The sequence below is a fragment of the Tachypleus tridentatus genome, chromosome 9 (assembly GCF_004210375.1).
Source record: "Tachypleus tridentatus isolate NWPU-2018 chromosome 9, ASM421037v1, whole genome shotgun sequence".
NCBI lineage: Eukaryota > Metazoa > Arthropoda > Merostomata > Xiphosura > Limulidae > Tachypleus > Tachypleus tridentatus.
The window spans coordinates 119,729,470-119,873,648 of NC_134833.1; the positions used below are offsets into that span (position 1 = coordinate 119,729,470).

Below are 144,179 nucleotides of genomic sequence, written 5' to 3' on the forward strand. Positions count from 1 at the left end.
CTGCTAGTTTAAAATAATATATATATTTATAATTATTTAGAAAGTTAGTTATTTGCGATTAACCCAATGTTCTTATTGTTGAAAACAGTTTAACAAAACCGGATCTCGATGAAACTCTTTACTTCGTTAAAAAGCTGGTTAGTGGATAAGAAATGAATTTTAATCGACTGTATAAAACTAAAATTTAAAATCATAGGTTAGTAAAATGCATGATCGTCAAAATAGCATATTGTTCGCAAAATAGAAACAGAGGCGTACTTTCACCATTTTATAAGAGAAGACAAACGCTGCAATTGACATATATATATATAAATATTAATATAGGTCATGAATTAATTAGTTCATGAGTATCAATACAAATTATAAGGTTTTTACTTACAACACAGCATTTCCTAAATTCTGGTTAAAATTACTCAGATTTGAACGAAAGGATGAGCAGAATTTATAAAAATAATTTTATATACGTACATATGAAATAAAGTAAAAACCTTATTAAAATTAAACTTTCACATGTACTTGGTTATAAAGTTTTCAGCTTTTGCGCTATCTGAATCATATACAATCATAACTTTACTACCTGTTATTAGAACTTCTGCATTCCAAATATTAAATTCTGTGAACTAAGTACACCTACACACAGAATGGATCACACATTTTATGAATTAGGTACAGCCAAGCGCACGATGGATCTTATATTCTGTGAACCAGGCATACCCACCTATATGAGGCCCGGCATGGCCAGGTGATTAAGGCACTCGACACGTAATCTGAGGGTCGCGGGCTCGAATCCCTGTCACACCAAACATGCTCGCCCTTTCAGCCGTGTGGACGTTATAATGTCACGTACAAGCCCACTATTCGTTGGTAAAATAGTAGCCCAAAAGTTGGCGGTGGGTGTTGATGACTAACTGTCTTCCTTCTAGTCCTATACTGCTAAATTAGGGACGGCTAGCAAAGATAGCCCTCTTGTAGCTTTGCGCGAAATTCAACAAGCATACAATTCATTCAGAACCCGGTGAATATGTTTCATTTTGATGTACTGTAGTTCCTTTAAATGAAACCATGATTTACTGCTTACACAATCTTTGAGATTCGTAATTCAATACAGGAACAATTAATGAAAACTTGCTATTTTATATCGTTGATATCATTATTAATAATATTAACTGGACAACAACGTCTTTTTATCGGTTGCCAATAAGGATTAAAAGATGTTTTATTTATTTATTCTCAAACATAAAACAGAAGTTGACTCATTTTCTGATACATAATACACTAAACATTTATTTCATCTACTCATTGAAAACATACGCTTTTCAGAACGTGACAATGTTATCTTGTTCTACTATTTAAAAGTGCACGACAAAACTTTTTCACACGGTCTGGGTTAGCGCATCCCTGTTTGTTAGGCCTCAGTACAGGTTCCGTATTTTTACCACGTTGTGAGATCTGACATCATCCAACGTAATTACATGATCTCACGAAACCATACTCCTGGCTAAATATGCGCCACTTGAGCTGATATCTAGCATTTGTACGTTACTTTGCTAGGGATCCTACATTACCTTTTCATAATTACTTACTTCTGGTTTATGCCCCTAGAGGGCAGCCTCACCTGATACAATAGTTATATGCAGGAAATTTGTCCAGATTAATTGACAATATAATAATAGGCCGAGAAACATTTGAAATTCAAACCTTGTGAGAAAGCTTTTAGACATGTATGTATAATCATCAATAGGTATGGTAAAAACGGGAACCCTTATCAACAGTTTTATTTACTGAATGGAAAAGTAGAATTTTATTATCAGCGTGAAGTACAAGAGAGAGCCTGAGGTGAAATGTCCTCTCTTCTGAAAGCTTACACCATCATCACAAAAGCGAGTTAGAAGAAAATAGCTGCGTCTATGAAACTCTGCCAATTACATTTGTTGTTTTACTTGAGAAGACATGAAAAATTAATTTTCGTTAATTACTAAGAAGATGCTAGAGGTGGAGACCAGTTCTCTTGATTGAGCAACAAATTTTTATCTATTATTTTTCCTAGTTTTATCTACTTATAACTGATGTTTTCTAGTATTATTTTATTCTTCACACTTCAGTGTATATAAAGTGTATGGCATTTTACTCACGTTTATTCAGTTCTTCCATACAGAAAGGAGCCGGAATGAACTAGTGGTTAAGGTACTCGACTCGTATTCTGAGGGTCGCGGGTTCAAATCTCCGTCACACCAAACATGCTCACCCTTTCAACCGTGGGGGTGTTATAAAGTCACTGTCAATCCCACTATTCGTTGGTAAAAGAGCAGCTCAAGAGTTGGAGGTTGTTGGTGACTACTAGTTGTCTTCTCTCTGATCTTACACTGCTAAATTAGGAACGGCTAGCGCAGATTGACCTAGTGTAGCTTAGCGCGAAATTCATAACAAACTAAACAATATAGAAATAGGACTGATTATTATATCCACGTTCTCAGTGGCAAGTTGTTAAGTCGGAAATAGACTAATTTATTTTGTGGGTCTATAATAGCAGAAAATATAATGTAAACGACGTTTATAAGTGAAGCACTGACATATAAACAACTATTTTATTTATATTATAGTATCTAGTAAAAAACTTATAGAATAGGTTGCATCAAAAAGTTATCAAAATTCAGATCTCAGCTATCTCTTTATTATTAATCAAATGTGTTAACTGTGTAATGATACGTAATTTTCTAAAAATAGGGATAGCTATGCTCGGGAAAACAGCCATATTTTATTCTTCCTGGATTATTAAGTAAAACATTTGATATTGACGCAAGCAGGGGGAAGGTATCGTCTTAACGATGTGTAATATGTTTACAATTACTTAGTTGCTGAGCGACTAGTTTGGATCAAAAATGAGATTTTAAACACAGTATGTAATGATTTGACTTAACACCTCTTTTTAAATACTTCAAAAATTTATATAAATAAAAAAACGAATTAAATGAAGTGATGTTTTCAACTACGAATTTTTTTCTTAGTCCCGTCTGGTGATAAATGGACCTATTTTAATTTAGGCTTAGTATTTTGGAAAAAAAATGTTCTTAGAGTTTTAATGAACCAACTGACAGATTCATTGGTTTGTGTTTTTAAGGAATAATTATTGAAGACATTCTATTGTGGTAATAAAGTTAAAGGTTTTAGCAATTAAAACTCGTCGCACCAAACATGCTCGCCTTTTCAGCCGTGGGGGCGTTATATTGTAACAGTCAATCCCACTATTCGTAGGTAACAGAGTAGCCCTAGAATTGGTGGAGAGCGGTCCCTCTAGTCTTACACTACTAAATTAGGGACGGCTAGCGCAGAAAGTCCTCGAGTAACCTTGCGCGAAATTCAAAAACAAACAAACAAACAAGCAATTGAAAATATTTATCTCATAAAAATGTTTTTGACACTTTTTTAAAATTATCTGTTTAGGGTCTATTTCATAATGATTAATACTAGGGTGATAAATAAGCAAGTATATGTTGTGGAATGTAGAAAATCATAAGCTACCAAACTTACTAAATTAATTAATTCTAGTTATTACATAGTTAATCGAGAATGTTTAAACCTATAGTTTAGTTTTTTGTAATTCTCATTATAAGTTTATTTCTTTCTTTCTCCCAGTCACTGTAAGGTTAATTTACTGTAAACTCTAGACATATATAACAATGCCAACATCCATTCTCAACAGATTGTTCTTTGATGAAAATTAAACATTTTGAGTAAATTCGAGGAGTTGCATACATGGTCGTCCCCCGACGAGTCAGCGGCAAGTTTGTGTACATACAACGGTAAAATCTGAGGATCAGTTCTCCGTGGTGGAAGGAGCACAGATGAACCTACAGGTGGTTATTGGAAACGATTAAGAATTAGGAAAGCCTATTATCCAGTTGCTTTACTGTTTTGTTTTGTTTTGTAAAATGTGATACAAAAACGTTAATAAAATAATAATAATTCATAACAACACTAAAATAACTGAATAAATAAAACTAAAAAAAGAAGCTTAGTATTATTATTTTAGCTAACGGTTCATTTTACTTTCAGGTAGAATAAAAAGCTTCACCTACCTGTGGTAGTTTGGATATGACGTTTCAAACGGTGAGAGCATACTCTAATCAGAGTAATGTATATAGGCCATATAGAGGGTGAACAGAGGAACGTACAGTGTAGTGAGGCCACGGAGGGGTAAACAGAAGAACGTACAGTATAGTAAGGTCACGGAGGCTTAAACATATGGAAGTACAGAGTATGAATGTTATGGAACGTTCAACAGAATAACGTACAGTGTACATGGAGAGTTAAATAAATAAGTGTACGAGGGAGGAACGTTATGAAAAGTTCAATAAAGGAATGTACAATGTACGAAGGGTCATGGAGGGTTAATAAAGGAATATGTACTGCAGCAAAGTCATGGAGGGTTAAATAAGCAAAATTTCACTGTAGAAATGTCATTTAACGTTTAACAGAGGAATATAAATTGTAGTAATGTATGGCTGGGTTAAATAGTTGAACATATAGTACAGTGAGGTCATGAAGGGTTAAATAGTTGAACACATAGTATAGTTGGTCATGAAGAGTTAAATAGAGGAATGTACAGTATAGTGAGATCTTGAAGAGTTAACTAGTTGAACACATAGTATAGTTGGTCATGAAGAGTTAAATAGAGGAACGTATGGTATAGTAAGGTCATGAAGGGTTAAATAGAGGAATGTACAGTATAGTGAGGTCTTGAAGAGTTAAATAGTTGAACACATAGTATAGTTGGTCATGAAGGGTTAAATAGTTGAACGTATGGTATAGTAAGGTCATGAAGGGTTAAATAGAGGAATGTACAGTATAGTGAGATCTTGAAGAGTTAACTAGTTGAACACATAGTATAGTTGGTCATGAAGAGTTAAATAGAGGAACGTATGGTATAGTAAGGTCATGAAGGGTTAAATAGAGGAATGTACAGTATAGTGAGGTCTTGAAGAGTTAAATAGTTGAACACATAGTATAGTTGGTCATGAAGGGTTAAATAGTTGAACGTATGGTATAGTAAGGTCATGAAGGGTTAAATAGAGGAATGTACAGTATAGTGAGATCTTGAAGAGTTAACTAGTTGAACACATAGTATAGTTGGTCATGAAGAGTTAAATAGAGGAACGTATGGTATAGTAAGGTCATGAAGGGTTAAATAGAGGAATGTACAGTATAGTGAGGTCTTGAAGAGTTAAATAGTTGAACACATAGTATAGTTGTCATGAAGAGTTAAATAGTTGAATGTATAGTATAGTAAGGTTATGAAGGGTTAAATAGTTAAATATATAGTAAGGTGATGAAGGGTTAAATAGTTGAATATATAGTATAGTAAGGTGTTGAAGGGTTAAATAGAGAAATGTATAGAATAAGAATGTCATGGAACGTTCAATAGAGGAATGCACGGTATAGTAAAGCCATGAAAGGTTAAACAATTGAAAGTTTATTGTAGGAACGTCATGGAAATTTCAACAGAAGAATGTACAATGTAGGAAGGTCCTGGAAGGTTAAAAGAGGAACGTACAGTGTAGGAAGGATATTGATAGTCAAACAAAAAACGTGTAGTAGGAAAGGTCATGAAGAGTTAAACAGAAGAAAGTACACTGTAGAAGTATTAAACAGAGGAACACAGAAAAACTATGACTACTTGTTGTTGTTTCTTAGTTGTGGTCATATTTATTGAAGAAATTTTCAGTTATTGGACGAGAAACATCCGTGATGTAACTGTAAACACGATAAAGACATATAGTTGTTGCCAGCCATCACTTTTGGCAAGAGAGAAAGGACACGTCGTAAGTTTAGGTTAGTTATGTCGCTAAGTGACAGTTAACAAAACTCGTATTTTATATAGTTTACCGCTGAAGCAGAAGGAATACTTAAAACACGCAGTACAACTAGCTAGTGGCGAGTTTAAGTAGGGGTTAGAGGGAGCTCAGCCCAAGGTCTTTTGCTCTTAATGGGGGCCTATTGATAATTTTATTCTATGTAAAGTTATACGGGATGTTTGTTTTTGAAATTCGAGCAAAGCTACACGAGGGTTATTTGCGCTAGTTGTCCCTAATTTAGCAGTGTAAGACTAGAGGGAAGACAGCTACTCATCACCACCCACCGTCAACTCTTGGGCTAAAACTCTTATACCAACGAATAGTGGAATTGACCGTCACATCATTATGACCCCACGACTGAAAGGGCGAGCATGCATGGTATGACGGGGATTCGAACCTGCGACCCTCGGATTACAAGTCGAGTGCCTTAGCCACCTGACCATGCCAGGCCTACATGGGATGTAGGGTCCACAAAAATTATTAACCCCTGATCCTACATACCCTTAAATCCGCCATTGCAGCTAGCTAGAATTCACAAAAGAATAAGTATAATCAAAGAAATTACAGTTCTCAATGGTTGAGCGAATATCTAAATAATTATTTTGAATTGAAATCGCAATTTCCAATTAACGAATATCTAAAGAAAGGATATCCCCCTATAGCAAATCTCAAGTATTTTTTTGTTCCTGCAAACATATAAAGAATGATTTTTTATGCTTTCATTGACAGTTTAAATAGATTGACGTATTTACTGTCATCACTCTCTTAACCCTTAGAAAAGCGATAGTAAAAAAGTAAAATACTTTGATGTTATTGCCATTGTTTTCAAAACATCAGACTTTATTTCAGACAGCTAGTTCAAAATATAGCTGTAATTCAGAGAGGATTACAAGTCTGATGTTCGTTTGCTGATGCAACGCCTTTCAGCTGACAGCCAGAACAGGCTGTCAAAATAATTAAATTTGTCCAGCAACAACAGCAAGTGAAGTCAATAGAAACCGTATCATTCGTGAGAAGCAAAAATTCAATATAATTTACCTCAAAAGTCTATGGCTTTACAGTTTAACTAGGGTTAAGTTGTAAAATCATGCAGTGGTAGGAAACAGTTCAACAGAAGATATCATTATCTGGATACAGTCTTTAAATCCAGGTCAGTACTGTTTATAAATAACAACAAATTATGTACAAGAACAACAGGCAGCTAGATCTAAGTCAACTAAATACATTTTTGTTTGTTTAAATGTTTTTGAATTTCGCGCAAAGCTACACAAGGAGTACCTGCGCTAGCCGTCCCTAATTTAGCAGTGTAAGATTAGATGGAAGGCAACTAGACATCACCACCCACCGCCAACTGTTGGGATACTCTTTTACCAACGAATAGTGGAATTGATTGTAAGATTATAACACTCCCACGGTTAAAAGGAGGGGCGTGTTTGTGTGACGGGAATTTGAGTTCGGGACCCTCAGATTACGAGTCTAGTGCCCTAACCACCTGGCCATACGGGGCCAAACACATTTTTTTTATTGTGTTTGGTATTTTAGTACGAATAAATAAATAAAAACTTCATATATGTACATACGTTGCATAATATGGTTGAGTCACGAGATATCAGAGATTGTTAGATTATTCGAGCGTCTCTCCTCTAGATATTTTCTAACAACAAAAAACACCCAGGTTTTGATCATGTTGTAGTGGAAACGTTAATTATTTACTTCACCCACGATAGAGATTTGCTTATTTATCCCCCATACCCCAATAACTAGCGAAAAAATTAAGTGTTTTATGATTTATGATTTCCTTGTTTTTCCACTTCATGAAGTACTAACTTTTTTTTTTGTTAAAAGTTTGTCATTGTGTGAGTTTGGTTTCACGGTAACATTAAGTTGCAAGACCTTTTTTTTAGGATCTAAGATTTGTCCATCTGTTTCATTTTACGCTTTGCATACATTTACGTATAACAAACAACAATAAAAAACCTGACCATATGATTTCACAAAACATAACGAAAAGAAACCTACTTAAGCGCGTCCCTGTACCACACAGAGAAGCATGTTGGCAAAATTAGTATGTTGGCTCGAGTAAAAGGCCCATCTCTGGAATTTGAGATAAAAACACAGCAGGAAGGGATTCAATGAATGTACAATTATTATTTAATACTTCTGAGCTGTCGTAATCACAAAAAAAAAAAGACAAAGAAAGAAACAGCAATATTCTATGCCTACATAGCAGTGACTAAAGCTATAGGATAAAATAAAACAGAAAGAATAACAGAGAATTGATGGTTGAGATTATATACAAGGTGCATAATGATAAACGTATCAAGAAAACAGCGTTATTAGTACAACTCGTATGGCCTTGAAAACTTGAAAGTGGCTCGATCTCAAGGTCATTAAGGAAAGTAATCTCCAGCTGAGGAGAACACGACAGGTTTAAATAAGTACATGAACATGAAAAATGTCCTTGAATTAAAAGTTAAGGATGACATATCTACATGTCATAACGGAATTACTTTAATAGAAGTTCTTTATGAAGTGTACATGCACGAACAAAAGTTTGATTGTGTAAACAACACATTGAAACATTTGTAATAAAAATATGTTCTAAAAACTCGTTATTACATCATTACAAACTCTGGTTTAAATAGTGTAGGTGTTTAGCTTGTTTTGTTTGTTTTTGAATTTCGAACAAAGCTACAGGAGGGCTATCTGCGCTAGTCGTCCCTAATTTAGCAGTGTAAGACTAAATGGAAGGCAGTTAGTCATCACCACCCACCGCCAATTCTTGGGCTACTCTTTTACTAACGAATAGTGGGATTGACCGTCACATTATAACGCCCCCACGGCTGAAATGGGCGAGCATGTCTGGTGCGACGGGGATTCGAACATGCGACCCTTAGATTACGAGTCGAACGCCTTAACCCACCTGGCCATGCTGGGCAGTAGGTTTTTAGCTCACACACCAGATAAGATATAAATAAAGAAAAAATAAATTCGATCGAACTTTTGCTAGAAATACATCAATATAGAAATAAAACCAAAACAAAACCAGAACTATTGCGAATTCATAGTAACAGGTTAAATAAACTGAAAAAAGAAAGGAAACACTACAGGGTGTTTATAAAAATAAAGAACACTCTTCGTATTTAAGCTGTGTCTAGGTAATTTATAATACCAGTTATATTGTTTTCAAGATACGATCTCACTAATCAAATAATGTATAAGAATTGTCGTAGCTGTATTGGAGCAGATGTTTCGCTGAGGCAACTCTATGTAACTAGAAATACTAAAACTTAATTAAATATGAAAAAAATATTAGGTCGATCTCAAGAACTTTTGTTAAAACTACATACAAGAAATTCTACTTAACTCACTAGATGTATGAAACTATTAATCATTTGGGCCTAAGACTCCAGTTAATCAACAAGTTATTACTCTCTACTGAAGTGTCCGTTAAGCCATTTCTTCATGTCAAAATCTTCATCGGGTTACATAATAACCTAAACTTACGTTGAATCGGCGACTTAACCATCTGGTTCTAAGATTCATTACAAATTATAATAAAATATTAAACTTTGTATCAACCCACTGACTTCATGTCCCGTTTCCTTACCCAGCTTTTCTCTCCGAGAATCCAAGTTTTTAGGCTCAGCGTGGCCAGGTGGTTAAGGCACTCGACTCGTAATCCGAGGGTCGAGGGTTCGAATTTACATCACACCAAACATGCTCTCGGCCGTGGGAGTGTTATAATGTGACAGTTAATCCCATTATTTGTTTGTAAAAGAGTAGCCCAAGAGTTGGCGTGGGTGGTGATGACTAGCTGCCGTCAATCTAGTTTTACACTGTTAAATTAGGGACGGCTAGCGCAGATAGTCCTCGTGTAGCTTTGCGCGAAATTCAAATTCAAACCAAGTTTTTATTTCAGTTTCATGAAGGTCATTAACTTACAAGAAAGAAGAAAAACAACCCATAACGTTTAGAAGCCCTTCAGAGTCACGTGATCTTTTTTACCTATTATATTATTGTGTTTTTAATCCATATTTTTCAAATTTCTTTCGATTATTATAATATTTCTTGTAATGATGAGAACGCCTCTTATTTTTTATCTGACAAAGCGTGTTATAATTTGTTATATTACATAGTATCAGACTTATTGTATTTTTCAACACAACAAAACTAAGGGGCAGAATAAAAAGTATACAGTTTGAAAATGCAGTGAGCCTAACAGAAACATTTTAACAAATACGACTGAGTAAATCGCCCTTCTGATATCTGAAAAACAAATAAACATAAAGAAATAGCGTTCACACTATAACAATTGCTAGTCTCACAAATAAGTTACATACATAGTGTTTTAACTACTACATTATCGTTGTATCCCAGCCGACCCGATGAGTTTTGATATTGAGCGAAATATGTCGTTGACAATAGATATGACGGACACAGTATGGTTGAAATACTATTACACACTTTTTTCTCAGACTGCATAAATAATGTTGTACTTGAAGGTACGACAAGCTTAGGGTTATCTTATGGCAAATGTAACCGATTATTGTAATGTCTGCTGATACAAAGAATTTTAAGAATAGTGAAATACTTTGAAAGTGATCGTGGAATGTTGGATTATATCGTTACTACTTCTCTTTAATAAGCTTCAATTAACGTTATATCAACAGTTTCTCCTAGCCTAACTTCTGAACCACTGAACAACAGTGAGAACGACGTAACTGAGTTTTAACCTTTAATTTCCGATTGAAATAGCATAGGAATCTTGCCAACCTCCATTTTAGTAAACAACTGAAGAGACGTGTGAAGCATTCTAAGAGATAAGATGACGTAATTGATAATAACGTTTTTAATGAAAGCAGGATCGCGAGAACGAATCCAACTCCCCCTAACTTTTTACTTGTTCAATAAACAAATAAAACAGATATAATCCGAGGAAAACTAAACGCTTTTTCATTCAGAAGGGTAAAAATGGAAAGGGTGTGATTTATAATTCAGTAAACAACACCCCACGATGAAAGTAAAAAACGTAACATCTAACAATATGCATGTGTTATTAAAAAAATTGATTCGGCCTTTTAAAAATCCTTCTCTAAAGTTATTTGAATTAAGAGTAATTTACGCAATATGTTAATTTTCTCGTCAAAACAATGTTAAAGAACAAAAAGAGACCATATTTTAAGTCACAGATAATTTAATTGTTAGGTCGATGTTGGCACTATCTAAGAACACTTACAAAAAACAACAAACTTTTACTACACTAACAGCTGGATATTTTAAACAAATGAAGAAATTCAGCACAGATCACTGCTGTAGGAAGCAGTTTTGGAACATTCAGGCCACTGCCATATTGCCATTTCTATGGGAGTCTGGGGGCATTCCCAACCCCCCGAAAACGTTTGAAAATATAATACTATTTTATCTACAAATGTTGCAGACACACACATAATGTATATGTTGAATTAAATGAAGCAAGTTTTAATACATAGGTTGTAGCTATACATTCCACGAAAAAGTGGTCAATCCATGGCCTGACTGGCTTCACTGCTTCAAACGTCCCTGCAGATCATATGTAAGCGGACCTAGTTTCAAATCGAGATTTGTGATACTAAACTCATAACATGAGACTCGTGTATTTTGATAACATTTGATAAAACTATTATGCATACACTATGATCAAAAGTAGTGGGGATAAACGTAGTTTCAACGATCAGTGAATGATCAGCTTGTATTTATGGGAAAGTATTTTTCGAGAAGGTTTGCAGAGTTCACTGTTTTCTTACATCTAACATGTTGTAGTTAAGAATGTTTATTGAGCAGTGAAATACTTTGAATTTAATGAAATAAATAAGTGCAACATAATTATCGTAAAATGCGTTTGTACATGATGGAAGTACCAATTTGACAACACTGAAGATTTTATCAATATCACAGGTTTAAAAATACAGCTAGCTTTGATTAGCCTTGTAAAGATTAATAGGTTTTTGTGGAATAATGCAGATTGTAGTTTTACTAAATAAATATAAGCTTATTGACTTTCAGTAATGGCTGCGTTTGAAATATTAAAAAAAAAAAAAAACGCCTTACTAGCAGTTACAGTTGTTAAAGTGCGCGTTTGAAGTGTAAGGGATCACGGATTTCAAACCGATGCTGCGAAAATTTGAAAATATGAACATTTTTCATATACAAACAACAAATCAATTAATAATAAGGGTTGTTACAATTAGTTAATAAAAATATTGGTTTATATACACGAGTTTTACAAACAATAGTGAGTTTTCTATCTGGTCTGAAAATGAATATTTTGTCGACGAACAAGATACACTCTGAGCAAATTGATTCTGAGTTGGTAGTGTTACACCTCGCTTAAGCTAAGATAGCTTGGTTGGCCTTACGCTTTTTATATATTGTCTTTTTATCGACGAAGATATTCAATGTCCTCGTAGAATTATTAATGGCCGAAGTTAATTCACTGAAGTTTGTAATGTTCGAAATCTATAAACGTTTCTGGTCAAATTTTGTAGTTTACCGATTAATAAATGTTTGTCACAATTATAGCTTCAGAGACTTGTAGTATACTGACTGTGGCGAACAACAATATTTTTTTACTGTTTGTCAGCTAACTTTTATATCAATTATGCGAGATTCGCAAACGTTCAACAATATTCCAAGATGCGCTAGTATTTTCGTAAAACATATATTGTTGATTTTTGTTCTCGAGAATCTTCTACATATTTAGAGAGCAGGCGAGACTTGCGCTGTAATACATACAATATACGTCACGCGCATCAAACTGAAACAAATCCAGATATTAAAATAAATGTATAACAGAAAATCCGTTAGGGTACGAACTGTTCTAAACTTTAATTTTTTCCTTATTAAAACCGAAATTATTAATTAATGTTAAAATAAACTAAACAGCTTCAAATGGTTTGACATTTGGCCAGGCGTGACCTAATATACGGGATTTACAGATTGTGATTCCAAAAATTCATGATTCTTGATTCACTGTAGTAGTAAAATCCCATTATTTGGTCAAAAGAATGAGGAATGAGTATTATTGACCACTTTCCCTCTTATCTGCAAGTGCAAACTTAGGAACAACTATGAGCAGACAGCTCTAGTTTTGCGCAAAAAGTATTAAACAACAACAAAATCAAAAATGAAATGAGCAGTGAATTTAAGTACATTTTTTAATAATTTAATTGCAGGTTTTGTAATTGTCAAGTCATTTGTTCAACTTTTGATGGTATAATATTGGTTCTAGATTTACTTAAGTTGCTGTTATGAGTCAAATACTTCCAATTATTTTTACTGCGAATAATGACATAAAACAAAACGACGTTTAGCACAAGCAGAGCAATAAAAGTAGTTTGTTTCGTACACTTGAAGAAGACAAAACTCAGATAACACCAGCAAGCAAAGGAAGTTAAGCGTGGGCTCCATAAGTTGTAGGCCTTCTCACGGTATGATAAACTGTACCAATACGAGGTCTGTTAAAAAAATACGCGGACTGTTTGATTTGTGCGGCTCCAGTTGGTTCCAGTGGAATCCGCTTGATGTCGCTAGGTTCGCACAGATCAGCTGATTACGACGCCATTTCCCGATTGCAGATATCTTCATTTGTGTATTAGCTACGCGGTTTTAAGTGAAGTGCGATTTTTTCGTTTGGCGGATTTCGGAATGAATGACCTGAAGGAGCAACGACTTGCTGTGAAATTTTGTGTTAAACTTGGAAAATCTGCGACTGAAACTTTTGCTATTCTTAACACGGCTTACGGTGATGTTGCTATGAAGCGTACGGCATTTTCAAGTGGCATGAACGTTTTAAGGATGGTCGACAGTCCATTGAAGATGATGAGCGTCCTGGACGTCCTTCCACGTCAACTGACGACCCACACGTCGACAAAATCAACACCCTGATGCGGGCAAATCGACGTCTGACTGTCAGGGAGCTTGCTGAAGAGTTTGGGATATCAGTTGGATCTTGTTACGAGATTTTGACCGAAAAATTGAAGATGCATCGCGTTGCTGCGAAATTCAGCCTTCAGAACTCGTGAGGTTTTGGCCAAACACTCGATCACTGTTCTTCCCTACCCCTCTACTCACCTGACCTTGCTCCTTGCGATGTTTTCTTGTTCCCCAAACTCAAAAGACCCTTGAAAGGAAGAAGATTTGAGACGATTCCCGAGATTAAGGCAAATGCGACGAAGGAGCTGGAGGACATTACAAAGAAGCGTACCAGGACTGTTTCAACAAGTGGAAACACCGTTGGGATAAGTGTGTGCGTTGGGGAAGAGAGTAACTTGAAGGGGTCCCAGACCTGTAACTTCTAAATAAAGTACATTTTGTTTTATGACGTCAGTCCGCGTATTTTTTGAACAGCCCTCGTAGTTCAAAATCAACGCGTTACGCTGTTAAAGGTGAGCGAACGCAAACGGACACCGATACAAACCTGTCTTCATTGAACAGGTTCTAGAAATAACAGAAACAAACACAGCATACTAAACAATGCCGGACCTTTCGCAGAAAGAAAGGGATATTGTGTATTAGTGATAAGTAATGTTGACAAATGACTCCATTTGAATGGATGGTAAAATATTATACGCATGGGTTGATCCGCAGCTAGTTCAATCTATTTTGGTTGATATCCTGAAAAAAAAAAGTTGGATTAACTTAGAACTTTTGTTTAAATACAGGTGACGCCCGAAAACACAAAGCTAATGTCACGCATCAGTTATGTCGTTGTTCTTAATGAAAACGTGAAACAATCAAATACAAGTGATTTTAACCCTAAATATCCTCAGATTAACATGGGTTATGTTTATACCTGGGAAGTCTCTGAATTACACTTAAAGTTTCCAGGAATTTCTTTATCGCATTGGTGGGTCTCCAATGTTCGATCGACTCGACTGCCCATTTAATATAAATTAAGTAAAGTACAATTTTTCTTGTCACGTGCAATACATAAGGGCTTCTGTGTTTACGCTTCACTCCCTTCTTATTTAAATTACTTACCTACGAAGCAGATTTTTTAATTATTATATTTCATTGAGATTGAAAAGGCAGCAATTTGTCCTTCGGTAGCAAGGTAGTAGCCAGAGGCCCAAGTTTAATGTTTGTTTCAAGTTAAATGCAAAGTAACGCAATGGGTTATCTGTGCTTTGCTTACCAGGGGTGTCGAAATACAAATTCTAGCACTGTAAGACCGCAGACATGCCGCTGAGCCAGTGAGAGAGAATGGTAGAATGAGTTTAATGAAACAAATACAATTGAAAGCGTAATTAAAAAGAATGATTTGCTTAAAAATTTACATGTAATGTTTATTTATTTACATATTGCTATGACTGTTAATGAATTTTAATTATGTTGTAAATAAGTGGTTCATACTATTCTGGTTAAAGCGATAATAACAAACTATTTAAAAGTAAAAGCTATAACAATAAAACAGTAATTAAATATTTTATATCAATCTGGTGTTAATTCTTTTATGTTTGTATATTTTTCTTACCAATGACAATTTTTCTCTGTAAAACTCCCTTCAACTTAATACGGCAATTAATAAGATTTAGTTAAATTTTTTATTATTAATGATTATTCTGTGATTGAATGTTTGAAGCTATGGATTAGCAATGGACTACGGAGGTTGGGATAAATGTTGTGTATTCTGAAATTTATTTATTGATAAATGTTGTGTATTCTGCAATTTACTGATTGATAAATATTGTGTATTTTGCAATTTATTGATTAAAAATGTTGTGTATTCTGCAATTTATTGATTGATAAATGCTGTGTATTTTGCAATTTACTGATTGATAAATAGTGTGTATTTTGCAATTTATTGATTAATAAATGTTGTGTATTCTGCAATTTATTGATTGATAAATGTTGTGTATTCTGCAATTTACTGATTGATAAATGTTGTGTATTCTGCAATCTATTGATTGATAAATGTTGTGTATTCTGCAATTTATTGATTGATAAATGTTGTGTATTCTGCAATTTATTGATTGATAAATGTTGTGTATTCTGCAATTTACTGATTGATAAATATTGTGTATTTTGCAATTTATTGATTAATAAATGTTGTGTATTTTGCAATTTATTTATTGATAAATGTTGTGTATTCTGCAATCTATTGATAAATGTTGTGTATTCTGCATATTGAAAATATTGTGTGCAATTTATTGATTAATTGTTGTGTATTCTGCAATTTACTGATTGATAAATATTCTGCAATGATTGATAAATATTGTGTATTTTGCAATTTATTGATTGATAAATGTTGTGTATTCTGCAATCTATTGATTGATAAATGTTGTGTATTCTGCAATTTATTGATTGATAAATGTTGTGTATTCTGCAATTTACTGATTGATAAATATTGTGTATTTGCAATTTGTTGATTAATAAATGTTGTGTATTCTGCAATTTATTGATAAATGTTGTGTATTCTGCAATTTACTGATTGATAAATAGTGTGTATTTTGCAATTTATTGATTAATAAATGTTGTGTATTCTGCAATTTATTAATTGATAAATGTTGTGTATTCTGCAATTTACTGATTGATAAATGTTGTGTATTCTGCAATTTACTGATTGATAAATATTGTGTATTTTGCAATTTATTGATTGATAAATGTTGTGTATTCTGCAATCTATTGATTGATAAATGTTGTGTATTCTGCAATTTATTGATTGATAAATGTTGTGTATTCTGCAATTTACTGATTGATAAATATTGTGTAATTTGCAATTTGTTGATTAATAAATGTTGTGTATTCTGCAATTTATTAATTGATAAATGTTGTGTATTCTGCAATTTACTGATTGATAAATAGTGTGTATTTTGCAATTTATTGATTAATAAATGTTGTGTATTCTGCAATTTATTAATTGATAAATGTTGTGTATTCTGCAATTTACTGATTGATAAATAGTGTGTATTTTGCAATTTATTGATTAATAAATGTTGCGTATTCTGCAATTTATTGATTAATAAATGTTGCGTATTCTGCAATTTATTGATTAATAAATGTTGTGTATTCTGCAATTTATTGGTTGATGAATATTGGATAGTCCTTGTCTTAGTCACTTGATAAATATGTATAACTGAAGACGTTAAAACGGAAAACATAAAATTCTAGAGAAAAAAATTCGTATCTGTTTTTAGATACGTTTAAACATCTGCAGTAAGCGTTACGTTGTACATGCTTTTATTGTATAACGTAATACAAGCGTGTTACCGAGTGTCAACTTTCCATTACAGCGATATACTATGCATCCAGGAGTAAACCAACTATCCCGTGTATGTGGTGTTATTTAGAACATAATTGCGGATTTAAAATTTTATTAATCCAGCACTTACAATGTAAGTCGTGTCAGTGGTTCTTTTTGTTGTTTTACTTAGAAAATCCACATTAGCTTATCTATTATGTCCACTGTGGGAAAATAAACGCTGGATTTTAATATTGCAAGTATACAGATTGACCGCTGTTCCATCCGGAACCTGTTGGCTGTTTCACATAAGATATTGTTGTCTTGATAATACTGCTTTTTTATGGAGAAAATGAAAAGGATTGACAAGCAAGTAAGTCACGAGTTTGCTTCAGAACTACACATTCGTAATAAATAACATTTTGTTTAGATACGAACTAAAAAAATTGGTTTCATCCCAACGGGAACCGCACAATGTTTGCAGCATTTATGGTTTACGTGCATCACGTGCTGAACATGCACTACATCAAGAAGCGAAACCATAGTTTCAGCACATTAAAAATAAGTACACACAAAAATATTCTCATGCTGTCCTCTTACCCCTCAGTACATACATTGGAGAGAAATTACTCCATTTACTGTAACATTGTTTTTTTCTAGGCGTATCCGATTCAGTGTATTATTGAAAATAAAATTTAGCTATGGCCGACTGATCCGTCCGAACTTTATAGTTCTATTCAAATTCGAAGTGTCTTACTTTCACATCCTAGACTGAGACATTTCTTCACCTTTTCTGACTGTAGCCACTTCAACGTGTTATTCTATATGTAAAATAATTACAAATAACTGGTCAGTCTTGTATCGAAGTTCAGAGCATCTACCTTTTACAGAATGGACTCTAACATTTCGTGTTTCGCTGTGAATATCACAAGTATTTCTTGAGGTTATTTTCCAGAATCAACATGTATAGAGATGCCTTCCTGCTTAAACCTCGTTTTGAAGTTACGTAAATGATTATTAATAATAATAATCGCTCTTTGCTGCTATAAAGCTTAACTTCAACAACTTTTGATATGACTCGTTCATCGTTTGCAGCTTATCGTAAATTATAGAGTGTGGTAAAGATGAAGTAGTAAAAATTAGTGCAAATAAAACGTTTGAGCTCAAGTCTGAAGCCATTTTTGAGTCTTCTAAGTTGCTTTTATGCGAAAGGTTTCATTACAGTGTTTCAGGTTTAAGTCTTTGAAAACATATAGCTTACCAGAAATGTGGACAACGCAAGGTTAGCAACTTGTAAGTCCGATACAAAAAAAATCTTGGAAGGAGGCACAAACCTTGATTGACTTGGTCAAAATTCAGTTATTTCCTTATAATACGCTCAGCAGTTTTCACATGGCTTAATTTGTATTAAAAACTGCCATTTTTTGTGCTTTTCCTCAAAATCCAAATACCGTGGGGGAAAAAAGGCAAAAGTTTTTTTACAAATAATTACTTCTGTTTACTAAACTTCAAACATAAAATGCAAAAAAGTAATTACGAATCATTGCTAAAAATTCTTAAGTATATATATAGAACAACACACTTAGTAAACACAAAAAGTAGGATTAAAACCATTCAAAAGAATAATTTCTTTAATTAAATGTATTGAAAAGCTCAGTCTCAAACGAAACAGACGAAGTAGAAGAGGGTGAAGTCTCTAGAATATAAGGACACCTTTAAAACATCTATTGACTTCGCCAAGGTCATACTAGTTAACAAATCTGCTAAAACAATGTTAACACAGGTTTGTTTGTGTGTATGTTTTGGAATTTTGCGCAAGGCTACACGAGGGCTATTTGCGCTAGGCAATCCTAATTCAGCAGTGTAAGACGAGAGGGAAGGCAGCTAGTTTGTGTTAAACAAAAACATTATTGTTAGGTTCGTTACTCGTTTCCAACAGATGGAGCGAACCATTGTGACTGTTTTCTTCTGGCCAGTAGCTCAAAATTAAGGATGATTATGACTGAATACTAGAAATCCTGATATGCACATGTGCATAAGGTGCCTATCAGGTTGAAAGTGTTCACTCACTTTTCTCTGTGTCTTTTGATTGTTCCTACTTCAAGTTCTTTTTCCAAAACTGACTATACCATTATTTATATTTCTGAATTAAACTGGTTTTGGGGAGTACCAAACTTTCTCAGTAATTTCTAATCTAACTAAGACAAAAGAAACATATTTTTTGATTGAAATCTAAGTAATTACTGAGAAATAAACTTTATTTAGTTAATTTCAAACACATTTCTGAGAATTATATTTACGTATATCCGATGTATGTGTATGTGCGTTTTCTTCTAGAAAATCCACACCAGGCTATATGCTGAGCCCACCGAGGGGACTAAACCCCTGATTTTAGCGTTGAAAATCCGGAGATATACCGCTGTACTAGCGAGTGGCTGTATCCGATGTAATAGACGTGAAACACTACATTTAAAAATAGCATTTTTGAATTTCGCTCAAAGCTACACGAGAGCTATCTGCGCTAACCGTCCCTAATTTAGCAGTGTAAGACTAGAAGGAAGACAACCAGTCATCACCACACACCACAAACTTTTGGGCTACTCTTTTACCAACGAATAGTGGTATTTACCGTCACATTTTAACGTTCCCACGTTAAAAACATTTTTTTTGGGGAAAGCGATCAAAGTTTTGAAATGAATGTAAAACGTGTGCCCCACGGTAATTTTATTTTTCATTTGTACCGACCTAACGTCCTAAATGCCTCAAGACTCAAAACCTCTTACCCTACTTTTCTAGTTACTCTCATATTTACCGTAAAATTATATTACTTTTGACACGCACTGATTTGATGAAGATTTGCGTTTGTAGACGAAAACGCTATCTCCAAGGTTAAGCCTAAAACTAAAATAAGTACTTGGTTCTAGTTTCCCAATTCAAAAGGACGAATAAATTGGAAATTTCTTGGAAGTCAAACGTTTCTAAACGAAAGTTTAATTTTTTTTTTCGGTACTGTATGACACCAAAAGTACCGGAAAAATGTAGGGTATGCGGTAATAAAGACCATACATTTTTCAGACATACCATAGCACGTTATTCAATACTAATCAACTTTTTTTTTTTATAAGGAAAAAGCAAAGCATACGTTTAACTGAATGACTTCAGTAAATAAGAAATAATTTAACAAATGAGAAACAAAACTACAAAAAATAATTATACCTGTTAAGCCGCATTCAAATTGCATTATCTACTTGGGTGGAAATGGAAAGAAAAGATTCATTTTCTTGTTTGAAATATATATTAATCAGGGTTTTTAATGAGCAACTTCTGAATCAGAAATAAAGAATGCAATTTATAAAAATGTCCCAATTAAAAAATATATACCTGAGTTTGAAGACACTTTTAAGCCTAATTTCTTTAGCGAATATCAGAAATTGAACGGACAGAGGGAAACCTTATCATAAATTGTCAACGGTTTCTGCACAAGCTGTAAATAAAAACAAGAAACGCGTCTCATGTAAGTAGACAATTGTAACTAAACAATATGAAACGGAACTGAATAGTGACTATAAAGTTGCCAATTTTCATTCACAAAAGTTTTCTTGGCCGAGGCTCCATCGTTGTCCACGACGCAGTGAGTTTGTAATGGCAGTTAATTAGCAGCCAATTTTGTTGCCAAGACCACAATTCCGTTGCCATTACTTCTTCTACTCTGAAAACGTGTAAAAAGGAATGAATTAAGGCCAAGGTTTCCTCTATAGAACCTGAGCCAGATGTTTTGGTTTACTCCATCTAACAAGTCACTGTGTTTTGCACGTCTCCACTTAATACCGTATTAAAAAAGTGAAACAATGAATGAGGGAAGACGCGAGAAAAACTTGCTCGTAAACGGAAGTGCCGAGTGCTGCCCTCTAAAGAAAAATAAATTAAGTTAAAAAATATTAAAATTTATTTTCATTTGATTCTCTCTCTCTCTCACTTTCTTGAATTTATATCTACTTAAATCTAATATACTTAAACATATGCGCTTTAGCAAGGATAGCTCTTTTTCATGGCTATGATTTAGTTTGATGACTAGAAATCTAAATCATTTTTTAAAATTTTTTACCCGCAATGAAAGACAATAAAGGACACAACTCAAACTGTTATATACCTAGTAATGCATTTTTATCACGATCATGAGTTTAAAAATTACTGTTTAACGTTCTATTTTTACAACATTTACTAACGCAAGCATAGATGATTTATACTATCCAGTTGGTGACATGCCGCCATGTCGTGCAGGCGAAATCATATTGCTTAGTATAATTCGTAGCTGCCTGTAGGCAGATGCATCGAGTTTTATTCAGGTAACGAGGGCTATCTGCCCCTAATTTAGTTGTGCAAGACAGGAGGGAAGGTGGATACTCATCACCACTCACCGCCAACTCTTGGGCTACTCTTTTATCAACAAATAGTGGGTTTGGACGTCACATTATAACGCCCCAACGGTTGAAAGGGCGAGCATGTTTGGTGTGACAGGGATTCGAACCCGCAACCCTAGAATTGCGAGTCGAGCGTTATGTTTCTGTTGATACACTCAGTAATGTATACATGATTAAAAAACATAGATTGGTTCGGTAATCGTTAGGAACAAAGACTCACTCTCGAATGTACCATAAAAAGAGCGGAAGTCTTCAAGGATTGCAGAAATTCTTACTGTTGCACAACTAAAACGGGTTCTCTGATGGGGTGCATAATATTATTAATTTACCTCAATATCTAATCGACACATTTAGTTGCGGTTAAGAGGCTGATTTGAGCGTGAAACGCGCGTGTCTATACATTCTAGCCTTTTTCCGTTACGATCACACGTTTTCATTGTTAATTCTTGAGAAACGAACACTCATGCATGTGCGAGTGTTTCACTTTTTAAACACGAGATTACAAAGAAACTGGTTCTATAACACCTTCTGCATACAAATTTATATATTTCATGTAATTTTGCAAACTTATGAAAAATACCAGTTACAGCTCTCTGAAAGTGGCTGCAAATTTAATGGCATTACAAACCGACTGTAAAGCGAACACCGACAGAGCCACAAGCAAGAAAACTTTTGTGAATGAAAGTGGGCAACTTTACGATCGTTATTCGTTTCATTCAGGCGGTTAGGGCGCTCGACTCGCAATCTGAGGGTCGTGGGTTCGAATCTCCGTCACGCCAAACATGCTTGTCCTTTCAGCAGTGGGTGGATTTATAATGTGGGGTCAATCTCACTATCCGTTGGTAAGATAATAAACCAAGATTTGGCTGTGGGTGGTGATGACAAGCTAACTTCCCTCTTGTCTTACATTGCTAAATTAGGGACGGATAGCGCAGATAGCCCTCGTGTAGCTTTGTACGAAATTCAAAATAAACAAACAAACCATTCCACTCGCAGTGGCTCACCAGTATATCTGTAATAATTGGGTTTCAGTACATTTTGTGGGCACAGCAAAGATAGCTCAATATGTAACGTTGTACGTAGATGCGAACAAACAGAATACGACTAATAAGCGCAAAAGACCCTTGTTTTATTTATAGTTGTAAATAGAAATGTACCATGAGGGCTGTAAAAGTACTTCGTATCCTGATCATAATGAAAATAAGTTCTTTTTGTTTTAACTATACAAAATATTCTCTTCTTAGATATTGGAACCTCAGCTGTAACAGTTCTAACTATCCTATTTATATCTATGTTTAGTACCTACGTTATAAATAGAAAGTTGAATATGTCGCTGAACACGCTCCGCCCTTGAAGCTATGGGAGTCTTCTAATAGTGGCATTTCATTCTATTATTCAGTCCTTCGTGGTTACCTTTCCTCTTGTCGCTAATTCGAAATGAGGGACGACTATGCCTAAAATATAGGCTCTCTGACTTAGCCATTTAGTTCATGGGCCGCATAAGATGCCTATCAAGCTGGAAATACCGAGCATTAATATTGATGCTAATTTTACAAAAACAAACAAAAACGACAACTGGTAGTAGATAACTTTTAGCAACACCTGTAATTCTAAATTTAATAGAATTCTTATGTGTTTTGTAGTTAAAAACTAAGCTATACGATGGGTTTTCTATGCACTGCCAACCACATCCATCGAAATCTGGTTTCTAACATTGTAAATCCCCCGACATATCGCTGTGCCACTGGAAGACAGAATTATTACGAACCCTAGTTTTGATAATATCAATCAATCATATTATTTTTCATAAAACTAAGAATCTACGTCTAAACAAAAGACGATAATTTAATTATCAATAAAGAAGTCTAATTTTAACAGTAATTATCAGTCGAATCTCAATATGGCTGGTTATTTTTTGTTTTAATGATGAGAAACATGGTTTTAACAGTATCATTACAGTCTTAAAATATTGAAGAAAATAGCATTGATAACAGTAACCACCTTAGTCCAAATCGCACTAATACGTTAATTTTTAACATTTCTAATCGTTTAAAACCTTAATTAAACTAAATATCTCAGTCTTAACAAAAGTGGTCGCGAAATGTTTTGAATGAGAGTTATAATTTGTGAGATAAAAACCAAGCTCATAATGTGTAACGTATAATCAGCATAAAACGCTAAAATTTCATCAGAAGAAGGGCTCGGCACGACCAGGTGGTTAAGACGCTCGACTCGTAATCTCAGGGTCCGGGGTGGAATCCCTGTCATACCAAACATGCTCAATCTCTCAGCTGGGGTGCGTTATAATGTGACGGTCAATCCCATTATTCGTAAGTAAAAGAGTAGCCCTAGAATTGGTGGAGGGCGGTGATGACTAGTTGTTTTCCCTCTAGTCTTACACTGCTAAATTAGGGACAGCTAGCGCACATAGCCCTCGAGTAGTTTTGCGCGAAATTCAAAACAAACAAACAATCATCAGAAGAATGTAAACTGTGTAGCAAACGTCAAACATCATAAGCAGCTGCGCTGTGAGTATATAAACATAATTCTTTTAAAGCACAAAAACAGAGGACTCGGTAGAACCCTCTTAGTTCTTCCTGTGTACGTTCGTGCATCAAATATTCTAATAGTACTTTACTTTTTCGACAGCTCGTAAGTTCTAATGTCTATTTTATCAAATAAATTATTTTTCTCCCTTTCTCGACAAAAAATATGTGAACAAATACATTTAGAATATTAAAATTTTGGATAATTTGATTTTAATTTGTCAACAAATTAAACAATAGAAGTTTCGAGACCAAAGATTTAATATATTGTGTGGTAGATTGCACAGAGTTGAAATTACTAAAAGTTTTTGAGTCGTCACTTTGTGGTGCTAAAAGTATTGCGTTTATAAGGATAATGTTGACTTATTAATTCAGTAGGGATTATTTAGTTCTCTGTTGGGACTAAACGAACGTACGAAGACTTAGTGTTAGGAGATACTTGTTATTTTAGACCTTGGTTCTATATAACATACTCAACCATGTGAAAACAAAGTAAAGCAGTAAATGATTCCAGGACTCATTACCTGCTAAATCAAGAACTACATAATAACATTTTCCTGATACTTTAATGTATAGTACCACTCAACTAAAAACGAATTAACCTTAGCAAAAAGTGCACCAATCAGCTTGGTTAGAACATGCTTTAATGGTTCTGAAGCAATTTAATTAATGTTCATGAGGTAATAAAAGTAACATTACTTCCACCATATTAAACGTAGCTTGTTTATTTACTGCAACGAAACGACGTGTTATCTATAAGGTTATTTTTATTAATGCTTTTAGTCATTCGTGATGCTATGGTAGTTTCTCTTTTTGCCAGTTTCTCACGGCCAGAATAGATAATCTTAGAAACGATATAAATCGAGGCTGACGCGGAAAAACTTGTGGACGTGACGTTTTTTTTTTTGAGAGTGATTTATTTGAACTTGGACAATTAATTCGTGAGGTATTAATTCGATGAATATTCTTAACAAAATTTATTTGTTTCCTTGACACAAGAAGGTTAATACGAAATATAAACTAAAATTAAAAAGATCGAATATAAGGAAATTTACGCGAACAGCTAGCTATCAGTGTCAGAATTTCTAGAAACATTGTGTAGGTTGTACAACTTTTGCGTCACTAAGTCCACTTCTTTATTGTTTTTTAAATTTGTCCTTCGCTTCTTCAGATGAAAAATTACGTAACGCTTGCTCGAGTTTTTGGAATAAAATACTCAAGTCCTGGAAATGCTTTCTTGTGTAACAATATTTTTTCTCTTTTCTACTGCACATACGTAATAGCTAGAAAATGGTACAAATACTGGCTTTACATGCAGACCTTGAGACTGAACCGTTAAACTCCTCTAATACCTGTTATAATTTTTGTTGTGCTAGCTATTTTTGGGGTTAAAGAAAGTGAAAAGCAGGTATTTCGATAAACATAAACCCTAAGCCTAAAATAAAGACTCGGACATTTCAGTCTCAAGTCATCGAATAATTTCAGTGATGTTTCACTGGGCATAAAATTTCTGTTTTACTTCACTCTCTTTGTAAACAAATAAATGTTAATACAGCTCTATCTGTATGTTCGCTAGAGTGTGTTTTAACAGTCTTTGGTAATGGGAAAGAAATAAAATAATTAGTCATCGATATTTACATAATTTAAGTTTAATATTTATGAAGCTATTAAAGTGTCTGGATTGCGGGTACAGAAAGTTGTCTGAATTATAGAAGGTTTAGAATTAAACTTCTAAACGATTTGGGTAAAGTTTTAAAGGTCCTGGATTTAAGAATGGTATGAGCAAGGATTTTAGAATATCTGAATCTTAGAACGACTTGGCTAAAGTTTTTAAAGGATCTGGATTTCAAAGCGGTATTAGTAGAGCTTTTAGAGGATATGGGTGTTTTAACGGTTTGGTAAAAGCTTTTAAAGGGTCTGAATTGTGGAAGTTTAAGATTAAGGTACTAGAGGATATGGGTTTTAGAACTATTTCGCTGAGGGGCTTGGATTTAAGAACGGTATTAGTAAAGCTTTTAGAGGATCTGGGTTTTAAAACGGTTTCGCTGAGGGGCTTGGATTTAAGAACGGTATTAGTAAAGCTTTTAGGGGATCTGGGTTTTAATGGTTTTGTTAAAGTGTTTAAAGGGTCTGAGTTTTAGGAATGTGAGAGTTGTGATGACAGTTATTGAAAATGTGTTTTGAAGGAATGTAAACGAAGTATTTAAACAGCTTGAGTTTTATATTTCTAAAAATCCAGGTCGTTTCAAATGTAAGAATGCAAGAGTACTGTGGATAATGGATACTCTTCAGTAAAATGTTACGTCAATAAAACAATTGAGAATAACAATTACCTAAGGATTAGAACTTTGTGGTTACGAAACATTTTAGTTTTGTTATTTGTGAATTAATCTCACCTTTCGCTCTTAAGTATGAGGGCTTATAATACTAAACCTCGTGCTTCGATTCTCGTCTAAATGGGTAGGACACTGGTATATCATTACGTAACATTAAGCTTTACAACAAATAAATAAAGTACTCCCACCTCTCTTTGCGAAATGCATCCTAAGGACGGTTGGTATGGGTATTGAAAGTTTAATTGAAATAAACTACAGAACAATGTTTCGACCTTCTTAGGTCATCTTCAGGTTAACAAAGTGAATTATCAACTGACCGTTGCTGACCATATTTCTTGGGAACGAGCGTTTGAACGGGTACGAGACTGTAGGGACGTTGCAGTTAGATGTTAGGTTATTAAATAATATGGGTGTGTTTGTTATTGAATTTCGAGCAAAGGTAGACGAGGACTATTTACGCTATCCGTTCCTAATTTAGCAGTGTACGACTAGATGGAAGGCAAATAGTCATCGCCACCCACCGCCATTTCATAGGCTACTCTTTTACCAACGAATAGTAGGATTGATCGACATATTGTAACTCCTCCGCGGCTAAAAGGGTGAGAAAGTTTGGTGTAACGGGGATTCGAACCGACGACCCTAAACTTACGAGCAGAGCGCCCTAACTACCTGCCCATGCCGGTTATAACATAGGCATAAAAGCTATTCAGGTTCATGAGGGGAAAAAAACTTTTTTATTTTTAGGTTTGACATACGTGTTTCGTGCTGTTATTAGAGTACAAGAGAAACAACGAAATTGTGTGTAGTACATTACATTATATGGTTTGATAATACATGCCAAATCAAACCTAATATTGTTTTACGTCTTGCAAGACTGTTAACATTGATTTGTAAGTTTATCAGGTTCTTTTTTGTCGAAACTAACATACGAATAAAAGTATGTGAATCAGCACAGAAAAACACACAATCTGATCAGTTTTTAAAGTTGTATTCAAGAAATTTAATATCCGACTTTATCTTAACAAACGGTACTGTAATAAAGGAGCTCTTAGCTTCCAAAGGGAAATATAAAATTTAAGTCACGAGTGTTAACTAGATACCGATTTTAATAAATTATTTACATTTATTTATATTGTTATTTGTAAATTTCAAAAATACTGGTCCGCCATGGCCAGGTGGTTAAAGCACGCAACTCATACTCAGAGGGTCGTGGGTTCGAATCCCCGTTACAACAAACATGCTCGCCCTTTCAGCAGTGGGGGGTTATAATGTGATGGTCTCTACAACTATTCGTTGGAAAACTAGTAGCCCAGGAGTTGGCGGTGGGTGGTGGTAACTAGCTGCCTTCCCTCTAGCCTTGCACTGCTAAATTAGGGACGGCTAGAGCAGATAGCTCTCGTGTATCTTTGCGCGAAAGTCAAATAAAAATACTTATAACGCTAGATCAATAAATGACTTTCTCTTTTTATTATGTTTTAATTTTACAGTTATTAACTTTATACTGAACAATATACTAAGTATAGCCCAATAGTTGGTAACTGTAATCCTCAGTGAAAGCATAAAAGAAGAAATTGGGGAAAATTTTCCAACCCAGTGTTATTCCTTTTCCTCACAAGTTATTTAGTATTAAAAGAATCAAACAAGGTTGTTTTTGCATTAGCTACTAATACATTTACGGTACTGTTTTATAATGAATGCAAAAGATATTTTAAATTAATGATGTAATTTGTTAAATTATAAAAATTTGACCGGAAATTACAAACATCCTGGTTACGACCCGAACTGGAAAGAATGAATCGAACAAACTTGATATGTTTGTGTTAGCTGTTAAATCTTTTTTTAATGATCCACACACATATATAACACCAATTATTAAATTAGAACAAATACATTTTACACTGATGTTGTTGGATTTTTAAGTTATGAATTTGACCGGAAATTACATTCGTGTTACGACTGGAAGTGGTGACTTAATTGGCATGATCACATCCTTTAATGTTTTCAGGGATCTGTCTTTGACGTCAATATGTTTTGGAAGGATGCCAACAAGGATGCAGGCGGGTCAAACAAGCTATTTTCTTGTTCGTTAGGTCACGTTTTCTCTTTTCCAAATTTTTTATCGTACGACGTGTCTAGGGTTAAAACGTGTCACAGGCTACAATAAAGGAAAGGTTTGAGGGGCTACTACAGGGTGATCACAAGTGATTGTTCCTTTCTCCTCACGATTTTTGAAGACTTAACCTGACCACATATGATGTACGAACAAGTTGAATTTTGGAAACCTCTCATTTAGATTTGACAGAGGATGATTTTTGGAACTGAAGTACTTTTACTCATTTTCATTACTTCTTGTACACTGTACCAAAATATCTTCTGTACTTCCCAATACAGTAAGTGAGATTAGTTTTGTAAATGTATACTAGTGTTTAAACTGTTTCGTCAAAACCTTAATAGTCTTGGTATGTCAGTCTGTTGCTGTTTGTTATTAAAGCTACACAATGGGCTATCTGTGCTCTTCTCACCACGTGTATCGAAACTTGGTTACTAGCGGTATAAGTCCACAGATATACTGCTGTACTACTAGGGGGCTACTTCATTCTTGGCCAATTTTTAGAAAGACGTAAATGACGTGTAAAGAGTAAATAAATATTTATATACATACATACAGAGGGGTAAGTGATAACGGAATTACTTATGAGTTAAGATCTGTTTCATCTTACACTTTTATTTGACCTAAGAAGCCAAATTTACTGATGGATATTAAACCCTATTCAACAACAGAAATTTAAAAACACATTTTATTTTCTCCTGTAAAGGTGTTTTCTTGTTTGTTTCACAAACGAACGTTGTAATTGTAATACTTAAGGTTTGAGCCAGAATATTCGAGCACAACTAGATAGAAGGGTATTTGCGATTGGTTGTCTTCTGTATTGAACTGACAGAGTAGAGAATAACGACATCAATCACTGAGAACATTAGGTTTACTCTTATCTGACCGAACAATAGGATTTCACTACCACTCTCATGGCAAACAAACGGCACAAAACGACAATAACCGCGAACCATGGGTCCTTAGATTCACAGTCCGAGCACTCTAATCACTAGGCGCGGACATAATGGTTAATTTTTTCCTTTTTTATTTGTTTGCTTTAGTGTCATCTACATACACAATGGGGTATTTGTACTCTGTTCCCTACGGGGATGGCTCCGTATGGCCAGGTTGTTAAGGCACTAGACCCATAATCCCAGGGTCGCGGGTTCGAATCCCCGTCACACACGTGTGGGCGTTATAATGTGACGGTCAATTCCACTATTCGTTGGTAAAAGAGTGGCCCAAGAGTTGGCGGCGAGTGGTGATGACTAGCTGCCTTCCTTCTAGTCTTACACTGCTAAATTAAGGACGGCTGGCGTAAATAGCCCTCGTGTAGCTTTGCGCCAAATTCAAAATAAACCAAAACCAAACCCCTACGCTTCTAGAATTTAACTGTGGAGTTTAGCGTGGCTAAATCAGTACATTTACAGCTGACCTATTAGAGTACAAAGGTAAATGAATTAACGTAACCGATCTGGTTCCTACCAGGTTTTAAATAGTTGTTGACGTTCAACTACCTCAGTCTTCTTCCATTGTTATTATTTTAATGAGTTTAAAATTAATTTCAGTATTATAGCATGACTCCCAATTATTGTACGTATGGCCTTATTTAAATATTTTGATAGATATTTATTAGACTTATAAAAACCACAATTATGTGGTGGATACATTTATTAATCTAAATCTTAGCAAAATTGAAGAAAAAGGAACCCTTCAGATATGTTTTCAAACATGCTGAAATTTGTAAAACTATTTCTAACGTAAATTTCAAATATTAAAAAAAAATTGTGCACTGTTTCTATCAAACTTGCAAAACTTCGTGTGTTTCTGGAAGAAAAGCGTTATAGGGAATTCTTAAAATGGAAGTTACGCTTTAATTACAGTTGACTTGTTCGTCTATCTATTATTTGCAGTGTAATTTATAACATTCTCTTCTTGTTTAGTGACGGTGAATCAAGCACTAAACTAGCCATAAAGTATTTTACAAAAGTATCTACAACGACCTCTATTCTTCGTTAAAGGTACAATTCTTTGGAAATGACTCAAAATACAGAAGTGCTTTACTTGTAATTATCTCTTGATTTGGTAGGGACATATTTTTACTGAGGTCAAGGTTTAAAATGATTATTAATAATCTCACGTTTTAATTTTTCCCTGAAAATAATGTTATGGGCGTGGCTTAATTGTGAAATCCTATAGAGGTGCTGCGGATTCTATATTTCTTGTAGACTCATGCATCTTAGGACTAAAAGTGACTCACTTTTCCGAAGCGGAACAAACCAAACAAAACGAGATAATAGCAACAATTACTCATATGGTTCATAAACTGACACGAGACATCCAGTTTTTGTATTTGTATGAAACATTCCAATCACATTTGAACTGGAATGAAAGAGTAAGGTCACGATGTTAAAAAAATAAGTCGTAAGAATTTACAGTTTACTATCAAATCTCTTGTACCTAGAACAATACGTTTATATCATTAAAATACGACAATATCAACTCGTTAAAATAATTATTTTGGTTTCATCAATAAAAGAACATAAACATTTATAAGAAATTCACTTTGCTTCATTGAGAGAAAGAAACAGATTCCATAATTCGCATTGTTTTTCTCAAGATTTCTTCTTTGGTATTGTTGGCATTAAAAATGTAAAATTTAAGAATTCAGATTGTTTCATTTTATAAGAGCGTCCTAAAACATTTCTAAAACATCGGCCCTAAATTAAATTATCTTATCAAAAGAGATATGTATTTTTTTTACTTCAGTTAGCAAAGTTTATGCTAAACATGATAGCAATGTTGAAATCACTGATGAAGAATAGAAAAACATTGAAGATAGCACCACTCTTGTTACAACCAATGGCGCCACGTACGATCATTTTCTGTCTGACGGCGGTGCAGTTTGACAAAGCACACTATTTCACTATGCTCTGTTTCCATAATCCATCTACTGTACGTAGAGAACGGTTTTCCAGGGCACATTTCAAGAGTCCAATTGCATGGAAATCTACATTCACTGCATCTGTTGATTTGACCTGTATTTCTTCGTACGGACTACCATGAATACCAGTTTCATTATTCAGCTGCTTGAGTTATATGACGGTACAACGGGAAGTATGGCTGGAAGAATTATTTTAGCGATTCCATATCCTGTTGTCCTTTTTCACAGAGGGAGATCCTTCTTGGTTATGCTGCGTACTATTGTCTGGGACACGTGGACAGCTTTTGACATTATTCATGGATTCTCACCTGTTATAGTACGCAACATTATAATTAACAGGGCAAAAATATGACTTGTTGCAAGTCTTTTTCTGGAGGGTCCTTGTAATCTAAAGTGACCATTAATTGCAAGGGATGTTCCCATTTTAGAAATGCTATATTCCCGACTAGAACATATATTTATGATCGAAGTTTTTGAATATTTTGCATTGAAAATAGTTGTTATATACTTTTCCCCAAAGCGGTCAATTTTAGGTAATATTATACTAACTAGGCAGCATCACACGATATCAAAATGTACCTCTGATGCATGTCATTGCACTGCATCTTTACATTGGCTGTGATTGTCACGAGACTTGCTAATTTGCCTGTTAAAACTCGGTTTAACATGACGCACTCGACCATGTACTGTTAGGATACGATACCGATGGCTCAGAGGTTAGCCTGAAAGCTTAGAAAGCTCAAAATACGATTGAGATACTTGTGATAGGCACAACAGAGATAGCCCATTGTGTTGCTTTGCCCTTGACAACAAACGAACAGATTAAAGAGCAAGAGCACTGATTTTAATTATTCTTTTTTTACCACAAAATAATTAACCAAAATCTAAACATGAGCCAATTCAAAATTAGGTTCTTGATGAAGATATACATACTTTTTGACACTTTTACAAGTTGCTCTTGAAATGTGTGAAAAGCAAACAATGAGACGACACACGGCTGTCTTTTGTTCTCAAACAATGGTATTTTTTTAACAAGCTACTTTATTTTCTACGCGCCAAGTGATGCATCAGGACTCCACAAGTTCTCGTCAGCGCTCTCTATCTTGGATTATTATTTGAGCCTTTCTCCAGATCATCTTTGTCTTGGCTTTCAATTTATTTTTCACATAGCGTTCTGAGTCTTTTCCCTTCTTGACATATCAAGAGTCCAGAACCCAGCTTCTTTTATGATGCTGTCCTGTTTTTTTCTTAGCATATTACCCATCTACATCCATTTCCTTTTCATTATCTCTACCATGATGCCTTCCTGTCCTGTCTCTCTTCTTTGTTTGAGATCTGTGGACGTATACGTATAACTTCCTGGCAATATCTTCAGATATTAGTGAATGAAATGAAAATTTGTTTCATTAGAAAAATACATAAAAGTTTAAATGGCAGGAAACGTCTAAAGATGACCCACTGTTTTATGATCTTCGAATTTTTTAAGAACTAAAAACTGACACCGACCTTGATTAGTTTGTTTCTGTAGAAGTTTTGTACAGAGTTATATAAGAGTTATCTGCGTAGGGCAGTCCCTAACGTCAACCCATAGTTTACAAAAACTCAACGAAGATAAATTATTAATAATTGGTTATTGAAACTCAAGTTTGTTTCAAATTAAATTGTCTTCAGTTTTCTTCCATGGTTGACGTTCAAGTTAAGATACACAAAACACTTACGACTGAAAAGTTTCTTCATTATTCAAGGAATAAATCATAATAATTTAAAGCAATTTTCAATATGGCAGGGTAAGAAAACTTCGCGTGTACCTTTTTCTCGTCTAAAGACAACAAAGTTACATTAACTAGCTTGTTTTCAAAAGAAAACAAAAATGAAGTTAAATATCTCTCAATTTAAGAAATTTTAAAATATTTATGAATTTTTTCACCTCTTTTTTTTAGATGTGTTTTTATTCTATCTATTTGTCTCAATTCTATGTAATTCCGGTATTCTAAGAAATGTTACAAATTTATTCTGAAGTTGTTCTAAAACCAATGCTGGTCTTATAATTAACATAAATGCTAATTTACGAGCCATTATATATTTAACCTGATAAGTACCTTATAACTCAAGGTAGGTGAGTGACATTTGAATTTAAAGATGACTGTTTTATTTTTTGTTTTTGATAAATAGACAAGCACAAGTCTTTGTTCCTGCTCTACAAACTTGAAAATTGTTTTTTTTGAAAATATATAAATCCCAAAGTCGCCATTGTGTTAATAAAAACTTAGTTTTTAGTTTAAAGAGAGCTTCAAGCATTATTTCACTCCCATAGGATTTTCGTTGTTTATTTCGTTTGCATCATTGTCTGTGAATTCTAAAGTTTAACACATCTATATCATATATGTGTGGTAAGGAAACAATAACAATTTGAGCAGACGACAATTCTCGAAATGATGAATGTTTATTCTAGCGTAAAACTAAAAAAATGGGCTATCTATACTGTCGTCCATAAGGGGAATCGAACACTGAACTCTAGGATTATAAGCGATAAAGCTTACTGTTAACCCAGTGATTTTTTTGTTTTAAATCTGGGTCTGTGGAATAAAACGAAAACATATCAAACACCATGTTGTTATTTTTTCAAGTAGTCGACAAAGCTTAAATTCTTACACGAAAAATTTGATTTATACATGTAGGACAAATGGTCAAGCATCTTAATTTGAAGTGTTCGATACTGCAGGTGACAGATACTGGTTGCTTTTCTCTTGGATGTTTGCAAATGTCAACGGACATCCAAGAAAGCATATGTTCTAGATGATCTTGCGTGGCCGAGAACACTCGTGGAGTAATAAGTCAAAAATCAGGTATTGTTACACGATTATACATTAACAATTGGAAAAAGAACGTAAATATAACATGCTAATTGCAGGTAATAAACCTAGAAGACAAAATGTTTAAAATACCTTTTAAACATAAAGTAATGCCAAGAATTAATAATTATTTCAAAATATGAGGAACCAATTAATGTTATGAGCAACATCGTAAAAAATTAACTCAATATCAGTCCATCGGGGGGTCAACAGTACGTTAGTTAACGTATAACGCTAAAATCTGAGGTTTAATTCTTTGCGGTTGACATAGGAAATATTCCAATGTGGCTTTACTCTAAAACAAACAAAGAAACAAAATCAGAATTTAATCTGCGGAGGTCTGAGTAATTCGTACACTTTTAAAACTACTGTTTAAACTGATGGTAATCAAATATTTATTTCTTATTTATGGATTGTTTTATTTATAATTTAGCAGTCTCACTTTATTCTCTTTCTTGATAGATTTATTCGCACAAGTTTTTTTGTTTATTTGTTTGGAATGTCGCGCAAAGCTGTTTGTTTGTTTTTTGAATTTCGCACAAAGCTACTCGAGTGCTATTTGTGCTATCCGTCCTTAATCTAGCAGTGTAAGACTAGAGGGAAGACAGCTAGTCATCAACACCCGTCGCCAACTCTTGGGCTACCCTTTTACCAACGAATAGTGAGATTGACCGTCACATTATAACCCCCCACGGTTAAAAGGGCGTGCATGTTTGGTATGACGGGGATTCGAGCCCGCGACCCTCAGATTACGAGTCGAACATCTTAACCTACCTGGCCATGCCGGGCCTTTGCGCACAGCTACTCGAAAGCTATCTGCGCTAGCCGTCCGTAATTTAGCAGTGTAAGACTAGAATGAAAGCAGCTAGTCATCACCATCCACCACAAACTGTTGGGCTGTTCTTTTACCAACAAATAGTGGGATTGACCGTCACGTTATAACGCCCTCACGGCTGAAAGGGCAAACACAGATAGCCCTTCTTTTAGTTCTGTGTGTAATAACAAAACAAATAAGCATTTAAAATATTTCAACAGAACATTACATTGGAAAATATTGGAATATCAAACAAGAAACAAATTTGTAATCAAGTAATGGTATCCAACAAGGAAGGTATATTCAAGGTGTTATGATATCCAACAAGGAAGGTATATTCAAGGTGTTATGATATCCAACAAGGAAGGTATATTCAAGGTGTTATGGTATCCAACAAGGAAGGTATATTCAAGGTGTTATGATATCCAACAAGGAAGGTATATTCAAGGTGTTATGATATCCAACAAGGAATGTATATTCAAGGTGTTATGATATCCAACAAGGAAGGTATATTCAAGGTGTTATGGTATCCAACAAGGAAGGTATATTCAAGGTGTTATGGTATCCAACAAGGAAGGTATATTCAAGGTGTTATGGTATCCAACAAGGAAGGTATATTCAAGGTGTTATGGTATCAAACAAGGAAGGTATATTCAAGGTGTTATGGTATCCAACAAGGAAGGTATATTCAAGGTGTTATGGAATAGCTGTTTGTAACTAACTATTTCTGTGAAGAGTTTGTGTTCACATTTTAAAATATTTCGCTCAGATATGGAACTTTTTGTAACATTATTTCATAAATTAATTTTTACTTAGCCATTTGAATTTTGCATGTTATTAAAAATGATTTTGTTGCATAATTAGTATTCCATAAAAACTGAGTTAAAACCACTATTTATTTTTAAAGTTCTTTAGCTACATATTAATAACTTCAAGGATATATTTAACAACTACAACAAGAAGAAAATGGCGTTAATTGTTTTAAACTTAGTTGTTTATTATCGTATATATTTGAAATAATATGTGCAGTACATGTTTCGGATTGTTCCTTTTATGTAAGATTTAAACTGTCATTCTCAGGTAAACTAGCCATTAGTTCTTATCCTGGCATCTAATATTTGTTAACTTACTATTTTTTTTGCTACAGATTACTTTAACATTACTGATGGAAACAGTATGGATCAGGTTATGTATCGAAGAGTTCGAGATTTCATATCACTAAATTTGTTTCATACTTTCAGCTGAGGATGAATTACAAAAGCGACATTAAGTTCCTTTATTCGGTTCACAGAGCAGAGCATAGTCCTAACTGTGGCGGGTGCTGCTTCCGACTGCTTTCCTTTTGACCAGCAACTAAGAGTAGGGTGAATTCTATCATATGCTCGTAAGATACTGTTCAGGTTAAAATTTCCGAATTCCATCTGCTGTTTATCTGCACGCAAACTCAAATACACTTTTCGCAAGAAATTCAATGTTGACGGTTCATAGTTTAAGTGAAAACTCATTTTTTTACAAAATCACAGCACGGCATGGGAAGGTGGGTTAAGGCACCAAACATGTTCGCTCTCTCAGCCGTGGGGGCGTTATAATGTGACGGTCAATCCCACTATTCGTTGGTAATAAAAGAGTAGCCCAAGAGTTAGCGACAAGTGGTGATGACTAGCTCTCTTCCCTCTAGTCTTACGCTGCTAAATTAAAGACGGCTAGCGCAGATAGCCTTCGTGTAGCTTTGCGCGAAATTCAAAACCAAACCAAACCAAACTTATTCAGATATTTGAACAAGAAAAAAATAATTGAATACATTATTGAAATATCTTTCTCCAAATGAAAGTTAAGCCTAAAAATCATAAAATAAGCTAAGAAATATATAACTAAATAAATGCACTTTAAAAAACCCCGTTTATTTATAGGATGATATAATTGTAGAGTTTTCTTTAATACCCTCGTAATTTACCATATACGAAGAAACGTGTAATGGTACGGTCACGAATATGGTTAGATATTTGACTCATAAAATATTATATTGAACATCCTTTCGCATTAAAACACAAGAGAGAAAATGAAATTATTGGAACTGCATGTTTCAAGAAGCATGCCCCATTTCCTTGAAGATTATGGCCATCGTGGTTAACACACCCAGTTGGGATAAAGGTACGTGCGAAAAAAAAGAAGAAAAAAGCAGAAGTTAGTGTAGCCTCGACTGTGACCATAACCGCAGAATTACATGGTCGACAAGCCTTGAAAATTGAAGGTAAAACGTTGTCTCAAGGAGAAAGTGGAGCACGAGAACACACAAGCCCTTGAAGAACGGGGGGGAGAGGAAAGGGGAAGAGATATATATTCACCTTCTCTATCACGTCTCTTTCTGTACATATCTGTCTAGTCTAAGTGTGTTTTTATGCGTCTATTATATCATGATAAAGATAACTGCAAAACGCCCCTTTCCAAACGCAGAAGAAATAATAAGTTCATTAAGCATTCTTAAAATTACTGGTTTATAAGAGAATGAAACGAAAAACGCCTATTTCAGAAGCAAAACAAATGATAAACGAGAGTTACACATATCCTATTTCTGATGCAAGTGGAATTTCAAAGCCACATCTTTAAGAAATGATACAAAACAAAAAAGGCGAATCAATAAAATTGTTTAAATATTATTCGCTAGTTTTAAGAATTACGTTCTTAAAAGCATTTTCAGTCCGTATCACAAAATCAAATATGTATCTCAGAACGGCTGGTATTGGTATTAACACTTTTACCAATAAAGCAGAGAAACGTTTCGACCTTCTTTGGTCATCTTCAGGTTAACATCTTTGTTACTTCAAATGGGTTTTTGGTCATCACGAAAACCAAATATATTCGATATCATTAACTATAAAAACATTTTGTGTTATGAGAAGAGAGTTAGACAATTGTTAGTCCAAGTTGTGGAAATTAAGAAGTAAAAAACAGATATTTAGGAAAAAGAAACAAAATATTTGAGATACATGTTTGTTTGTGGTGAAACACAAACTACACAAGAGGCTATGGTGCCCTGCTTACCACGGGTATCAAAACCCAGTTTCTAGCGTTGTAAGTCCGCAAGAGGTCGAGAGATATAAAAGATATATTTTAGAAGGATCTAACTGACAACTAGAAGTAAAAAAAAAATCTGTTTGAGAAAAATCAAACTAGTACCAAGAACAAACTGTCGTATCTGGATCTTGAGTGTTCCTTGATTAAAACAAAAACAGAGTAACGTTTGTGAAAATAAACTGTTTATTTATTATAAATTAGTGTTAAACACAAAATCACAAACTTAAACGCTTTTAAACAAGAATAGTCTCATAAAATATATGTTTTTTAACGATTAGCAGTTAACTCAAATTGAAATTACCACCGGATAATTTACAGCACGTCTTTATTTAAAATTAAAAGAAAAAAAATGTCAAATTTCTCATACTAAAAATTGATTTGGTGGATTGTAATGAAGTGTTAGACCAAACATGAAGAATTCTTGGTAAGATATAAAAGACTTGAAAAATTCACATTTGATGCTTATTAATTATTATTATTGTTAAATACAACTTTTTTAGAATTCAAATGTTTGTTTGTTTGATTTTTGAATTTCGCACAAAGCTATTTGGGGGCTATATGTGCTAGCCTTCCCTCTAGTCTTACAACCCCTAAATTAGGGACGGCAACACCCACCGCCATCTCTTGGGCTACTCTTTTACCAACGAATAGTGGGATTGACTGTCACATTATAACGCTCCCACAGCTGAAAGGGCGAGCATGTTAGGCGCGACGGGGATGCGAACCCGCGACCTTCAGAATACGAGTCGCACGCCTCAACACGCTTGGCCATGCCGGGCCCTAGAATTCAAATAAAACGGTAGCACTGTCACCCACATTAGAAATATCCTTGTATAAATGACCAAATAAAATTTAACCTGTTTTGTTTTGACGTATTGAAAGGATTTACCAGAATTTCACGCTTAACACAAAACAGTGATTTTGCTAATTTTTCTGTTCATTCACTCCAATCTGTTTTATCCTTCACACCATGTATTAGCATCCGTGAATTTTGTAATAAGTTTTAAGAACAAATAGTGATTTGGTTGTTAAACTGATATATTTTTCAATATAACAGTATCATTGGATTCCAAACAGCTGTACTGAGAACTATTTGTGCTTTCATTTTGTTATGTGTGAGATAGAAAATAAAAATAACATTTGAATTGTTTTACCTTTCATAAATGTTAATACACGTTAATTGCTTAAAATCGTTTAGTTTCAACCCGATAGAATGTACAACTTAAATATTTCATTAATGCAGAATTTTAGAATAATCTGCTTCTAAACATTTTTGCGTTGCTTATAATACTCTCAATGTGTAAATACTAAGAATTGCTTTGTTTGTTTTGTTGTGAAGCGCAAAGCTGCACAATGGACTGTTATTATTTTATCACGAGTATAGAAACTCGGTTTTTAAAGTCATAAGCCTTCAGACTGGGGACTTAAGAAGAGCAAATCTTTCTCACAATTGGTTATAAAGTCTCTTTTTTATAGATATATATTTTTTCAATAATTTCATGTTTTCTTGTTACATCCATAGCCGTTTTATACGAACATCAACAGTGTCTCAATGGGTTATATGCGCCGTGTACACCGAGAGGATCGAATCCCTAATTTTACTGTCATTATAAATCGCTAAGTTGTTGGGAAGGGCATATAAGATGTCAAGTTAATTAGGACAATAAACAATATTTATTTCTTCGATTATGAATCAATTATTAAAAGGATTGTTTGTTTGTAATTAAGTACAAAGCTATACAATGGGCTATCTGTGCTCTGCACACCACGGATGTCGAAACCCGGTTTCTAGCGATCGAAATTCGCAGACATACTGCTATGCCATTGGTGGGGGGGGGGGCAGAGAGACTTGAAAGTTACTCACTCCTACAGCGCATCAAAGACCAAAAACCGCGAAATCCATATCTGCAATAATGGGACACCAACCAGAACCCATCAGGTAGGCATGTTAACTATTAAGCTACTCCCGATCCACACAAAAATTATACGAGATTGAGCCAGTATAAATCATAGCATAACACATAATTATGACATTTAATTGTTTCGTGCTTTCTACCACGTAACAAAATATGACATTATTCCAACTCGTGAAGCTTGTTTTGTTTCTCTGTTTATGATAAAACAAATCTTAATTAATTTTATCTTGGTACAGATTTAGTAGGATTTAAGAATTAGTTATTTTTTTCCTTCGAAGTACTAAATGATAAAGTGGTATATTAAGCAAAAATTTATAATAGTGATAAAATATTCATTACTACTTCTTGCAACACAAATAATTTAATAACTCAAGCAAAGCCAATATCCTCAAAGTTTCATTAAACTTTGCTCAAACCCGAAGGTATTAACAATTTAAGCAAGGTCAGTGTCTCTAATGTTTCACTGACATGTCTTTGAAGCATAGAACATTGTATTTTTATGCAATCGTGTATTTGATAGGATTTTTTACTATTTAAAAGCTGTATAGTCATTGTCAAGAGAAACCTGTCTTTGTATAAGCATGTTTTGATTGTGAAACTACATATATGTTATGACCACGATAATTTATTTATAAAAACTTCATTTTTCAACATGGAAAACCTGAAAACATTTCGAATTTACCAGTAAAGAATTGCCTTTAGTTTTAAGTAGAAAACTTGGATGTGTACAGATCTTTCAGATTTGGACAGGAAACTAGTTATTTCAAAATAAGCATATCGACATTCTATACGTGGGAAGCCATACAAATTGAAGAGAGGGTCATCATAAATATACATCAGACGAAACAAGCCTTCAAACTGATTACGAAAATTAGTAACCCAAACACGCTTAAAAACCAGGCGTCTGGAAAGTAAAATGACACGAATAATGACTAGTCTAGATATTAAATACTCTATTCACAACACGCTATCTTAATCTGAAAATTACGAGTCTCAAGGTTACAGATAATAGGTGGGTATAAGGATGTGTCATTGATAGACAATGATGTATTTTTTAAGCTTAATTTTCGTCGGCTTGTTAAACCCATTCTCTCTTTCTTCAAAAGAAGTTTAATAAAGTTCAAATAAAGTACATTCTTTTCTTTTTAAACATTATTTTCGTTAACTGTATTGGCTAGATTGTTTAATATATCTAGTTTTATTATTACGCTTTTATTAACGAGATTACTTGCATGGTTAGCTTGGTGTGTGGATTTAGTTTAGGACTAACCTAAGTCTTATAACGTAGTAGCCAACTGTTCTCTAGTATAACATTTTCAACCAAGTATAATCTGAGAATTATCAGTGAAAACCACTTTCAATACAGGCTTCATATCTCGCTATTAAGGTAGTATAAGAATTTAATTAATATCAACAGTGATAGCATGTTAAGTATGAAGTTATTAACAGTTAATTAAGTGAGTGAGAAACTAAGTAGTGCGCCATACTTAGTTCTTATTTAATGAATGTATGCAGTTTAGATTTATGTAATCCAAGACTCTGAACTATATTTAATTTTTATATGGAAAGTTGATGTTTACCCAGCTTATATTTGATATGTACAGTGAAACCTGGTGGTGTTGACGAATTGAACAATATGACAATTAATTTTATAGTGTACAGAGTTTAAGGCAATGTATTTTGCATAATCTACATAAGAATGTGTAATCAGTGATTGACTGCTTCATAAAAATATGAATTTGTAGACTTAATAAAGTCAAATGTAAGTCAGACATACTTGGCCTATAACTTGCTTGGCAAGTAATGTTTACTGATCAGACACTTTCATTAATGGCCTATTATAATAATTATGAAATCTAAAAACTTATTTATTGGTATTTCATAAAAAAATAAAATTGTTCAATTGTTGTAATTACATTAGCTTTGTTTAACGTCCTTTTAAAAGTTATTGTATTGAGCTGTTTTTTGTTTCGGCAGGAGTTGCACAATTTCAAATTTTGCTGTATAATCAATGCACAACTGTTATTTTTTGTGTGTAATCACTACAGTTTCATGATGCATTTCGGTAGAATAAACTAAATGTGAATGATAGTGAACTGTGTCCTTACTGCAACACAATGATAGGTAATAACTGGCAACAGATAATGAACTGTGTCCTTGCTGCAACACAATGATAGGTAATAACTGGCAATAGATAATGAACTGTGTCCTTACTGCAACACAATGATAGGTAATAACTGGCAACAGATAATGAACTGTGTTCTTACTGCAACACAATGATAGGTAATAACTGGCAATAGATAATGAACTGTGTTCTTATTGCAACACAATGATAGGTAATAACTGGCAACAGATAATGAACTGTGTTCTTAGTGCAACACAATGATAGGTAATAACTGGCAATAGATAATGAACTGCGTCCTTGCTGCAACACAATGATAGGTAATAACTGGCAATAGATAATGAACTGTGTTCTTGCTGCAACACAATGATAGGTAATAACTGGCAACAGATAATGAACTGTGTCCTTACTGCAACACAATGATACGTAATAACTGGCAATAGATAATGAACTGTGTCCTTACTGCAACACAATGATAGGTAATAACTGGCAACAGATAATGAACTGTGTCCTTACTGCAACACAATGATAGGTAATAACTGGCAACAGATAATGAACTGTGTCCTTACTGCAACACAATGATAGGTAATAACTGGCAATAGATAATGAACTGTGTCCTTACTGCAACACAATGATACGTAATAACTGGCAATAGATAATGAACTGTGTTCTTACTGCAACACAATGATAGGTAATAACTGGCAACAGATAATGAACTGTGTTCTTACTGCAACACAATGATAGGTAATAACTGGCAACAGATAATGAACTGTGTCCTTACTGCAACACAATGATAGGTAATAACTGGCAATAGATAATGAACTGTGTTCTTACTGCAACACAATGATAGGTAATAACTGGCAACAGATAATGAACTGTGTCCTTACTGCAACACAATGATAGGTAAGAATTGGCAATAGATAATGATTGTTTGTTTTGTTTTGGAATTTTGCGCAAAGCTACATGAGGATTATCTGGGCAATAGATAATGAACTGTGTCCTCACTGCAACACCATGATAGGTAATAATTGGCAATAGATAATGAGCTGTGTCCTCACTGCAACACCATGATAGGTAATAATTGGCAATAGATAATGAGCTGTGTCCTCACTGCAACACCATGATACGTAATAACTGGCAATAGATAATGAACTGTGTTCTTACTGCAACACAATGATAGGTAATAACTGGCAACAGATAATGAACTGTGTTCTTACTGCAACACAATGATAGGTAATAACTGGCAACAGATAATGAACTGTGTTCTTACTGCAACACAATGATAGGTAATAACTGGCAACAGATAATGAACTGTGTCCTTACTGCAACACAATGATAGGTAATAACTGGCAATAGATAATGAACTGTGTTCTTACTGCAACACAATGATAGGTAATAACTGGCAACAGATAATGAACTGTGTTCTTACTGCAACACAATGATAGGTAATAACTGGCAACAGATAATGAACTGTGTCCTTACTGCAACACAATGATAGGTAATAACTGGCAATAGATAATGAACTGTGTTCTTACTGCAACACAATGATAGGTAATAACTGGCAACAGATAATGAACTGTGTTCTTACTGCAACACAATGATAGGTAATAACTGGCAACAGATAATGAACTGTGTTCTTACTGCAACACAATGATAGGTAATAACTGGCAACAGATAATGAACTGTGTCCTTACTGCAACACAATGATAGGTAATAACTGGCAATGGATAATGAACTGTGTCCTTACTGCAACACAATGATAGGTAATAACTGGCAACAGATAATGAACTGTGTCCTTACTGCAACACAATGATAGGTAAGAATTGGCAATAGATAATGATTGTTTGTTTTGTTTTGGAATTTTGCGCAAAGCTACATGAGGATTATCTGGGCAATAGATAATGAACTGTGTCCTCACTGCAACACCATGATAGGTAATAATTGGCAATAGATAATGAACTGTGTCCTCACTGCAACACCATGATAGGTAATAATTGGCAATAGATAATGAACTGTGTCCTCACTGCAACACCATGATAGGTAATAATTGGCAATAGATAATGAGCTGTGTCCTCACTGCAACACCATGATAGGTAATAAATGGTAACTCATAATGAACTGTGCAATACAATGAGAAGTAATAACTGCCAACTGATTATGAATTGTGTTATATTACGTATTATAATTTCAAATAACCTGAAACTGAGTTAAATTGTAATTTATATTTAAAATTAATTAAATGTCGATATGTATTCAATTTTTGATATTTGCCAACAGGATTGGTACATACATGTTTCTTTTTTTAATACAAATATATTTTAATATACAAACATTAATACAACTTATAATAACTGTTATTGCAAACAGATTTACAAATAAGGATTTATATATATATATATAGGTCTGACAAACTTACAAGCAATATTAAGTCTTCTCTCTTATCTAGAACTGGATATCTTACCTAGGATTCACGATGAAAGAATTACTTTCGAGTAGATATTGGTACATTCATTTAACGGGGAGCTAGCTAGCTCTTCGCTGATCACACGTCGAGTTTTTCACTGGTAGTGAACTGTATGTATCCTCATTGCAACACAACTATAGGTAGGTAATAATTGGCAATTGATGAAAAAGGCATTAAGAGATCAGTATATTCCACAACTTAAAATAATTAAAATACATGTGAGGAAAATAAAGTGGTGAATTATAATTATTTATAAAGAAACTAGATTCAAGAATGTCAATGTTTTATTAAATAATAAATTATTGTGATAATTCCCCATTCAAAATACTTGTGTTATGCCTACTTTCTCTTGTTATGTGATATTAATATATACATATGTATATATTAATTATCTATATTCTAAATGTAGTGTCTGTATTGTAATACAACAATTGATTTTGTTTGTGTGTGTGTTTTAAAACTTTAGAGCAACTCCACCGTGGACTATCTGCTGTGCTCACCTCGGGAAATTGAACCCTGGATTGTAATTTTATGGATTTATTGCTGTCCAAGCTGTGGACTCACAATGAATCGCATATGTATTTTAGTTGTGTTACAAGTTAATTTTTAATAAACATGATTTTAAAGTTAATTTAGGAAGAACGTGTAAACTGTATCATTATTGGTGTTTACAGCAGTTTAACAATCAAAGTTAATTAAGTTAGGGGAGAAGTGTTATAGACTGTTATTAGAATGATATACAAAAAAACAACAACAACAAAAAACACCTGACTATTCCTTTTATGAAAACAATTAAAAGAAAAATTGTACATAATTTCATTAACAGACTTATATCACAAATTATCTTACAATATGTATGGGCTTAACAAAATGGTGAATTAGAACTACTTTTAAAAAACTGTAATAAAAATGTTAATGGTTTATCATAGATCAAAATATTGTGAAATTTCCGCCTTTGGAATAACGTTTCAATATGTATATTACGAATTTTGAAATAATTTGTTTAAAAAATTACGATTAATATGTTGTATATTGCATATTAATATGTTGTATATTATTTATTAATTATGTTGTATATTGTATACGTGAATGAATAAATTGTAGATCAAAATCAAACTTTTGAAATAATTGTTTGATTATTTAAACAAACGTATCTAATTATTCATCAAACATTTTGTTACTATCGATTTGAGATTGTTGGTTATAAACAAAATAAATCGTGATTTTTTTGTTGTATAAAAATTTACATGCTGTCTGTTTTCAAAATTATTTAATCGTAACCTGTATCAAATCCAATATGTGTCGTATCACGTCACACTTTATTTCTCGAAAAAGGAAGGGTCATAAGAGCCAAGCTTTATCCAGATAGATTAGTCCGATTATTGTCTGCCCATTACAATTTTAGTGACGGAGATGCAAGATAGCTGTGAAGGGTATCTTGAAACCTTATAAAGTGTAATGAGTGTTTGCCTAAAACAAAAACGTAATGTGGGATGACATAGTCTAGAGCCAATTACATAAAATATATCGTGAAGGTAAAAACATCGATTCAGTTTTAAGCCTAAATCGTTTCTGAATTGAGCTGTTTTCCGTCATATCACTAACGTTTTTAATTTTAGTTTCTAAATTATGAAATCAACAAACATTTTTCGAATTTCATTGTTTATGCATTTCATTTCATATTTTTATTACATAGACAAAGAACAATAATAGGTTATACTTTTCTTGATAAGTGCCATGTCATAAAAACCATTGTTGGAACGTATTGTTACCAAAACGCACTGTTTTTTTTTTCATATAATAATTATTCTGTGAACACCCCACGAATTCATTTCATGAATGATTTTAATTGTGATTGGCCCATAAAGAAATTTACAGACGTTTGACTTCCTCGACTACATTTTTGTTGGCTAAACTTGATTTTGCAAAATTTGTTTATTTTAGATAAATATGAAATTCGAGGTTAGAGTATACTGTGGGGTAGGATGGTAGTAATTTCCCCGTAATTTTTGACGGTCTATGCGCTAGTATGTACATATAAAATATTAAGCAATACAGACATAATAATGTGATAAAAATATGTTTTATTTTGTTTTAATAACTGTTTTTGTATCAAACTTGTAAATTATGGTTGTTTTAAATCAAAAAAGTATAAAATATCGTTCTATTTATGCAAAGTTAAGTTATAAGTCAATTTTGTTTGATTTGAATTTCGCGCAAAGCTATACGAGGGCTATCTGCGCTAGCCGTCCTAATTTAGTAGTGTAAGACTAGAGGGAAGACAGCTAATCATCACCACCCACCGCCAACTCTTTTGCCAACGAATAGTGGGATTAATCGTTACATTATAACGCCCCTACAGCTGAAAGGGCGAGCATGTTTGGTGTGATGGGGATACGAGCCCGCGACCCTCGGATTACAAGTCGAGTGTCTTAAACCCTTGGCCATGCCGGACTGGTTTGTTTAATACTTAAACTAAACGTTTTATAACACTTATTAACACCAAGTATTTCTATGAGTAGAAAATATTTTACAAAATGTATGTATATTCAGGTTGCACCTCACTAAGCTTATACAAGTGTTCTTTAGCTAGTTAACGTTCTTGTGAACAAGATTTAAGCACTCGTAAATTTGCATTAATCCTCGTCTTAGGCTGAAGTTACATATTACAGTTATCATTCCATAAAGCTGTTTTATGACATAGCTCTTACGGGGTACGAGTCTTAAAAGAGAAAGGTTGTACAGAGATTTGTACAAATTAGTACAAGCTGAGAGTTAATATGCTCTTGAATATGGAAAATGAGAATGATCGCTGGCACAGACTGTCGACCACTACATTAGGACTTTGTTGACATGAATACAATCCAGCGGTATCTTTTCTTTCAATGACGTAATCTTCCTTCATTCCAATAGACAAGTTGTTCGAGTACGACAATAAAGCCAGGCAGTATTGAAATAAAGTCTCTGCATAAGATATATTTTGTATTTATACGAGCACTGTCGTCAGCAAACCCGTGCCTTTGAAACTCTCTCTTCATTGCGAAATTGAATAACTTCTGAATACTGCGCAACACAGTTTTAAAAACTATAGTTATTATTACAGCTTACCACTAACGTCAATGAATCTTGGTATAGGCCTAACAATGTCAAATATTTCAATCTATCAATAATAAAATCATATTACAAAACTAGTAATGAACACTATTCAACAAGAGACAAGTTTTATTTGCCTTATAAAGTTGATAAACTAACACGAATTTTAAGAGTGTCAAGTAGTTCAATCAAATACTTGGTTTGATATACTTTACAGTATAGAGCGTAATGTCAGATATCATAAGAAATATAAAGGTGTCGAAAGTTGCGTATTTGATAATAACGTAAATCATAAATAGGAATAAAATAATTTTAAAAAATACATAGAATCGAAATACTTACACATCAACACTCATTACTTAATTTTATATAATTCTTCAAAAGGGATAAGTCGTTGCAAATAAAACAATTATGATGGACAATGTTATCTGGTCTCACAACAGCTAATAACTTTTAATATTTATTTTTGAAGTACTCAGAATAGATTAAATAAATTCATATGATGGTTTACGAGCTATACGTAACAAAGAGCGTTCTTTATATTTGTTTATTATAGTGTTACATACAATATTTACTGTTTATATGTTCAGTTTAATTTAATACAAATCTAGAAAGTTTCTTGATTTATTTTAATATAAAAAATTAGTTTATAAATACTGTTAAATGTTCTATAAAATTCATGATCTAGACAATTATAACAGAAACGTTTTAGTTAACATGTTTTAATTAACAAACAAGACAACCATAGAAACTAACTGGTTTATATTTCATGTCGGATGACTAGTTAAGAAAAATCCAGACAAATATAGTATTATAAATCGCCACTTACAATATATATTGTAATAATTATATATTATCATTAATAATTATGTCATTATATATGGTATTTTTATGATATTTTGAATATAATAACATTTACACTACACTTTCCTTACAAACACGCAATGTAGTTGCTGTCGTTCATTCAATATTATTACTATTATCACATTACTTTATTTTTAACATTGCGTTCTTTAAGTACTACCGTTTAATGTTTTGAAGGCTGTCTAGTTCCTAGCTGCTTTCCTTCAATCACTCACAAGTATGGATAGGTTGATCTGAGAAGTCTGTATTACGTAATTGTAGCAGTGAAATATTTCTCTTTACCATGAAACTTATGTTTTTCATTCCTATATTATCCACTGATAAAAAAAATTCATGAAAACATTAGTTTTAAAAGTTACTGTAACGATAGCTACATATTTATAAATATATAAACTCCAGTAGTTTCGCCACTGTATAATTTTTGCCGTAACGCCAGCTACGTTTTATTGAAGGGCTAGCACGCACAGCTCTGACTGTAATATATATTCGGTTAATGTTCAGCTGCCTTCTTATTTTTAAAGGCACTGCTAATATTCATATTTGTTTGAATAATTTCACTGCACTATGTGATGCTTATTGGCCAGGTTACTATTTTCTTTCTTGCCTGCAATTATGTCAATAGTTTCGCCTGCTAATCGATAGGTTTAAGAGAAAAAAAAAAGCATTTTGCTAATATTGTTTCAAAATCAATTTATTTAAAAAAATCCTTTGTTTCCCTCCCCCCTGCAATTCTAAAACCACTTTCAGCAATTTTTGTACACTTTTATATAGGTGATGTACCCCTTTAGCAAACAGAGGGGGATACAGGATTCACTCGGAGGACCACATAGTGGGAACAGATCTAAACGTCTTCAATGCCACTCCTCTGGGAAACCTAAAGGCATATGTCAGGTTTTGTAATAACCGGTTCAATTGCTTGCCAGTTATAAGCGGAGACAAACTAACTAGTTTCAGTCAAATAACAGTTTAGAGATCTTGTTAAACAAACATTCAACATAAATATTAGGTCCAACCATTTGATGAATTAGAGATATTTTTTTTAGGCTTCAGTACAACATTTTAAATTTAGAGGAAGATAACAGATAATATTTTTGTGGTCCTTCCATTCACAGTACCACCTGGTAATTCAGCAGTAAGCTTCAAAATTTAAGACGTAAAAATTATGAGTTCGATCACCACGACAGATGTAGCGCAGATAACCCACTGTGTGGTTTTTCGCTTAAACAAACAAACAGCCACCGCTAACTGTTACAAGTGTATATAATTTTGTATATTTAATCTCAGTCAGTATAAAAATGTAAGAATCTGGGGGTAATGCCCCCCAGTGGCATAGCAGTCTATGTCTGCGAACTTACAACGCTATAAACCTAGTTTCGATACCCATGGTGGGCAGATCACAGATAGCCTATTGTGTACCTTTGTGTTTAATTACAAACCAACAAACAAACTGGGGGAATAATCCTTATACGTACGTTTGTGTGAATGTGTACGTGTTTTAAAAGTATTTTTTAAATCCAGCCTTGAATTATAACCTTCGATTTAGTTCATTCTAACCTGATAATTTTTCTCTTTCAGTAATTTTTACGGAAGTTTATTGTTAATGAATTTCACGATTGTACTCCCCCCCCCAAGAAAAAGAAAATGTTTTATTGTTATGAACTTGTACCCCCGCACAGTGGGTCAGCGGTAACTTTACGGACTTACAATGCTAAAACCCGGATTTCAGTTCCCCATGGTGAACAAAGCGCAGATAACTCACTGTGTAGTTTAGCGCTAAAACAACAACGTGTGTAGGTTTGTACCAAAACCAAAACAATGAATTTGTAACGTAGGGTTTAAGATAACGGTAATTTAGCATACCCTAATATTTCACTTGTAGAAGTACGCCAGTACTTATTTACATATGTAGAAAAATCTTAGCAGTTTACTAAGCATAGAAATGTTACTGGTTCCCATCAGAGCGCCACGTGGTGACAACAAAAAGGTTACGAGAACAGTGCCTCCTCTTTTACCAATATCACTAGAAACTCAGCACCATCAAGAGAACAACAGAAGTTTCGAAGAAAAACACAGAAAACCAACAACAACTCATTTTATATTCTTTGATTGTTGTTCAACGTTTAATGGTATAAATCATGATGGAAATCCAGTTAATTCCTAACATTGAACATCATAATAGTAACTTAAGTTACGTAAGTTCGCCTTTCAAGATTTATGAGTGTATATGTAAAGCGATTTCTATTGTTCTCACAGACTGGGAGAGACATAAATTACTTGAAAACTTCCTCCTTGGATAATTTCTTTTCTTAACTGTAACCTATGAGTGAATATTAATGAGTCAAATTATATCATATCTAGCTTTTTATTGCTTAAAGGGCGTTTTGCCAGAGCTTTGCCAAGGTCAATATGGAACTCCTGTAGTCAAGTTATTAATACTTATGCTCCGTCTAAAACAATAAGAACAATCCTATTGGGCATCGTATAACGTTTAAGTGTCTTTTCAACTTTTTTAATAGAAGGATGGAATTACTTAGGCAAAAGGTTATTCAATTTACTTAGGCTAATATAACTCTGTAATATGATAGTAACCTCAGGCCTGGAGAACATCTTATTAGCTTTGAAGACTTTCTGAGAAACTGGGTACAGATTTTTTACAGTTAGACTCCGTATTTAACCCTTAAGAAACCCAACAGGAATGCTGAAGGTAGCAGCCTCAGTTGATGATGACCGCTGTTTAAGGGTTAATGCTTTTCCTGAAATGGGTCTCGTTGAGCGGGTACAATCATCTGGTGGTTCGATATTAAATAATTAAAAGGTGTTTCACGGAGTAGGCACCATCATCTGGTGCCTCGCTACTGGAATGTTCTTGGACTCATTGGGTAACGAAAAGTAGTCTCACCGAATAAGGACATCTGCAGACTTATATTGCTAGAAACCGGGTTTCAATACCTGTAGTAGTCAGAGTACATTGTATAGCTCTACGCTTAAGGACAAACATACAAAACTGAGTAATAAAATCACGTCGCGATCCTCAATTAGAATGTTCTTGGATTCACTGGATTTCACCGTTAATAAGATTATCTGGTGATGTTATATTACGTGCTTTTTGAACCCATGGATAATTAAAAGGTTACACAAATAGCAATTATTTTCAATGACACTTTATAAAATGGTCAAAATGCTTTAAGAAGCTCAAACCCATTCCAGTTGGATCTTTAACATTTTCTAAAAAACAATTTACGAAGCTGCTTTTTGCCCTTTAGAATGTGAAGCTATTTACAGACATTTTTTCTTGGCCCAAAACTGGTCAAGCGTGATCCAGTGATTAGCGTGGCGGACTTTCTAACTTGAGTTACCCTAGTTCACGTCTCTTTACCGCAAAGCAAACAAAAAATCACACTTCTACTATTTGTTCTGACAAGAACATCTCAAGAGTTAAGATTCGCGATGGATGTTGTTGACTAGCTGTCTTCCCACTAGTCCAGTACTTCAAGATTAGGAACGTCCAGTGCCACTGTCCTCGCGAAATTCAACAAACAAACGAACTACCTGAATTTCGTTTATTTTTTCTTGTTTCTAAGCAGAAAGTGTTATTTCCTAATTGCTTATGCCTAAAGTAAATTGTCTGTTTTTACATACAAAATAGGTTGATTTCTAAATTTCATTCTCCAGGCCACAAAAGCAAAGTTTGAAGGGAATAATGGCCATTTTGTGGCTTTTACAACATAAGTAATGAAGAAATAACACATACTATCCAGGAACAAAATTTGTGTTACATAGGGTAATTAGTAACTTAGAACTAAATTACTTGCTAAATAACAACAATACTTAGTAACTAATAACTGAAATACTTGATAAGTAACAACAATATTTAGTAACTGAGAACTAAATTACTTGATAACTAACAATGATACTTGGGAAATGAGAACTAAATCATTTGATAAATCACAACAATATTTAGTAACTGAGAACTGAAATACCTAATAATTAACAACAACACTTAGTAACTGAGAACTAAATTACTTGATAACTAACAACAACACTTAGTAACTAAGAGCTGAAATACTTAATAATTAATAACAATACTATGTTACTGAGAACTAAATTACTTGATAATTAACAACAATACTTAGGATATTATATGTTTTAATTCTGCTTGTATCAGAATTTTGCGCAAGACTGCAGACAGAAAGAAATATGAACATGATATGACTCCTGCCTGAACGATATGCGCCATTTTTCCGTCATTGATATACCTTATTCGTAACCACAGGGTACGAAGTGCGTTTTTGTGGCAACTGATCGAATACCATGAACCCTTTGACTCATAGTTCACACAGGATAACCACTATAAATGGGACACACTTTACAATTTTATATAACTACATGTTGAATGTTGAGTGTAACTTTTTGGTATTAAAAATTATAATTAAAAACTTACATTTTTTATACAGATAAATTACATTATTAGCGAAGAGTAATTAAAGGATAATTACATCATTAATTAGTTCACAATAATAAAAAATAATCACAAAATCATGAATAAAAATAATGAGAAGCTTTTTTTTCTTGTTACATAATAGTAAGCACTGTCATTATCATGTGTTTGTTTCCTATCACGGGTATCGAAACACGAATTCTAACGTTACAAGTTCGTGGACATATCGCTGTGCCACTGGGGGGCTATCATGTGTTACAAATTAACTAAAGTATTATTACAAAATATACTTGTATCTGAAGATGATAATATAACAGAAAAAAGTGGTATTCTTTAAGAAATGCTATTTTTGATCGAATAACAATTTAATATCAAAAGTTCTTTGTTAACACAAAAGTTAAAATAACATTAAAGAACATTTCAGTTTCAAAATTATAAAGCAGAAACATACCTTTACTTAAAATTATGGCAATTACTTCCTTTATTTTTCTGACAGAGGGCCGAAGACCGCTTGGAGGGGTCACCTGTTTTAATCACTCGCACTAATTTACAGTGGTGGGTCATCTGTCAGTCAGTTAGTAGACACTTAAATAATGTCACATAATTGAGGTTTCAGTTGCAATTTTTACTGTCTTGACGTCAGTAAAACGTGTGCGTGTCATGAATCACAAGACAAATTACGCAATTTATAGGCTACAACATCACGTGATATACAAACGTCAAAAGCAAGAAATAAAAATATTTGTTACTTTTAATTTTGGTATTATCTACTCTTGAAACCGAATATATTTAGAGATTCTGCGTAAGTACATCTAGATAGTATTATCAATACTTAATGCTACTTTACAGCTCTTACCGTTAAACAAAAAAATCGTAGTGAAGAAGTTATGTTTGTTAAATTAAAATAAGCAAACTTGGTTCTATGACTAATGAATTATGTACAAATGTACAAAATTCAACAGAGAGCTGTGGAAACAGCAAATAGATTAGTTTAAAAATCTACTCTGTAATATACTAGGTCATAGAATTCTTACAGTGACGTAAGTACGAGCTAAACAAACAGATTTATTTCAAGACATCACTTTTGAGTGACTCCAGATTTCGCTGTATTGTTAGAAGTAAATATCGTACGAAATATTAACGAATGTAAATAAATAAATAAATTAATTAAATTGAATGTAGTTAAATGAAACCAATGTATACTGTATCTCAGATAAATTAAGTACATAATATCTAACGTAGTGAACAGAAAACTACGAAGATTATAATTTATATATGGAATTAATATTATTTAGCATATAAGCAGAAACTCCTAAATGTTGTAATATGTATATAAAGTGAATACTATCTAACATAGTAAACAGAATCCTCTGAAAATAATAATTTATATATAATAATATATATAATATATAATAATAATAATTTATAATTTGTTTATATTGAAATTTACAGAAATTTCTGAACATTATAACTCATAATAAATTGAGTACTATTAAGTCTAGTAAGCAGAAAACCCTGAAAATTGTAACATATATCTATATATATATGTTAACATTTGAAAATAAATAATTGACAATTGCATCTTTATCTAAATACAAAAAAAAACAGATTATGAAAACTGGAAGTTATGTGATTAAACTTTGCAATTTTTCAGTTAAGACGCTTGGTTTATTTGACCATGATTTTACATTGTAATTTTAAAACTCTTTTTCTTTTATTGGTCGTGTTTTGAACACCAAGTTTATAATTTATGTTTTACCAACGGAATTGACCCTTATTCCAGTTTTATATACATGATTACCCAGTCAAGTGTCTGTCATAATACAATTGAAAGGTTCAAGATGTAGTTAGACGTTTTTGAATCTTTGTTAACTTCAAATTGTATTCTATTACATTGGCACCAGGAGATAGGTTCAACTTCATCGTAATGACGTTTGGGGTCGGAGGGTTCTTTTTTGCTACCATTTGAGAGGGGGGGGGCGTTGCTCTGGATTGGCTTGTAACGCCTGTTTAATATCTGCTCCTATTACAAACCTTTTGTTATACAAATTTACAGTTTCCATTAATCACGCTGAAGGTTCGTTTTCATTCAAGTAATAAAAAGTAATGTGTTTGTTTAATTTTGAGTAAAACTACTCTAGGGCAGCTGTCTGTGCTAGCTGTTGAAATTTGAACTGAAACATTAGAGGGAGTACAACTCTGACCTTTCTAGATCCCGACAAAGAAGTAGCGAGCAGCTTGTCAATATTACCCACCGGAAACTCGAGGCCTACTCTAATCAGTCAGTGACAGTTGATCGTCACTATTATAACTCACCCACGGCCGTAAAGTACGGAGTGAGATATACTTCGTCCGTAACGGGGTGATCGGACTGCTTTAACATATAAAGAGTTTGGTTAACTCTCTACATTAAAATCTTAATACATAAAATAGATAAGAAAGTTAAGTGACAGAAAGTAGTTTCTACTTGCAGGGCCTTTATTAATTTTTTTAAACAGAAGACATTAGTTTCAATGCACATCTTGCCAGTTTCTTTAATTTTATCTAAACAGATGTAGCCCCCCGCTAGTACAGCGGTATGTCTTCGGATTTACAACGCAAAATCAGGGATTCGATTCCCCTCGGTGGGCTCAGCAGATAGCCCGATGTGGCTTTGCTATGAGAAAACAGACACTAAACAGATGTAATACCTTAATATAACGAAACATTTATTGGGACCTGGCGACCAGTGATTTTATAAATGGTCACCTGTTCAGCTAAGACGGTTGGATGATGATGAATTACCCCATGTCAGGCTAAGAATCAAATTAGGATTGCTGTTAATTTTACCAGGCTCTGAGACATGAATGTATTGCTATGATCTGCTGTACAAATCATTGGGGTGTGTGTGCAAGGAACTGATATATTTGGTAGTTTTTCATCTCAGTTGCGTTGGAGCTCAGATCATGGAAGTGAAAAACATTTCCAGTTTATTTATCTGTAGATAACAGAATTTCATTTTTTGGATGTTTTTGTTTTCTAGGAAGGTGTTCAAGTCTTTTTCTTTTGTCGTCATGATATGAACACTCTCTGAAAAAGTATTTTCACCAATAAAATATTCCACCTTAACGCATGCGCAACAGTTTACAAGCATATTGAGCCATCTAACACTAGACTACAAAAAGACGTGTTTATTGAGAGATGTTATTTGACTTTCTGGGACGCAAATTCTATTAAGAACATCAGATTTATGTGTAGCTAGCACACGAGGTTAAATGCAAGTTGGCCTCGAATTCGCACCGCCGTTTAATCCAGTGCCAAAATCAACCTCTTTCCTAAGTTTAATTATGTAGTGTCTTCTTGGAGTTATCAAAACTAAGCGGCCATACAGTCAAGGCTGAGTATTTGAAAAGCTGACACAATCCCTATTGATGAGCTCTCCAAACTAACTTCAGGCATACTGTTGCATGGCCCAACTTCTGCGAGGCCCTCGGCCTTTCTGCTGCCAACGTTTTCATATTTTTCTGTTGCTGCTTAGCATAAAGATTGTCTTGGGGATAAATACATTTTGTTTCACTAAAGGGCTTAACAATTTCGAAAACATTATGCATAAGAAGGCTCGCAACTAAGACTTAAAATACTTTGACTATAATCAATGGCAACTCGAAAAATAATGGTTGTGCAGTTTGTTCATTACAGGGGGTTTAAGATGCACTAGTTTGTTTGTTTGTTTTTGATTTTCGTGCAAAGATACACGAGGTCTATCAGCACTAGCCATCCCTAATTTAGCAGTGTAAGACTAGAGGGAAGTGAGCTAGTCATCACCACCCACCGCCAACTCTTGGGCTGCTCTTTTACCAACAAATAATTGGATTGACCATCACATTATAATGCCCCCACGGCTGAATGGGCGAGCATGTTTGATGTGAGGGGGATTCGAACCTGCGACCCTCGGATTACGAGTCGAGTGCCTTAACCGGTTGCTCGGCCATGCTGGGCCGTACCAGTTAGCTATAGATAGCTCTGATTTATACCAAATGAAAGTTTATTTATTAGGTTGTGTGATCAAAGGCAAAGAACCGTAGTAAACGAAACCAAAGAATTAATTAATTAAACAAGCCGTGTTGTAGATAGTGGAATTTTTTACTTTGCCGTAACCATTTCAACGATACTGTTTCTTCAATATTTAATATTTGCTTGAGCAAGCCTTAAAACCTATCGAGGAATTATATCTAAGAAGGAAAGCGTTCTCCTTTGGAAAATCATTTTAATTTTTAAAACTGTGTTTAAAATTGTGAACGTTTTTGCTAGCTTTAGTGATATCTGTTTACTTTGCTAATTTAAATATAATGTGATACGCATGCAGGTAGTGTATAAATATTATAAAAGTATCTTCTTTTATTGACTTGGAAAGTTTGTCTATGTTTGGTTCACTTCTAAAAATCCAATATTTAATTAATTTTGTATTTTATTTTCCATTTTTAGTGACGTCGATGGTAGGTGATAGCTTTCAAATGCTTGTTTTTTTTAACTGTATCGATGTATTTTAAGATCCCTGGTCACGCAAAACCGACCCCTCTAGGCGTGGAGCCAGATTTTGAAATATTACGTCCCAGAAGGCAGTGATTGGTAGAAATAAATTACTTAACTCTAGTGTTGAGAATCTTTTTCATATTTGAAATATATGAAGTATGAAAACAACAACAACAAACAAAAACAGCTATATGTAAATCCAGAGATGAGCAGCATCTACAAAGGCCACATTCTCTTTTCTTTCTATGTTTATGTTCTTGGCAGAGTTTTACAGATTTAACTTATGAGTTTAATTTTTTTCAATCAGAAGAAAGTTTTTCAGAGTATATTATTGGATTACAGTTCGAAGACTACATTCGCTTTTTCCCCGAATGTGGGTAGGATTTTTGCGACGGGGTTCATAAAGTATACTTCTTTAGGTTTGCGAATTTTTAGGATTATAAACACAAAGACTTTAAATATTATTATTTATTAAACAAACCTGTCGTTTTGAGTAAACATTCGCCAGAAGCAGCTAAATTACAGGCACACAAAGCTTTTAATATAATAGCTTTCTACCAAAGGATTGTAAAAACGCTAATGCTTATACAAGTTTTTTTTGTTTGGTTTGAATTTCGCGCAAAGCTACACGGAGGCTATCTGCGCTAGCCGTCCCTAATTTAACAATGTAAGACTAGAGTGAAAACAGCTAGTCATCACCACCCACTGCCAACTGTTAGACTGCTCTTTTAGCAACGAATAGTAGGATTGACAGTAACATTTTAACGCCCCCACGGCTGAAAGGGCGAGCATGTTTGGTGTGACGGGGATTCGAACCTGCGACCCTCAGATTACGAGTTGAGTGTCTTAACCACCTGATTATGCTGCGCCTATTAGAGTTTTAAGACTAAATACAAAATATCCTGTAAGCAAAAGTGTTTGTTAGCAACGCATATTTTATTTGTCCGGTTGCAAAAAGTCAGTAACCATAAGAGCAGATTAAAAGATTCGAAAAACCAGAATAAACAAATACGGTTGTTCATAAACTAAAACATCCATCAAGAAAAGTAGTTTCAACAAATGCTAGTCGCGATGTACATAAAAACTAGTTTAGTTCAGGTTTTCTTATTTCTCTGGACTCCAGTGTCCCTCAGTGGGACAGCAACGGTCAGTCTTCGGATTTACAACTCTAAAATCTCCTCGGTGGACCCAGCTTTGTTATAAGACGTGGCTTTGTAATATGCCGTTGTTTTCAATTAAACACAAAGCTACACAATGGGCTATCTGTGCTCTGCCCACCACAGGTATCGAAACCCGGTTTTTAGCGTTGTAAGTCTCCAGATGTACCGCGAGCTACTGGGGGCTCTTGTTACAAAAAAAAAAACATATACTGGACTGCAGTGGGCTACAAGCTATAAATATATCGAAGATACATATAAATTTTTTTTATTACGGCTTTCTCTTTATTTTAACGTATTTCTTTCTTTTTGTACTAACGAGCAACAGTGGTGCTTACTGAAATTTCAAAACATGTAATAATCTTTAGTGTCTAACAAATGACATTTCAGTATTTTTTTTTATAAAATCTTTCCTGTTGGTTTTATCTTTAATATCGATACTTCATAAAACACAAAATTCACTTTAAAAATTTCATATACAGTTATTATAATATTATCAAAAAACGAAAAACAATTTAACAATTAATTCTTAGTGTCCTCTGGTAGAAAAAGCAGTATATAAAACTAATTGACAGACGTACTTCCGCAAGTTCCCGAAACTGTTCTGTTTCAAGAGGAAATAAAAACAAAACTATAAGTTACAATATGCTTATAGTTTGCTTTTACTTTGATGCAGGGGTAAGTCTACACATTTACAATGCTAAAATCAGGGATTATATTCCTCTCGATGGACTCAGCAGCTAGCCCGATGTGGCTTTGCTATAAGAAAACACACACACAAACAGAGGTTGCTTTTGATGTCCGTAAGTCTCATCGTATCGAAGCGTACTGAGTGTATAATTCTTCTCTTGATTCATAGCTTGCGCAAATTTATATCGTCACGACATTACAAACTACAACGTTACTCGTCCATTATGTGACATTATTTCATTATCTACTGACTGACTGACTGATAATATACTACTGTATAGTGGTGCAACCGGTTAAAACAAGTGACCACTCCCGACGGCCTTTGATCCCCTTTCGAGAAAATTATTTTACTTTCTCCTTTTATAGTTTGTATTCAGTTATCTGAAGTTATCAATCCAATAAATAACGCAGGTAATATATAATTTGGAGGAAAATAAACAGCGCCTTCTAAAATTTGGGATAGTTTGCTTATTCGACTTCATAGAAAGCTACACGAGGGCTATTTGCACTGCCTCCAGCGGTACAGCAGTATGCCTGCGAACATAAAACGCTAGAATCCAGGTTTCGATAAGCGTGGGGGAAGATAATAGATAGCCATTAGTGTAGTTTTGTGCTTAATTACGCACATTAACAGCTATTTGCACTAGCCGTCCTTAATTTTGAAATCTTAGACCAGAGAGAAAGCAGCTAGTTATCACCATTCATTGCCAACACTTGGGCTACTCTTATCAGGCTAAATAGAGGGATTTGACCACCACTCTTTTAATGCACTCAATGCTTTAAAGTGCTAAGCGTGATTTTTATTTATTTTTTAGCAATACCAGGACACAAATCACAAAACATCAGCTCGATAACCTGACATGTTAAAACCTGGACCGCCTTCGGCCCGTTTTGAGTAAAAAGGGTGCAGTGAAGAATGGCTGATGTCGAAGACAAGCAGTACTTGATTCGTTGAAGAGTCACAATTCTGTTTGTGTGCATCGAATCAAAGTAAAACGTACGGAAGGTTGTTCTACTTATACCACCGTTTTTCCAGCTGAATTTAGACCAATAAAAAGTACATTTTCAAACCAAAGGTTGTTTAAAATCTTCTAAAATCTCACTTTGATAAGAATAATAAAAAATATAAGCTCAAACAAGCTCGACAACTACCGTTAAATACGGGTAAGTTAAATTATAAATCGACAATATGTGAAAACCTGTACGTGTTTCCAGAAATGTTTGTTTTTTCAATGAAAGCTAAAAATGACCTTCTAAAGAGCATGACTAAAGGTGCTTGTTTTTATCGTTCAATCATGATTTTCTTGAATATTTTTCTTCGCTGGTCACTACTAGTCCAGATCTCACTGGATTTTATTTCGTTTATACGCATTTAATTTGATAAGAGTTGAAATAGAAAAAAAATCAAATGAGAAAAAAAAAACCAAATCGGAAGCGAAACCACATACACGATTTTACTCAATTATGGCAAGTTTGTAGTACTTCATATCACGATTTTACTTACTTATGACGGGTCCATTCAAGGTAAAATATCTATATTCCAAGCAGAATAGTGTGGTTTTGTCCCTGTATTCCTACTTAGAAATACGAAACGGTAAAGGATATGCTATAAAAGAAGTAAATTTCCGAAGTACCTTCACTAAACAAATATTTAACACTTTGTCCTTCGCGGTTGTTATTAGCATAAGAATGGAATTTCCTTAGAAGCACTGCAACCGTTTCACTCATAATTCACAATTTCTAATACTCTCTACCAGTCCTTTAACGTTAAAAATTTGAAATTATAATTCCTGTTTATGCCTGCAGTAACTTCACTGATAGTCTCAGCATACACATTCTCAAGTTTTACATCTGTTTGCTATGACGTGACAGGTTACAAACTTCATCAACTCTGATCTTTGATCTTTCCATAATATTTCTCATCGACTTCCCTTGAACGTTACTCCACTTCAACGTATTAAAATTTTGTATTAATGGCCCAGGATTCTTTTCCTTTATAACAAGCAGGAGGACAGCGCACGAACCCGTAGTGGTGATTAGTGCAGAGAAAGGATGCACGTTATGCATGACATCAAGAAGATACAGAACAGAATTATAAGTACATCTTCATCCATCTATCCAAAGACAGGTTTTGTTGTAGTGACGTTAATATATCCGAGCGTGTTGATTAATTTATTTCAATGTTTAGGTTAAACCAACACTCATTATTTAAGATCAGTAACGTTGCAAAGCAACAAAGGAAAACCCTTTCCATTTGGTAAGCTGATGATAACTGACTAAAGATCAACCGCACACATCACACCTATTTACTGAGCACTACAACATTCAGGTTTTGATCTCAGAGACAGGTAACTTGAGTGTCAAAACTTCGTCAGAGGACTTCTCTGGGTGGTTTACTCATCTTTTGATATTTGAGGTAACTAGGTGAAATATGAGTAAGTGTGTGCCTTTTATAACAAAGCCAGATTGAACTATCTACCGTGTCCACTGACGAGAATTGAATCCCTGATTTTAGTGTTATAAGTTTTTAAACTTACCGCAGTTCCACATGGCGACATGAAATATGACACAATATATTCTTTTCCTTGTCACTAAGACAATTGTGAATTACGTATCTTATTAGAATATACGTTGTTGCTACAATACACAGTCTTTCTGATGTTGTTTTGAATTAAGCAAGAAGCTATACAATGGGCTATCTGTACTCTGCCCACCACGGGTATCGAAACCCGGTTTTTAGCATTGTAAGTCCGCAGACATGTCGCTTAGCCACTGGGAGACCAGTCTTTCTAAACGAAAACATATTTCCTCTTACAACAGTCTAATATTTAAAGAAATTTATAATGATTTTATAGACTTTCAGTGTTAAAACATCACTCCATCAAGGAACGGATAAAAATTATTAATAGGGTTTTTTGCAAATTTTAAGTACTGTTCTAAACATTTCTAACGATTAAGGTAAAAATTGTAAATCCATTTTCCTTCGGAGGCTCTGCACGGCCAGGTGGTTAAGTCACTCGACTCGTAATCCGAGGGTCGCGGGTTCAAATCCCCGTCACACCAAACATACTCGCCCTATCAGAGCGTTATTATGTCACGGTCAATCCCACTATTCGTTGGTAAAAGAGTAGCCCAAGAGTTGGCGGTGGGCAGTGATGACTAGCTGTCTTCCCTCTTGTCTTACACCGCAGAATTATGGACGGTTGGTGCAGATAACTCTCGTATAGCTTTGCGCGAAATTGAAATAGTCAATTATTTCTAAGTTAAATTCTTATATTAATATATTTTTCTCACAACGATAAAAACAGGTGGCTCACAATATTAGAACTCTAATCACAATAAGAAATTCGTGAAACTTCATTCATCAACCGCTATGATACTCTAACAATACATTTTAAAATATTACTGACCTGTACCTTTGCGCAAAATTCAAAACAAACTAAACCAATTTTCCTTCAGGCTTAGTTATGACTTGTAATCTGTTTAAAATAAGGATAAAATTATATTAAAGGGCTTAATTTTTGTGCAGAGAGTTTTGTATGTTAATTAATTGTGATAAATATAATAGTCAGAAATGGGATTGGAAAGTTTCGAATAATTTACCATAGAGTTTTTATATACGTTTGACACTAAAAGAAATACCTTGGCCCGTTCGACTCGTAATCTGAGGGTCGTGGGTTCGAATCCACGTCGCACCAAACATGCTCGCCTTCTCAGCCGTGGGGGCGTTATAATGTAACGATCAATCCCACTATTTGTTGGTAAAAGAGTAGCCCAAGAGTTGGCGGTGACTAGCTGCCTTCCCTCTAGCTTTACACTGCTACATTAGGGACGGATAGCGCAGATAGCCCTTGAGTTGCTTTGCACGAAATTCAAAAACAAACAAAAACTCTGGCACTGTTAGTAAAAGACAAAACTTATAATCATGACGTTAATGCTCTGTAATGGTGGGTTGTTTAAAATTGATTGCAGTTAGACTGCCTTTGATAAATAGTAAAGGACAAGTGCATCAAAACCTTGTTGATGTCTAATGACGTCTTATAAAAGCTAAACCTATAATGAGTCATTCGTATTATTATGTTTACCTCATTTATTAATGATACATGTATTTGTATGTTACCGCATCCTTAGTCTTAGATGTTTGTATTGAAACTGTCCTGAAAGTTATCTTTTTGTTGAAGTTCTATTGAGAACCCTGCAACAGGCAACGTACGTCTATAACAAATCCAATAAACCTTTGCTCATCCCAAGCGACTAGAGAATGATACAGTTATTTATGCTACTATATACGAATGGACTTAAGGTCGAATCTTTGGTTTCTGTGCAATCAGATTATTGTAAATAGGCACTGAGAAACCGCCATTTTTGTTCGGTAGATGGATTGTGGAAAGCATTACAGGTAAGCGTGACGTGCTTTGGACAAAGCAATTTTACTACGAAGCCATTTACAATAAAAATTACGAAGCAGGGCTATTTTTAAGATGCGCTGTTATCAAATAGAGTGTGACTAGACATGGTAACATGGATTGTAACGACGAAGTGAGGCTTCAAAATCGTTTTAATATAACGTATGCAACCTTTGTACTTTGTAGTCGTAACGTGGTGTTAGTATAATAATACATAAGTTTTTACATTGTAATATTTCACTCTGTTAACCAAATTGTTATCATAAGAAAAAACAACATTTTTTACTAACATTACAAGTCAACATATGACGTCACTTGTGATTTTGATATTTTACTTACTACAGCTGATGAATAGTTTTACTTCAATCGTTGGTCTATTTAGTAGAACACGTTAGAGTTGACGATATTTTCAAAGCCTGTAAGGCTACGTTATTCACTATTTTAATTAATTTTCCTTTTTTTTTCCGTTTAGTGTCGACTTAATGTATTTTCTTTTCCTGTCTTATAAAGCCAGCGTTAACAACAGTGGGTACAAAATGCTCGTAGAAACCGAACTGCTGAACCGGATGAACAGACAATGATGTTGTGATTTGAGTATGAAGATTACACTTTAACCTCCCAAGAGTCTATTCCATCAAGTACTTGAAACTGGCATGCACGAACACGCTGTTGTTTACAACATTACCGACTTGTTGGTCTGACCTAATCATTATTGTCTAAGAGATCGTAGCATATTAAGTTAAAACAGTGTGCAGCGAATTAGGCACAAATCTCACATCACGTCAGGTTTAGAGCCACTTGGATAACGTTAAAAAAAAAAAAAATCCTGTAAGCTCACGAACATATGTTATTAGGTTGTTGTAATACATACTGAATTTACAGTTCTTGATTCGAATAAGGATTTTTCGCAGAAATGAATAAGATATTTTTAATATAAATGTGAGAAAGTTTATGCTGTTTTCTTCAAATGAAAGTTTGAGTAAGTGTATTGGTTATGTAAAACCAACATAAACAGATGAAATTTACAATCGGTATGTGTTACTGGTTGTGCATATTTTTTTCACTCGAATAATAAGCCTAAACGTTTCAACACCAGAGTCGATACTGTAATGTTTGACGTTTGTTCACGCAACGTGTTTTATATTTCTAGCTATATTTTTGCTGACAAATAAGTTTCTCACAGTACGTAGTTTCTTTACCATTAGGAGACAGAAAGTTCACGTTTTGTTGAACGTATTTGTATTCACTGTTGTAATCTCAGTTATTTTTCTCGAATGGATTTGTCTGCTTGTTTAGAATTAAGCTATACGATAAGCTGGCTATCTGTGTTCTGTCCAACACAGGTATCGTAACCCGTTTTTAGCGGTGTGAGCCCGATGACATACCGCTGTGCTACCAGGGGGCTCATGGAATGGATATTTGTGATAAGACTAAATACCAAAAATGTTACATCTGACTCAAACAAAAAGACAAACTGTAGCACGTGAAGTGCTGTTGATGTATATTAGTACACGCAACAGACAGAGGGCGTTATACAAAATCATATTAGTACACACAACAGACAGAGGGAATTATACAAAATCATATTAGTACACACAACAGACAGAGGGAGTTATACAAAATCATATTAGTACACGCAACAGACAGAGGGAGTTATACAAAATCATATTAGTAAAGACAACAGACAAAGGGAGTTATACAAAATCATATTAGTAAAGACAACAGACAAAGGGAGTTATACAAAATCATATTAGTAAAGACAACAGACAAAGGGAGTTATACAAAATCATACTCAACCATTCTTGAATAATTATTAAAACTATTTTCTTGTTAGTCAATTGATTCATAGTTAATTAAAAGTCGTGGTTTCTGTATTGGACGATGGTGAGCACGGCATGACCAGGTGGTTAAGGCACTCGACTCGTAATCTGAGGGGCGCGGGTTCGAATCCCCTAACACTAAATGTGCTCGCCCTTTCAGCTGTGGGGTAGTTATAATGTGATAGCGGCCAATCCCACTATTCGTTGATAAAAAAAGTAGCCTAAGTGTTGGCGGTAGGTGGTGATGACTAGCTGCCTTCCCTCTAGTTTTACACTACTATATCAGGGACGGATAGTGGATAGCTCTCGTGTAGTTTTGCGCAACATTCAAATACAAACAAACAAATCGATGTTCGTGGTGCCTCAACGTAATGTCTGTCATTTGGTATCTGGAAAGTATAAAGCTTGTGAAAATAATAAATGCCAATTACATGATATATAGTATTAAAAAAAACGCAAAAGGGATATTTTTTTATTTTAAAGAGAAATATATGTAATAACGTTACAAGCTCAGAGTATGTGATGTTACACGTGTTATTGCACTGATTGTCAGACCAAAATGACAATAAAAGTTGTGCACTTTGAAAACGGAGGAAAACGTCGGATTTTTCGCCAAAACGCATTCGTGTCCAATAAATTTTTTGAGAGATCTGCATGTTCTGCAAGTGCAACATGTGCAAAATCCCTATAAAAGTGACCGGTTCTCGGTTTCCATAGCTCAGTGTTAAGCCACCGAAACGCAATACAGTTACAACGCCAAGACTGACTGAAGCACAACGCAACAACGCCATTGGTCGCTTGGAAGCAGGCGAATCTCGATCAGATGTTGCCAGAGCTGTGAATATCCACCCAAGCACCATCACAAGGCTATGGAATCGTCACCAACAACATGGATCAACTTGTGACTGTCCACGATCTGGCAGACTTCGTGTGACCACGCCCGCACAAAATCGCTACATCCGGTTACGTCACCTTCGAGATAGGACCATCACTGCGATGTCTACTACCTCAACTATACCAGGGCTGCGTGGGATTTCCGATCAGACCGTACACAACCGTCGACGAGATTCTTAGGCCCCATGTGCAACCCATCATGGTGAACGTCAATGACGTTTTTCAACATGACAACGCCCGTCCTCACACCGCCCGACTCACCACTATCTTCTTGAGACACCACAACATCCACGTTCTTCCCTGGCCCTCCAGATCACCAGATTTAAACCCCATCGAACATCTTTGGGACGAGTTGGACCGACGTCTGGGACGGCGACAACCTTAACCGTAGGCTCTACCTCAGCTTGCAGCAGCTTTGCAGGCTGAGTGGACAGCCATTCCACAGGATGTGATTAGTCATCTCATCGCTTCCATGGGCAGGAGATGCCAAGCAGTTATTGATGCTCACGGGGGCATACTCGTTATTGACGTTGAGTGATGTTAAACTTCAACTAGTGAGCGTGGACTTCGCTTTTGCAGACTTTGGATGTTCAGCAGTGAATGTGCAAAGTTTCACACATGTCATACAGAACTACCCGGAATAAACTTGTTAACAATTTGTCTCAAATTTTGCCTTTTGCGTTTCTTTTTTTGAAGAGTATACCAAGCTAAATTCTTATCTAATGACCGTGGCATATTGTTCATAAAAGATGTAACTAAGAAATCAATGGTGGTAAATATTTAACACTTTTTTCTCTAAATAAAATCTGCATTTGAATTGAGCTAAGCAATCAAAACTTGAAGTTTTACTAGTGTTTGAAGATAAGCTCATGGTCTCATGTTGATATAATAATCCCCTTTCAAAAAGTATAAACATGAAATACGAATGAGTTTTGATTGTTTATAATTAACCAAGTTTGAATTTGAGTGATAATATAAAAAAAATGTGATAGTGTGTTTGTTGAATTTCGTTGGTTATTTGTGCTGATTTAAAATGCAACTAGTCACCGTTCGCCTCCAAGTCGTGGGCTATTCTTTTGGAAGAGTAGGTTTGATCGTCACATTATAAGGCCCCAATAGCTGAAAGGATTAGCATTTCATAAGGGGATTTGAACACGTGGATTACGAGTCGAGCACCCTAACCATCAGGTCATGTCAAAACGGCCAAAGCTAGGTTGATGTAAACATAATTGTCATGCGTGGCCTACTGGTTAGTTTGCAGGATATGATCCTGAAGGTTGATGATTCGCGTCTCGTTACTGTAAAAAATGCACTCTGCATTTCGGGTCGTAGGCAAGTTATAAAAGTGAATGCGAAATTCCACTATTTGATTAAAATAGCTTAAGGGTTGGCAATGGGCGTTGTTGATTAGCTGCCTTCCCTCTAGCTTATAACTTACAAATTAGGGCTAGCTAGCTTAGAGAAGTAGCTCAATAGCTCTTGTACAGTTTTACTTGCATGAATAACCGAAACGGTATAAAATTATTATATTTTTTAAAAATCTGGTATTAAACGTAAAATGATCTTTTATTCTGAAACCCAGTTTATTAAAAATTCAGCATATATTTCGAAAAGTAAACACAGCATTTTTCTCGAAAAGAAGCTTTATTCACATTGTTGTTTTGTTTTAACAAACTACACAATAAGTTTTTGCACTTTGTCAACCGAGAGGAAGCAAATCCAAATTTTAGTATTCCAACTTTTCAAGATAAAAAATCTCAAGAAATAAATGTATGTTTTTTCTTCTGATAGTTGTATCATTTATATTACTGTGTAATCATTAAATGCGTTTACAACAGTACTAATGTTAATGACAAATCGCTAAACATATCGTAGCAGAGATCCTTAGAAGGAAATGAATGTGAATAGAACAGGACAGCACAATATAAGATGCTGTGTTCTGGACTCTTGAGGAGTCAAGGAGAAGATAAAGACCCAAAACAACATGAGAGCCTGGCTTGGTCAGGTGGTTAGGAAACTTCACTCGTAATATGAGGGCTTCAGGTTCGAATCTCCATTCCCCCAAAGCTCCTTTCAATTTCAGCGATAGGGGCATTATAATGTAACGGTCAATCGCAATGTTTGTTGGTAAAAGAATAGTTCATGAGTTGGTGATGGTGATGATGAATAGTTGTCTTCTCTCTGGTATTTCACAGCTAAATTAGGAATGGCTAGCACAAACAGCCCTCGTGTGGCTTTGAGCGAAATTCAAAACAACCAAACTTAAAGACATGGAGAAGCCGAGCTGAAAGCCAAGGCAAAGCTAACCTGAGGACAGGTCCAAGTTAGAGTGCGCTGACAAGACCTTTTGGAAACCTTATGCGTCACTTGGCGCGAACAGGATTAAGTAAATGATTAATCATTAAGTGCATTTCCTTGCAATAGCTTTTTGTTTGTATGTTTATAATTAAGCCCAAAGCTACATGATGGACTATCTGTGTTCTGCCTACCACGGGTATCGGGACTCGGATTCTAGCGTTATAAGTCTACAGACATACCGCTGTGCCACTCGGGAGCATTTGCAATAGTAATGAAGAAAATCCATTCACTTAACATCACCATAAACTGTTTGTTCGGTATAAGCCTTAAAAACCCATGATCCAAATTCTCATTACAAAACAAATTATCATACGCACAATAATATTACGTTAGTTTCACTTATATGTATTTTTAATAATCTGTATATATACAGTGTCACATTTTTCTTAGTTCTTCTAATATTTTACCAGAATGTGCATAGTGGAAACTCCAGAACTAATGTAAAACCAGGACATTGCGTGGCGCAAACCGACGCATATTTCAGTCATCCACATACGTATATATCAGGCCGTCCCAGAAGTAATGTCCGAAAATTTAATACAGAAAGTGCATCATCATTTCTGTCTTTGTAGAAAGCTTTAATGACTAAAATATGTAGTAGGACATGTATAACAATGTTCAGACAAATAAAAGAAACTAACTCAACTCAACTTTTTCAGATCATTAATCAAATAAATGGGCCTGGCATGGCCTAGTGAGTATAGCGTGCGACTCGTAATCCGAGGGTCGCGGGTTCGCGCCCGCGTCGCACCAAACATGCTCGCCCTCCCAGCCGTGGGGGCGTTATAATGTGACGGTCAATCCCACTATTCGTTGGTAAAAGAATAGCCCAAGAGTTGGCGGTGGGTGGTGATGACTAGCTGCCTTCTCTCTAGTCATACACTGCAAAATTAGGGACGGCTAGCACAGATAGCCCTCGAATAGCTTTGTGCGAAATTCAAAAGAAACAAACAAATTAATCAAATAAACCCTCATGAAGATGGATGTGTCTGAGGAACACATTAGGTGTGTAATGCTTTATGAGTTCAAAAAAGGCAATAGTGCAGCAGAAAATACACAAAACATTCAAGGTGTTTATAGTGAGGAGTCTCTCAATGAAAGTAAATGTCGAAGGTGGTTTCAGAAGTTCAGATCAGGTGACTACAGCTTAAGTGATGCGTTACGTTCAGGTCGTCCTGTTGAGTTTAATGATGACTTGCTGCTGCTTGCAGTTCATAAAGATTGTGCTGTAACAGTTGAAGAACTAGAACAAAAGCTTAATTTAACCCATTCAACAGTTCACTGTCATCTGCAACAGTTTGAAAAGGTGTCAAAACTTGGAAAGTGGGTCCCTCATGATTTGACAGAAGCCAATCGTAGAACAAGAGTGGAAATTTGTACTTCTTTGGAATCTCGAGAACGCAACTCATTTTTTTTTTGACAGGTTAGTGACTATAGATGAAAATGGATATTTTATAAAAAATGTTAAGCGCCGCAGACAATAAATAAGTGCAGGTAAACTGTCTCAATCACAGCCCAAAACGGACCTCTTGTTAAGCATTTGGCGGGATATTGTTGGTGGGATACACTTTGAGTTGCTGCCACTCAATATAACGATAACATCAGACTTGTATTGTCAACAGTTAGAGCGCTTGAATGTTGAACTGAAAGGAAAGAAGCTTGCTTTGATCAGTCGTAAAGGTGTTGTGTTACACCAGGATAATGTACGGCCCCATATTGCAAGGATCACATCTGCAAAGATTGAAGAGCTAGACTGGGAAAACTTCCACATCCTCCTTATTCTCCAGACCTTGTCCCATCTGATTATCATCTATTCTGAAGTTTGCAGAATAATTTTGATGGAAAAGAGCTTGGAACACATAAATATATCAAAACTACCTTCTTATATTCGTTTCCTCCAAATCCCAAGAATTTTATAGAAGTGGCATTCAAGAAGCTCGTGAATCGTTGGCAGGAAGCAATTAATAGTAATGAAACATACATTATTGATTAAATAACATTAAAAGTGTTTGAAACCCTTTCTCTTTTTCTCAACCTAAAATCGAACATTACTTACGGAATAACCTGATATATGCGTTTCTATTATCAAATCAGTCGTAACAAATGTATTATAATACGAGATCAACAAATATGTGGCAAATCGTAAATGTTCTCTGAGTAAGAAAAACCTAGATTTGAAAATAATACCATTAAGTTAATTAACAAACAGTGGTCACAGAGTATATTTCTTTTTTGATATTTGATTGTACACCTTCGGCCTTGATAGCTGTTTGAAATCGTCGTGGTGTATAGAGTGCACGAGGGACTCAATGTAGGCATGGGTGGGTTCATGATGTCATTGGTAGATTAAAACTTTTCCAAGGTGCTTCTCGGTTTCCTGTTTTTCATTTTATTGCCAAATATCATCCAGTATCAAGTGTTTTGTTTTGATCGTTTAACTTCAGAGATTGTCCTTCACCTAAAACTCTGAAATAAAACCTAATATGTCTTTTCAATACATTTAAAGTGAATTTTCTTTTTATTTTACGTCTACTGCATAGAATACATGAATGTTACCAACCTTTTAAGTCCTGAAGCACGGAGTACAGTCATAGTGGGATGTGCACTGGTCAGCTACACTGAAGTGATCCCAATTGTTGGCTTTAATCAGGATTCGAGAATGTCTGTGTACTTATTTGGTATTGACAGTTCCTTCTCAAGCAGATATTCCGCACCCTTGACAGAGAGTCCCCGCTGGTACAGCGGTAAGTTTATGGATTTGCAACGCTAAAATCAGAGGTTCGATTCCCCTCGGAAACCACAGCAGATAGCCTGATGTGTCTTTGCTATAAGAAAACACAACACACACATACTTGACAGAGATGTATCACCTGATTCTGCGGATGGTTCATAGTTACACTCAAACACATAAATGAAACTTCCCCACATCGACGTGGTACAAAGCACTTCACATCAGATCAATATAGACTGAAATATGATTTATCTGAGTAGATTACTTGGCCTTCATATTGCTTCAGTGGAGCCATTTTGCTCTTTGATCTAGTTGAGCCTCATCTTCCTCGTGTTTTTGGTGAAGAGAAGTTTCTTGGTTGTCTTTTGGAGGACTAGTTGGACACATATGAAGCCACATGCTGCGCACGATGACAGTGGTCCATGAGGTTTCATTTCATGCTCTTTGTGATATATGGACGACAGACGACGATTCTGCAGGTTCATGCGTTTCATAGAAAGATCATCAACTGCTGTGGATGTTGTTTTTTTGCTACCCCTTCCCTTCCATCGCCCCACACAACAAGTCTCTCTGTACGTACAGTAGACTGTTTAAATTTATTCTGACAGCAAATCTTGTTGAAATTCCTTCTTTGTTCAAAGAAACAAGGACTACTTTTCTCCCGAAGAGTTAAATCGCAACCATTACTTATCGTAGCATCATACGTACGTTGTAGCATACAGGCTTCTAAACTGATTATTTATAAGAATCTTTATTTATAACCAAATAACGGCTGGTGTAATAATTAGACATTACTGTATCATCTATGAAACACATTTGTACCTACATGTATTATGGTTTGAAACAGACAATGATCCCAAAGAAAAGGTGAGAAACCTGTTTGTTTGTTACTTTTTAATTTCGCCCAAAGCTATACGAGGGCTTTCTGTGCTAGCCGCCCCTAATTTAGCAGTGTAAGACTAGAGGGAAGGCAGCTAGTCACCGCCCACCGCCAACTCTTCTGCTACTATTTCACCAGCGAATAGTGGGATTGACTGTAACATTATAACGCTCCCACGGCTGAAAGGGCGAGCATGTTTGGTGTGATGGGGATTCGAACCCGGAACCCTCGGATTACGAGTCAAATACCTTAACCACCTGGCCATGCCAGACGAAAAAACTGATTGATGCAGTAAATGTTTTCCACGTATACATATGTGTGTGTGTGTGTGTGTGTGTGTACATGCACGTTAAAATACTTGTTTATTTTTGAAAAAATCCAACAATAATTCGATGTCTAAAGTCTTCTGCAAATATTTACTTCATATCTAATTAGTCAAATAACATTCACTTAAAACACGTTCCTCCTTTAAAATTCCTTTTCACATTTGCGTAACTCAAACTTTCAGTTTACACTAAACGTTCTCCCAATTTCATTTTATTTATTCGTTCTCGCGTAAATTTAAATAAAAGTCTATCATTGATTTATCTATCGTCGAAATAAAACTTTGAATGCTATTGCGATAAGTCACAAGGGAAGTTCCATTCTCCAAGGTCGAAATTTAGAAAACTTTTGGTAATGAAATACCGGAATAAAGCTAGATTCTATTTTATATTTATATACATATATATTCACGGTGTTCTAAAAACACATAGGACCAAGAAGCCTTGGACCTTTCTTCTTCACCTCTGGAAAGTGCTCTGGTTAAAGGGTTTCTATTTCATTTTTATAAATATATATATAATTAAAAAATGAGTTTTTTCCGTTGATGTGATCTAGAACACTTTTCAAAGAACATATATCACGTTTAGCTCCATCTACAATATTGCATTCTTTATTCTTATTTTCCAAATCGTATGTTATATTAGCTACTAATCCGTTACAATACAAAATTAAATCAACAAAACTTATTGACCGATCATTTATTTCATCTCGCATTTTTATTTTACGTAAGACCTTTCATTGCTCTACGTGGATGCCTTTCCAGCCAAGCGGTCAAATTCTAAAAAATAATATATCGTTAAATCTTGAAGGCTTATCATGAAATAATGATTTTTAAAAAGTTTATCGTAAATATTTTCTTCAACTTTTAAATTGCCTCTCAGCCATGTTTCACAAGAATAAAACACTTGGTATAAAAGAAACATTTAAACTTCTGTTATTCATCTTGAAGACCGCCCTTGCATAGCCGGGTGGGTAAGGCACTCGATTCGTAATCTGAGAGTCGCGGGTTCGAATCCCTGTCACATCAAACATGCTCACCCTTTTAACCGTGGAGGCGTTATAATGGGACGGTTAAATCAATATCCGTGGGTAAAAGAGTAGCCCAAGCATTGGCGATGGGTGGTGATGACTAGCTGCCTTCCCTCTAGTCTTACACTGCTAAATTAGGGACGGCTAGCGAAGATAGCGCTTGTGTAGCTTTGCGCGAAATTCAAAACCATTCAAAAGAGACATTTCTGTATTGTATTGTAAAACGTATTGATACCTGTTTTTGTTTAATTTACAGTTGTTTGTTCATGGTTAAAGTAATACTTCTCTGTACTGTAGTCACTGGATTTAAGTAAATAAACACATCAATTCATTCAAAACTTACTGGTTCTTGTTTCAGTTGTGCTGAGTTAAGCGATTTATTTTGGTTTATTACAATTTTAGATTACTCACATGTAGTTATCTAAGTCATCTTCTAGAGCTGTTTTATTCAGTGTGGTAAGAATTACAATATAATTGATTTAAAAAAGAAAATATGGAATTTAAGAAGACAACTGTTACTTCTTTTATCTATGAATGAAAAAGGCTAACGTAAGGTGCAAAAAGGAAGCGTTTTTAACCTACGAAATGTTTTGCAAACAAGTGATTTGTTTTCACAGTTCGCTGTGTTTTATTATTATGTAACGTGACTTTTCCGTTCATGAAGTTTGAGTGTAAAAACTATGCCATGAGCTGTATGTGCTTTGCCCACCCAGAGGAATCAAACCTGACGAGGTACTTCATCAAACCTACTGCTCACCTAACGTTAGAAGGTATTTTAGAAATAACAGTTAACAGACTACTACGTTTAAGTTGCTGGTGGTGTTTTTTTGTTGTTGTTATGAAAAAGAAAGTTTTTTTCCCCACTTCTTTCAATGCCAGTTGACATTAATCGGTAAACTTTTATGTATCACCAGGCCTTGAATTTGCAGAAAGTAGAGTATTTAATGACTTCACTTTTGATAAACTATATTTACAAGCCACAGCCTTGAAAACTGATTTTGTTTTTGTTGAATTGCTTATATTCGTATTATGTTATAAAAAAAATGTATTGGAGCAGCCCTATAACTCCAACCGACCCTTCTAAAGGGTACAAATCCATCTTCACTAGGCCCGGCATGGATCGTGGATTCGAATACCTGTCCCACCAACATGATCGCCCTTTCAACCGTGGGGTATTATAAAGTTATGGCCAATCCTACTATTTGGGTGGGTTATAATGGCTAGCTGCCTTTCGTTTACTCCTAAACATTATAACACTTCTACGGCTGAAAGAGCGAGCATCTTTGGTGTGATGGGAATTCGAACCTGCGACCCTCAGATTACAAGTCGAGTGCTTTAGCTACCTAGCCATGCCGGGCCTAGCTGTTGTGTAGCTTTGCGCGAAATTGAAAACAAAACTTACGGTTTATGAGGTTCAGAGGCTCCTATGATGGCTTGATGTAGCCAAAATATCTTGAGTGAAAAATTTAAAGACCGTCAAACAGAAGTAGTTGCTAGCTGAAACACTGATTTGCAAGGGGGTCGACATGTATACAGTAAAGACCCCTGAGCGTGCTACTAAAACTATTGGTGTAGCCCTATCACACGTGGATTGAAGTAATGTGCAGATTGTGAACTTCATTTGTATAAGTGAAAAAAGAAAATCTTACTTTCATATGTTGTTGTACTGTGCTATTTCTTAGCTTATTTTAAATATATATAAAACTCTGAAAATATATTAACTTCTCAAGTAGAAATTTAGACCATTCTGAAATACAAAATGGTGACAATAGAATTAGTTGAGCCATGGAAGCAACTGAACGAGTCTGTTGAAAGATGTGTTTTGGAAGTACATGTTTAGGTGTGAGACGAAACACTATCTCCCCACATTCTCAAACACAAGTTTAGGTGTGAGACGAAACACTATCTCCCCACATTCTCAAACACAAGTTTAGGTGTGAGACGAAACACTATCTCCCCACATTCTCAAACACAAGTTTAGGTGTGAGACGAAACACTATCTCCCCACATTCTCAAACACAAGTTTAGGTGTGAGACGAAACACTATCTCCCCACATTCTCAAACACAAGAGCAAACTAATTTGAATTCGCATAACGTCGTTTAATATTTTGATTTTCTTATATTTCCCCGAATTTTAAAATGCGCTTAGCATGTCTTTACAGTATGCTGTTCTATTGTACATCGTAGAATCCGCCCAAAATATATAAACACATAGGCTTAAGCCGACAATTATAGCTTACCCATGGATAAATGTTAGAGTCGGGATCATGTCGTGCTCTGCATGACGTGTTCGCTACAAGTAGTACGACAACCAACAATACCGCCATGTGTAGAGGGCGTCTTGTGATGCATACAGGTGAACAGTACCGATGATATGACCTTTGAACTTGCCCCTTTTTTTAAAATTCGTGTAGTGATCTTTTCCCACTTTTTGTAACCCATGCTAATGATTGTTCATAAGGGCAATATTCTTTTGATCCTCAAATTATCTAACGTCGTCAACTTTGACCACATATGCTTGAAATACTGGTGGAAAATATAGGGATGTTTTAAGGTTGACAAGATATGCAAATTGTTACAACCTATAATACATCATTGTGCTCGTCTGACTTTTTAAAAAAATAATTTATTTTAATAAAACATATCTGGAACATTTGTGATTATAATAACATAATGAAAAGGAACTTGGACCTTTGTAGTCTTGGCAACTGACTTTCCACTCTGTAATTGGTCCACAAGCACCTCAGGAAAGAATAATACGATTGGGAGAAACGAGAATTGATTACGACACACTTCTAGAAAGTTACTGTGGGGAAGGTTTGTTTTTGATTGTTTTTTTGGAATTTCGCGCAAAGCTATTCGAGGACTATCTGCGCTAGCCGTCCCTAATTTTGCAGTGTAAGACTAGAGGAAAGGCAGCAAGTCATCGCCACCTACCGCCAACTCTTGAGCTACTCTTTTACCAACGAATAGTGGGATTGACCGTAACATTATAACGCCCCCACGGCTGAAAGGGCGAGCATGTTTGGTGCGACCGGGATTCAAACCCGCGATCCTCGGATTAGGAGTCGAACGCCTTAACACACTTGGCCATGCCGGGTCCTTGTAGGGAAGGAAAATAAGCAGTCAGTGTTAGCTATTAAACGAAACTCTTCGCGAAAAACTCAATATTTCATATGATTGTAAAGATACAATACATTTTAAAGAGAAAACTATTACTCGAAACTCAATAAAGATAACGTAGGAAAAAAAATCATCTTCCCTAGGAATGTTGGCAAATTGTTTTTTCTCATTTTATATTTTGAACAAAATAAAACGGTCACGATGTAGAAGAAAAAACTAGTTTCAAACAACCTTTGCTGACCTACATGCTTAAATTTTATATTTTTAGGCCCATGTTCAGAGGTTATAATTTAAAGTTTTCGAGCAAACAATTATATTCATCTTTGTATAAATTTAATATAGTGTTGCTCACTCATCCCTTGACTGGCTTTATGGCTTGGTCATCGGGGCACCACTTTGGCAGCTGTACATATAATTTTCCGCCAATCAACACGATTTTCCACGGCTCGGATCAGTTGATAGTGTGTCACGCCTGCCTATCTATTCTCCAATGTTTCGGATCCAACTGTTCCTTAGTCACCATCTTTTTCTTTTCCCTTCTACAGTTTTAAACAGTATGGTCTTCGACAGGCTATTGGACCATAACTTCAGCTTACGACGGTAAAACAAAGAAGCTTTTCTTGTTATTTTTAGCCCGACGACGAACCAAGATCTCATCGTTGGTTCTATGGGCTGGCTGTCCAGAAAATTTTCGGATTTTCGGCAGTGAGAGGTGGCCTTATATTTCGAGTGCTTGTATTTTTCTTGCGTCTGATTCTATACTTCGCATCATGAGAAGAATGCTGATTGTATTTTTGTATCTTATCCCAGGTCTCGCGTCATTATAAGAATATTGACTGCACACTTCATGATGGACCTGGTCAGAGGATGGTTTTATAATTAATGAAGTGACTAAAGACGGTGTTTCTGATGCTCAAAGTAATATTGGGCGAAAAGCTGTTTCTCTGTCTCAAACGACTGGTTTACTCCCTTGTCATGATTATTTCCATCTGTGGCTTAAGTGTATTAAAAATAACTTCAATCTCTTGTTGGAGTGGTTGATTTCTGTAGTTTTATTCAAAGGAGGAATGATGAAAGTGTGGTATATAATGCCAGTAACACTTTCTTTGGTTATTTCTTTTGTTTATTTGTGTTTGAATTTTGCGCAAAGCTACACGAAGGCTATCTGCGCCAGCTATACTTAATTTAGCAGTGTAAGTCTAGAAGGAAGGCAGCTCTAGACATCACCACCCACCACCAACTCTTTGGCTACTCTTTTACCAACGAATAGTGGGATTGACCGTCACATTATAACTCCCCCAAGATTGAAAGGGTGAGCATGTTTGGTGTGACGAGGTTTCAAACCCGCGACCCTCAAGACTTCGAGTCGATTACGATTACCATTTAACTTAGTGAGTAACTGTTTAAAAACAGTCCTTGTAAAGTAGAGTTTTGCCAACTTAAAGATACGCAGAGTGCTTGAAATATCGAAAAATAGCTAGTAAAGTTTCTTTTAATCAGAGTTCCGAATTTGAATTACGTGACCATCATATAACGCTAAAAACTGTGTTTTAACCTTTGGTGGGCACGTCACAGATAGTAGTTCCCTGTGTAGGCTTGTACTCTATTATAAACAATACAAACTTATTACCAAATCAAAACACAGTAAATTTACTTAAAACTGAGCGATAAGATAATACTAGTATATTTTACAATTAATTTTCAGTCTCAGATAGTATAAATACGATCATGTTTGTTTAAAGTTAAGCACAAATCTACACAATAGGCAATCTGTGCTTTGCCCACCACGGGTATCGAAATACAGTTTCTAATGTTATAAGTCCGTAAACACTCCTCTGAGCTACTGGGGGGGGGGGCGAAAACGATTATCTATCTTCATTCTTCCAAACAATAACTGACCCGCAGGTGGATAGAAAAACTGTTTGGACGTCCAGTGTTTGATTATTTCGACGGTCAATGTTGACACACAGGTGAACGTAAAACGAATTGGCGTTTAGTGGAGTTTTGATTATCTTGATATAAGATATTCTGTTCGGTGGTATCAACGTTTATTCATACACCGATTATGTATTATTTTACAAACTAATTAATAGAGTCTTGTTTATCACTCAGCATAATTAACGGTTAACGGTTACCTACCTCACTTGCCACTTAGTCCATGCCGTGTTTTCTGACACATTGTGCTGTATAATGAGCAGTTACATGCCAAAATTGGTTTGGTTAAGTAAATCTATAGTGCAGTCGTTTCTAGGACTAAGTAACAATTTTTATTAATTACTATCTCAAGGCTTGCTCATCCATATACAACACACCACCTAATATTTTCAAAATTGTTTTAGTATTTAAAAATAATTTAGTTCTCCACTCTTGACCCAGGCGTCGCCGTTTCAGTTTTAGCTGTCACGAATGTTCTGCTTAATAAATACTCACGTAATGAGTTCTAGAGTTTCCAGTTGTCACGAATTAATCAAGTTCTATTTCCGAAAATAGACGTAAATAGTGTGTTTATATAAACGCCATCACAGGTAGCTAAAATTAGATATAGTTTATTATCAGCTTCTTTAACGTTGACTTTAGGCCCCAGTTTGTGAATGAGGAAACAACATTATACGGAGAGGAAATGTAGAGCTGCGACACCAACGTTTCAGTTTTGCCTTTCTCCGACTTCAGGTGGAACCGAAACTATTTTTAGAGCATTAAACAATCAAAACATTAATGGCAAAAGGCATTTCATTCTACGCTTGTAAAAATATTTCATTTTTATACACCTTTCCTTTGCAGAATTTTTGAATGAATGTAAACATAAATCGTATTTTGTCAGGTGATAAAGCGCCTGACAGTATAGCATTCCAAAGTCGAGATTTTAATTTATATATACTTTATCACTACTTACAAGTAAAGAAAAAAAAACATATAAAATCAGGTTTCTTTATTTTTAAACTGTCTTTGATTCACACCTCATTCTCACAAATAATAAAGTAGTTTCTAAGTGCATTAAGAAGTAAAGTCAGTCGGATTCAGGTAAGGAACTGGTTAGTGTACTGTTTTACGTATCTCCTCCTCACGAGCTTTGATTATTCACGAGTCCTTAAATTAGAAAGCAGGCCACGATAACGTTTCTTTGACCAGCCGTGATGCACAGATACGTAATCCGAGTGTTAAAATGCTAAAATTAGACTAAAATACACAAATTCTTGTAGGAAGCAGTAGTTAATGGTAACACGATGTACATTTGTCAAGTTCAGTTCTTTAGTTAGTTTATTTGTTGTTATACTCAAGGTTATACAATACACAAATTCTTGTAGGAAGCAGTAGTTAATGGTAACGCGATGTACATTTGTCAAGTTCAGTTCTTTAGTTAGTTTATTTGTTGTTATACTCAAGGTTATACAATGAGCTATCTGTGCTGTGAGAAAAATGTTAGCATGCTACTTAAACACGTATACATATTTTTTAGTGATGTTTGACCATTCATGGTTTTGGAGTTTATGATAATCATAAGTTTTACCAATAAGTTTTGTTTTATAATCAAATAATTGACCATCTGATTAAAACTGACATTTCTAACTATCGCCAGAAACATTCTTAGCTTTTACAACTCACCCAGGTAAAGATTACCCGTTGTCGTTTTTTTGTTAAAACTTCAACTGTTTACATTTCGACATGATATGGATAAATGTTATTTGTTCAGTACTTTTTATGTAGAGAAGTCTATAAAAACGGAGTTGCCAATTACACTATGTCACAACATTTTAATTTTTTTTTTGTTCCTGGGCAGAAAGTGTTATTTCCCAATTGCTTATGTCTAAAGTAAATTAAATGGAAAAGACCTATTTTTCTCTTCAAACTTTGCTTTTGTGATCTGGGTAATGAAATTTTCAAATTTACCCATTTTCCAGAACATTCCAGACAGATTTAGTGCTGAGTAGCTGATAGAGAATTTTCTCGAACTTACAAGAATTTTCAAGAACTTTCTAGAATGTTGTAGAACTTACGAGAAGTTTCAAGAACCTTTTAGAATTTTTTAGAACTTTTCATAGTAATATATATACAGGGGCTCACCACTCACCACTTCAGTTCAGTTCTAGCTACCAAAATGAATACATAAACCCATCTGATTTTATCAGAGATGATATCAAGAGGTTGCAATCATTTTTCAGACGTATTCTGCTATGTATGTTGCCAATTTATCAAAACAAGAGCGAAAAAGTACTCTATGACAGCATTTGCTAAAATGTGTGAAGCCTGTAAGGCATATTTCGGCATGCCTGTCGGGGATCAGGAGAAACCCTGGGAACCTCATTTTACCTGCGAGCACTGCAAAAAAACTCTAGAAGGTAAGATGGACAATTTTTGCTTGTTTGAGTAGTAAATTTTATATTATACAAGTTTTAGACATTCCAAAATCTAAATATCTTTTGTTTTAATTTCCAATAGTATAGAAAAAAATATCGCATAAAATATTTTGCGTGAACCTCTTATACATTAGTTATCGATGAAATAAATTTATTCTTCATAATAACAAATTTAATTTGCCCTCTTGCAGGATGGTACAGAGGGGAAAAGAGAGCCATGAAGTTCGCTATTCCAAGAATTTGGCATGAACCCACTGGCCACTCAAGCAATTGCTACTTCTGCATGTTAGACCCTTCCAAACGACGGGCTGGCAAGAATGCATCTGCTATCATGTATCTGGACTTTCCATGATCCATTGTCCCAGTGCCACACTGCCCTGAGCTCCATGTACCCACTCTGCTAGAGAGAAAGCGGCTATCCTCAGAATAGAGCAGCAAATCAGAAGAGGAGGTAGACGTTGAAGATCCAGATTACAATTTCAGAGGTGCAGCTGGTGAGAAAAACCCATACTACCTCAACCAAAGAGACCTCAATGACTTGATCAGAGACCTTGGTCTAACAAAGTCGAATGCCGAGCTTTTGACATTTAGGATCAAGCTTCTTCACTCGTCAAAATGGACTCTGCTTCAGCCACAATGTATCCGGTCTGTGCGAGACAATTGGAATTGCCTGTAACCCGAACGAGTGGTGCCTCTTCATTGATAGCTCATACAGAAGCCCAGAAACTGTGCTGCTCCATAACGGAAATAAGTATCCATCTCTTCTCCTCGCTCATTCGGTGCACCTCAAAGAGGAATACAACAGCGTCAAGACCTTGCTAGAAGCCTTGAAGTATGATAAGTATGGCTGGAAAATTATCGGAGACTTCAAAATGGTGGCATTTCTGATGGATCTCCAAGGAGACCTTATCAAATTTTCCTGTTATCTTTGCCTTTGGGACAGCAGGGACACCACAGCGCACTACAACAGGAAGCACTGACCATAACGGACCAAATTCTCTCTGGGGAGGCACAATATCAAGTGTGAGCCGCTAGTGGTCCTCCAGAAGGCGCTGTTCCCACCATTGCACATAAAATTGGGTCTTATGAAACAATTTGTCACAGCTCTCGATAAGGAGTCTGCAGCCTTTAAGTACCTTCGAGACTTCTTCTCTAAGCTGTCTGAGGCAAAGGTCAAAGTTGGTGTCTTCGTTGGACCACAAATAAAGAAGATCCTAGAGTGCACAGAATTCCCCAAGAAGCTCAGTAGGAAGGAAAAAAAGCTTGGGGCAGCTTTGAAGCGGTGGTTCGGGGCTTTTTGGGCAATCACAAGGCCGAAAATTATGTGGAACTGGTTGAGGCTCTGGTGAAGAACTACGGCAAAATGGGCTGCAGGATGTCCCTGATAGTCTATCTCCTTGACGCTCATCTTGATAAATTCAAGAAGAACATGAGAATATACTCAGAGGAGCAAGACGAGCGCTTCCTCGAAGATATACTGGATTTTGAACGTCGCTACCAAGAAGCACATAACGGAAACATGATGGAAGACTATACTTCGGGGCTGATACGTGAAAGTGATTTACATTACAGTCGTAAATCTCGAAAAATTACTAATTTCTAAATATTTTTGAATAACTTTAGTATGAATACATGTAAATATTGATTCATATGTTGTTTTATTCAGACTTTAGGTAAATGAAAATGTGCAAATTTGCCCGTTTTTACACAGAAAATAGGTGAATTTCCAAATTTCATTATCCAGGTCGCAAAAGCGAAATTTGAAGAGAATAACGGCCATTTTCTGTACTTTTACAACATAAGCAATTAAGAAATAACACAATACCATCCAGGAACAAAATTTATGTTATACATGTTATTAAACTTTGTTTTAATTCATCAAATATTACCTGATTTCGTGGATTATAAATATATGTTTAAGTATTGGTTGTAAGTTACTTCTCGATATATTGTCTGAAAAATACTTTGATTCGTCTTCGACAATTTGTTTCGTTATGTTTGGTGTAAGTTTTAAAGGTCAAGTTATGTGCTCGAATTTTATATTACTTTTATATTACATTTTTGTTTGCTTGTCGTTAAGCGCAAAGTTACACAATTGATTATCTGTGTTTTAATCATCGCAGGTATCAAAACCCGATTTTAACGTCAAATGCCGTTAGACTTGCCGCTGAGCCACTAAAAGGTAAATTATCATTAACAACAAAATGGTACGTTATTAGTGATTTTAACAAGAATATAGTTGTTTTTCGTTTTATGAAAAATGAATAATTTTTCAAGGAAGGTGTGTTTTCAAGAGAAAAATAATAAAAAAAATTATATTATTTTATTTTTAAAACCATCCTTGATTTGCAATTTAATCCCACAAATAATACTCTTCACGATGTAAGGTTACAGTCGCAATCCCTAAGTCATGGATCATCTTTACCCTTCAATCAATTACAGTTGATGTTATCAGCTACCTTTCCCTTTCTCTTTAAAGATATCCTTAACAATATAACCTCCCACCCATCATACGTTTTAAGTTAAAAAACAGTATGAAGAGACAGAAGGCGAATCAAACAGATTTAGTGTTTTACCGGATCAACTGGTCCATTCGAAAGTGAAACAGAAAGGATTTATGGATACAGGAGTTTCCACGTACCTCCCATGCTTTTGTTTTCAAAAGAAGTAAAATAATTGATGAATTTAGTTCATACAAGAACTTTCTTTGCTGGTAATATTTTGTATCCAACTGGTCGTTCAGTTGTTTAAACAAGAAGCTAAAGTTATTAAAACAAACTAAGCTGTCTTGACCATTACCTTCATCCTATTATCGATTTTCTTTTAGTACATGTTTCAACTTGCTGTGAATGTAAAGTGTTCATGTTGACCTCGTTATATCCGTTCTCTTTCCTTTAGATGGTAATTATCTCTTCTTCAACTTCTCCTTTATGACTTCGGATATACGTAATATGTTGATAATTTCTTTGCTGTATGAAGTATTAAGTCCAACTAAATCTGTCTATGCGGAGTTATTTGCTCATCGATGTCTTCTCTCAACGTTTCTTGAGTTTTGGGCTGTTATCACGCACAAAGTAATGCGCATAAAAAAAAGAACCTTTGTACAACAAGAACTCTGCTGCATACTTAACACGTTCACAGTCCATTCTTGAATGCAAAAATAACGGTTGGCTGCGTATACAACAGGAAAATCCTGATGAGGAAATTATCAAAATCCTTTATACATAGTCAAAACATTAACGATTTTTTTTGTCCTCTGATACTAGTGGGTATTTCCAAGAAAGTGAGCTAAAAAGAGAGTAGTTTCAAAAAATGAGTTGATACTATTATTTGATTGACAAGGAGGTTATCCTGATTTGCAGTGTTTGAAATACTTACAAATTTGGAAAAAATAAAGACACGTATTTCATTTATTACTATTGTTGTTTAGACAATAGAGGTTTCTGATGATGTACTTACTTGGAAAACCGTGGTGGTTGTCTTTGTTTCATTTAGTCCCACCGTAATTGTGAAATTTCATCAAGTACCAATGAGACATTATGATGTGACGAATTAATACAGTAGAATTAATTACTTACTGAAAATATAACCTTCTTTAACACAAAAAAATGATTCGCTGTTATATTAAAAAATAACACCGGTTTTTATTACTAGCATAGATAAAAGTGTGGAAGAATCTTATTGGTTCACGAGGGGGGGATACATTGCTTTTCCAATTTACATTATTTATGGTGCCATTTGTTCGGTATTCCTAAAAAAAAATCATTTTTACTTTGTTACGTTTTTAGTATCGTTACCATAATATTTCCTTAAGTTTTCTAGCATTTATTTCTGTTTTAAAGTGAGCTGTTTAGAAGGTGATATCAAGAATAAATTAGACCTTTACCGAAACAAGGAAAGTTAACAATGCTGACGAAACTAGTCGTATAGATTAGGCTAGAATAGTCGTTTGAACTCGCTAAAATAGGAACACGGAGGACAGGAATTAGGCACATTTAGTTATTTTGTAATATTGAAATTTTACAGTCATTTTTGCAACCCATTTATAGTACCAAAGTGTGAAGCACAACATTTTTTGCAGTTCCGGAGCTGGACCCGTGGATCCACATCCAGCACACTAACCATTAAGTTACAGTACGTATTATGAAAACGCTATTTGTCTATTTCCAAAACAATATATTTAAAAAAATTTAGAACATCGATATGCTTACAATTCGGAAGTCATGTTATAGTTCCCCTGCTAGGACAGCGGTAAGTCTGCGGATTTACAACGCTAAAATCAGCTGTTCGATTCCCCTCCATAAACACAGGCTTTATTTAGTTGTATTTTTAAGCATTTAACAGCTTATTTTATTTTTTTCTATAAATAACTTTAGGAATTATTGTATTAAATTGTATAATAAATTTGGCATACTAAGTTTTGGCTGGCTTTATATTATCTCTTCCCCTTTCTAAGACTCATTTTGAAAAATTATAATCTATTCACATGAAAAAATCTAACGATCGTAGTTAGCATCACTCGGCCCGGCATAGCCAGGTGGTTTAAGACGTGTGACTCGTAATCTGAAGGTCGCGTGTTCGCATCCCCGTCACACTAAACATGCTCGCCTTTTCAGCCGTGGGGGCGTTATAATGTGACGGTCAATCCCACTATTATTTGTTAAAAGAGGAGTCCAGGAGTTGGCGGTGGGTGATGATGACTAGATGCCTTCCCTCTAGTCTTATACTGCTAAATTAGAAACGGCTAGCGCAGACAGCTCTCGTGTATGTTTGCGCAAAATTAAAAAAGCAACAACAATTAGCATCACAACTTAAGCCAACACTCGAAAGATTATTTTAAAATTTCCATAAAACCGACAATAGCTGATTTATTATTGAGTTTGGATGTTTTAGTTTGTGTTTAGATTATAAGATGCACAATGACCTACCTGGCTGCGCTGTTTTTATTTCAAGAATTGAGCCCTGAATTTTAGCATTATTAAACATCATCTTTGAGTCACTAGGGGGACAGTTGTAAAGTAAAATAAATTAAACTTATAAAAGTCATGTAGTTAAATGTAAAGGAAATTGTGATTGCACGTTACTCTTTCTCTTGTTAATCCACATAAATCTGTACTATGTATTTAGTTCCGTATTTCTGTGGGTTATTGCCGAAGCTTTGGAATAAGCAATATTCTTTGTTTGTTTTTGAATTTCGCGCAAACATTCACGAGAGCTACCTGTGCTCGCCGTTCCTAATTTAGCAGCTTAAAACTAGTGAGAAGGCAGCTAGTCATCACCACCAACCGCCAACTCTTGGCTATTCTTTTACCAACAAATACATTTGACCGTTACATTATAAGGCCCCCACAGCCGAGAGGGCGAGTATGTTTGGTGTGGCGAGGATTCAGACCCGTGGTTGAAGTATATAGTTATGTAATTTGTGTTGAAAGGAAAGAAAGATGTCGGCTCACTTACTTCAATACTGTAATGAATAAACAACAGATACTTTAAGCAAGCAATAAAAGATACTGTAATTTAGGGGAAAAATCAGTTTTTGACTCTCGTAAAAATACGAACGAACTCATAAAAGTGTTTTCGTTTCTTAGTTTATCAACACTATATTCAGTCTGGGAGGTCGACTAACTGTCATCTATTCGTACAAATTATGAGAACATACTCATAATGTTAATTTTTATTTAAAAAAAATATTCTCGCTGAGTTTTTACTAACAGCTTAAATCGTGAACAATATTAGAATAAAAAGGGAGTAAGGGTGGACATCGAAACACATACAATACTTCATTATTCCAGAATTGTCACTTTGTTCTTTCATCTAACAGTGACAGCAATAATGTTGTCCCTTCAGGGATTAATGAGTGAGCCAGCGTTCGCATGCTGTGAGTTGGTAGTCTGTGACACAACAATAGCAAAGGGGGAGAATATATGAAGAGGTACGGTTATAAATCGTCTTTATAAGTACAACAACCAAGTGGGAGTGACAACCGAACACGAAGTATAGAACTTTGTATGTGCTATATATTTGTAAAAATTTGATTAATTTGATGGTTGAATTTGATAAAGTGGTAGCTTACGTGAAATATCTGTAAAAAAGGATGAGTACATGGGATGACAATCAACTCTGATGGAATGGGACCAAATATGCATCTTTTGTAAAAACGTGATTAGAAGAGCACCTGAATTTAATAAAATGATGTCTCACATAAATCTTCTGTATACAGGTTGACTGGGATGACGACCGAACTTGACAGAGTTGCACATCGCGTGAAACCCTTGGTTAACTGAGATGACGACCGAACTTGTCAGAGTTGTACATCACGTGAAGCCCTTGGTTGATTGGGATGAGGACCGAAGTACACAGAGTTGTACATCACGTGAAACCCTTGGTTGACTGACATGACGACCGAACTTCACAAAGTTGTACATCACTCAAAAGCCTTGGTTGACTCACATGACGACCGAATTTGGCAGAGTTGGACATCACATGAAAACCTTGGCTGACTGAGATGACGACCAAACTTGACAGAATTGATCTCCACATGAATCCTCTGTATAAATACAACTAGAATGACGAATTAACTCCGTAGAGTGATGTTAAACATGGAACCTTTATGAAGTCTCAGCTAGGTATGACTGAACTTGTTAAATTGGTATGTTATGATAAACGTTTGTAGAAAACGACTAGGATGAAACTGAACTGAATGGAATGAAATATTTTTGAACTATAGTTTTACCAAGTTTTAACCTACATTGATCGTTGTCACATTAAACAACTAGAAATGACGTTGGTGTTTAAAGTTGAACACAAAGCTACACAATGGATGTTTGTGCTCTGCCCACCACTGTTATCCAAACCCGGTTTCTAACGTTGTAAGTCCGCAGACATGCCGCTGTACCACTGGGAAGAGGGCCACATATCGAAATAATGTTTGATTTCTTTACAGGGAAAGCAAGTACAGCAAAAATCACTCATATGATGGTTGAGCATGTTATATTAAAACAGTTTTGAACAAGTAAATCGGCCTTCTTGAGACAACCACAACCGATATGAAAGTACAGTGGAACGGCTTGTATCAGAACTATATTTTGAAATTGTTTGGCGTTTATATTATAGGTAGTGGTACCAGAAGAAAAAGTATATCAATTTGGTAACGGTATGCAACAATCATTTCAGATGCAAAAGATTCATACACTCATAAAGATGTGATGAGAACTGGAATTTAGAATTTTGAAGACGAGAATACCTTTTGTACTTTACGGCATGGGGAATATGGATCAACTTAGAGTACCAGGACAATCGAGAATGAGACCTACAAAAAGTCGGGATCTAAACGGTGGTAACAAGTGATAATCGACGAAGAGAAAAATAAACAGCAAAAGCTACAAGAAGAATCTCTGTCTGCAAAAGCAACACAAACCAAATAGTTGGGGGATAAAATTGGTATATATAATATTTCATACGAAGACATACCGCTCAAGTTGATGCGATATTTCATAAGTAATATATCAGACACTCAGTCTATACTAAACCACAGTGTGAAATTTAACAGGAAATGCTTACACACAATGCGTCTCTTATCAAAAACTTCACATGCGGATGAATTCCGAGTTAAATAGGAAGTAAAACATGAGTTACGTTTTATTTAAAATTTTTAAATACTGATTAAACGAGTTAATTCCAAAAGACACGCTGTGACGTAATAGCATCTTTCACCAATCCTGATAAAGTTTTGACATTCTGTAATTACGTAATGCTGTGTTTACCGATTTGTTTATAAAAACACGAACTTCACAGTTCATTTAAAGATACACTTGTAATGGCAATAGGTGCGCACCTTGACAACGGCCTCGGAGCTGTTCTCGAAGTAAAGTAATCGCGGGCTTTTAATGAACTTTTTCAATTTCAAAGCATCTGAATTATGTGTTTGACGTAATAGAGTTATTTATTGCGAAGCCACTCTAATTAAGACATAAAAAAGACGTATCTTGAACACTAATTATCCATGAGCCTGATGATTTATCACTATCCAAGTTAATAAAACGTACACATAGAGAAACGACACATGGAGAGAATTTCGTAACGAAGGTTAACTTTCTGATGAACAAGCACGTCAATATAAGTTCGTAATCATTTTGCTGTGTCTACACCATTGGGTGTGCTACATTCTGAGAAGAGTTTGTTTGTTCGTTGCAGATGTTCGCACAAACCTACAAAAGATTACCAGCGTTACCAGTCCCTGATTTTTTAATTGATAAACTCTACACAGAGGAAAAAAAGTTCATTCAACAACGTTGTCCACTGACACTTGGGCTGCCTACCCTGATTGAATAGTAAGATTTGATGGTTTTTTTTTTAAATTAACGTCCCCTAAGTGCAGAACGCAGTTTCTCGGCAAAATAACGTTAACGGTAGATCCTCTAAGTCATCATTATGCTTACCCCACAAGGCCATACTCCGACCCTGTTCACTAGAGAGAGAGAGAAAAACTGGGACGCTGAGAAAATACAGGCAAGAAATAAAAAAACAAAAAAACAAAGAAGAGGCCAAGAAGGGTTAACTAAGATTCTGATGAAGGTGTCAAGTAAGCCATGTACAAAAAACAGATGCAACATATAATTACCCAGGTCACTACATAGTTTCAAAAAATATGTAAAATAGGATCAGTCTTACATATCAACAAATATTTATAAGTAAAGATTCTGGAAATAAAAATAGAGAAGGAACAATCTAGAATGTTTGAAATAAATGGCAGAAGACATAGTCCATTACTACTTGTACATCAAGACGATAAGACATAGACCAGTACTACTAGTACATCAAGACGATAAGACATAGTCCAGTACTACTAGTACATCAAGACTATAAGACATAGTCCAGTACTACTAGTACATCAAGACGATAAGACATAGTCCAGTACTACTAGTACATCAAGACTATAAGACATAGTCCAGTACTACTAGTACATCAAGACTATAAGACATAGACCAGTACTACTAGTACATCAAGACGATAAGACATAGTCCAGTACTACTAGTACATCAAGACTATAAGACATAGTCCAGTACTACTAGTACATCAAGCTATAAGACGTAGTCCAGTACTACTAGTACCTAAAGACTATAAGACATAGACCAGTACTACTAGTACATCAAGACTATGAGACATAGTCCAGTACTACTTGTACATCAAGACTATAAGATATAGTCCAGTACTACTAGTACATCAAGACGATAAGACATACTCCAGTACTACTAGTACATCAAGACTATAAGACATAGTCCAGTACTACTAGTACATCAAGCTATAAGACATAGTCCAGTACTACTAGTACCTAAAGACTATAAGACATAGACCAGTACTACTAGTACATCAAGACTATAAGACATACTCCAGTACTACTAGTACATCAAGACTATAAGACATACTCCAGTACTACTAGTACCTAAAGACTATAAGACATAGTCCAGTACTACTTGTACATCAAGACTATAAGATATAGTCCAGTATTACTAGTACATCAAAATTATAAGACATAGTCCAGTACTAATAGTACATCAAGACTATAAGACATAGCTCAGTACTGTTAGTACATCAAGACTATAAGACATAGCTCAGTACTGTTAGTACATCAAGACTATAAGACATAGTCCAGTACTACTAGTATATCAAGACTATAAGACATAGTCCAGTACTACTAGTACATCAAGCTATAAGACATAGTCCAGTACTGCTAGTACCTAAAGACTATAAGACATAGACCAGTACTACTAGTACATCAAGACTATAAGACATAGTGCAGTACTACTAGTACATCAAGACGATAAGACATAGTCCAGTACTACTAGTACATCAAAACTATAAGACATAGTCCAGTACTAATAGTACATCAAGACTATAAGACATAGCTCAGTACTGTTAGTACATCAAGACTATAAGACATAGCTCAGTACTGTTAGTACATCAAGACTATAAGACAGTGTACTGCAAGAACAGATCAATGTTTAGTTCTTTGTTTGGGATATTCTCTATTGTTCCAGGTATCGGTATTTAGATCTTGTAGATCTGGAGTCATGTTTAAAAGATCTCTTCCCCCTTTCTGCACTTGTTTAATATCTGTTCAGTATTCATTTAATTCCTACAAGAGGTAGGGCCAGAGATTAGCTAGTCCACGCTTTCACACTGATCCCTTGTCCGTGTAAGTAATTATGTTAATGTTGCTGTGTTAAATACACTTTCAATTTATCTGATTGTGTTTAAGTCCACACCACTCAGACAGTTCCAGTTCTGTTCTTCACGCTTTCAATAAGTCTAAATTTCGATAATAACATTTACATATAAAACCTTTTTAATCCTTTCAAATTAAAATTATTAATTACATATATGTCTAAGTTTAGGTAGCATTAATCTATTTGTGTTTCTAATATAAATGTTAATAGGGAGATAGGTGCTTAGAACTATTTTAATCATGTATGCAGAAAAGATCGAGTTCACATAGTAGATTATTCTTCTGTCAGACTTTTGCGAAATAATTTAGTGAACTATGAAGTAGTTTATCAGTTAGTTTCTATATTTATGTATAAATGCTAAAGAAGCTGTCTAGATATTCTGTATGTTGTTCACGCAAAGCCACTCATAGTTATTTGAGTTAGACGCCCATAATTTTGAGCTGAGAGACCAGAGGGAAGTCAAGTGCCCATCAATAACTCTTGGACTGCTCTTGTCTCACTGATCACAAAGAACTAAGCGCGATTATTATTCTTATTTTTTGCGGCTTTTAGATGCAAACGATGTATCTGTACATCAATAACCTGACATGCTAACCAGTTGTCACATTCACACACAGACAAAGATGCTAAACAGAATCACTTCAAAGATTCTAAAACAAGAAGTTTTATTGTAAACATTATAAAGATTATAAAACAAGAAGTTTTATTGTAAACATTATAAAGATTATAAAACAAGAAGTTTCATTGTAAACATTATAAATATTATAAAACAAGAAGTTTTGTTGTAAACATTATAAAGATTATAAAACAAGAAGTTTCATTGTAAACATTATAAAGATTATAAAACAAGAAGTTTCATTGTAAACATTATAAAGATTATAAAACAAGAAGTTTCATTGTAAACATTATAAAATTATAAAACAAGAAGTTTCATTGTAAACATTATAAAAATTAAATGTACGGAAGGAACAGTCTAAAAGGCTCGAACAAGATGTCAATGTGAACCAGTACAAAGGTCTTGAACTAGAACAAAGACAAAATTTGTGTTAGTTCGTCACATTTTACCATGACTTGGAAATATATTAGTTCTCTACGATGTAGTTACAGTTTTATTTGTGTGTGTGTGCTAGTCACATACAATGTAGATATTTGTTCATTGGAATGCATCATATCTAGAGAATTTAATAACGCAGAGATTACAAATGCTCACTATATTCTCTAACCGATATCTTTGACAATATCCAGTTAGACCATAATATTTTACATCTCGAACTAATGTGATCAACTAGCCAACAGCTACAGTAAATAACCATGAACTATAACTGCTGGCTATTAGTTATATTTATTATAATTACAATGTATACAGTTAGCTACCACATCAAATAATTTTTCGCCCAAAGGTGAGCGTAAAAACAAAAGCAAACAAACAAGATAAATAAACAAATTGGGAATTAAAAAATAAATAGTGTAGATAGTGTAAACATTATTTACTCAAACTACAAACCCCTATTATGGCTGCTACCTAGAATTACATTTTGTAGGGTTAAAAGAACAATTTATAGTTTGAGTAAATAATGTCTACAGTATCTCCAGTGTTGTTCCTTACTTTTCACGATTTCTTTTGTAGGGTTTAAAATACTATTTTTTATTTATATTGTTGTTTTGTATTAAGCACAAAGCTACAAAATGGGCTATTTGTGCTCTGCCCACCACGGGTATCCAAACCCGGTTTTTAGCGTTGTAAGTCCGCAGACATACCGTTGAGCCACTGAGGGGCTTTATTCATCTTGTTTCCTGGCTTTTTGTTCTTCACTATGAGCAAAGGATTACATTATATGGCAGCTAACCTTATACATTGTAATGATAATAAACATAGCTAGTACGTAGCTGATACAGTTCATGGCGATTTACTATAGCTATTGACGATTTGAATACAAGCAACTATCGACGTGAGTATTTCCAAGAAAATCGTTTATTTGTTTTACTTACTTATTCATTTTTACAATGCTTTATTACAGAAGCAACTATTGATTTAAATCTTCCCTAAAAATATAATTTATTTATTACACGCGTTTTATAATAAAATAAATATTGATGTAAATATTTTCCATTAAGCTGCGCCAGGTTATCTTTGGGTTTAAAACACAGTCACATCAGCAACATCTAAACATTTTAAAGCTTTCTTAACTGTCGAGTCCTTTTCATTTGTGTTGTTGCTTGTTTGTTTTGAAATTTTGCGTTAAGCTACAGGAGGGCTATCTGCACTTGTCGTCCCTAATTTAGCAGTGAAAGACGAGAGGAAAGGCAGCTAGTCATCACCACCCACCGCCAATTCTTGGGCTACTCTTTTACCAAAAAATAGTGGGATTGACCGTCACATTATAACGCCCCCACGGCTGAAAGGGCGAGCATGTTTGGTGTGATGGGGATTCGAACCCGCGACCTTAAGATAACGAGTCGAACGTCTTAACCCTCCTGGCCATGTCGGGCCATATGTTCTGTGTCTATCACTGTTATCCATTTCTTGCTTTCATATTGATGCGAAACATGAGATAAAACAAAATTAAGTCTCTAACTTGTTCTATAATTCCCACTCCAGTCTCCACGTTAACCTGATATTATAACTTCAGTGCAAGCTTGTTACACGGTAGCACTTCTGTTCGTGTAGATATGTCTGTGATTGAAACCTGATTTTGTACTTTTGCCGACACTTGTTTGCGAGAAGACAACTATTCATTTTAGCCTAGTTTTCTTGTGTTTGCAGAGTCCTTAGATTAAAAAGACTTTGGGAAAGAATAAAAAATAGCGCCCCCTGTCACCTAAGTGTAAGCGAATGTCATGAAGTTGACTGACCCAGTTATCGAAAAGTGGACGCACGAGTGTTATTTCCAGGTTCTTTAAATATATAGGTCGAGGTGCTAAGGTATCAAAGCAGTCCAACAATGAACAGTTAGCGAGGGTGGGTCTCTTCACTATCGATCTAACCCATCAACTGGGTTATGAGTTTTTCATTTTTTATTAATTAGCTTTTGTGCTGATTGTTTGTGACCAAGAGTGCCACAGAAGCAGGTCCTTCTGATCTACCAACCGTGACATTAGCGCCACCTCTGCAGATGTAAAATGAGGCCTAGTTACCTGGAGTGGTGAAAAGGAGAGAGTTCTTGTTTTAAGTGTTGTATAACCCATTGTGTTAAACCAAAAAAGAGGTCACGGAACTATTAAGACGTCATCTTTATTCGCAATCGACCATGAAGTGTAGAACCTTTACAACTTCATATTTTATTGTTTTACGTTAATTCACTTTCGCTCATCTATGGAGTAGTTTTCACCTTTGTTGTAAGAGGGCGTTTTCTCTGGTTATAAGTTCTACAACATGAAAAATGCGAAAGAATGCTATCAGTAAACAAATCTTTCGTGATACACTGATTAGGGGGCGGGCTAATAATTATAGTGGCCTGGTTTAGACTTTATTGCTGTATTTACTGAGTCACAAGGCCAAGAAGAAAGCGGAGGATACTTCAACGGACTTAAACAGACAGGAATAATTATCTACTAAAAGTTCCGTATGGAAAATACAACAAGTTAATATACTGTATTTGTTGCTATGCTGCAATACGAGAGTTTAGTCGATTCAAAACGTGACTTCAGACTCGAATAAAAGTTAAACTTTACCGTTACATTTGCGAATTGTTTGCTTTTTATAATGCTTAGACGATTCATGAATTTCAAATAAAATCTAAAAATAGGAAAGAGAAACAGAAAGGGCTAAAACAACTCAAACAAGTATCAGTTGTGTTTCAGGGTGAAACATAGCATTCTTTGTTTACAAGATAGCAATCTCCCACATTAATTTTTTACTACAGAAATAAAACTTCACTTCTCTTAAAATTGCGAAATGCAATGAAAGCGTAGATTTACAAGTGTAGTAAGAGGTAAATATCAATAACAAGTATGAATGTATGTATGTGTAAAAGCACTATTTGCTTTATTTCAACATTTGAGAAATATCAACAACAGACAAAGGAAACTTTAAATCAACGTGACCAAATCTGTGATAGAAAAACATTTTAATTATCTAAACAAGTCTTAGCAACTACAACAAAAACTGCATAAATTAATAAGATCACCAGGGCACAGGCTATAATGTGGGATGTAAGATGTGCCCTGGGTTTTAGAGGTTATTGGGAAAGCTGGATACCGTTTACCAGTATTAACCTCCTTTCGCTTGTTCCACATGCTCAAGAATGAAGAATAAACGTAAAATTAATAAGAAAAATAAATTAGAAGAGCAATGTGTGGGTGGTGAAGCCCAAAACGTCCCACATCTACCTCATCCTTCACTGCCTACAGACAGTTGTAGGAAAGTGACTGTTCTTCAAAGAAATATAAAATGAAAGAGTATAGAAAATAAGGTTCTATCATTAGGGGTAAGCAAATGAACCTTACTTTCTGATGTTGGTATTTCATTCGCTATTGTACTAGTAAAAAGTTGAAATTAATATGTCAGTAGTACAGTAGATAAATTATAGTAGCATAAATTATCTGAAGTAATATAACTCCAAATCTCCACCCAGTAAGTTTACCCCCTTTATTTGAGTCTAAAGTCACGTTTTGAATCGACTAAACTCTCGTATTAAGTGTGGCATAGCAACAAATACTACAAATTCCATAAACTTACTGGGTGGAGGTTCGGAGATACATTACTTCATATTACTTACACTAATATAATTTGTCTACTGTATTTTATTGACATATTAATTTCAATTTTTTCTATAACAGTAGGAACAGAAATACCAATATCGGGAAGTTTACTCATACTTATCAATCCTTTCTAAGAACGTTTATATTTATACGTAACAGTGATATCAATATATGAACAGAAATAGTGCTAAACGTTTAAACAACCTTATTAAGAATTGAATATATTTATCGGAAACTTTGAAAGAAAAAGTTTTATTTCTTACTTCTTTATTTTTATGTAATATAATTATTGTATTAATCACAAAATATGTTAACAACTTTATTGGATATATTAAATATTAATCTTTGTATCAGTATTTCAGCATTAGTACAGATTCTGAGGTTATAATAAACGCAACAAAAGGATATGACATGTTACTATCAAGAGAGGATAGGTCGTACATTTTTTATTGTTTTCTTCAATTTCGCGCTAAGTTACAAGAGGGCTATTAGCGCTACCTGTCCCTAATTTAACAGTGTAAAACTAGAGGGAAGGCACCCAGTCATCACCACCCATCGCCAACTCTTAGGCTACTCTTTTACCAACGAATAGTAGGATTGACCGTCACATTATAACGTCCCCACGGCTGAAAGGGCGAGCATGTTTAGTGTGACGGGGTTTGAACCCGAGAATCTTAGATTACGAGTCGAGCACCTTAACCACCTGGCCATGCTGGGCCCTCCATGTCTTGTAATTTTTTTTTCATTTATTAGAAACAGTTAACTTTATAACATGATTAATTATTTTAATTTCTACACTAAATAATGTGTTTCTACTTTTACACTTCACAATTTGATGTATATTTTCAATGTTCAATTCTAACGGATAATTTTGTTTCTTTGTTATTGAATTTCGCGCAAAGCGACACAAGGGTTATCTGCGCTAGTCGTCCCTAATTTAGCAGTATAAGACTAGAGGGAATGCAGCTAGTCATCATTACCCAGCGCCAACTCTTTTACCAACGAATAGTGAGATTGACCGTCGCATTGTAGGACCTCCACGGCCGAAAGGGGCGAGAATGTTTGACTTGATGGAGGTTGGAACCTGCAATCCCCTCTGCCTGATCAGTAGTGGTAATAACACATTTATCTCCTTATTATTGTACTAATTTTGCCATCAATATACAAGGCGAAAATATTTAGGTTAAAGACGATTCCAGTAACTTATTTTCGTAAAAGTAAAACATATAGATTCGCTATTGAAGTAGGATAGTTAGCTCCCTTTAGAACTTCTATTATTTTCTTAAATATCTTATTATTGAAAAAAAATATATAATTATTATAAATATAAAAACTTAATGTATCTTTTATATTTTAGAGGCAAAATTCCTTTCTTAAAGTAATACGGAAGGAGTTTCAGTACTTTTCTGTTAATAAATTCATAACTGAAATTAAAACTTGGAAATGAATTATGATATATAACAACATAGTCAAATGCATGAATAGTTTTAGCTTGTTAACAATTATTTAAGCATTCTAAAATAGTCGATATTGTACATCGAAGTATACCAACGAGATGGGATATTTGGTCATGTAGCAGTTATAAAACCTTTAATTCGATCTCCAAATACTGAAATGAAACTAAAATTTGCTAAAAAGTACAAAACTGGACTGTTGATGACTGGAAAAGGGTGTTATAGATTAATGAGTAAAAGTCTGAAATATTTGGTTCAAAGAGTAGGTTGTACGTCCCGTAGAAAAAAAGTGAAAGATACCTTCCTCAATGCAAAGCACCTACCATAAAGTTTGGGGAAGCAATGAGTTTGTTTGATGGTGTTCTTCTGTTGAGGCAACAGTATATATTTTCAAAATAGGTGGAATAATGGGCCAGAGTAAATACCATCAGATACTGATCCGTCATCCCAGTGGTTTACGTATTATTGGCAATGGATTGTACTACCAAGAAGATAATGATCCCAAACATTCATTCAACTTATGAATAAATTACTTAGCTAAGAAAAAAAGTTGATGGAGTCATTCAAATGATGCAATGGTCCCTGCAGATCCCTTATCTCAGCCTAAATGATCAGAGCTGGAATTTTATTGATAAAAAATTTTACAAACCAAAGCTATTTCTAAAAAATCTTTATGAGAGTGTGTTAGATACATCTGGAGTAAAATTCCAAAGGACACTTTGATTAAACATGTAACGTCTGAAAAACTGTCTGCAGATATTAAAGGAAAAGGTGAAAACACAAAATATTAACTCTTCGATTGAATTAGTCACTTTCATCAAGTTTCTGTTGTACTAAATATGAAGAATAATAACATTTTGATATTCCGCCAGCGATTTACCTTCTATTGATCTTTAAAAGTAGCCCGATATCTAATTTTCCACTTTGTTCTGACACTTTTGCACAGTACTGTAAATCTAAATTTTGTCGGACGGTTATGAAATGTATGGATAGCATACAGAAAAGGTAACTGCCAAAATAAGGATTTGTTTCGAATGAAATTTTTTACAACGATAGATGGAATTATTAATTACTATACCCTAAAGACTGGTTAAGAAGCTTAAATTTTATGTATTATTAAACTCTATTATCATAGTTCAGTTTCAGTTCAGTTATCACCATTAGATTCCATCTAAGAACATAGGGCCGCAATCGCTTGCGAATTCTTCAACAAGTATTTAAGTGAGTAGGTTGTTAGCCCACTGCACCGAGCCGTCCCTAATTTAGCAGTGTAAGACCAGAGGGAAGGCAGCTAGTCATCACCACCCACCGCCAACTCTTGGGCTACTCTTTTACCAACGAATAGTGGGATTGACCGCTACACTATAACGCTCCCACGGCTGGGAGGGCGAACATGTTTGGCGCGACGCGGGCGCGAACCCGCGACCCTCGGACTACGAGTCGCACGTCTTACGCGCTTGGCCATGCCAGGCCCTATTATCATAGGTAGTGTATAAAACGTCTTACAAATAAAACAAAAATTACAATTAGCTTTATCTATGGGGACAAGTAATTACATACTATTCTTTCAACTCCTGCATCTTATTTCTTAACAGATAAAACTTTATAGCCATTGGGAATTAATTCATTAGGTTGTTGTTTTTGAATTAAGCACAATGCTACACAATGGGCTATCTGTGCTCTGCCAAGCACGGGTATCAAAACACGGATTTTAGCGTTGTAAGTCTGCAGACATACCGCTGAGCCACTGGGGGTATTTCATCAAGCAATTTAAATCTTATTTTTAAGTATATAAAACTTTCAACCTAAAAAAACATTTAGGTGGATAACACATTATATAATTTGCTTCCCTAATATTTTCTTCAATATTGTTCCAATAGATTTTGTAATAAATTGATTATTATTTTGTGACAGCTCTGTAGTAGGTTATTTCTTCTTAATATTTCAATATGTATGTTTTCTTATAGCAAAGTCACATCGGGCTATCTGTTGAATCCACCTAGGGGATCAAACCCCTGATTTTATCGTTGTAACGTTCATTAAGACAATTTCATAAACGCTAAAAAACAATAAATTATTACAAAACTACAAGCAAAGTAATTACAATATTGAAACTGCAAACGCCTTTTATAAGTTAGGCGAAGCATGATTATAATTAATTACACTTTTCATAATAATTGAATATTAGACCTGTTATATTTTAACACTACATTCTTCATTATGTTGGTTAGAATTTTCATTATATTCGCCATATCCATTGTAGACGCTGTGTTTCTCTCAGTACAGAGCTTATACTACGTTGCCTGTGCCACAACATATATCGTAGTGGTCGGAACACTACTTGTATATGCATGACATTTGTTGTAATAACAGTTGTTATGATGGTGTGCCTTTTCTAAGCTGGTGAAGCATGATTATAATTAACTGTACTGTCATACGACCTTAGTATAAAGCCTGTTATATTTTGAAAACTTTTGGAAAAAATCCTAAGAATATTGTAGAGCTAGAAATATAGCCGAGCTAATATTAATGTCTTATTACAAATACAATTGATCCAATTAAATAATGCCCGGCATGGCTGGGTAGTTAAGGCATTCGATTCGCAACTCGATGGTCGTAGGATGGAATCCCCATCACACCAAACATGCTCGCCCTTTCAACCGTTAAGGCGTTATTATGTGACGGTCAATCCACCATTCGTTGGTAAAAGAACAGCCCAAGAGTTGGTGGTGGGTGGTGATGACTAGCTGCCTTCCCTCTGGTCTTACACTGCTAAATTAGCGACGGTTAGCGCAGATAGTCCTCGTGTAGCTTTGGGCAAAATTCAAACCAATTAAATAAATATTATTTTTCTGCACAACATAAGTCGATATTTTCTTCATTTCAATAAAGTCACAGAAGCTTCTATAAAAATGTTTAAGTTTACTATTTTTACTGTTTATTTTCCCGCCTGTTTTACTTTTGATAAAAACACGTGTTTAATTACTTTATGACGATAACAACAAGTTAAAAAATCTGATACAAAAGTGTTTGAAAATTGCTCAAAAATCATAGTTGAAAGTTGCACTACCTGGCAGGTACTTAAACTTTCTTTTGTCATTGTAAATACTTTCTAAGGATTTCTATGATAACTTATCCCGGTTGCTAAAGTTACACGATATTTTAGATAATATTCTTTGTAAACGACATTACATACATTTTAGATAGGAACTGGGTTCAAATAACAGTCATAAAGACCAAAAAGTGTTTGGATACTGAGGCCAGTAATCAAAAATATAAATAGTCATTGAGTGAAAAATACATTTTTTTTTTCCGGTTAGGTAAATAATTTTCTAATACATCAAATAAAGACAGATAAAAATAACATGTTAAAGATAATTAGCTATCATGTTTCCAAACTGTACAACGCGTAATGGAGCATTGTTTATTGGAACTATTACTGAAAAAGAGAGGTTTTGGACAGAACCAGTATAATTTATTTTGTGTTAGTTTATTGGACAGGATTGGAGCGGAAGATGCCCTTTAACAAATTTAGTTTCGAGCAGAACTGTCTTTTTTTTTCAAACTATTGTTTAACTGATCTGCCATAATTAGTTTAGACAGATCTAGTTTTCACCATGTTTTATTGGTCAGAATCCCCATCACACCAAACATGCTCGCTCATTCAGCCGTAAGGGGCGTTATAAAGAGACTACCAATCCCACTATTCGTTGATAAAAGAGTAGCCCAAGGATTGACGGTGGGTGGTGATGACTAGCTGCCTTCCCACTGGTCTTACACTTCTAAATTAGGGACGGCTAACGCAGATAGCAATCGCGTAGCTTTGCGTGAAATTCAAAATAAACAAACCTGAATTTTGATACCATTTAGCATCTGAAAACGTAGCTAGCTGTAAGTAGAATTATCCTTAACGTGTTCTTGGATAAAACTAAAAACTAGAACAGAATTAATTTTATGGATTTAAATGATACAAGAAATTTCTCTCCAGTAGTAGTATCAGATAAAACATTTTATTTTCTCTCTATTTATAACGAAGGGCAGAAGAAGTTATATAGAGGTTTCAACTTGTCTACCAGATATAGCATAACTTTAATTCTTGATGACGAGAAACCCACTTAATATAAAAATGTATTCAGAACAGCTGGTATGAGTATTAACACTTTTATTGACAAGGAGAGAACAAGGTTTCGACCTTCCTAGGTCATCTTCAAGTTAACAATAGAAAGTTTCAAACTGACCCTGCAGTCCCGTACCCGTTTATACACTCGTCCCTAAGACATGTGTCCGGCAACGGTCAGTTTGAAACTTTTTTTGTTAACTTGAAGATGACCTAGGAAGGTCGAAACGTTGTTCTCTGATTATCAATAAAAGTGTTAATACCCATACCAGCCATTCTGAGCGTAACTTTCACTTTTATATTTCCAACGTACTTACAATTATTTATATATATAATTCATTAAAGAAACACAACTACGTTTGCTCTTAAAACTGTGCACTACTGTGTATGTATAAAACTAATTATTACAGATTTGCTCTTCTTTCCTGCAACAATTGAAGTGAAATATCAGTTATCGCATCCATCCAACAATAACACACACACACACAAAATGTTACTTCGAACGATCACGTTCTGAGAGTGATTTGGCGGGAAGGTGTACAGATGTTCTGTTGTTTTGTCCCATAATGAAAGCATGTCAACAAATGCATATCATTTTAATCCTTAGCGCTGACTCTGCATACGATTCTGAAATTAAATGCACGTGTTCTTTTCTTATATGTACTTTACACAATGTGACGGAAAAATACGTACTAATATATTGTCAAACTAAATAGGAAACCATCCGTACAAAAGCATTCTCAGATTAATGAGGAAGTCATTTGCACAAAAGTATTCTCAGATTAATAAGTAAAGTATCCGTACAAAAATAATTTTCAGATTGCTAAGGAAGCAATATATATAAAAGTATTATGCATATATTAAGGAGAACACTCCTAAATGAAAGTTGAAACAAGGATATCATTATCCTCTTTCGATTTGCTTGTTTGTAAGTTAAACCTGGTGTTTAACGTTGTAAGTCCACAGACATACCGCTGTGCCACTTACTGGGGTCTCTTTTTCTCGGAGAAGAACATCTTTACGGTTTCTTAGGAAAAACATACAGAATTGTATTTGTTGATGTAATCTACTTTTGTGCTGTGCATTATAAAGTAGAGCAAAGCTCACTCAGAGAATAGGAAACCTCCTTGATCCTCATGTCATTTGAGTCTATTAGTAAGTCAATATTTTATAAACCACAAAAAATATACTTTCATTTAGATTTTTTTTATGAATAATGAAGAAGCTATTATATAGTTCCTATTAAGGGCACGTGCTCACCTCGTTCTGAAGCTCTGGATTTCTGAGTTGACGTCCCGGGTTCGAATTTGTCTCAGCTAGTAATTAAGTTCATTCCTTAAAGAAAACAGAGAAAAATAAATATCATATAATTCCCAAAACAAATAACCTTATCACGAATAATAACAACAAAAATAAAGCTTGATAAAATCTACAAATACAAAGAAATAACCAACTTCGCCTTTAAATCACCTGAAACGTTTTCCTTCACAGTATATTATCTCATCATATGTATTAAAAAAAAAAAAGTGAGCCTAGTTAGGCCACACTATGAAACCCAGTATATAATTATTGCTCATGAGTTGGCACTAAATTTCAGATTTCTCGAGCCGGTGTCGAATCCGTGGGATACCACACAATATTCTACGTACTTTCTGCTGTAGGAGCGTTATAAGAGTGAGAGTCAATCCCTTAACGTGGATGGTGGAGTATTGCTGAATGAGGATCTTTCACTCCAGCCAGTCGTTCAAAAGTATGGACAACAACAAAGAGCCTTAGTAGCTTTGCCATAAATACAAAATAAAGATACAGTATTTTTAAGCGCGCTTCGGTTGGTTTGGTTTGCTTCGGATCTAAGCACTAAGCTACACAATAAGCTATCTGTACTCTGCCACACGGGTATTTAAGCCCGCTTTTTAGCGGTGTGAGTCTGCAGACATACCGTTGTACCACTAAAGGAAGGGGGTGCCGCCCCCGTTATTAAAAAGCTGTGAATGAAAGGAATTTGGCAAATACATAGACGGCTAGTCACAATTTACTTGAATAATTTTAGTATGCTAATGTACCAGTGTTCTAGTACCACATTCTAGCAGTGACGTCACTGGAAGTGTATTTTGCTCTTGTATATATTTTGGTTCACTGAGAATTCCCAACTGTTCAACAGTGTAATGTTGTTTCTGTTAATCTTATGGCTAAATGATAATGTGGTGGCCTTTTCGAATTAATATTTTTTATAGCGAAGTTTAAATGTTGTAGAACCATCGTACATAATATTTTTAAAAACTGAGTTTTTATATTCTGTATGTAAGCGAGAAACTCACAAAGCAGTAAATTTGAAATAATAGCTCCGTAACCACACCACAAGTCAATTCTGAGAGAAGGCCTTAAAACTGATGATAATCGTTAAAAGGTAATGAACTAGGATATGAAGTTTACCAAGGTTCATAAGCCAGAAGTTCAACAAATTCCAGACATATGTGGAAATCAAAGTCTGTTTTCACAAAACAAGTGGCCGAAGAAGACGAACTCATAGAAATCTCATTCGATCACATAACCTATAATGTCTCCCAATACAGCTCCAATGAATTTTTTTTAGCTTTTGGTTTGCTTACACGTAGTTTTGGAAGTCGACTCCACCTACAATGGAGGTTCTTTAGAAAAATCTTTCGAAATGTGTGGTCTAAGATTGACCTCACTGTTCTTCGCAGAAGCTTGTTCCAATGAAAATTGCAGTGTTGGGCAATAGTATTTAATCATGGCTATCAGAATGTGCACGATCAACAGGGGCAGATGGGGAGTAGGTCCTAGGGCAGTGCAGGACATGGAACATCATTCTTTAAAAGTACAATTAACCTTAGTCTGTACGACAGCATTCTGAAGGTAATTAAATACGAGTCTACATAACAGCATTTCGATACAGATCAGGGAAGAATGTTCACTAAGGCTTTCTGATATCGGGCAAAAATTTAGGGTGAAAAACTTCTTCATTGGCTCGTATTGAGACAATATTCAAATGTGAAACCAAAAGAATGTTTAACAAGAGGAAATGAAGAAGAAAGGCCGTCGATATGCGCAGATATTTCTGGTTGTCCTAGTTCCTTTTGCTTTGTTAAACATGAGGTTAGAGCTGAAAACTAGCAAAACAAAAACGAAGAATAACTGTTAAAGCAGGAATGTAATGAATCACATCTGCTATCTTTATTTTTAGGATTATCGTTAAAAACAATGTTAGTTTAAGAACTAACTTAGTATGTGGGCTAAGGGCAAACCTAATTTTGGTATGGTACTATGATTTTGGCCGATTGGTTTGGTTTGGTTTGAATTTCGCGCAAAGCTACTCGAGAGCTATCTGCGCTAGTCATCCCTAATTTAGCAGTGTAAGACTAGAGGGAAGGCAGCTAGTCATCACTACCCACCGCCAACTGTTGGGCCACTCTTTTACTAAAGAATAGTGGAATTGACCGTCACATTATAACGCCCCTACGGCTGAAAAAGCGAGCATTTTGGAGTGATGGGGATTCGAACTCGTGGCCCTCAAATTACGAGTTGAGTGCCTTAACCACCAGGCCATGTCGGGCCGATATCGGTCGAAAATATCGATTACACCGATATTACCTAATTGATGAATCAAAGCATTCCGATCATTATAAGTTTTTACTTTATGAATTTGCGTACCACCAGTTAAAGCGGTATATTCAATAACGTACATTATTTACCAAGCTGTTTTTGTTTTTGTCCTCATCCATGGAAATGGATTGCTTTGATCAAACGTTACTGATTGTCAAAAGTACAGAAATGGTGACGTTAGTGTGTGCTGTCAGTGCGCTTTTGAAGTTGATTGAATATTATAGCAATTATTGCGTAAATAAATAGTGTCGGTAAATTCACGGTTTTCGCAGAAAGACAAAAACAAACAGAAAATCAACAGTTCGTGGTACTATTAACTATAAAACTGTATAAAACGTTTTTGTTGTCAAGACTTTTCTCTCCCACTTATCAGCACTTTTATTGTTTTGAAATTCCACACGACTTGCAGTACCGTTGTTTTTGCACTTTAGATTTGTTGTAATTTGCCCAGCGGTGAGTACGAGACTGCAGAGTCAGGCCTACTTTTATGCCTGATGGGTTCACGACTGAGTCAAGCCCCGCCAAGAGATCGTGTTTTCTCATAATGCGCAACTCACGACAACGTCCTAGGTTTCCACAAAATAAATGACTACTACTGTATACGTAAAACCTGGACTGTATGTTTATCAGACTGTTATGTGTGTAATTATGGAACCAACTCAGTTATTATAAGACAGTCGTGTTTCCCCAGGGTTTCAACCAAGCATCTCCCTCCTGTATGTCAAGATATCTGTCCTTAAGGCTGTGTGTTAAGACACAAACATAGTCACACGTTTAGAGACACTTAGTTCTAGCGCTATAAATAACGACAATAATTCGAATTGACACTATTCTTGAAGATGTTATTTGATTGACATATTTCCTTTGTGCACGTGTGTGTGAGTCCGCGCACTGGCTGATTACTTTTTAATAGATTAAACTTGAAAACGTTTGAATTGTCTTTTGCGTTGATTGTCAAATATGTTAGTCTTAGAACATTATACATCTTTTGTTTGTACACTTTTTATCATTTATCTTGCCTTTTATATTGTGATAAACATAGATTCATGATGTTCAAAAAAGACAACAAACAGTTCAAGTTTATTACCAATTACGCATCTCCTCTATTAGATACACAGGTGTAATTAAGTGATTACTTACAAATAAAATTGGAGAACCACAATGACACAAATCCAAAGCAGTTTTTTCGGTACGTGACCAGCACGAGCGGCGTGATAAAGATAATTTCATGATTTTCATTTACAATTACTTGGACGAGTTAAAGCATCTGAAGACCTAACAATGTTGTAGTTAATATCATAAACTTTTGGGCTCTATGGCCCAAATATATTGTGTTAAATGCTTTTATAAACTAATGAAATGATATTGATATCAGTATAAGTTTTGGTTTGTGTAGATTTAACCACCATATGTTTTATGATCGAGTTACCTTTACAACAGGTTAAATATAAATTTATATTCAAAATCTGTGTTAAAAAGTGGGTTTTTATACTTGCAAGAAACGAAAAATTATTACTTTGTTTGTTTCTCAAAGTTTTAATATTTCAAAACAATTCTGATCAAAGTGCTATGTAAAAATAAATCACTAATTCCAAATTTGGTTCGGGGTTTTGCATTTTTCATTTGCCTTCACTTCTAATACTTATGGTATTATAGATGGTTCTAAATCAAAATTTGTTTTGAGAACCATTTCACAAAGCCACACCCCTAATTTTGAGCCGATAAACTAGAGTGAGGGTAGATAGTAACAACACCCACCGCCCACTGTTATAGCACTATTTTCTAATTTAATTGTGAATCTTGACTGTTACTTTAAAAGCGTGTTTACGGCCTAAATCGAACGCGAAGTACGAAGTCATGCACCAGCCTCTAGCTCAAAAGAAACGAAGATATGACGACATATCATCGATAAAAACGCTGGTTCGAATAAAGTAGGTGTAATGTAAATACGGTTTTACACGCACATAAGTTTCTAAAGCAACGCAAAGCTTACGGTCATGAAATTACTTATTTACCTTGTGTATGTTTTCTTATATCAAAGCCACATAGGACCATCTGCTGAGCCCACCGAGGGAATCGAATCCCTGATTTTAGCATTATAAATCCGTAGACATACCGCTGCACCAGTGTGGGGCTTTATCTTGTGAGCAAGAAACCTTTCTTATCCTGGTTTGTGAAGCACCTAATTAAAATAAGGCTACATATCCAATAAAAGTGTAATTAATATAAATTCCTGTGGACTAATTTTATACACTTGTAAAACCTTTTTTTTTTTTTTTGTCCAGGGTGATTCTGTTGTTAAGTTGTTTGCACGTGGTAGCAATTTAATGTGCTCGTTTTGCTGTGAAATGAAAAGGTTGATTTATATAGTTTCTGTAACTATCCATATAAGCTAGCGTGTTTATTGGTGTGATATAAAAGTAATGTTGTTTGTTTTTACGTTAAAGAATTTTTAGGGTTAACGAGCAAGGACTGTTTGGAAAAGAAAATCATAGAAACCAGTTCTGACTGTTTGACAACTCGTAGAAACTCTGATCTTTCGTCAGAGCGTCCAAACATTTCAATATACCAAATAGATAGGACCGGCATGGCCAGGTGGTTAAGGCACTCGGCTCGTAATCTGAAGGTCGCGAGTTCGAATTCATATCACATCAAACAAGCTCGCCCTTTCAGCCGTGGGGGCGTTATAAGTTACGGTCAATCCCACTATTCGTTGGTAATAGATGACTGGTTGCCTTCCCTCTGGTCTTACACTGTTAAATTATGGATGGGTAGCGCAGATAGCCCTCTTGTAGCTTTGTGCAAAATTCAAAACAAAACAAACAGATACAATCACATGAAAGTTTTGCATTACATTAGACATTGAATAGTAGAAAATCATATAATAAATTTACATATACTAATAATATGTAAATATATAAATGTATTTTAGGGCGTAGCAAGCATTACAGGGTGGGCGAGGAATCAGGATTTTTTTTTTTCCCAAAGCAATGCGGACCTTTTTCTTCCCTACTGAGGATTTAAATGATTTCATCTTAGTTTTAATAAAACTTGTAAAACGTAACAGAACAAAAACAAAGACGAGTTGAGCTTCTCCAACATTAATAAGCTGATGGATTGCAAATGCGTTTTTGTGGTATATTGGGGTAATAGTTTGCCATCCTCCGACTTTTAATTAAGGCTACGCCCTTGATATGAATAATAAAAAAGCTTTAATGTTTAGAATATAGAAATATATTTAAAAATAAATAACAGCTGCTTCTATAGACATAATACTAGAAACAAAATATTATTAACGAAAATTTGAAGCCATCAGAGAAAAGTAATAGAAAAAATAACAATATGTTTTATAACTCTGGTCTGTTATACTTGATCAGGTGTCAAGACCTACCAGAAAGTTACCTTACCAGATCCGATGTCCATGTCCTAACGATTACTTATCACATATAACCTGTTGACCTAGTAATTACAAGCAACAGTCATGCACAATCTGGTTACTTAGTCTCAAGGATCAGGTCTTTAATCAGATCTAGTGATAATTCTATGCTACAGTATGGCAATTAGATCTTATCAGACAACTACAATAGCCCGTGATCAAATTCTACTAGGCAGACGTCTTACATGATCTGGTACTAAGCCTAAACAGTCGTTTTTATTCATGACGTCTTAGCAATAAGCTTTCACACACAACCTAGTGATATAGCACTTCAGTTATGAAATAGTAACTAACTTCTCTCTCTAGGTATTCAAACATGACCCAAACACTATGTTGTTTCTGCTAATATTCTTATATGACCTTGCAATCAAGACCTACTATGAGATAGCTATGCTACAACACTTCTTGGCCATCCTATACCCCCTTTTTATGAAGTGTTGTCAGTTAGCTGTTCTATATGATCTGGTAACCAAGTTTTAACAGTAGGTTCTCATGTGTTATCTGGTTATCACTTGTCAGCTGACAAAAATTCCCTATAATCAAAACAGATTAGTCAAATTTAAGAAACGATGATATATCATCTATCCTACAGCCAGTCGTCACACGTAAACAGTGATCAAGTCCTAGTTATCAGTTGTTCTGTACGAACCGCTGACCGAATTATATTTGATAGCCTCGTGTAGGAGTAGGTAATTACGTCCTATGAGTCAGATATGTTAAAATGTGATGATCTTATCAGCCAAGCCAGTCGATCCCAGCCGTCTACTAGGAAATTTCAGTCAGTCCTCAAGACGGTTGATAACAAAATGTGCATTTTAAAATATAGCTACTGAAGCATACCGTTTTATTATTTAGTTTAAAAGCACATTTAAAACTTAATTTTAAACGAAACGGTACGAGAAATTTTCGGATTAGAACTAGCTAGTTTTCAGTTGGCAATAACTCTGACATGATCTAGTTATATAGTCATATTCTTTAGATATTCTACGTAAACAGCCAGCTGTCGTACGTGACGTGGTAATCAGCTGATCTATGCACAACCAGTAGCTAAACCACCTATCAACCATCACTCAGCTATCTCTCACGACATGATAGTCAACTGCCATCCACAACGAGATAATGACACCATATAATTTGGTGGTTACGTATCTAACCCATCAATAAATACTTATCAGTTAGAACTGAACTACACGTAAAATGGAGAATTTTATATAACGGAACTAACTTAGAGACAAATGTAATTGTGTCAATATGGATATACAATGCATGGTTTGCATCCCAACTCTTACTATTGATGAGCTTTCGAAATATCCAAATAGATTAATATTTGATCATGCGCACAAAATGATGAAGGGAAACATTTATGTAATAAATAGTAGCTAAGAAATCTGATGATTGTATCAACCGAGACTTATTTATTTCACGAAAAAAGAAATGTGACATTGGTATATCTAGAGTACATACAACGAAATTATTTCTATCTTGTAACATACCAGTGATAGTAAATCTCTGAATTTATGAGTGATAAAAACAAAGAATATGTCGTTGTATGTTAACATCACTATTTTTTCCATATTATTTGTAGACAAGGTCTTTCGCAGATACCAGAACTCATCAGTTCGGCTGGGGACGACAGACATAGTAGTGATGTAGGTAGGCATTGACAGCAACTATTATGATGTTAAATAGACAAAATAAATAAACTGCAGTTATTATAAATTTTATTTAAGCCTTTTTCAGCGGCAAATTTGAAGGTTTTGGGTTTCAACATATATGACGGAAACGTGTACACTTGTGTTATTTTGCGCTTTACAACAAAAAAATCACTCATAAATTAGAAGTGCAGTAAGAAATATTAAACACAGTGTAATAGATATGTTTCCTGTAGAATATGTTTAACTATTTTAAAATTCCTTGGCATTTGTGTGCTGTTCAATGTTAAAACTCACAATTAGCGTAAAACAACGATTATTTTATGTACAATTCTAAAAATATGACAGTTTTAGTATCAAAAGTACATTAAAATACCAATAACTTAATATACAAGATTTATTACCTATGATTATTTATTTCGGACCACTCTTCAATTTGTTATGCTATATTTATGCTAACATATTACTATTTCAAATAACAGGAAATTTTATTTGTTTGTTTGTTTGTTTTTAATTTCGCGCAAAGCTACTCAAGGGCTATCTGCTCTAGCCGTCCTTAATTTAGCAGTGTAAAACTAGGGGGAAGGCAGCTAGTCATCATCACCCACTGCCAACTCTTTTAACAACGAATAGTGGGATTGACCGTCACATTATAACGCCCCCACGGCTGAAAGGGAAAACATATTTGGTGCGACAGGGATTCGAACCCGCAACCCTCAGATTACGATTCGAACGCCTTAACCCACCTGGCCATGCCGGGCCCTGAATTTGAATTTAAAAATTAATAAAATGTTAATATATATCAAATATATATTATTTGTCAACAAGATTCATATACACAATTTCCTTTTTTAACACCAACATAAAAATAATACAGTTTATAATGCCGGTTATTACTAATAGTTATTACAAATACAACAGTTTTACAAACTTACAGACAATACGGAGTCTTATGTCCGATCTAGAATTGACTATTTTATCAATGGTCCAGGTCCACAACGAGCAAATTAAATCTGAGTTGATGCTGTTACTCTCGCCTTATCTAACACTACTTTGTTCTTCGATACCCTCACACCAGGTACAAGCCGATTCCTTCCAACAAACATATTTAATGTCATCGTAGAAACAATAACGTCTGAAGTAATTCACTTAAGTTGAACTGATAGCCTACACTGGAGGGAAGACAGAACCCACAATTCACTCTTGAGTTACTCTTGCCTGAAGGGATACAACCTCTGCATTTATAACGCATCCAATACCTCTAGTTGCTGGATTTTTTTTTTTTTTTTCATAGCAGTAATAGGATTCGAATCGTGAACCATCTTACTCACAACATGAGTACCCACGATCCCGTGGTGATACAACATAACTCGTTTATTAAGCCTTGCGCATCACGCTTCTGTAAAGGAACTAATACAACGGATTCCTTCACATGAATAATGTTAGGACATTCAGAATTATTTCGTTTAATAACGATAGAGAAAAATAAAACCTAATTTGTGAAAGTGCTCGCTTTGCTTAGTTAATGTTCAAAAGAATAAAAGGAAAATATCCTGAGTTTCGATATGGTTACTTCTATAAATATAGACTATCAGGTTTAATTCCAATATGGGAACAACATCTTTAAACATAGATGTTCAGGTTAAGATCCGATATGGCTATATTTATAACCGAAATTTACCAAATTTAGTTTCATGTAATTACGTCATAAATAGAGATTACCAATTGGGGATCATCTATGATTAAGCTTATGAACAGAGATTACCACGCTAAGTTCAGTCATAGTTACGTCTATGAACACCAATCATTGCGCTACACCCGAAGATGTAAGTACACCATTTCAATGTATGAAGGCGAAATACGTATTCAGATTTCTTCCTAGGAAAGTAGGATTATGGGATCTAGGTACATGGAGAAATACAAAAGGATTCCGACCCACATGATTATATTAGGGGTTATTTGAGTGAGTGGTGTCATCACTACTCTTGAATAGTGTTAAAAACGCCACAAAAGCTACCACTTAAAAGAGTTAAACGCATTGATTGTAAAGCAGTAAAGTGCAATCGGTGAACAGTCACTGAACCATATAAGTATGTTAATTTCTACGCTAAGTTTGTTTGTTTGTGAATTTCGCACAAAGCTACTTGAGGGCTATCTGTGCTAGCCGTCCCTAATTTAGCAGTGTAAGACTAGAGGGAAGGCAGCTAGTCATCACCACCCACCGCCAACTCTTGGGCTATTCTTTTACCAACGAATAGTGGGATTGATCGTCACATTATACACCCCCACGACTGGGAGGGCGAGCATGTTTAGCGCGACGCGGGGGCGAACCCGCGACCCTCGGATTACGAGTCGCACGCCTTACGCGCTAGGCCATGCCGGGCCCTACTACGCTAAATAAATTTCAAGTTTGATACGTTTAGTCAACCTATCGTATACATGTTTGAAGTCAGCTTCTTGCGTGACTAACGAACCGACACTGATTTTTGTAGAACTTAAATCAGCGAACCGAAACGATAGCCACACCCACAGTTTATCCCCCACAGGCTACTAAGAAACTCAGAATAGAGAACAGGCCTAGATCTACTTTCTCACCAAAGAACTGGATAAAAGCCCAAGGGTAGATGAATGTTGATTAATCTTTCTACCGCGAAGCTTGTATCAAAGTGTTAAAGTGTTTCCGTTTGCTAACAAGTGGTTAGTTTTTGTCTTTCATTAGCGTTGACTTATTTGTTCTGGAATTTTCTAGTCTTATGCTGCGGAGATTAGAAACTTCAGAAAAATTCAAGTGAGAAGAAACGTTTAATATAATTATGCAGTCTGTAAGCTTTTAATGAAGACAAAAAATACAAAGAACAAAGGTTTTGACCTAAGCTTTTTCGGTATACTCTTGTTTTCAATGAAAATGTTTTCAACGGTTTGGGGTAAAAGAAAGAAAGTGACTTGAAGATTTTAGAGTGCCGGCGATGGGGTCTACACATTGTACTATAGTGAGTAATTTTCATTTTTGAGAGTTACAATTTAGTGTTAAAAAGGTAAACAAAGAAAAAAAACAAAAGAGAAATAAATAACCTTTTATGGAAACATGGATGAAGAATTAATAGAACTGTCATATTGATGGTATCTTTATTTTTAAAAATGTGTGTAAATACCTATATGGTCCTCCGTATGTACTTCTGAAGTTAATAAGGTTATGACAAAAACACCGCTATGACAAGTTTACCATGTTTCAGTTTGCTATTAATGATTAAAACAGAGTTCATTACCAGGAGTTTTACAACAGTTTGATGTAGTTTAAAATAGTTCACTTTAGACGTTTTACAGTTGTTTGATGTAATTCAGAACACAGTTTATCCTTAAAATTTTTTATAGCTGTTTGATATAAGTTAAAGCACAGTTCTGGTTTATGAATATCACATTAGTCTGATACTAATTCAAGTGTAGTTTGTTTTTACAAGATTTAGTATTGCCATTTTTAAATCCCCGTGTCGATGTCTTAAAGTTCCCAAATGTTTTAGCGATTTGAAACAAAGATCTGACTTGGTATGTTAGAGTGATTGAAACAGTAATAAGTTTTAGCTTTAATACCTGGCCTGGCATGGCCAAGCGTGTTAAGGCGTGCGACTCGTAATCTGAGGGTCGGGGGTTCGCATCCCTGTCGCACCAAACATACTCGCCCTCCCAGCCGTGGGGGCGTTATAATGTGACGTTCAATCCCTTTATTTGTTGGTAAAAGAGTAGCCCAAGAGATGGCGGTGGGTGGTGATGACTAGCTGCCTTCCCTCTAGTCTTACACTGCTAAATTAGGGACGGCTAGCACAGATAGCCCTCGAGTAGCTTTGTGCGAAATTCTAAAACAAACAAACTTTAATACCTCTACTTCTGTGAAAGGTTTGTTGGTTTGTTAAGTAACTACTAAATATTTAAAATTTAGTTCGACGCCAAAGATTCTAATGCATAAGTGTAATTTCACGTGGTCTTTCTCCATTTAAACCAAAAGCTCAACACACTGAAGTCAACCTGACTACTGTCCTCTGTTACTCGCTCTCTCTCTCCGTCACCTGTCTTTCACTTTCATCTTTACTGTCTAGTTCACCATGTCCTCACCCATACCACTTCAATTTTAACTACTGCACTGACGTTACAAACCTTCGCTTTCTGTCTAGTTTCTGCACTAGACTTGTGATCTCTCAAAGTCACACATTTAATACATCTCACTTCTGCAACTTTTATCTTTTTCGGATGACACTGCTTCACAACCGTAGTCTTTGGGACAAATAACAAGGTCAACCTGTCCACGGTTTTCTATAAGATTCCTGAGCTCGATGTTCGATGTCTTGCAGTTCCACCTATAAAGAACAGTTAAGCAGGTTTCGGGTTTTGTCAACATTTTACGAAGGCTAGCACTAGCACTGTCAAGGCAAATTGGTGCCATTATAATATATTCAAGAAAGAAAACGCCGCTTTAAGCAGAGGCAATGAACAATATTTTGAGCCGTATTTTACGTAACGTTTTTTTTTGTATTAGAAAAACTGTGATGAACAGATTTGATGTGTGGAAGATGTTTAGCTGTTTGACCGATTGTACTTGGCACACGCAGTTTTAATGAATAATATATCTGTCACTGTGGTACTAACAAAACTGCAGAATGATCCATTTTTCCATTATAGTCCTAATGTGGAATATTTGTAGCGATAGAACGAACTTTAAAAATGACGTTTATTTTACTAAGTTTACTGTCTATACCAAGCAGGTGTAGATTTTGCATTATACACTGATTGTAAAAATACTGAAATGTACAGCACATTTAAATGTACTGAAGTTTTATACGTCAGAAACACAGAACTGAGAAATATATTTTCTCCTTTGTCTAAGATGATTAAAGAAACACTGGGAAAATTAAGGTAACAAGATTAAAAACATGTAATGTTTTTGAAGTATTTTACACCAAATATACTAATTATACTAGAATAGAAACGTCCAAACGCTATTTACAAATGTGTCGAGAGAACGTAAACAAATAGGCAATTCAAAATGTCGCAAAACCCTAAGATCTAAACTCCACGCAATAATGTATTGTTGTTCTCGTATATTTAAGCAACTAACGTAATGACTTAGGATGTATAAGTTTGTTCAAAGTGACAGGTGAGCTGAGAAATTTCTCACGGGTGACCACACCCGAGTGCAGGACAGTTTCCCGTCTGTTTCTTTTAGTACTGGCTGCCCCTTTCACAGTACGACGGTCTAAAAATGATCAACTTTTCCTCTCAATAGAGCGGCAATGAATGATGCGATGAAACGATAACAACAGGGTCTGCTTCCGTTCACTGAGGCCAACTACCTCGTGTGTAGTGCAGCCCGCAGGCGATTCTCAATAACAAGAGAAAAAAAACAACTACCCCTTTTCATAATCAACAATTCTATGGAGACGTGATTAGTGGCTGTTTTTTTTAACAGCTTTCAAACTTTTTAATGGGTCAGTTTGAAAAAAGTTCCTCAATGTTCCTCTTTGAGCGATTAACGATAAAAGATAGAATGTGGTATAACTTAGCAAACTTTTGCCCCATAACTTTCTTTCACTTAAATTATCAACTTAAATCAACTGTGAATTTTAGCGGAAGTCAAGTTATTTTTTCATGGTGAGTTAATAATTATCTTCCACCCATTCATTATATCTTGAAACACCAGCTATCTATTTCACCTAGCAGGTACACTTTCCATTCACTAACTGCTGGTCCCGGCATGGCCAGGTAGTTAGGGCGCTCAATTCGTAATCCGAGGGTCGCGGGTCCTAATCCCCGTCACACCAAACATGCTTGCCTTTTCAGCTGTGAGGCGTTATAAGTGACGGTCAACCCCACTATTCGTTGGTAAAAGAGTAACCCAAGAGTTGGTGGTGGGTGGTGATGACTAGCTGCCTTCCTTCTAGTCTTACACTGATAAATTAGGGACGGTTGACGCAGAAAGCCCTCGTGCAGCTTTGCGCAAAATTCAAAAAACAAACAAACAAACATTAGCCGCTTCTACCCATCAGTTAATGTAATCCTTTACTCAGTGCGTATCCATAATTTTGGTCTAGCAGTTAAAAAGTATGAACAGAAAATAATAAGTGTTAGTTTTAAGACAGCTGGATATTAGTCGAAAAAGATGAATTTCTAGTAGAAACAAAAAGGTACAATTTGCTGGCAGGAAATCTTCCTGAGTTAGTGTCAAGAGTTGTGATGCTGTAGCGTTTATCGACGTATTTCAAATGGCAATGGAAATTATTTTATACTCTCCACAGTACAGCCATTAACTTTTATATTGCTATACTCAGGTTAACGAACAAAAATTATTGAGTGCTAAAGGGACTTAATATCAGCAGTGAGCATTTTTTGTATAAGATACACGTGAATATTAAGTGGTTCAAGAAAATTTAGAACACGTCCAAAGATGGCAATCTATCTGCTAGCGTTCGCACCTCAAATGTCTTTTCATCATGAGGAAAACTCAGAATAATAACCTTCTCAAGGGAACACCTTATACTAGTGATACTGATAAATCCCAAAAAAAGATACAATGAAATCCAGTCTGAGTTCATATGGATAAAGCAAAAGAGGCAGGAATTGCATGGACTACGGTCTGTGTTCTCTATAAATGACTGGCTTCCAAAGCACGAGATATGAAATGAAATGAGCTGTGCAAAAAAGGCCAATTTCAAGCGAAATCATTCTAACACTTACGTTTATTGCAGGAACAGGAACAAAAAACATAGTAATGTGTTATGTACATTGATGGTGACATCCAACTGCAGACAGATGAAGACCAAGGTAAGCCCTAAACGTACCAATACATTAACCATAATGAGTATAGTGACATACAGGAGAAACTGAAATTAAACAGCAATTCTTACAACTACATGCATATAAGGAAGCCATCTTTAGTTTGGACGAAACACGCATAGCTATAAATGGAGTTTCGGGTAATAATCTTAACCTTTAACAAAGGCTTACAGAAACCAATCTGTTAGAAATATTGTGAGAGTATCAACGTAGTTGGGCAACAGCTAGTATCCCTGAAATAGGGATTCTTGCTCTTATCAAATTCTTACCCAAAACTTTGAAGGATCACTCTCATTTTAAATGGATTGGAGTCATCGTCCTACGAAACATCATTGGCAAGATCCCAGAGAAAATATAGCTATAAGGCTTTCTTATCAGTCTGAATCAGTGCAAGTGCTATGATAACTACCACCATTAAATGGTTATCACAGTGGAAAAAAAATCTGTATCAACCCTAATGAATTCGTAGCTGATACATGGAAAACTTGGAAGCTGGTCAGAAAACCTTGACTGTAACATTAGATCTAGAAGATGCCTCCTCAGGAGACAATCATGGACGAACAGGTGTTGTACAGTTATCACAGAGAGCTAGTTACCACTATGGTGCAGGTGTCCTCATGTAGAATACGCGCTTGATACTGTTGGAATCTATGGAAATTAACCCAGACAGACAATGTTATAGAATGGGCAGAGGATTAAGTAGAACAAACCTATAAGCATATATCCGAAGGCCATTTGCTGATGGTGACCTGCCATTGTAGCCACCTATACTTCTTACACCACAGACAGCAAGATAGCGCTGGTTGGGTATTCATTGTCTCGTGGAGCATTTAAACAGCACAAAAATGGAGTTGTAAACCACAAAACAATGACGTTCTCCAGATTTCCGGACAAATAAAATGCAATAGCGAGTACCACCAACTTAATATTTGTCATTGTCTCGCAGGTAATATTGTATAAAATTCAGACTGTATGTTAGAATACAAAACAACTGCATAGTAATGCTATCATCTAGATGTAAATACCAAGCTATGCACGAGTAAAACTAAATCAAAAATTTGACAGGCTCACAATAGAAGTTTCTATGTCATATTTGGTATTGACAGGATATCAGCTTCTTTTGACATCGTTTGCTTTCTACAGTTTTGTCGTGGCCAAGGTTATCAATAAAATAATCTAGATACACCAGAACTATCTGCATTTTGTTTTGGTTTTTAACACACGAATAGTTTTTACAGTCAATATTTCAGTCAAACTTTCTGCCCAACCCAAAAGGCAGCATTGCCACAGAATTATTCGGAAACAATAAAAAGAATTTTATGCAGTCGATAATACAGCAAATGATGAAATGGGCAAACCTTAATGATGAACAGTGGTGCTAGGCAGGCAGCAGTGAAAATTATGCTAAAACTTTCAGTAAACAAATAACATCAAATGTTTTTTAATTACATTATGGTGTGATTTTTAAAACTTTATCAAACACATTATCCCCATTTATGCAGAGGGTTTTGGCAGAAGTAAAAAAAACAAACTATTAAACTATCAAACTATAACATCTGATCAAACATTATAGCTATAATAACGCAAGAGGACCATAATTTAGAAACATTTATTAAACACGGGTTATAAACCTCTGACTATGAGAAATACTTTATTTATAGTAGGGCGTCTATCAGCAAGTTTCTAAGAGGTATTCTCATGAATTATATTTTATTTCTTGAGGACACAATTTCACACAAAGCAGTTTCGTCCACTCATAACGATCTTTCAACCACTGTTTCATTTAACTGGTGAAACTTCCAGGTTGTCTTTGATATTATTTTGCCTGAAAAATCTAGAAGTTTTGCAATTCGAATCACTAAAGCATCTATTAATTTGGGTTCTACAAACTTAATTCTTTGAAAGTAAGTTAAGCTACACTGATGTCCGATGTCATTGGAATAACAAATAAAGGAATCGCCTTAAGATTGCATCTGTGCATATAGTGCCTTGAAAAAGTATTCACCACGTTTTGATGATATACAAATAGTGTTAACAATTTTTTTAATGAAATTGTTTTTATTCAAAACTCTAATGATCTTAACACTGTTGTGTGTGAAGAGGTTGAATGTCAGAAAAACCTGCAAAGAAAATATACAAGTTGACATTTCCTGATTGCATAAGTATTCAGCTCCCCAAGCTGGTGGAAGTATCTTTGGCAGCAATTACTATTGTCAGTCCTTTTGGATAGTTCTCTACCAGCTGTGCATAATAGCGTATAATTCTTCTGTTTGGTCCAAGTCTGTATGATCAATTTAGATTTGTATAGGTTTGAACAGAGAAATAGAGTAGTGTATTAAATGGAATGGTGTAATCCTTGTCCATTCTTCCTCGCAAAATTGTTCCAATTCTGACAAGATAGTTGGGAATCGTTTATGAACTGCAATTTTCAAGTTTCGTCATAAATGTTTCCACTGGATGACTTTGAGTGAGCCACTACATGACATAGACTTTTTTCTTAAATCCCTCCAGTGTGGCTTTGGTCTTGTGCTTCGGTTCATTGTCCAGCTGAAATGTGAATTTTCGACCCAACTCCTCAGGCCTCAAGAACTTTTCGTCTGGGATTGCCTGTACTTTATACTATCCATCTTCCTCTGAATTCTGACGAGCTTATCAGTTCCTGTTGATAAATAAGAAGCATCTCCATGACACGTTGCTCCTATCAGTTGCTGCTTGACAGTTCAGATGGTGTTCATTTGACGATGTGTTGTGTTGGGCTTCCACAAGACGTGAAGCTTTAAACTTAGAACGAAAAGCTCAATTTGTGTCTCGTCTGACCACAAAACCTTCTGCCACATGTCTTCAGTGTCATTTACATGTTTTGTAGTAAACGTCATACACGATTTAAGATGATTCCTTTTCAGTAATGGCTACTTTCTTACCAGTCACCCTTACAATCCAGCTTTGTGAAGGAAACAGTATATTGTTGATGTACGAATACTAACTCCTATCTTAGGAATGTAACTTTGCAAACATTTAAAAGTCACTGTTGGCTTCACAGCGACATTTCTAACCACTTTCCTGCTTGCCCATCTGCTTAGTTTGGAAGAGTGGCCCAATCTGGGTAGCGAGTGGGTGGTATGAAGCACATTCCACTTCTTAATGATGGAATTCACTGTACTGAAAAGGGATAATCAGCGACTTTGCAATTTTCTTGTAACTTTCTTCTGATATGTACTTTTGTACCACTTTAACCCTGACTTGTTTGGAAAGCTCTTTGGTTTCCAAGGTTGGTTTGTTGAATCGTTGTGTGTGTTTTGGCTTGAACAGGTGGATTTACTCTGAAGTCAAGTTAAACCACTTCGATTATGTGTAAACAGAGACAATTACACTAATGTTGTGACCTTTCAGACTAATCTTCTGCATCTGGGGTTGAATACTCAATGCAACTGAGGATGTTCTGAGTTTATTTGTAAGCCTAACTTACTTACATAATATCAGCAGAGGTGAATACTTCTGTAAGGTCACACACACACATGTAACGGGAAAGATCACACCACAGTTAATCATAGCATTCATTATTTCTAATGATATTCTAAAATTACCTTTTGGAAAATAGTTTCAAAAATAGGCAACGCAGGAAAAACCCAAACAAACTGAAAATAAATCTAGGTTTTACAGGCTGTGATAAAAGTAATATAAATGTTAGTTCTTGAGAGATGTCTATAAATAATTCGAAAACCATATTATTTTGGAGTATTGTTAACATATATCGCACGCACTACTTTGAAAATCAGTTAAAGTGGAATTTCTTAATAGGTACACTGGCTTATATTTTTATATACAACGTAAAGTAATAGATTGTAAAGTAGAACAAAAACAACTTAAGAAGCTTTCAAGAGTTGAAGTTATGTGCAAAGGTCATTTAGTGCAAAACTCAAACTATACGTTTTACCATAAAACTAAAATACTATCACGAAATTGACGCAAAAATGACTATAAAACACGATAACTAAACTTTTATTAGGATATTATACAGGTTGTAGTACATGTTAAAATAATGGTGGTATTACTGTTGCAACAGCACTTTGGTTTCAGAGCGACCTCTTCGTGACTCAATCGCCCCACCTCCCGATAAAATTGTGCAATATTAATTGAAATTCAGGATAAAGGGAGTTTCTAAAAATGGTTGTATGTAAAAGCGTGACAAATTATTGAAAATGAAATTACACTTTAAACGAAACTAAATACTAATATCTTTCCTGTATAATTGATTTTCTGTAACAAAATGTTCCATATCACTACTTTCAGTGGTATTCCTATTATGAACATAATTTAGTTTCTTCAAATAAAGAAGTAATATTTCTGTTACGATTGTTTATATTGACATTCAGAAAAAAAATACTTTAAAAAGTAAATGATTTTCGCATTTCAGAAAAAAATACATTTTCAGTGAAATAAAATGTATATAATTATATTAAGTAACGAATAATTTCGCTTTTATGTAAAAAAATTTTCAAAAACAATCTGTTGATAAGAGCAAGCATCAGGCTTGCCAAAGCTGGTTAACGTTTGTTTGTTTGTTATTTATGCTTTGCTATTGATGGAGGGGGGTGGTTCTGTTGACGTAGCGGACTATGGATCTGAGAGTTCATGATTTGCATCTGGTTGCCAAAAAAAAAAACAAACCGCTCCGCACATTAGACCCGCATGGAACAATGAGGGTGGGTGTTGTTGATCTAGCTGACTTTTAGTCTGTCATTTCAAAGTTGGATGCGGCTGTAGCTTTTACCGAGTATCAGGAACGATCAACTCTTAAAGTAGAGCAAGGTAATGCTTTTGATTATCTTTGTTCCACTGCTGTCATTTAAATCCCTTTATTAAGGAACAAATGCAATAATTTGATTATTACTAAATAAAATCTGTCAGGAAACCGGTATGGTGTAAGGCAGTGGTTTCCATTCAAGGGCCCACGAAGGTATTACCAACTCATTAAACAAATATATTTTTTTAAATACTGCTATCGACTCCCAGTAACACAATGGTGTGCCTGCCGAATTATACCACTAAAAACTGGGTTTCGATACCCGTGGTGAGTAGAGCACAGATAGCTCATTGTGTAGCTTTGTGCTTAACTCAAAACAACCAACCAAACAATACTACTGTTTTTTTTAATTGTACACTCAGTTTTATGTGTTTTATTTGATAGTGAGAAAACGATTAAATTATTAGTTAATAAAATCAGTTTGTTTAGTAAAAGGAATCTTTCAGAAACATGGGAGAAAGTAACAAAAGGTTGAGAACCAATAATGTAGAGGACTCAATTTAAAGTTAATTTTATCTTTTAATGCGACGACTTATCGTCAACTAGGTGGGACAGTGGTAAGTCTACAGATTTATACCGCCACAATAAGAATTCTATTCCCCTCGGTAGATACAAAAGATAATCCGATGTGGCTTGTATATAAAACACACACCAAACATTATTTTATGTTACACTATAACAGTTTGACAACTTAGTAAACTAATTAACTAGTTACTGTAAGATGGAGAGCTAACTCGGACTTAATCTTGTATTCAGTCTTTAAAATTCACGTAAGTTCTCAGACGCACGAGAACAACATTCTAATAACAGTTGCTCTTTTTAATTATTAATATTGAAGTATTTAACGTAAAGGCTTTTTCTACTTTATAAACCGCAAGAAAGGAAATATTTATTGTTTGTTATTGGTTTGTCTTTGAGCTACTTGTTCTGGTACGGTGAATATTCGTGAAACATAATCACAACTTCCGGACTAATTAAACGTAAATAACCAAGCACTGGCTGGTTTGAAATACGTGTATTTAACCAACATGTTTAATAAGAAATAACCCAGCTAATCACCATGTAACAGGTATTTGTTTTATCAAAGTTTGAAGACATATCAACTAGTTACCTTGCTAGGATAGTTTTGAGATTTGATTCTACTCAGTTGCGGTCCTGTCTTGTATTTATAATAAGTTATGAGTGAGAGCAAAAAAGGTTATGTTACTATATGCCAACACATATTACACCTGCTATAGTTAGTACCGACGAAACCATTTCCTTCAATACTAGGGCTCATCAGGCCTGCTGAAATACGACAGACATAGTTAGTAGTGTCCTAGGCTTTATATATATACTTAGTTGTAATAACATTACTTGTTTTCGTTCTTTTTTAAACAGATAGACCACAATACCGACAAATACAGATGCGCATATAACGAATGCTAAATGTTTTAACTAATACATGTTATAGTTTATAATTTAATAATTCGGCATTACTCGGTGCTTACATCCTGACGCATATAGAGCTAAGTAAACACTGTGAAAAGAAAACTAAAAGAAATTCAAGTGACCGATTGACTTTGAGTAACGTTAGTTCAAAGCACTAGAAAATAATAAAAAACTACATTTTCAATTTCAATGTTCATTAACAGCGAACTTCGGGCACAACTATCTGTTTGGGTCGTGTACTTCGGAAAAGACGTTATTCAGTAAGAATTTCAAACATGATTGTGTGGACACTGTGAGCGAAACACGTGTAGTTTAAATTTATTAAATAATTAGTGCATGAAGTTAGAGGACACAAAATACACGTACCTAATAAAAATGAATAGTTTCGGATAATCAAAAATGAAAAAGACTAAGTGATTTTGGTAAATATTATAGGATTTGTTTGTTTGTTTTGAATTTCGCGCAAAGCTACTCGAGGGCTATCGGCGCTAGCCGTCCCTAATTTAGCAGTGTAAGACCAGAGGGAAGGCAACTAGTCATCACCACCCACCGCCAACTCTTGGGCTACTCTTTACTAACGAATATTGGGATTGGCCGTCACATTATAATGCCCCCACGGCTGAAGGGGCGAGCATTTTTGGTGCGACGGGGATTCGAATCCGCAACCCTCAGATTAGGAGTCGAACGCCTTAACTCACCTGGCCATGCCGAGCCAACATTATAAGAACAATTTGGTTTAGTTGTTCACCAGCGTGTAGTTACACAATGTGCTACCTACGCTCTGCTCACTACGAGTATCGAAACCTCGTTTTTAAGAGATGCAAGCCCTCGAACTTTACCCCTAAATTGTTGGGGAGAAGGGTAGAGCTGAACTGCAGATTTAGAAAAAAGACGAAATAAATGGATAACGAAGTATACTTTTCGAAGACACTAATAAATAAAACAATAGACCTACAATTTTAATGATAATAAGTACAAACTTCTACCTAAGTTATCAGAGACAGCTGGGTTCTTCTATTCCAGAGAATTAGGAGATGTTTGTCTCCTAGAGTCCCCTAGTTACTCCAAAAATTAAACAAGTACAATAACAATTTCTTTCGCGACTTATTCTAAACCACATGAAAACCAAATATTAAACGATTAGATACTTACAAAAAAATAAACCTGAACATCACAACAGAATCAGTTACTTAATGTTTTTATTTGGTAACATTTTGTCGACTATTAAAGTATTTTTAATAATTAACTTAAAATGTTTTCTCTTGTTTATTTTGTAATCGCAGCCAATAATAGAAATAAGAAAGAGAAGCCGCCCTAGGAAGTCTCGTGGGTATTTTATGTAATATACAGGTTCAGGTAGCGAGATAGTCCACTACAATCTTAATAATATGGCACTGTTCATTATCCTATGTGGAGACAAAGTATGGTATGTAGATTATATCCACTAACAATATCTGTCCCAAGCAATCTACATTTTGTGTACCCATTGTTACTGTTGTATCCTCACAACATGAAGGAACCGCCAATAAAACAGTCACATTGGATGATTTTGTTATTTAGCATTAGCATATCGCTTACGATTGCCTCCTCCACTGCAAAACCTTCACTTGCCTTCCAGAAGTCCATATTGATTTTAAGTAGTGAACTTACGATTTCTAACGAGAAAATTATGTAGATTGTGTAAACCTTATCCATGCTGTCTAGTGAATAGACAGGTTGTCTGATAGAAAGTTAAGCTAAAATGCGTTGTCATTCGTCCCACGTTGCCCCCCGCTAGTACAGCGGTAATTCTACGGATTTACAACGCAAAATATAAGGGGTTCGATTCCCGTCGGTGGGCTCAGCATATAGCTCGATGTGGCTTTCCTAAAAGAAAACACACACACACTGGTCCGACGTCCAACACTAACAGCTCTTAAAGCCTGCTTTCATTCCAAACCCTCTCCTGTCAGTGAAGGTAACATTGGTACATTGTGACATAGGTAAAACAGCCAAATCTAAAACGATTATGAAAACAGTCAAATGACAGAGTCTAAATAAAACATAGGAAGTTACAGTCTTTATTTTCATGGAGTTAACCCAAGCAAAACTCACCAAACCAACCAACTATTCTCGAAACGGGCCACGTGAAGTGCCTATGTATCTATTTTATCAATTTCTCGAACCACATTCAGGTAAAATTTTCCAGACTATATTAAATGTTTCGTTTTTTTCTCCTCTGTTTTAGTAAAGCAGAAACATGAAACAACCGTCGCACATTTGATACTTTCATTTAAAGGTGACAAAGGTTTGTAAAGAAAAGTACTTGTAGAAACTGTTACAATGACGCGCGTTACTCAAGTTTTGAAAATAATTCGGGGGAATTCATTAACGTTCATATTTATTTTCCTTTTTTTATACCAAGTATATGATGTTGTTGGGTTAAAGAACCGAAAACTGGAGTATGAGCTCACAATACAAGCTTTAGTTATTCAGCTGAAGACAAGTTCATTTAATATGTGGTGTTAAAGTATCGAACACCTTTCCTTTAGGTTGGTCACCAAAATTCTGTTCTTTTTTTGTACATTTTACGTTGTCTCGTACAAGTGATAATCAACATAACTTTGATCATACCTATCATTATGATTATTTTAACCAGTTATTTGTGGGTGGTTGTGTTTATAGTTCGAGATATTCAAGATGAAACGACAAATACAAGTTCAACTGGAACTTTAGAACAGGCAAATTCCAGTATTGAGCAACAGGCCTCATGCAGTGAAGGATTACACCAGATAGTGTGGTTGGACAGTAGTTATACAATTTCCCATCGGAAACCCGTAAGGAATATTAAAGAATGGTGTGTTATAAATTCTTCAGTCATCATGATGTTATATCAAGCTAAAAGCAGTTTATTATCATGTGTGAAATTATTTCATAACAACACAAGTTATGTCCACCGAACAAATAATTGTGTGAATTATAATACGACTGCTCTAGAAAAGCGGTAAAAACCCATAACCTAAGCAATTTTGAAAGATGAATATTTCTTCTTCAGGAACAAACCCTTCGCTGGAAGGAAAGGATGAACTTTAAGTATTTACAAAGGGAAATTCTTAAAAAAGATAGTTTGCCCTTGAAGAAAAATGCCCACCTTTCGAAAGCGCTCGGGTTACAGGAATTTTATCGTTTCGTATTAAGATCTTTTGAAATTACGTGTTTTTTTGACACCAAGAAGGATTGTTGTAGTGATATAAACGCAAACGTTTTCTGGGTTTTATAATAACACAAATTACGTGAGCTTTTCGATTCAAAATTATGCTTATTTGAGATAGCCGAGATAGCAAAAACTTTCTAAAAGACAATCTTAGATAATGTTTCACTTCCTTGTTTCTTTTGTCATTAAATTCCCAATGGCTACTTTAGATACTAATTACATACTCTGCTTGTGGAAGATAACAACTGTCTTATTTAACAGAATAAACACTCATGTCTTCAAATTCAAACCAAAATTATATTTAAAAACGTGTGCATTTTCTATGTTTTAGTGAGATTTTTAGCATTCTTGGGCAAATATCCTAAAACAGTATATCCTATGTAAACCGCAGGAACATTTCCAGTTACCATATAAAATGAGAAGTCACAGCTTTGTGACGTCATTAATAAGTCTCTCCAAGGACTTCTGACCAGTTTTCACCAGTTTTGTTTTAGCATGATTCTCATTTTTGCCTGTAAGCCATACTACATCGTTGCTTTTAGATATCAGCTGGCCTGGCATGCCCAAGCGTGTTAAAGCGTGCGACTCGTAATCTGAGGGTCGCGGATTCACATCCCCGCCGCGCCAAACATGCTCGCCCTTTCAGCCGTGGGGGCATTATAATGTGACGGTCAATCCCACTATTCGTTGGTGAAAGAGTAGCCCAAGAGTTGGCGGTGGTTGGTGATGACTAGTTGCCTTTCCTCTAGTCTTACATTGCTAAATTCGAGACGGCTAGCACAGATAGCCCTCGAGTAGCCTTGTGCGAAATTCAAAACAAACAAACAAAAAAACAAAACAAGATATCAGCTGTTTGGAATTACATCAGTGCTCTGTAGTTCTCTGTACTGTATAATTCCACAGTATACTTTAACACGTGATAAAATTACAAAACTTTAAACAAATGAGTGATTACTATTAAAAAGATATACGTATCTACATATACGTTTATAGAGTGTTTGATGTTTTGAAATTCTTGTTGTTGTTCTTTACAGTGTTAGCTATAAAAATTCGAACAACTTAATAAATTTATAATATAGCGAGTAGATTTCATAAGCTCAGCTAAACAGTTTGGGACGGCTATTCTCAGGTTTAATCTTAAAGTATTGATGCAATAGAAAGTATGGAGGAATTTATTTCTGCGATTATAACGCTCATATTTACGTGTTAACATAATATAAAGTTTAGTGCTTAACTGTAACCTATAATTTTAAGATTATATTCTACAGGGTGTTTGGAAAGTCACTGTGCACTTATATATTTATTAACAGACATGTTTCAATATAGAATACAGGAGGTAAATATGAATGACAATCATAAACAATGTTGAAAGTGACCCCCGTTGGCATCAATACATGCTTGGATCCTTCTTATTTTGTTTCTGAACACTACTATCAGCTGCTGGTTTGAAATAGACTGAATAAAATATGATTACAAAACTGCACAGTGACTTTCCGAACACCCTGTACAATGTAATCGTTAGAGAGATTATTCCTTTATGTGAAATGTTATTACGTTATGTTTGATGATAACGTTTAATTCTAAGGCTTATTGCTGCTTTTTTATCGATCAAGTAATAAGGCTTATATAAATAAATATACACACACGTATAAATATTAACATATCTTTTGGACAAAAACTGTATCTTACGTTCAATGTTCAAAGATATTTCTATCAAGTAGTCGAGAACGGGTTGTTTATGTAATGAGAAAACGTTATTTGCCGAACAACAAACAAGTTGTTTCAGTTCGCATAAGACATGATTAAATCAGCATATAACTTACAGTTTTACTTTCATGAAGGGTAGACGGTGTCAGTTTTGTTACAAACTAGAGCAGCTTTGTCGCTCACTGGGAAGATTCTTCATCGATTTACACACCGGAGGGTCAGATGTTTAGACAAGATAACAAGAACCTGTCGTATACATCCAGCTGTCTATCAGCTTGAGATACCTAAGTACGAAACCACCCATTAAGAAGTGTTGTTATGACAGTGTTTACCTTGACTACAGCTCATCGTCAGTGAAAGTAAAATGGTTTAACGATGTCTAGTAGTCTATCTGGATAAATCTATTGTTTATTAATTTTTTTTTTCCACCTGCAAGGTTTCGGCTTTCCCGACGGTTTGTTCTCGTTTTAGAGGTCTAGGGTCTGGGGCGTGCGTCTCAACATTTGTGTTTTTACTTCATTATTTTCGCTGATTTCCCACTACAACAACAGGTGTGTGACATCAACATTAACCTGGTGAGCTGCTTCCGGACGTGTTACAGATTCTGTAACTGTAGCCCAGTGGGAACAGGTCACCCACTTCTACCCCACATGCTTCTTCGACAGATAGGCAGGCATGTGCCATATGGAACGTGAAACGTTCTGGACACAAATTATATCAAAGACGTGTATTCATGATAACAGCATACTCTCAGAAAAGAAGGGTACAAATAACAGTTCCACCATCTCAAAACCCACTTTATTATGGAGTAACAATCTCCACACTTCTCTTAAGATGTATAGTTTCTATTATTCCTCTAAAAACGTATAATCTAGCAAGTTTAATACATTCAGGTGAAAGAGAGCTACTACTACGAAAATAATAAACTATAAAAATAATAGAACAGGTATTGTAGCGCTTATGGAATCAAATTACAAAAAAACCATAAAATACAGCTATTATATCCGTATTATCTCTGTAGTATATTTGTATAAAAATAGAATTAATAAAATAATACATTTTCTAAAACATACTTATGAATTTGCTGAAAATTGTTTTTTTTTTTATATACTTAATGACAAGTGTCAAGTGTATTTCTGCACGTTTTGCACTAATTTTGTATCCTTAATAATCTCTTGGGTCATATTTGACTCGGTTAAAAAAAAAACACATTTCAATGTCAGCTGTGGAAAGATATGTTAAAAATATATCCACAGCTACTGAACACTGTAAAAGCCATTTTTGTCGTTAACACAAAAATAGTTTACAGCAATTTAAAAGTCTTCAATCTCACTCTTAAGTACATTTGTAAAAGAAAACAAGTTTTGATACTAATGTTGTTCGTGACTTGTGTATGCTCTATCAGTCTTAAGAATCATCTTTATGGGTTTGAAAGAAACGCATTTATTGGATCATTAATGAAACGTACTGAAATTGACACACAATGCTTATCAGCCAGTAAGTGCTACAAAAAATGTATAATATATGTATTTAATTTTGAATGTTTACATATGAAATCATGTATTTTTTATGAGTATAATCTTACAATAATCGCTAAAGATACAACATTAAATATAAACACTATTATAGGGAATCTCTTCGGCACGAATTATTTAACTAAAGTTTACTGATTGAATGTTATTCCGTGATATCTTTAATATATTCTTACAGGTTTTATCTATATACGCTAAAGGTTATATTTTATTTATAGTTTTAAATCAAAGAAAGTCTTCTTGTTTCAAGGAAAGAGAAATTCAGAACGTTTTGCAATGTTAATTGGATATTATTTTTTAAAGCAATTAGTTCTGTATTTCGGGATTTTGTTATAGAAAATACAGGTATACTCACGGCAGTATGCATCATGCCAAAGTACACCACAAATTTGATGTATTAAGACCCCTTGTATCGTTACTGCGATACCTTTCAAATATTGTAGGGGAACAAAGAACACAAACATTAAGCACACAGAATTTCAGAACATTTATTCCATAACAGGTGAGTAAACATTAATAATAGTGTAACATATCGAATTAAGTGAATTAAATGGAGTGGTTGGTTTGGTTTGTTTTGAATTTCGCGCAAAGCTATAGGAGGGCTATTTTCGCTAACCGTCCCTAATTTAGCAGTGTAAGATTGGAGAGAAGGTAACTAGTCATCACCACCCACAGCCAACTCTTGGGCTACTCTTTTATCAACGAATAGTGGAATTGACTGTCACATTATAACGCCCCCACGGCTGAAAGGGCGAGCTTGTTTGGTGTGACGAGGATTCGAACCCGCGACCCTCAGATTACGAGTCGAGTACCTTAACCAGCTTGTCATGCCGGGCCAAATGGAGTGAAAATGGAATAAGAAAAGAGAGTAACAATGTAATATACACCCTAATACTCCATTAAAAACACATGGTGAGTATTTGCACCATAAGGTAAAATAATGTTTTTAATTATTTGCATATACTAGATTCTGATCACCAAGAAAAAAGAAATAACGACTTATAACTTATTCCAACGTATTCGGAATGTCAACTTAATTAAACATTTAAGAAGACTTAGGAGTCCTGAAGCTACTTTCTTATAGCTGGGTCCTCTGCCAGGTGATGTGGAAACCATTTGGAACTAATAGCTATGTAATAGACGGTAATAACTGTCAATGAATAATTTTGGTAAAGTGAAACGAACAAGAGAAAAAGAAGGTAAAACAAAACATGAATAGTGACACAGAAACTTCCAGTAACTAAGTGTGATTTTGAAAAGGGAAGAGCAAACTGAGTCAACAGAGGAAAGAATTCACTATGACAAGTTTATAGAGTTCTACAAAAGGTTGTGTACGTTGAATCATAATGACTAGCATCAAGTACCCGCGTTCCGCTGCGGGGTACAAAAGCACCTTCACGATACACAAGTCACCTGGGTATTGAGTTCTGATAAAGCTTCTCCATTATCCACAATGACTTCTATAGCTATCTCAACAGGGGTCCGTATTCTAAAAAAACAACAAAAAACACCGTTAGAACACTTGCTAGTGGTGCCACAGTAGGTATGCCACGTTTGATCCAGTTAGCTTGTGAATGGGAGGTATAAGTCCAGTTCCAAACATAATGCTTGAGAGATCTTAAGGGGGACAAAAATTAAAAGCCTTTGCAATATTTGTGTTCAGCGTCCCAAAATACCTATTCCTAGCTGGGTAACCTTCTGAACGTGTTTTATCTTCCTTGATACGGACTGTAGCTACCTCACGTAATGTTCATATATATTTATATAGAACAGTGGTGAGTATTCGAACCTGCTGCGTGTGTTCCAAGTCCAGTGAGTGTGTATGAACACAATTTCAATCATAGCAACCCTAAAGAAGCCATAAATACAAAATTTAATAATAGATACGGGTTCATAAACCTTGACTACTACTTCTAAACACCAATCATGCCTGGTTGAGTTTACGAGCACGTTTTAGATATTCTTGGTAAGGAACCTAGGCCACTTCCGGAGCATCCCGAGTCCGTCTGACAAGTCCATTTCAAAACTGTAGGAGGATTTCGCGGACACAGATTCACAAATTATCTTATTCAAAAAATGAATTAATAAAGGACTTTGAATATATAAATAATGACGTTTACGTGACAACCACCGTCGATCCAAAGTTGCCGTAGAATACCATATATCAAAACAATATTTTGACATTGCAAATGAAAAACGTGACATCGAAAATTAGTTGCTCTTACAGATTTATTTTCTTCTCTGGGGCAAAATATTCTTACACTCAGATCATAGAGTTGTTTTCAGTTTAGGTGATTTAGAATGTTAAAGACTGGGATATCTATTGTAATTATTGGGATTGAAAGATGGATCAACTTCTCGTATCCAAGACCACCCAGAAAGAGATACGCAGCTAGTCATTCCCCAGCAGTGGTAAGTAATCTGTGATGTCTTATAGCAATTGAAAGGGAATCCACTAGCACAAAGGTTAATGAACAAAGTTATCCTTGTGCCTCAGGCAAGAGTACGCAATACAATCAAGAAGGATCTAAGGTTTGAAAAGCAAAGCCGTTGCTCTTGTACACTACATGGATTACGGAAAGCATGTAGGTAGGAGTTATGTGCTCTGGATATGACAACCCTATGAATGAGATTTTGACAACAGCAACTATGCTGCTGGTATATTTTCAATATGCACTGTTGTCCGATAGGAAGTTACCATATATGGTGTGGCCCAAAAATCCCAAATCGTTTTAACCCAGCGAAAATAAACACACACACACACAAAGAAGAAAGTGATAGACAGGCAGAGAGATAAGAAGAGACAGAGAATTGTCCGTAAATAATTCTAAATGTTATATACAAGGTTAAAATAAGTTTAGAACTTCAACACGAGCTGCAAGCTTGGTAACAGTATACCTATCAGTGGTACTTGGATAAGTCTAAAAACCAAAAATATTCAACTAACGACACTTTTTAACGCAATTATTGACAGTAATCTATACCTTTTGTCTTCCAGTATAGGCCACAAACTCTCACTTTTTGAAAACTTCAGCCAAGTTAATATTTTGCGACAACTATTTTCAACAATTGTGCAATTGTGCATCTGTTGTGAACGTTATTTTATTCAAAAAAACTAAACATATATTTTGAAATATTTTTCTCTAATACAGTTTCTATGGGATGATTACCAAATATATTTTATTAACAAACAATGAAAGGACAGTATTTAAACTTTTTAATTAACAAGAGCTAATAAGTAAAGAACCGCGACAGAATACAGAACCTCTAAATAAGAGGACCAACGAATCGTCTGTCTCCGAGTTATCCGGGAATACGAGTTATTTTAACTAGTATTTGTTTATAAAGATTGTTTTTACTTTTTACTTTTTAAAAATGCTTTTTAAGAGAGAAAAAAACGGACAGGACCCGGCCTGGCCGGGTGTTTAGAGCGCTTGACTTGTAATTTGTGGGTCGTTGATTCGAATCCCCGTCACACCAAAGATGCTCCCCCATCCAGCCGTGGGGACGTTATAATGTGATGGTCAATCTCACTATTCGTTGGTAAAAGTGTAACTTAAGAGTTGGCGGTGGGTGGTGATGATTAGACGGCTTCCCTCTAGACTTACACTGCTAAATTAGAAACGACTAGCGCAGAAGATCCTCGTGTAGTTTTGCATGAAATTAAACAAACAAACAAAACCGGATAAGTGTATGATAAACCCACCAACCAATGAAGGCAGATAAAAAAAAATATCCTGAAAGCTTATGTGAGAGATCAATATTATGGCTATCATAACACTGAAAGTAAGGTAATATTAGCCTGTATTTTGAGGAAACTGTTTCTTCAGTACAATTAAATTTAAATTTCGTAACCATTGAGGACACACGAAAAATAGGTTAGGAAATGACCAGCTGTCACGATGAAATCTACATTCTTTGTTATCATTAACTCGAACGTAAATCATTTAGAAAGTTTTAGTCCTATTTCTCTTGCATTTTTGCCCTAATGTAGATTTAATTCGTGTCACTCACTTACATCCAAGCAGGGGGCCCGGTATGGCCAAGTGGTTAAGGCGATCGACTCGTAAGCCAAGGGTCGCGGGTTCAAATCCCCTTCACACCAGACATGCTTGCCCTTTCAGCCATGGGGGTGTTATAATGCGACGGTCAATCCCACTATTTGTTGGTAAAAAAGTAGCCCAAGAGTTGGCGATGGGTGGTGATAAATAGCTGCCTTCCCTCTAGTCTTACATTGCTAACTTACGGGTGGCTAGCGCAGATAGTCCTCATGTCGCTTTGCGCGAATTTTAAAAAACAAACAAACAGACCAGGAATCCCTCGCGCATCTGATGCAGAAAGGAACAAACATAATATTGAATTTTTTGTTTGAAGTGAAACAAGTATTATACATTTAGATACACCTTCATCAGCTCATTACAATAGATTACTTAGTAGTCCTAAATTTTTGACGAATACTGTTGTTGGTCGCTACTGTACATCCTTATTTTCGTGATGAGGTTGTTTTTGTTAAGTAGTAACGAGACAATGCAGTATTTTTTTGTTACATATTAACCAAATCTTTACGAACTCTTTCGTCTGATCAAGTGTTAGTTAAAAAAATATCAGTCTCAACAGTTAAACATTCAGTGCTTAACCCTAATCCAGCTCGTTTTTTGTTTTTTATACGGATATTTTGTTAACTTTGAAGCTTGTCATCACTTAGTAGCAATAATATTCTTAAAAAAACAACAACAACAACCTTGAAAACACAGAGGGCGTGGCAGGTATATAACAGTTTTATCTATATTTCGATAATTTTAATGACATCTTAAATTTTAAGATATGCTCTCGGTAACAAAATATTAAATAAAAGTCTTAACGATGATCTTAATATGAACAAGTAGATACTAGCTTAATTGTTTATTCAAAAACATTTTGAAAAATACTAAACATAAATACCCCAGTGACAAGGCTGTTAGAGATCTAGGCAGTATGCCAAAAGATGACCTTGATTGAAACTATTCATAATTGCCCGTAGAACACACAAACTGGAGCAGGTCTGTGAGGGCGGAACCACCTGTTACTGAGATGTTGCTGAGAGTTAATGCCCCACTTAACACACGTCTAACAAATTGCTTCATGTTGTGCATGTAGATAGTAATATGAAAAGGGAACACTAAATGTTTCAGGTGTTTGAAATCGAAGTATTCTCTAAATTACTTAATAAGATTGATTTTAATTTTTGTACACCACAATTATAATTTACAAAACCACTTAAATACCAGAAAAAACTATAATACAGTTACACTATTAAATCACATGAATAATTATGGAAGGACATTTTGCTTTCAAAGTATCACTTTCTAGTTCGGTGTCTCAAAGATATGATTCACATATGTGTATATAACTAGTTATTAATAAAGAAGTGAAGAAGTAATCGTCCCTAGGGGGAATTCATAAATATGTCCCTGCCCAAGCTTTTTTTTGCATACGTTTGTGTGTTTTTGTTATAGCAAAACCTCATCAGGCTATGTGCTAAGTACATCGAAAGAAATCGAACCCCTGATTTTAGCGTTGTAAATCGATAGTCTTACCGCTGTATCAGCGGGGGACATTATTGCATATGTAAGTTGCGTTGTAATCCTCTCCCTTCAGATTTTAGATTTCCAAGTGTACTGTAACCTCATTGCCAAAGGTAAAGGTATAAACATAATTTGTTCCTTACAGGAGCAAATGTGTTCATGACTGTAGGTGGAATAATTTAAATATCTCCTAGTTAAAATAAACATTACTAAACTACCGAGTGTAATATATTTAGTAGTTCAATGCTTTCCTAATTTTTAAAAATAATCAATATTACTATGAAACAAAATGTCGCAGAAAGGAGAAATAACTTAAAACTGAGTTAACCCTAATTCTGAAATAACGTGATAACAGAATTTTATACTTTTAAGTGGTTCAGAAGATCCACCGGAGAATGATTATATAGCACCAAAAAAAATGTGTGAAACAAAATAACTGAATAATTTCTTACATTGTTAGATTTACCACTATCATATGTGCACATAAAAATAATTTTACTTAATAACGACCCAATCAGAGTTAAATATTTATATAAAAATTAAATATGAGGCAAATATATAAGACATTTTTCCCAAAAGAGAAACGACTCTTGTAACTCGGTAAGGAGTTTCTTGTTCAAAAAAACGTTTGACAATTTTTGTTGTTCTGCTAAGATAGTCTCTTAGATCGAAATACTCATACTAGGTGGTTAAGGTACACGACAGGTAATCCGAGGGTCGCGGGTTCGAATTCCCATCACACAAAACATGTTCGCCCTTTCAGCCATGGAGGCTTTATAATATGATGGTCAATCCACTATTCGTTGGTAAAAGAGTAGCCCAGTTTGACGGTGAGTAGTGATGACTGGCTGCTTTCCCTTTAATCTTACAGTGCTAAATTAGAGACGGCTAGTGCAGATAGCTTCTGTGTAGCTTTGTGCGAAATACAGACCAATCATAGATGCATAAGCACCCTGGTTCACTTTTTAATGTTAATTGGAAAAATAACAATGGAAAACACACACACACACACATATATATATGTGTGTATATATTATTAGATTTTCAAAATTTATTGATTAATGCTTAGGTCAGTGCTCATGTGAACAGAACCAAATCTCCTACAGAATTGAATACAAGGCAGTTTCGAAGAGATACTATTTTGTAGAGGGCGATAATGTAAAGTGGTTAAAAATCGGTTTGTTTTGAATTTCGCGTAAAGCTACACGAGGGATATCTGCGCTAACAGTTCATAATTTAGCAGTGTAAGACTAGAGGGAAGGCAGCCAGTCATTACCACGGCTGAAAGGGTGAGCGTGTTTGGTGTGGCGGGGATTCGAACCCGCGACCCTCGGACTTATCAGATGGAGTCCAAAGATCTTGCTTAAAAGCTTCACATACTACATGAAGTACTGTCTTAAAAAAATCTCCAAACATTATATTAAAAAGCGAAGAACGGGTTGAGATATACTAGAAATACTTGATTTGTTGTTTCAAAACTGAAACTTAATATTATTTTTATGCATGTTTAAGGCTTCTGTCAAAAATAATTCTCAAAAGTTCATTATGAGTATACTGCTTTTTTCTTTTACAAATTGTTTTCTTAAGAAACCGCAAACATTTTCACAACAAAAACACGCATGCGCAGTGGTGTAATAGCAATTAACGAAATACAAATAACTCTTTTGGTTTTATATATCCAACTGTCTCCGTTAAAGCCCTTTCACCTCCTTTCGTTCGGGATGTGTACGTAAAATCGTTTAATAAACAAACTAGTCACATTGTCGCCGTTTCAGATTCGGATGTTCTTCGTAAACTGGTTTTATTTAGTAAAATCATGCTCACGACCCTGTTTCCTGCTCATGTACCACTGACACGCAGCAAATGGTTCATAGTATTTTCTTTAGTTGCTTAAGCTAGCTTACACTACATCGTTTATTCGCTAGATTATTATGGGAAAATTAAGTGTAATTCCGCCTGGAGGAAGCTATAATGAAATTCAATGAGAAACCCTGTGCCAAAACGAAAGAAGAAATACGAAAATAAAAGGTTCAAAGTCCAAAAGGTTTCTCCATCTTTACCTAAGCAATTGTACAAAGGGCGAAACAAGATTCTAGATCCTTCAATTTAAACAACAAAATCAAATCAGTGTAAAACAGACATGGCACAGTTCTGTAGTAACAGGTTTGGTCTGTATAAATAACTGTTACAAGTGATTTTATGCTTTAAAACTAACATCAGAATAACGAGATATCTATACTTGAATTGTCTTAACCCTATTTCATTAAAGCTATATCCTGATTGTTCCTTGGACAATTCTAACGGTTTTGTTTGCTTGCTTTGAATTTTGCGCAAAGCTACTCAAAGGCTATCTGCGCTAGCCGTCCCTAATTTAGCAGTGTAAGACTAGAGGAAAGGCAGCTAGTCATCACTACCCACCGCCAACTCGTGGGCTACTCTTTTATCAATAGTGGGTCTGACTGTAACGTTATAACGCCCCCATCGCTGAAAGGGCGAGCATGTTTGGTGCGACGGGGATTTGAACCAGCGACTCTCGAGTGCCTTAACCATCTGGCCATGCCAGGTCCCAACGGTTTTAAATGAAAGGAACACCTAGCCATTATTAGTTAACAGTTAAATTTAATTAAATAATTCATTTTTGTTAGATAGTATTACAGGTCCGGCATGGCGAGGTGGTTTGGGTGTTTGACTCGTAATCTGAGGGTCGCGAGTTCGAATCCCCGTCACGCCAAACATGCTCGCTCGTTCAGCTGTGGGGACGTTATGTTCTGACGGTTAATCCCACTATTGATAAAAGAGTAGCCCACGAGTTGGCGGTGGGTAGCGATAACTAGCTGCCTTTCCTCTAGTCGTACACTGCTAAATTTAGGACAGCTAGCGCAGATAACCCTCGTGTAGCTTTGCGCGAAATTCAAAAAACAAATATAGCATTCTAAAAATAAAATGCTTTTTACCCCTCTAAATTATTTTCAATTTAGCACAGGTTATAATAATCACATAATTGTGAACTCATTTTATTAAAACGGAAGTTACGTAAAAACAAATTCTATACTTTGCCACTTTTTAGTTACATTAACTTATGCCAGGTATCTACATATTAATTAGATGAGGGTGAAGTTAAACAGAATTACATATTTTTTACAAATTTGTTCATATAAATTCGGAAGTTTTATACCTTCTTCCCTATGAACACATTATTATTTTCGTATTTTATAAAACACTGAAGTTTTACGTACATTGAAAGCTCTTCAACAGTAGGGACCAATCAAGCTACACTGAACATCCATTCTTGTTGCATACTGGAACCCGTCAAGGTGCACTGAACATCCATTCTTGTTACATACTGGAACCCGTTAAGCTACACTGAACATCCATTCTTGTTACATACTGGAACCCGTTAAGCTACACTGAACATCCATTCTTGTTGCATAATGGAACCCGTCAAGGTGCACTGAACATCCATTCTTGTTACATACTGGAACCCGTTAAGCTACACTGAACATTCATTCTTGTTACACACTGGAACCCGTTAAGCTACACTGAACATCCATTCTTGTTACATACTGGGACATGTCAAGCTACACTGAACATCCATTCTTGTTACATACTGGGACCTGTCAAGCTACACTGTACATCCATTCTTGTTACATACTGGGACCTGTCAGTTACGTTTTTGTTGTTAGCTTAAAGTTACACGATGATTATCTGTGCTCTGCTCACCAAGGGTAAGGAAACCCAATTTTTTAGAGTCACAAGCTCGTAGACTTATTTGGTGTGGGGTCATTAATCTGAGATTCATTAACCACATCGCACGTCTTTTCCAGTTTGGGAACTTTCGCTTACACTGAACAACTCATTTATTATAAGACAGAAGGTGTAGGATACCAGTTTCCCAAATTTTTATCCAGGTTACTGTGACTACAGATCATTTGTCAAATTATTTGCAAAACAAAAAGTCAGTGACTTAGTGGTAAGTTATATATATGTATATTAACCTGATGACCTCATTTTTTAGGTGTCGAGTGGACTGTACCAACTCTCTTATGCTATTTTTTGTTCGGTGTGTATGATCTCTTGTTCTTATTTTCCTTATACGTGTGTGTTTGTCTAAATCATCTAACTCTGGGTTTTAACACAGCATGTGAACAAGTACTCATAACAAATGCATGAAGTTCAGTCTTGATACAGAAGAAGCAAGACATGGAAGAGATGTCACGTCTCTAGTTATTAAAAAATTGTTAAACTCGAGTAAGTAAATTATGATTTTCAATCATCGAAATCGACACTGGTATTTATAAATATTTACAGCCTCATTTTGGTCTCAAATATTTATAAACGATTAAAACCTTAATTTAAGTATTTAATAAAATGAATAGAAAATTCACTAACCGGCCGCAAAAGACGAAGATTGGTTTGGTTTATTTGTTCATCTTTCACAAGTGGGCAGAAGAGTGTACTCTAGAACTCCTAATGAAATATTCAGTAAGTATGTAAGTATCTCTTTATGTCAGAGATAAAGAAAGCAGCTATCTTTCATATAAAAAAGAAATCTAGAATTAAAGGCAATACAAAAAAAAATATTCCACAAGCTGATAACAAAACAAACATTATTAGCTAAAGGTGATCGTCAATTCCACTATTCGAAGGTAAAACAGTAGTCCAAGAGTTGGCGGTGGGTGGCAATGACTAGCTGCATTCCCTCTAGACTTACACTGCTAAATTAAGAATGGCTAGCGCAGATAGCCCTTGTGTAGCTTTGCGCGAAATTCAAAACAAACCAAAGACGAAATGCGCGTCTCAGTGCATGAAGCGTTGGTTCTCTACAGGCAAACTAGTTCCGTTCGCTTCAGATATGGAGTCCAGACAGAGTAAATGACCCAACAAAGGACAGAATGCAATAAACGAAAAATATGAGGAGGTCAAACACTATGGGGCCATGTTTATTAGCGAACTGTAAAAGGGGAAGTTATGACCTTCTGGGCTTTTCGGGTCATTTTGAAAAACTTTGCTTTCCATCCTTCATTAATGGTGTGCTGTGATAAACAACTGAAGTGGCACTTCTGTTAAAGATAACTGTATCCGATTTCAGTCATATTCCAGTTCCACGACGTCTACATTAGTTTTGTGACATAACAAACCTGATTTCAGATTCTTTTTGTATAGTTTTAGTATACATTCCGTAATCGGGACATCACTGTATGCAAATAATCGTGTTTCTACTTGTCAGAGTGTTTAAAAACTTACTTATGTATGGAATAAGGTTGTAATGTTGGTACACCCATCTTTCTGGCTATTCTAGTCCTACACTGGCCACACGACTGTCTTTGTTGGACTGGCGTGTGTCTTCCGAATATAAAAAAAAAAGGACATTTTTTGGATATTAAACAACCAAACACAAAATTGCCGTGTTCGAACGACTGCGAACTTAAAACGCAAGAACTCGGATTTCTAGTCCTGTGGACAGCGCAGGTAGGCCATCATGTAGCTTTGAACTTAAGTATTAATACTAACAAACCATTTTAACACTTGCTATAGATATATACCTGTTCAGAATTTTAATAAGGTGTCAGAAAAATAAGATTTATTTCGAAACTGAAGAGCCTTTAAGGATATGCAATTAAACAAAAAAATACGGAAATTTCAGAGATTTATAAGTAATACTATACCAGTTATACTTAGTAAAAACTCAACTCGGTTCTGTAGAGCCTTATTGCACATTTCGATTTCATAAGAGTACCTTTGGAACTAAATATACATGATAACTGCTGCAGATAAACTTGAAAAGAGGTAAAAACAAAACAGTTAAAATGTGATAATTACATTTTTTTTCAATATTATATTTTCAAAAAGTTTACTTAATTTTGAAGCGAAGCTAATTTCTTGCCTTGTTATGAAAACACAGAGTACATCCAATTTTAGCAGTCTTGATTTTACATTGGGATATCTTCACACTTTATCAAGTGATGGAACGTCAACTCGATTAGCGTCGAGATCATACGACCGATTTAACTTTCTCCTTGCAAATTTTCGATATTTGTTTATTGTGAAGCACAAAGATATAAAGTGATATATACGTGCTCTACTTATCGCAGGTATCAAATCCTATTTTTAGCAATACATGCTCTTAGATTTACCGCTGAGTCACTAAGATGGCTTCCAAAGAAAAGAGTTAAAACAACTTAAGGTTCAGAGTTAATAAAGATTAACGTCAGCAACGATGGACGAATGGTTAACAGTTTAATAAAAATAAATAATTATCTTTACTATTTTATTATAAGATGGTTTATTGGGTTTCGGTAGTTCGAGAATTTTCATGAAAGCATTTAAAACAAGCATATAATTTTGTTAGTGTATCATTCATTAGAACTATAGAATATAATTCCAGAAATTGATTTCGTAATAAACTTTTTTAAAGTATTGTCTGAAAAACAAACAACAGAAAAGCTTCCAAAGACCTACAAGATTCCTGCTCTTTCTTAAACTTGCCTTCCTCCCTCTATAGAAATTTAAAATGGCGTCAGTATCCTTAAGGCCAATGCAATGTTTTTCGTTTATACGATTTATTTAGATTTGTCTTTAACCAGAAGGTTACAAAAAGGTCGTGTCCTTAAAAATAGTAATACTAATTTATGAATTCAAGATTCTGTTGAGTCACGTGTGCAATTACGCTGGAAGAGGGGAGGGAACTGTGCTGTTGGTTGATGTTGGACTATTTCTACCAAGGAAAATGTTTTTTGAACTATAAATAAACCATCTCCAACGGAGATAATTTTTTCCCCAATGTTTGAAATTAAGTAAAAGAGACCTATTGTGTACTAAACCTATTTATATAACCTTCTCTGTAAGGACGTTTTTACATGATTAGTAATCAGGTCAAAACACTAGTTACCTTAAGGGTGGAGAAGATATTTCCATACTCTGTCTCTTAATGTTAATATACCTTCCACAGACACAAACTAGAATAATAAATTATTACAGGCAAACGTGGCCTTATTCAGGGTGGGCATAGTACACAAACGATAGGGAGGGTGGGTGAGTAGAAGGGACGCTAGTTATGCCCTTCTCTCAGCAGTGGTTTTCAAGGCTACATAACTTAAGCTCTTATAACTGATGCTATATTACAGCCTTCAGATTGCCGAGTTTATTTATTGATTTTTAAATGCTTTAATAAGAAGAGTAAGTGAAACTAAAAAAAACAAAACGATTCAGGCAGTTTTTGTAATAATACAACCAACACTTCCTGTACAATATATTAACCAATCTTTCCTTTTCCTTTTTACGAAATTATCTCTTGAAATTAAATGAGGTACGATATTTTCGTATTTGAGTTTGATAATCCTGAACGATTTTATCTTTTTAGAGAAATATTATTTCATATTCTTCAGCGACTTCGAAATGATGTGCAGTTGCTTAGCCCCCTCCAAAAAGCTTGACACACATAATATAAAAAGAAATAAATTATATTAAAGTATGTGTGTGTGTTTTTTCTTAAAGAAAAGCCACATCGAGCTGTTTGCTTAGCCCACCCAGATTAATCGAACCCATGATTTTAGCGTTGTAAATTCGTAGACTTACCGCTGTACTAGCGGGGGACTGATATTAAAGTAAAATTGTTTTGGTTTGTTTTTGAATTACGCGCAAAGCTACACGAGGGCTGTCTGCGCTAGCCGTCTCTAATTTAGCAGTGTAAGAGTAGATGGAAGGCAGCTAGTTATCACCGCCCTCCACCAATTCTGGGGCTACTCTTTTACCAACGAATAGGGGGATTGACCATCACATTATAATGCTCCTACGGCTGAAAGTGCGAGCATGTTTGGTGTGAATGAGATTCGAACCCGCGGCCCTCAGATAACGAGCCTAGTGCCTTAACCACCAGGCCATGTCGGGCCCAAGAAAAATTGTAAAATATACTCTGCTAAGGATAATAATGACAATTTAGCTGGGATTACCCTCCCATGTTCTAATATTTGTTTGCCGGCTTTGTTAATGGAAAAGTTATTAAGGCTAACCGACACCGTCCCTCATCTCGAACTGCCTATCACAGGAAGATAGCCGGCCAGCAGTACCCACTGGGAACTCTTTCCTAAGAAATAGTGGGATTTTCCCTATTATATGAACCTCCGTTGAAAAGTCGAGCATGTTCGACACTACGTTTGTATCATACGATCTGCGTTTTTATATCGATAAAGAAGCTTTCAGTTCCTCTGTTGTACACATTTTACAGATTTATAACGTAAGTAAACAATTGTGCACGTGTGTAACTTTGATTAAATCTCAAAAAAGGCCAAAAGCTTGTAAAAACAATAATAGAAAGAATATGTCATATTCATCAGTTTCAACATTTTTTATCCATAACCTTTTCGTCTCGGTAGGTTTACGAACTTACAGTTTTTAAGATACTTGGTTTAATTTTCCGTTCTTTATATTATAGCTTTACTCTGAAAACAAACATCTATAATTTGTGTGTGTGTTTTCTTATAGCAAAGCTACATCAGGTTATCTGCTGAGTCCACCGAGGGGAACACCTATAATCTGCTTTTGCAGTCGTATCCTGCCTATTTCATACATAATAAGAGCATTTAAAAA

At 35.1% G+C, this 144,179-nt stretch overlaps 2 long non-coding RNA genes across 2 annotated transcripts; one reads left to right on the top strand and one right to left on the bottom strand.

Annotated features, from left to right (window-relative positions):
- Positions 1 to 3,106: 3,106 nt before the first annotated feature.
- LOC143227237 (uncharacterized) lies at positions 3,107 to 111,947 on the bottom strand. The gene is made up of 4 exons (XR_013014953.1): positions 111,476 to 111,947; positions 103,089 to 103,163; positions 44,653 to 44,789; positions 3,107 to 3,848 (listed from the first exon to the last, which is right to left on the bottom strand). It is a non-coding gene; the product is annotated as an uncharacterized LOC143227237 (long non-coding RNA).
- Positions 28,510 to 45,600, top strand: LOC143227236 (uncharacterized). Its single transcript, XR_013014952.1, has 3 exons — positions 28,510 to 28,766; positions 44,638 to 44,795; positions 45,122 to 45,600. It is a non-coding gene; the product is annotated as an uncharacterized LOC143227236 (long non-coding RNA).
- Positions 111,948 to 144,179: the final 32,232 nt, after the last annotated feature.